The following is a 133923-nucleotide window of genomic DNA, read 5'->3' as shown; positions in this document are numbered from 1 at the left end:
TAGATATTTAAATGGAATAAAATGCCAATAACAAAGTCAACTAGGTAGGTTAGCTGATTACCTTAAAAATCCATAGATATCGTAGTCACTCTGACAAGCGGATGCGATGAGACCTGTTTTCCGGTTTGGTCACGTGACTCTCGGCATAAAGCCTATTGAATAACTGATAAACATCCTAGTTTTAACGACATGAGTAAATTATGGCCGAATTTTCATTTTTGGGTGAACGGTCCCTTCATGCAAGTATATTATGCGGTGCCTGTTGTTTTTATAACCTGTAGTGTTTGAGTCCACTTGGGTAATTTTCCTTGTAATTTGAGGTTTGTGAAATTCTCCACACAGATTATGATGGAGAGGCCATCCACGGTAATTGAACATCATTAGCGTTTAGTCACATTTGGCCCCGTGGGTGTGTGTGCTGTGTTAAATACAGTCGTACAGTAGTTTAACACAATTTACAATAGCGTTTGTGGCTCTGGCTGAGATTACACGTATCCCATGATTCCCTGGCACAGAGTTCCCTCTCAAACAGCACTTCTGGGAGTTTTCATGTGGAGGTTTAAGGATGTTGTACAGATTAATAACTCTTTTTTTTTTTTAGATCGCACCTTAAACTCTCTTCTGTGTGGGTTTGTCAGGGGATATGTTGAAGTATAAGCCAGTGGGCGATAAAAATGCCTCAGTGCCCACGTCCTGGCTCGCGCGGCCTGTTTCGGCACCAATTCTTCTGTAAATTGACATCGGCATCTCTCTGAAAACAGGATGTGGGAGCGAGTTAAGCAGCAGACGGATGACCAGCGCTGGCCCGGCTCCTGTTACCCTGTTTTCTACTCCGTCAGTCAGCCTGCTGCTTCACTTATGACGGCCCGCCCGCCTGCAGGGACTCTTATGAAATCGAGCGTGTCTGTCTGTCACAAGCTTTCTTTATATGTGTGTGTGTGTGTCTTGGTCTGAAAGCCTTGGCTCTAGACTAAGCTCAACTGTATAAGGAGAGAATGTATATCTTAGACAATAATCAAATGGAATCTTTACCAATTTATTGTGAAATATTTTGCTATAAATCTTCAAAGGCTTAGTTCTCTCAAAACATGTTACGCAGCACGTTTGAGCTTCAGTGAGAACCAATGAGGTTCATTCTCGTGTTACGCAGAACCAATGAGGTTCATTCACGTGTTACGCAGAACCAATGAGGTTCATTCTCGTGTTACGCAGAACCAATGAGGTTCATTCTCGTGTTACGCAGAACCAATGAGGTTCATTCTCGTGTTACGCAGAACCAATGAGGTTCATTCTCGTGTTACGCAGAACCAATGAGGTTCATTCTCGTGTTACGCAGAACCAATGAGGTTCATTCTTGTGTTACGCAGAACCAATGAGGTTCATTCTCGTGTTACGCAGAACCAATGAGGTTCATTCACGTGTTACGCAGAACCAATGAGGTTCATTCTCGTGTTACGCAGAACCAATGAGGTTCATTCTCGTGTTACGCAGAACCAATGAGGTTCATTCTCGTGTTACGCAGAACCAATGAGGTTCATTCTCGTGTTACGCAGAACCAATGAGGTTCATTCTTGTGTTACGCAGAACCAATGAGGTTCATTCTCGTGTTACGCAGAACCAATGAGGTTCATTCACGTGTTACGCAGAACCAATGAGGTTCATTCTCGTGTTACGCAGAACCAATGAGGTTCATTCTCGTGTTACGCAGAACCAATGAGGTTCATTCACGTGTTACGCAGAACCAATGAGGTTCATTCTCGTGTTACGCAGAACCAATGAGGTTCATTCACGTGTTACGCAGAACCAATGAGGTTCATTCTTGTGTTACGCAGAACCAATGAGGTTCATTCTCGTGTTACGCAGAACCAATGAGGTTCATTCACGTGTTACGCAGAACCAATGATGTTCATTCTCGTGTTACGCAGAACCAATGAGGTTCATTCACGTGTTACGCAGAACCAATGAGGTTCATTCTCGTGTTACGCAGAACCAATGAGGTTCATTCTCGTGTTACGCAGAACCAATGAGGTTCATTCTAGTGTTACGCAGAACCAATGAGGTTCATTCTAGTGTTACGCATCATGTTTTCAGCTTCCGCAAGAACCAATGAGGTTCATTCACGTGTTATGCAGCATGTTTGAGCTTCCGCAAGAACCAATGAGGTTCATTCACGTGTTACGCATCATGTTTCAGCTTCCGCAAGAACCAATGAGGTTCATTCTCATGTTATGCAGCATGTTTGAGCTTCCGCAAGAACCAATGAGGTTCATTCACGTGTTACGCATCATGTTTCAGCTTCCGCAAGAACCAATGAGGTTCATTCAAGTGTTATGCAGCATGTTTGAAGCTTCCGCAAGAACCAATGAGGTTCATTCTCGTGTTACGCATCATGTTTCAGCTTCTGCAAGAACCAATGAGGTTCATTCACGTGTTACGCATCATGTTTGAGCTTCCGCAAGAACCAATGAGGTTCATTCACGTGTTACGCATCACGTTTGAAGCTTCCGCAAGAACCAATGAGGTTCATTCTCGTGTTACGCATCATGTTTCAGCTTCCGCAAGAACCAATGAGGTTCATTCACGTGTTACGCATCACGTTTGAGCTTCCGCAAGAACCAATGAGGTTCATTCAATTGTTACGCAGAACCAATGAGGTTCATTCTCGTGTTACGCAGCGCGTTTGAGTTTCAGAAAGAACCAATGAGGTTCATTCACGTGTTACGCAGAACCAATGAGGTTCATTCGAGTGTTACGCAGAACCAATGAGGTTCATTTGAATGTTACGCAATATCCTGAATATAATGAATATATTCTAAAACAATTTAAAAATATCATTCAAACTAAAAGCTAATGAAAATAATACTGGTTCCTTCCTCACTTGTCCTTCCCTCCGTGATTATCATCTTTCTCCCATCCCTCTGTTATTCTCCAATATTCTTCTTCAGCTGATCCAAGACCCCCTGATTTATTCCCCCAAAAACCTTCCTGCTCCGGCCCGGGGCTAATCCCCACCCCAGCTGTGGGGTCCCGCCTGGGTCATAAATCTGAGCCCCTAAATCCTTACCTGGACAGTGTTCAGAAAGTGCATTCCCTGCAGGAAGCTGGGGGTGTTTGTTGCCGAGGCGAGGGGGACGGAGCAACGTGATCCGTAAGCTAGCCTAAGTGGTTTGCTCCAGCGCAAATCCATGCATTTCTCTGTTGCACAGTTCATCACTCACATTCAGACGGGAAGCATTAGGAAAGTGTTAGCTTTTTCTTTTCCGGGCTTGTTGATCAAGATGATGAAGCAAGGTATTTTTATATAACAGTGCATTGTGGGTAACAGGCCTCTTCCCACAGGGTTAAGTGGAAATCCCTTGTCCTGCAAGGTTGTGATTCTTAATGTACCATGTGAAGGTGTTCGGAAACATTTTTATAGCATCCCAGCTCTATTTGTTTGTTTTCCTGCTGCAGGAAAACGGTGCTAAATTCAAATAATAAAAAACAAATAATCTAGTAATTGTGTAGAATTACGTAAGAGTACTCATAATATAAAAAATGTATGTTAAACAACTTTTATAAGGAAGGAAACACTTCTCATATCTTTTATTGTTGGCATCAAAGGTTGTGCATCCAACTCTCTTGTATTTTTGAGCAAGCAATGCCACAGTTAATGCTTGAATCCCATTGGTTTCGAATAAATGTCTGACAAATGCATATGTGTAACGTCAGGAACCATGAATAAAATTACACAAAGTTTATGAAAATATGAGCCAGACTACATTAAGCGCAGCAATGAGAGGAGAGTTAAAATGGTTTGCGTCGACCAATAATTTTTGGCTGCCGAAAGCATGAAACAATTGAAATTCAAGAAAACTTCAAAATTTATAAACCAAATTGGTCAAATAGCCTCTTCTTCTTCCAATAATTTTGCATATTATTGCACTATTTGAGAATATTTTTGTTCACCTTGTGCTCTCCTGTCTGTCTTCCAGGCCGAGGGACGGCTGTGTCAATCACAGATTACAGTCTGCGGGGCCTGAGGCGCACCGTTGAAAATGAACCGTGGTTTTTTGTTGGACCGCGGCTCTCTGGCCGGTAAGAAAATAAGTTAATGGGTGCTTTGAGCTTCTAAGCAGGGGACGGTCAGACCCCCTGAGAGCCGCAGCTCCAGTCTGAGGAGAGGACGGTTGGCAGGACTGGCTGTCTGCTGTACATTAGCCGGATTCTCTTCAGATGGCCTGTAATTACAGGGCTGACGGGGAAAAAAAGGGTCCGTTTACCCCGTCATGATGAAAGTGAGTAAAGGGGTGGGGCTTGATGATGTCATAATGGCCATGTGCGCACCGCACAGCTTTGGGGAGAACTCTCGCTTCGTGTATCCATCACTTTCTCCATACATATGTGAATGACTGTACTGCTAAAGGTGTCAATAACATTTTCCTTGACTTTATATGGAAAAATAGGTCTCATAAATATACAGAGTCCGGCAAATAACGTGAACAACATATATATATATATATATATATATATATATATATATATCGGGGGCACGTTTTACTAATTCGTATCCTTTAATTAAATCTTGCGTGTAAAATAATAATTAATTCACTTGTCATTGAAATGTAGTCCACTGAGGCGAGAGTAGTGAAGTGTGAAAACTAAATTTGAACATATTAATTACATATTAATCTGTAATCACTAAATAAAAGAACGCCTGTGAACAATCAAACAATGAACCAATGAGAACACTGGACACATGACTAGACCAACCAATGAGAACACAGGACACATGACTTGACCAACCAATGAGAACATAACACGTGAAACAAAGAGGCACATGACAGGATCACATGAGGGCAAGGGACATGACAAACCAGAAAACTAAACTTCAAAATAAAAGACCTGCAAACAAAACATAAAAAAAAACACGACAGTTTTACCAAAGGCCCGTTCACACCAATATCGATAACTATAAAGATAATTAACGATATATTAGCATCCACACCAGCGAGCGATATAATTCTGTTCATTTGCTGCAGTTTGGTCGTTTGCTGCTTTAAATGTTCCAGCTCGTAAAAGCAGGATGGATTCTGATTGGCTGTAAATGTTTTTGAAAGTGATTCCATATGATCTATATTAGATTCTGCTATTCTTTTAAATTTGAATGATTTTCATTTTATCGTTTTCATTACAGTTATCGTCCTTGGTGTGAGCGATTTAAATCATGTGCACGATATAATAATTTGTTCTCTTGGTTTGATTTAATCCATTAAATGTTAAATCTATTTGGTGTTATTTTTTTTATTTATTTTTTTTACTGAAGTGAATTGGGTTTAGGTATGCACTCATGTAAATAACCAAACTCTGTTTTGTGTATTCTGCCAATGTGTGTGTTCTAATGCCATCATCAAACTTCCTATTGGAAAATGAGGAAATAATGACCCAATTAGATCATGAGTTAGAGTTTCTTTGGTGGATTGCACATCTGTGAAGTCCTTCTGTGACCTCAGGGGATCTTTAGATTAGGCTTTATCCCTTTAGATGAGTGCATGTAACTGCATAATGACAGGCCGCCCTCACTGCGGATGAGCCAATTTCCCCAAAACTCACTCAAAATTAGTCACAACTCCACCATCTCAAGTATTCATCTGCAGGCTTCTCCATTCCTTCAGCTTATCCCATCATTAGGTCATCATCAAGCGCGTGTTTTCCGAAGGAAAAGGTGATTCCAGAATTCCAGCCTCCATTTCTCATTAAACAAACAAAATACATGCATGCGCTCTTCATTACAGTGGCACTGGTGAAAAGTTCACTCATAATAATGTTTAGACTAATGTCCATATGACACGACACGTTAAAAAAAGGGTTAGTGCACTTGCAATGGAAATCTAAGGCCTGGAACATAAAACATTTGGGGAGTTTTGAAAATGAGTTTCGAAAATGCACGTGTTTTAAAACGATACCGTGTAAACTACAAAAACGCAAATATATGAAAACGGCGAGGTTTACACGTTCAGTCTATAGACATCTTTACAAAGTGACATCGCCATGGCATGAATGATACAGCATTTTCAGTCGTTTTCGCGGATCGTTTTTACAACGTTGTCATCGGTATGCAGAACTTTTCATAAACGCAAAAGAAAAACGTTTCCGTTTTTAGTACATTGTTGTCGTGCAAACTTAAAGTTGACGTGTTTAAAGTCATAATGAAATAAAAATTGACAATTTATTTAAGGAACATTTGCAATATTATAAATCATTTATCTGTATAATGTTTTTTTTATTATTGATGTGCCACGTAATCTTTAATCAAAATAACGGATGTTTATTGTTTACACTGGAGTGTGGGCGGGGCAACCTGTCACTCACATGAGATCCACCAATAGCAAACCACAACCATCCAATCAATTCCACACCGACAAAAACAAACATTTGTTCTTGTCCGAGAAGCAGTTTCACTCGATACATCACAATAGGGAAGAAAAAACTATCGCAAATTCTGGTTCATGTCAACTTTTTACATTTATCTACCTCAATAATAAACTTTTAGAATGCAACTTTACAGAGCTACTTTATTTGAGTAAGTTATTATCAATAGTTATTATCTAGACAATTTTACAGAATAATGAACGTTTTTACTTAATATTACACCTGATATTAAACATTTCACAAAAAGGTTTGATATGTGAACTTTAGTTAAAGGATTAGTTCACGAACAATAATGTTCAAATTGAACAAATCTTTTTTCGAGTCATTTGGTTCGTTAAATGAACGAAATGACTCGAAAAAAGATTTGTTCATTTTGATGAACGAGTTTGAACAGGAGAGTCACGAACAGAGCAAGGTGAGTATTTGTGCTTATAAAACTTTGTTGTTTATTTTTGTTGTTTATTTTTTAAATGAGCGATCGTTTTGCTTGATAAGACCCTTATTCATCGTCTGGTGTCGTTTAAAGGCCTTTGAAGCTGCACTGAAACTGTCTTTTGGACCTTGAACCATTTGGACCCCATTGAAGTCCATTATATGGAGAAAAATCCTGGAATGTTTTCATCAAAAACCTTATTTTCTTTTCGGCTGAAGAAAGAAAGACGTGGACATCTTGGATGACATGGGGGTGAGTAAATTATCAGTATTTTTTTTAAAGTGAACTACTCCTTTAAGGCATTAGTTGCATTAGGAATGCATGGATTAACGAAGATGTGTTCATTTAAATATTCTATTGTTCATCTTTAGTCCATGTAACCAGCTTTTATGCCCTATAATGTTAAAAGAAAATGATTAGTACACATAGAAACATTAACCAAGATCAATGAATAATGTAAAACTATTGATTATTGTTAGATCATGTTAGCTATTGAGTTACCAAATGTTAACACATACAACCTTATTGTAAATTGCTGATTAGTACAAGATAGTTATTTAAAAAGCTTCACATTTGGGTTTTTAACACTGGAAAAGATTGCTGTAGTATTTGCTTGTAAATTTCACAAATAATTACTAAAAAGCGGAAAGCAACACATTGAATTAAACGTGACATTTTAAAGTAGAAAGACTGAAATATTTTCTTGTAAAACGCACCATATGCACAAAAACCCATTTCTGCCTCGTAGACTTCCACTGTAATGCATTTCCTGAGGGAGGATTCAATATTTTCTGTGGTAATCAACAGCATTGCTCACATGTTGTATTTAACCTTTAAAGAAAAAAAATGACATTTTGCCTCATTTACAGTACACAATAAATAAAGCAAGTCACAATTAATAGTGTGTTTCTCGTCTTCTAGTCCAAAGTACATCCAGCTGAAGGAACAGCCAAACCTCACTCTCTCACACTCCGGCTCCCACAGCCCAAAAGCTGAAAACAATCAATTTCACACACACAAAATGAGCAAGCAAAATCTTAACAATTATATCAATTTACTGCGGTCGTAAACCTTTGTGGAAATGTAAAACCTGATGTATGTCTGAACCAAATACAATTCATATTGAATGCAATCAATCTGGCCACCTTAAGAGAGCCATGAGGCTCTGCTGAAACGAGTCGAGGCCTCCAGAGGGCTCTTAAAGTCCAGTATCACACTTAAGGTGGTCCGGTTCAAGGCAGCGTGTTAAATGGGAGGCAGATGCTTGTGTGTGAGCTCCGGATCGTTCCCTTTGAGTGCTTTTGGATACAAATGTGAATCTAAATCTGTCAGTGTACATCAGCTCACGCAGAAGATGAGCAGAGATTCGCTTCCGTTCTGAAGTCAATGCTAAAGGAGACGAGTGAATGGCACAAAAACACGTCCAGGTCACATAATAATCACATAATCACAAAAGAAAGAAAATTAAGATTATTTTGCATTGGGACATTATTTATATGTTTCTCATTACTGTAATGCATCTGGTGTTTTGTAATGCAACTTTTTTTTCTTTTTGTAATTGCCAATATTCTCATTAGTCTGTTCTGTAAAAAAAAAAAAAATGAAGTATATTATTCTTTTAAATTATAACTTATTATTAAGTTAATATATAAAAATGTAAAATTTATATATAGTTTTAGATATATTTTTTCCATAGTTTTTACATTTTTATATATTAATATATTTTATATATTAACTTAATAATAAGTTATAATTTAAAAAAATAATATACTTAATTTTTTCTTTACAAAACAAACTAATGAGAATATTGGCAATTAATTATTGGCATATATATTTAATAATTAATTATTATATTATATATTATTATATTATTATATACATATAATATATATTCAGGGTTTTTCCTGGCTCAAAATGAAGTGGAGGTCAAAGAAAAATATATACACATAATTTATTTATTTATTTATTTATTTATTGAGAAATTTAGAGGGAAATGTAATCTTGAAAATAATGCAAAAAAAAAATGAATGGTCATAAAACATACAAAGTTAAAAAAAAAAAAAAAAAAAAAAACAACTAGGACACGTTTATGACCAATTTAATGTAATTTATGTGAATTTAAGTGAACCAAAATAATTTTTTTTAAAGTTTAGGATAGGCTGCAAAATAAAAATAGATATAATAGAATAACAGATAAAAAGATATTAGGCTATTTTGGTTACACTTTATTTTAAGTTGACGTAGTTATATAAGTACTGAGTAATATTAATAAACTAACGTTACATGTAGGCTACTTAAGAGTTATGGTTTGGTTTAGGGTTGTAATTATGCGTAATTTACTGTTATTACGTCAACGTCTAGGCCTAGTAACATATGTCACATTAAAATAAAGTGTTAGCCCGCCTACTATATTTAAATGTGTTTTTCACTTCTTTTTTTTAGTCAATATCATTGATTTGTTTAATATTAAAGTGCAGCAGGCTACCTTAAATGTAGGCCTACTCTGTGCAAAAAACGTTGAAAGTTGGCCGAGGTCAGACGCAATGTGACCGGCTTCAGTTTCCGCTTCTCAGACACAGGCTCAGACGACCTTGGCCGGTTCAGATTTTGGGTTTTAACTTTTGACTGACTGCATTAGCCCGTGTGTTTTGTTCCGGGATCCCGCGGAAGGATCAGGTTCCGTTTAACAGCGGAAGCGCGAGAGCGTGTCACGTGTCACGGGCCGCAACAGCACCACTGGGCTCAATCATTTGAATATCTCTCGTGTTTGCCCCCATGCTGACACTCCCAGCGCTGCTGACGCCCCTCCATCAGTCTTCATCGGCCGGTGGAGTTCGTGACCCCCGGACCGGGCGGCCCAGGACAGGTAGCGCAACATCACAGGTCTTTAAAAGGCAGTTCGTGGGAAAAATGGGCAGAAACGCTCCCGTTGACAAAGCGCTAAACGGTGACGCGCACTAATGCACATGTGCTTCTGATTCCTTCTCACACGCTAATGGCAAATGTCAACCTGAAGTAATAACTTTAGTCTATGTGACAGAATGAAAACCGTCAAATTTATGGGGTTTGTTGGTGAACAATAAAATGAAATAGGAAAATATTTTATATTTTAGAATTATTATATATATATATATATATATATATATTATCATTATAGGTTAAGGTGTGTGTATATGTATATATATATATATATATATATATATATATATATATATATATATATATATATGGGGTTTGTTGGTGAATAATAAAATGAAATAGTAAAATATTTTATATTTTAGAATTATTATATTCTTATATATATATATATATATATATATATATATATATATATATTATATATATATATATATATATTCTAGCTTATTATTTTATATATTATATATATTGACCTGGCCTATATTATTATTATATATGCACAATATGTTATTGGAACTAAATATATTACATATTGTAAAAATGTATAATAATAAGACAATAATAATAGCCTATATAAAATAATAATAATCAAACATATATATAATTATTAGCTTATTATGAAATATTCACGTTTAAGTTTGGAGTCAATCATTTAAAATATTTTTGTAAGTCCTTTATGTTCCATAATGCTGCACTTATTTGATAAAAAAAATACGTTAACATTTTAATTACTAATAACTGTTTTATATTTAAATATATAAGTTAAAATGTAATTTATTTCTGTAAGTAAAGCTGTATTTTCAGCATCATTACTCCAGTCTTTAGTGTCACGTGATCAGAAATCATTCTAATATGATCTGCACATTTATGATTATTATCAGTGTTGAAAACAGTTGATTATTTTATAGAAACTTCAAAAGAACAGCACTATAAAAATATTTTTTAATGTGTAATCAAATGAATAAAAGTATTATTATTATCTAACTGAATCCTAAAGCCAAACTTTGAATAGTAAATGTGTGATGATCAACATTATGCCACAACGCAGTTGACGCAGGCTTTTTCTTTTAACAGGCAAGCAAATGACACTTTGCACTTTTAAATGCGGTATTCAAGGTTGCAATGAAAATATTATTGTTCTGTCATTGACAGAAATATGCAGGCCAAACAAAAGGAGAACTTGAGCGTTCAGGAAAGAGTGTGGTTTATACCACTGCACTAAACATTTCACGATCAGATTTGCTGATTTACAAACGGGGCCGTTTTGATGAGATGATTGGGGACGGAGTACACCCCTTTTTTCCCTGAAAGTGTTCACTGCGCTCCTGAGATGCTCAATTGTGGTTTACAGCTGTTTAAACACACAGATATTCTCACTGTGGTCAGTATAAGAACCCAATTAGGCCGTAAAGCTGAAGTGAAGAGGGGGACAGACAGACGCGAGAGTCGGTGAACTGGTGCCGTCGCCAGAGGTCGCCGGGAAGTGGAGCCGTTTGGCATCGGCCTTCATTCTGCTGGGACACGGGAGCTTTATTTCCCGCTCCAAACACTGGTGTTACCCTGATTTATAGACATCGGGGTTTATGATATGAAACGTGTCAGTTTTAGGTTAAGGCGAGAGAGAATTCGCAAATATATCACCCATCATCACCGTATGGAAGACGCTGCGAATTTGGAAATCATTTTTTTCCGATAACAAATTCTGTTTTTCTGTGAACCGGCTTCACAGCTGTAGGCCTATGAAAGACTAGGGGATATTGTTTCCATTGACTATTAGCACACACTGGTTTCAAAATTACTGTAAGCTATAGATTTGTCTGTAAATGACGTGATTATATTACGATAAATAAATGTTTGTTTGTTTTTTAAATAAAAGAGTAGCCTATGTGTAGCATTGGAAAGTCCAATTCATTTTAAGCCTCATGCTGTGTTTGGGTCATTTTGACCCGGAGAGGATTTTCCTCCACCCGGAAATGTTAGTTAAAGGAGTAGTTCACGGACCTCTTGGATAATTTACTCACAAACCATGTCATCCAAGATGTCAATGTCTTTCTTCAGTCGAAAAGAAATGAAGGTTTTTGATGAAAACATTCCAGCATTTGTCTCCATATAATGGACTTCAACGGGAACCAAACGGTTCAAGGTCCAAAAGACACTTTCAGTACAAACTGTTCAAAGGGCTTTACACGATTCCAGACGATGAGGGTCTTATCAAGCAAAACGATCGCTCATTAAAAAAAAAAAGTTTAAGTTTTATAAAATGGTCGCCTTGCACTGTACTGCGATGCACGTTCGTGACTCTCCTGTTCGAACTCGTTCATCAAAATGAACGAATCTTTTTACGAGTCAATTCGTTCGTTGCGTTCAAGGGGGTAATCCATCGACCGGAAGTTGAAGCCTCGCGGGAGCTGCCATCTTGTAGCAGAACTTCACTTGCGTTAGCATTCCCATTGACTCCCATTCATTTTGGCGTCATTTTGACAGCGAATAACTTTACATCTGAAGAGTTTGAAGACCCCATTTGTCCTTTATTTATTTCTAAAGAAACACGACAATGTATAAAATGCTCCATTACCTCGTAGCTTATGTTATGGCCCCGTAGAAGCAGTTTTAGTGAAAGTAGGCTAACGATTGCGTCATACCCACGCGACTCTCTGTCGCACAGTAGAGAGATTACCGTATGGACAGGAGAAGAAGCTCACGCGCAATCGGGGAAACATGGAGGCAAAATGACAAAATAATGAATCAGAAAACCTAGCAAAAGTGTCTCCTTCTCCTAACTCATGGACAGCTCCTATTCACACTCTCTGCCTCTGCATGTTTCGGAAGGGAATGATTCAGATTTCTCATGCCACAGCCACTAGAAGACAGACGGGTCACTCACGTCCCACTACGTAGTCAAGCTCTGTTTGAGTCTGCGTGTCAGGGACAGAAGTGCTAAAAAATCGCCAAAAACAGGCTTCAATTGTCTCAATGGAGTTCCAATGAGATCGCTCTGTCCACTTCTTATACTGTCTATGGTTGCATTCGTTGAATGAACCAAATGACTCGGAAAAAGATTTGTTCATTTTGATGAACGAGTTCAAACAGGAGAGTCACAAATGTGCGTCACAGAACAGAGCAAGGCGAGCATTTGAGCTTATAAAACTTAAACTTTGTTATGGGATACTCCACTTTTTTTGGAAATAGGCTCATTTTACAACTCCCCCAGAGTTAAACAGTTGGGTTTTACCGTTTTCGAATCCATTCAGCCGATTTTCTGATATTTAGAAGAATATCCCTAATATCCAGAATATCCGTTTCTGGTGCCATTGACTTCTATAGTAGGAAAAAAATATATATACTATGGAAGTCAATGGGACCAGAAACTGTCTGGTTACTGATATTCTTCTAAATATCAGAAAATCGGCTGGATGGATTCGAAAACGGTAAACTCTTGGGGAGTTTAGTCTTAGCAGGTTTAGTCTAGTCTTAAACCTGATTTGACTTTTTTCTTGCCTGTCTTTCATATTTCTGTTTTGAAGATATCAAATTTGAGCTCTTCTGTGAAGGATGGAAAGAGACACCTCAAAAAGTGGATGATAACCCCAGTGGACATTCATTTAAGCACTAGTGATATTTCATCTGATTTGGAGTAATTTGTTATTCTTCCTGGTTTGCGCTAGAATCGCAGGAGACTGTTTTCAGTGGCGTACGTCCATCTGGTTTCTCTGGGCTTCCTGGTTAATTCTCTTACCACCTGTTCAACATCTCGCCTCAGTACCAGCAGAGCGCCTCATCAAACCTGAATGTCCACTTTAAAACTCACCGGGCTGTCAGAAGGATTAATATTGCCTCGAGCACCTGTGGGTTTACAGATAAATGAGTTTAAATAACATGCCATCGCTGATGTAGAATCATTTCAGTCATATTCTTAATCTATTTATCTTTCAAATTAAATTCAAATAATGTTGGGTTTTGTTTCAGCTAAAATGGATTTTTATTTAAACATTTAATTAGAAATGATATTTAGTCAAGAAAATGCACTTATTGACCCTTTCCACATTTGCATGGTTCTCAGAAACTGAAGTCATCATAAGAAGATCTACACTGTAAAAAAATATTTTCAAGATTTATCACATTTTCTTTTGTCAAATCAACTTTATAATAATTTATTTAGTTGAGATAACTTATTTTTTTGAGTTTCTGATGATAAAATTAATCTCCTTCATTGTATTAACTCACTTTTTCCAGTTCAATCAACTTAAAATTTTAAGGCAACCCGGGTTACTTACTTTTTTAAGTTAAACCCACAACATTTTTTCTTTTGTCAAATCAACTTAAATAATTTATTTAGTTCTGATGACAAATTTCCCCAATTTAGAAGAAGACAGTTAAGTTTTTTTAATCTTGTATGTGTTATATCCACACGGTAGCCGCAAACTACAATTTGCTGTCATCATAGTCATGTCTAAACGGCTCCAGATTTTAGCCTTTTACATGAACTTGTGTAGATGACAGATTACCAGCTTGAAAATACTATACAAGTTTAGCCCCACTATTGAAGTTATAATCAATATAGGTTTTTAAGTCTATATAGGTCTATATACAGTTTAATTTGACTATAATTTTTTTTAATATAAATCACCCTACAGCAATTTCGAAGATGTCTAAAAATGTGGAAAAATGTTCAAGTCAGAATACCTGACTGCGATGAGTCTTTTTTTTTAGCTTGTTCACCGTATCCCCCAGAGTTAGAGAAGTCCATACACACCCTTTTCATCTCTGTGCGTGCCATAACTGTCTGACGCACCTACCGCTAGCCTAGCTTAGCACAAAGACTGGAAGTAAATGGCTTCAGCTAGCATGCTAATCCCAATAAGTAAAAAAATAATGCCAGCATTTTCCGATTTATATGTTGTGATTTGTAGTCACAGTGTGTACAATAGTGGGAACTATATTCTTGGAGTGATTAGTGCAACACTCTGAGCGAACTCTCTGCTCCTCACCTTGGGGCTTTTCAGGCGCTGCGAGCAAATCACTCCGGCCAAGTAGCGGTTAAAAGATGCCTGTTTCTCATACGACCTCGTTATTTGTACACACTGTGACTATACAAATCACAACATGTAAATAGTAAAATGCTAGCGTTATTTTGTCACTTATTGGGATTAGTATGCTAGCTGGAGCCATTTACATCCAGTCTTTGTGCTAAGCTAGGCTAACGGTGGGTGAGTCAGACAGAGTTACAGCATGAACGGAGATGAAAAGGGTGTGTATGGACTTTTCTAACTCTGGGGGATACGGTGAATAAGCTTAAGTCCCAAAAAGTTGGCATGTTCCTTTAAAGCTGCTGGAAAATCTAACCAAAACCAGATTGGTATCAGTTGGGATCTGTGTTTGGGAACGTACTGGCTGCATGGTTTCTAGCTGGTTCACGCTGATTCAGGTGGTAAATCCACCTGATGTCTTCACCACCTGCTAGTCAACTACATAAACCAGCGGATAGAAACCAACAATGTTATCCCAAAACCAGGCTTGTGCATTTATAATCAAACCAACATTTTCTATCCATCATGATCCTCAGGAGCCTTTTATTCATTGACGTTAAACATTCAACGTGATAAGAAGTCCATTTCAAGAAGTAAACATTTGTTTATTGTGTTTGATGTCCATTTATCTCTCCAGGCCTTCTGGAGATAATGTTTGATTAGTCTCGGATTCCTGTTTGTCCTTTTCCATTTGTTCCTGCTCTTTGGCGTCCAGTTCTATCAGTTTTTCCTGCACGTCTTTGGGAATCTCCACCTCCATCAGATTCTCCATTCCCTCCTCCGGCTCGTCTCCAATCAAAACCTTAATCGAAGACAAACACAAAAATTGCACATGAGTCGCGTATCAAGAGAAAAGTGGTAATGGCGCAGGACAAGAGCTAACGAGATGCCAGACAGCACTTGAGTTTTACTGTCATTCCCAAGCACCAATTTCGGGAACCCGACAACATGGAAAAACTTCAGTAACATGATAGCTGTTAAAGTCGTGTTAGTTAGAAACTGCTGCATTATGAAAAAGCACCCATTAATCCTGGATAAATATTAGCCTCGTTCTGTGCTTGGCATATTAGCTGTTTTATTGACGCTAATTAAAATGGTTGGGTTGAGGCAAATGGCCGAACCACTGCTTCTGGCCCGGAGTTCAAAAGGGATCTCCCAGACGTTATGGAGAATATCATGCTTTAATAGGAGACCCTGTGACATCTTTTCCATGGGGCCGTACCCAAATATAAGCCTGCCACGGTGCAAGGAACAGGCTTTTTCCACCAAATTAGTGTCTCCTGCTTTTTTCGACCAAACTCATAAATCCTGCTTTTGGAGGACTGGAACTGATCTGCATACTGTCTGGGGTCTTCCAAAGCACAACAATCCACATCCACAGAAAATGTTGCATGCAATGACCTTGCAAAAAGTGATGCAACAGCAGGGTCGGCGCCCCCTAACCCAGACTAACCTGAGTCACGGTTGAAGAATGTAAATATGTAGTTTAAAGCCCCATTTTATTCAATGTGTTGATGTAATTTCCACTGAAAAAGGAAGACAGGGCGGGGCATATCAAACAGCTCCTCCCCCTTTTTAAAATAGCCAATAGCGTTTAGTTTCAATCACAGCAGTTTCCTCCTAATCTCTAACTATTCTTCTAATCTCCTCCATTTCACTATAAAATATTCAAATGGATCTGCGGCGACTCCATCATATGATCCGCTGTGTGTTTCGTGTCTCTGGACCGTCGCGTGACACTAACGTGAAACCAGACTTCATTCGCCCCAATGGAGAGATTATTTACATAGTCTGAATCGTTCCCTATCCCCTATATAGTGCACTGCGAACATTCAGCATGTAGAAAATAGTAAACGTGTGAAAAGTGACCGATTTCAGCCGCAGCTTCAGCTTCTGTTTATATTGTAGGGGGCGGAGCTTCAAATTCTAGAGAGCATTTGATTGGACAGAATATAAGATGAGAAGCAGTGATGTCATCAAAACCCCGATCCATATTGGCGGAAGTGAGAGACTGTAAGTTTTGAATGCTTATATCTTCTAAATGTGAATTTTGTCATTGTTTTGGAGCACACTAGATTACAGACAACAGAAGGTTAACATATTCATAGTAAAAGCCAAAAAACATGCAATTAGTATGCAATTTTTAATGATTTTTTTTTTCACTGAGCTGATTGCTTAGTGAAAAAAGCAATGTTTTTTCATAAAGGATACATGCAATGCTGTCTAAATATTTTCAGAGTAATCTTTACAATACCTGGACGAGTTTCTCACAGGCTGAAGTAACAAACGGATCCTTCTCCCATCTGTCAAACTCCCTCATGATGGGATAAACGTTCTTGTCCTTCATGATCTGTCGGCCCAATCTAGTAGCTGTGAGCTGAAGACAAACAGATCATTAAGAGACTGAACTACAGAACAGACTAACCAGCATACAAGAGGAAAAACACAGTGATTATACACTACTGTTTAAAAGATTGTGGTCAGTATGTTTTCTTTTAAAGAAATATATACTTTTGTTTAGCAATGATGCATTAAATTGATTTAAAGTGGCAGTTATGACTCTTGTAATGCTGTTATTTAGAACTTAACATATTTATCACTAACTAATAATCCTAAATACAAATGCATCATGGTTTTCACAAAAATATGAAGCAAAACAACTGTTTTCAACATTGATAACAATCGTAAATGTTTTTTGAGCATCAAATATTAGAGTGATTTCTGAAGGGTCGTGTGACACTGAAGACTGGAGTAATGATGCTGAAAATTCAGCTTTGATCATAGGAATAAATCACATTTGATTATATATTCACATAGAAAACAGGTATTTTAAATTGTAGTAATATTTCAGAATACTACTGTGTTTTAGTACTGTGATTTTGCTTTGGTGAGTAGAAGAGACATTCAAAAACATTAAGAAATCTTACTGACCCCAAACATTTGAATGGCGGTGTATGTGAATTATTGAAACGCGGGTAAATGATAGATATGAGATGTGGTTCATACAAGAATGAGAGTTTCTAAGAGCATCTTGCGGATATCAGGATCCTCTTCTCTCTTTTTATCCTCTGGCAGATACTGCAAGTCCACCGGCAAACCTGTAAACACAGACACTGAGTTATATGAATAAATCGGGTGTGTAATTGTTGTACTAGTGGTTCAAAAATGACACATTTCACCTTTAATACACTGTCTGATAAGAAAAGTGATGCTTGCCAATTATATAACTCAAACATGCTGCAAATTAAAGTAGTATTTTGGCTAATAGTGAGACAGACCATGAGAGCACTTCAGAAAGGTTGTATAAGGTCACTTAATAACTAGGAAGGTTATTGGCTATTTTGGTCAGAAAGCATGGTGCTTTAAGAGGAGAATATGGTATATATAAACATTTCAAACAACTTTTATGAAACCGCAAACTCTGAACTAAGATTCTAACTTAGCAAATTCACAACTTCCTGCTGTAATGGCAGAATTTCCACTCAGTTCATTCCTTTTTCCTTTCACATGTTGTTGGAAATACGATAAACATCAAAATGACTAAATATCGCCATCTACTGGACAAGATAGAGTGTTGCAACAGCAGTTAAAGTAGATTTAGAGGGATTCTCCGCCGGTTGTTCATATTAAACTGTTATTCACTAACACGACGAGTCGATTCATACCTCTCTCGTACCCTCGTCTCTGGCGCGCGAGACACTTTGCTAGCACTTAGCTTAGCCCAATTCATTCATTAAATCCAAGCAGAGAAGCGACCAAACACCTCCACGCTTTCACTATTTAAATACAGTTACACGAGCACACACTTAGAAAAGCAAAACGTTGTATTTTGTGTCACCATTTTTGGTAGAGTTACACTACTCGTGTTTGGTCGCTTCTCTGCTTGGAGCCTAATGAATGAATTGGGCTAAGCTAAGTGCTAGCAAAGTTTCACCGTGCGATTGACGTTCATATGAGATAAAAAACAGTGGAGTATCCCTTTAAGCCATTACTAACAAATATATATATATATATATATATATATATATATATATATATATATATATATTATATTTATATACATTTATATTATATATATATATATATATATATATATATTATATTTATATAAATATATTATGAAGTACTTGGATCTGTAAGGCTTGAATCTGATTTAAAGAGCATCACCTTCATTCTCTTCCTCAGAGAGCTCCTCTGGTCCAGCCAATGGTAATAAAAGATACGGTAAAATATCCACCGCATCACTAAGCAACCACTCATGATGGGCTGCAGGACAAAACAGATAAATGCACACATTTTTGCATTGACTTTCCTTTCAATGATGGAAGTTTCAGAAATGAAATGACATTCTCTTTGCAGTTTCCACAGATGATTGATCCGTGTACCGTGGTCAAAGCAGCAGTTCCGGAGCGTTCCCACCACTCCTCCTCGCCTGGTGCTCGAGGCCTCATACTGTGTGTATGGCAGGAGCCTCTGAATCACACACCTGTGCAAACACACCCAAACAATATATAACCACTACTGCCACTGACATTTAATATCATGATAATATCATGCTTTTGATGCCTGCACCATGATAATATCATGTTTTTATGGTAATATAATTTTTTCCCCTGTACCACGATAAGAAAAAAATTAGAACATGTATTACTAATAACATGTTTTTTTTTAACCCATTCAATGATAATTCCATGTTGTTTAATGTATTTTTACTATTAATACCATGTTTTTGACATGAACTATTTGCAATATCATAGTTTTTCCCCAATACCATGCTAATGCAATATTTTAGTGCATGTACTATGATAATATCATGCATTTTTACTCCTACTGTAGTAATACCATGTTTTTGAACATGAACTATGGTAATAGCATAGATACTTTTACTTCTACCATGGTAATATCATGTTTTTGAACATGTACTATGGTAATATCATATATTTTTATTCCCACCAGGGTGAGTAATACCAAGTTTTTGAATGTAAAATGGTAATATCATGTTTTTTTACTTCCACCATTTTACTCCTACCATCATAATACCATGTTCTTGAATGTACCATGGTAATGGAATATTATATTTTTACTCCTACCATGATAATACCAAGTTTTTTAACATGTACTATCATGGTAATATCATGTATTTTTACTCCTACCATGATAATAACATGTTTTTGAACATGTACTGTGGTAATATCATGTATATTTTTTAAACCCAACATGATAATACCATGTTTTTGAACAATGTTTCACAGAATTATAGATTTCCTTTACCTGTACCATGATAACACCATGTTTTTGGACATGTACCATTGTAACTTGTTTGTTTGACGCATATACTATAATAATACCAAGGTTTTGGGAATATGATATGTAATGATTGTGTACCTGTCCCTGTCCAGAATGAAGAGCCGTGCCTCGGGCAGCTGCGTGAGGTTCGACAGCAGGGGTCCGAGATAGTGGAGTGAAGCGTTCTTATTGAAGTCCTGGTTGCAGAAGACTTCCACCAGTCTGTCCAGTCCGATGTCCTGCTCCTGCAGAGCCCTGAACACATCTCTGCACGTCCGCTCGTGTCGGCTCAGGTTACTGAGGATGGTGCAGATCCGATCCGCAAACACGTACTCCGGGTCCAGTAGTTTCGGCAGCAGTTTGGTCAGTAAGACCGTCTCTGTGACCAAAGGCTGGTGAAGAGTCTCGTCCGCTGAGAGGTTAATCAGGGCATGAAAACAGTCCTTGACGATGGCGATGGAGGGGTCGCTGGTTAGAGTCACCAGGGCTTGGAGGAAGTCTGATTTGGACTGCAGGTACCGGCACCCGTCCCGGTTTCCCGTGAGGCCCAGGACGTATTCTGAGGCCCGACCTTTGAGATCAGCTCTGGTCTCCAGAGTGAGAAATGACAGCAGTTCTGTAGCTTCTCCATCACTAAGCATCTTGGGACAGACTCAAGAGTTTAATCCTGATTTTTTCCTTTTAGTCAAACCTCAAAAGAAAACACAGACAGTTTAAACACTAGCTTAATAATAATAATAATAAAATCACAGAATAAAAATATTAAAATCAATAATTTAAAAGATAAAATGTAAAAGTTAAATCTTTCTAAAATATCACCTTTATTTCAATAAACAATAACTATTTTTATTGGTTTCACAGTATTATTAACAATAAAGTTTTATTCAACCTGCAAAAGTAAACACTAATAGTTCAAGAACTATCTTTATATTAACAATAATAATAATATCAGACAGCTTAAAATAACAATTGGCATAAAGACTGAAAATTCCAGTCTTGGTATATACATCAAAAAGCTATTGCATTAACTATCACTGTACCATGATAGTACACTACACATACATTACACGTTTTATAAGTAGTCAAAGTTTATTATGATTGTGTAGCATCAAAAAAGTGCAAAATAATAATCATAACAAACCGATCGCCATGTTTACAGTATACTGAACAAGCGAAAACTAAAATCTGACTTATCATAGATCCACAACTGTATAGAACGCAGAAAATGTGTGATATAAAATTAATTATTTTGTTTAAATTTGTTCAAATAGAATATACATACCACATTGGCGAAATACAGAAAACATGTGCGTTGAATGGAGTTCCTGCTGAAGGAATTGACACACTTCTGATCCAATCAGATTACACATTACGCACATTTTTTTCCCCGGACTGGCACATGATTGGTCGGTTAACGCCAGGCTCCGCCTTCGCTGGCCGCTCCTCGCGCTTTGTGATGACGCACAACATACTGCGTATGTTTGAAACATGGCAGCAGTGCAAGTGAGCGAAGCGGAGAAGGTTTATCTTATGCATGGAGTTAGAGTAAGTCAAATCTCACGATTGAAAATATAATGTGCATTTATTTAACTTTCAATTAATAGGACATATGAAAAAAGCTTCTTAACAGTTAACACGTATTCTGATGTGGTCTGTTTGGGGGTTTTAACTCATGCTATGTTGAGATTGACCATTTGTGGTTTTAGATTTAAGTTTATTTTCTATTTTTTCCTTCTTTAAATGTGTCACTGCCATAAACAACCCCCTCTGACAGCTCTTAAATATCAATGTATACAACAATAAAGCAAATGTAAATAGAGTGTAGTGTACCACTACAACATCTGAAACCTCAAAAGACTTACATTTGTCATGGGAGATGTTTGAAGTGTCTTATCCACCTGAAATGAAGTTTATAATAAGTTCTAATGAGATTTGGAGACATAATGAAGCATTAAGCTGAACATGAGGGTTAAACTGTGACTATTGTTGACAGGATGACCTGAGATTGGACGGACGGAGATGTGAAGACTACAGACACATGGAGATCGAGACGGATGTGGTGTCAAACACTGATGGTTCTGCTAAAATCAGTCTTGTAAGCTGAATTAAACAGTTTCTTATAATAACATATTGTGTGATACCTGTCACCAGCAGTGTTTGTGTGTGTTTGACAGGGTCACACTGATGTTCTCGTAGGAGTAAAGGCAGAGATTGGTAAACCCAAAGCCATGGTACCAGACGAAGGTTATCTGGAGTTCTTTGTGGACTGGTGAGAGTTTAAAGATGAACACATCAAGCAAATCACCAGCAGCTCCTCCAAGACTTTTAAAAAAATCATTACAAATCATTAAGAAGAATAAAACATGAAGTACATAATGCAGGTGTGTAGGTTTACATGAATAGTGGGAGCTGTATTTTTTTTAATTATTATTTATATGCTTTTGTAGTACTTATTAATAGAGTTGTTCATATAAATCAAATGATTTTGTAAATAAATCTATTATATAACACTTAATATAAAATGTTTTCTTTTATTGTTTTTATTTTAATTTTACGTTTTAATAGTTTTTTTTTCAGTTTTTTATATTTCTATTTGGGTTTGATTTATTGTTTCAGATTTAGTAATTAATTATAAAGTTATTTTATGTGTAAAACATTTAAAAATATATATATATTTTTAATATTTGGGATTTTATTTTATTTCGGCTTTATTTCAATGAATACTTTTTAAAAAATATTTTTTTATTATTATTAGTCAACAATTACAACACTTTTGCAGGTCTGGAAAAGTCATGGAAATTTCTATAGTGAATATATATTTTTAGTTATAACTCTACAATTTTTAAAAACTAAGTTAGTTCTGTTTAAGCATTTCTCTATAGAAGCTTTTTTTCCACCATGGAGTGAAACAATTTGAATGATAATTGCAACTTTTGATCTCACAGCTCTAAAAAAAAAAAAAAAAAAAATGCGAGTTTATGTTACACAATTTTGAGAAGAAAAACTATAAGATAAAAATTCGCAATTACCTTTTTTATTTTTAATTCTGTGGTGGAAACAAGCTTCCAAAGTTCTCCCATGAGCCATATTTAGTACATTTTTGTTTTAAATATGTTTATTTCTATTAAAAAATGTAACTATTCAAACAGAAAATTACAAGGATTAATGAATGAGATGTAGCACAATTAATAAGACCGTATACTCTGCAGTTTATTAGACATGTGTAGCGGTACGTACAGTACATGATTGAGCAGTGCAGGTACTTCAGTGTAGAAATATGCAAATTAGCAGTGAATATCCATAGATGATGCGTTTTAAAGGTCCATGATCTGCATGGTAATTAGACAATACCTGATGCCTGCCGTTTCTCTTGCAGCTCAGCAAACGCCACACCTGAGTTTGAGGGGCGCGGGGGGGAGGAGCTAGGGGTGGAGCTTAGTAACGTCCTCTATAAAGTGTTCAACAACAGGCACAGCGTGGACCTGCGCTCGCTCTGCATCCTGCCGGGGGAGAACTGCTGGGTGCTGTACGTGGACGTGCTGGTGAGTGGATCACTTCATGATGAGACGTATATGCTGCTGTTTATTCCTCAGTTAATGCATGACTGTCTCCACAGCTGCTGCAGTGTGACGGAAACCTGTTTGACGCCATATCCATCGCAATCAAAGCCGCTCTGTTTAACACACGGTGAGTCTGAGTCACTGTGTGTCTGTTCCCATCAGAACTGGAAGGTTTCATCAGGAACTGTTACAACTGGCAGTGTGCTATTTTAGTATTATTTATATACTAATAGAATATCTTCTTATTTATTTGTATATTTTCAGTCGTCATTTAAATTTTTGTTTGTTTAGTAATTTTATGCAATTTTTCATAATTTTATTAGTTTTACATTTTTTTTATTTGTTATAGTTATTTTAATACTTAAAATTTATTTCAGTTGTTTGCCAAGGCAAAATTTGTAATAATAATATTTATATTTAATTTTATTTCAGCTTTATTTAATTTAACAATTGTTTTGGTGACAATAGCAAAACAATAGGCCTGTAAAGTCATTTTAAGGTCAGATTTTGTTGTTGTTGTTGTTGCTATACTTTTATGATATCTTATTTTAATTTGTTTTAATTATATATATTTTTTTAATTTGTATTTAGCATAATTATTATTTCAGTTTCAGCAATTTTAGTACTTCAACTTATTTAGGTTGGTTGCCATATCAAGTTTTTCATCTAATATTTACATTTTATTATTTTAACGCTAAAAATACTTTTTGTTTTAACACATTTTTTTTGTTAACAGTAACAATAGCAAACTTTTTTTTAGTAAATTTGTATATTTTTTGTATTATATTCTACAATATTTAAGCAGTTCCCCATACGCCATAATTAGTATATTTCAGAATATTATTTATTTTATAAAAATATTTGCACAAAAATGTTTAACCATTAAATCGTATAAATTCCAAGGATTAATGTATTCAACTGTAAAAAAGTTTTATGCATTAATCATAAACATTCAGAATGGTGATTTAATGAAGTGATGAGAAACGTAAGCACATCCCTTTCCCGAAACAGGATTCCCAGAGTGCACATATCTGAGGATGAGGAGGGCGGGAAGGAGATCGAGCTCTCGGACGACCCCTTCGATTGCATCCGGATCAATGTGGAGAATGTGCCGTGTATCGTAACCCTGTGCAAGGTACAGCAGAGCCTGGGCCATTACCCACAATGCACCACTCTCCTCGTGTCATATACAGTCAGAGAATGTGTAATATGGGGAGAACTCCCCCTCTCAGTAAACTTTCAGGCTCTGAACTGGTTGCAGTTCCACTCTGGGTCCACATGAGGGCGCTCACAGGACGAGTGCAGAATGAATGGAGGTCAATGGAGCAATCCCCCTCAAAATCCACTTTTCTCAGGATATAATTTTTCGTCTAGTAATTTGAATGTTGTTTTCGAAAGGAGATGCAAAGAAATTACACATAACTTTTTTTTAGAGTCACAATTTGCTTTAAAAAGTCTTTTAAAATGTCAGTGACATCTTACGACCACCAGAGACCTGCTTTACAGCAATCCTTCAGTCACTGTGGTGTTTTTGCGCTCTGCACTTTCACAGCTGACACATAAATACATGTGCTAGAAGAGTTAAGAACGCCTTAGCATTCTGGTCCGGATGCCATTAAGTGGCGTCTCTGGTCGTAATCAGTCCTTCACTGACCAATCAGTGACCATTAGCAGAATGCTAGCATGTTATGGGCAACAACAGCTCAACCTGTAAGAAATCGGAAAGACACAAGTACTCGTTCATTCAACTTTTGACCTATAACCCATGCTGTAAAATCAAATTTTAGTGTTTCTCAACGGCAATCGGGTGAAAGGCAAATTTATCTGTTTAGCCCCATAGACTCCCATTCATTTTGCCCTCAGACGATCGCCCTCCAGTGGAACTCTGGTGGAACTACAACCAAAATTTGGTACAATAGGACTCAATAGGGAGTGGCCAGGCTTTGGTTACCTTTTTATGGTATGTGTGTGACTGTGTGCCCTTCAGATCGGTCACAGACACGTGGTGGACGCCACACTGCAGGAAAAGGCCTGTTCTGTGGCCAGTCTCCTGATCTCAGTCACACACAAAGGAATGGTCACATGCGTCAGGAAGCTGGGAAGAGGAAGTCTGGACCCGGAGAGCATCTTTGAGATGACCGAGGTCAGGTTATTTCTTTCCCCGCAGGAGTTTTAAACTTTTGTGATCTTATAATTAGTGGTGTTTACGAAGAAATCACTTTTACTCCTATTCTGAATGAAGAGTTTGTGCAAAGCCTGAAATATGGCAGAATGGTCCGAAATATATATATATTTTTTTTTTAAATAGAACAAAATATACAACAAAAGCATTCAAAAAAGTTTGCATATGTGTCATTAAAAGCATCATTGATCAGACTTATGGCTCATTTAGTATGATATAGTTATTGCGAGGCCCAAACTAAGCAAAAATATGCAGTTGCATTTGCTTATGTTTATATGGACAGAAGTAAGTTTTAATTCTGATGCTTGTAAATTAAATCAAGGAGATCTTTATAACAGGGACTACTATCTTAAAATCCAAATAAATATCAGTTTTCCCTTCATATCTTTCAATAATCAGTTGTAGTAAGATGATAAATAAAGGCTTAGTTTATAATCAGAGATCTCTAGTTTTAATTTTGGATGTCAACACATAATACAGTGTTAATCAATATAGAAATAAGTGTTAATCAAAAGCCTGATGGCTCATGGATCATATTTGATATATTTTTTACCCCAAAGTGCCCCCCCCCCCCCCCCCCCAAAAAAAAAAAAATGAAAAAAAAAATGGGTGTAATCAAGTCAACATTTCACTATCAATATACAATATAAAAGTTATTTTTATGTCTACTTTATAAACATCAGTAAAGATTTCACAGCAAAAACACACATGAACCACGAGCTGAAGGGAAACATTTTTAGAAAGTTATTAAAATGAAAAACTAATTATTAAATTATTCAGATGAATCTACAACAGGTTTCTGAGCAAAGTATTTATCATGCGGATCATTTTTAGGGCTTGAGTTTATTATTAGAGTATCATATCTGATACGGTAGACTTCATTAGGTTACTTTGGCCCTTTTACGCTGCAGTTTGTATATTAGAGAGTTTCCTCCAGCTCGTGTTGTTTATATGTGCAATATCCATCAGACGGCCAGTGACCGGCCAGTCTGAGCCTGTCTAGTGCTTTAAAGGAGTAGTTCAAGAGAACTTTTGCTGATAATTTACTCACCCCCATGTCATTCTTTCTTCAGTTGAAAAGAAATGAAGGTTTTTGATGAAAACATTCCAGGATTTTCTCCATATAATGGACTTCAATGGGGACCAAACGGTTCAAGGTCCAAAAGACACTTTCAGTGCAGCTTCAAAGGGCTTTAAACGACACCAGACGATGAATAAGGGTCTTATCTAGTAAAACGATAGCTCATTTCAAAAATAAATAAAAAACTTGAAGTTTTATAAGCTCAAATGCTCGCCTTGCTCTGTTCTGTGATGAGCATTCGTGACTCTCCTGTTCGAACTCGTTCATCAAAATGAATGAATCTTTTTTTGAGTCATTTCGTTCATTTAATTAACCAAATGACTCAATTAAAGATTCGTTCCCTTTGAAGGTGCACTGAAACTGTCTTTTGGACCTTGAACCGTTTGGACCCCATTGAAGTCCATTATATGGAGAAAATCCTGGAATGTTTTCATCAAAAACCTTAATTTCTTTTCGACTGAAGAAAGAAAGACGTGGACATCTTGGATGACATGGAAGTGAGTAAATTATCAGCAAAAGTTTTTTAACAGCTAGAGCTTTTATTTGTGCGCACTTTGACTCGCATAAACCTGTTGATTACAGCTTGTGTATTGACAGTGACGGTGTGTTGTGTCGCAGGCCGGGAAGCGTGTGGGAAAGACTCTTCACGCGCCGCTCATGGATCTGCTGCAGAAAGAAGAAAGTCTTGGCAAGAAACGACAGAAAGTGGGATTCCTTGGATAGCAGTTTTTGTTTGTTAGTTTTTCAAATAAATGAGTTAAGTTTCCTATGACGTTTGTCATGTCTTGCTTCATAGCTTCGGCTAACACTGAATCCTCTAATGAGAGGTTATATAACGCTGCTGTTTTTGTTTTGCTCATTTTTCCAGCCGGCTGAACTCAGACGGTCCGGTTTTAATGGGGCTTTTAACAGATGACTAAATCTTTCTTCGTTCCCCTTATAAATCTGAGTGGATTGAGTGCAATTTGAGCCTTTTTAATATCTGAATTTAGCAGATGAGTAGAAAAGAGTCCTTGAAGTTGTTGTGAGTTGTTGATTTTTATGTACCAGAGCAGAAGGAGATATTTGCTTTAATTGCATTGCAGATGTTCGCATGAAAACGGAAGTTGCGATTAGTCTTTTCTTCCTTATTGTGACGCATAAATTAGTGAAACGGCTTCTTGAACAAGAACAAATGTGGGCGGGGCTTGATTTTGTCTGTGGGGAATTGATTGGATGGTTGTGGTTTGCTATTGGTGGATCTCATGTGAGTGACAGGTTGCCCCGCCCACATCATCAGAGAAGAGATGCAGAGGGAGGGGAAGCGATTCTGATTCAAGATCAAAATAATGATTTACACGGATAAATATAATGCAAGTAAGTAAGAAGTGTCCATTTTTGATTTCATGGTGACTTTAGAGACTGCCAGAAGTGTGTGGAGCTGCAGTGTGTGTGTGTCTCTTCTGCCACGTGTCGTCTGAGGGAGATCTGAGCACAGCTGCTGTGAGTCTGGATCTGTTCCATCCCATAATCGCTTCTCTTCTTCCTCTGGCCTGAACCAGAACAAACAGACAACAGCCTCACACAGCAGAAGAGTGCATGATGGGAGATGTGTCCTGATGAGACCTTCAATACTCCTGGACTCTGAGTGTGTTTGAGCAAGCGGAGAATCTGTGGAGGTTAGACTGTGGATCCAGTTTCATAATCTGCCGTATAAATCATAGAAAACATGTTGGGGAGAGAGACCGGGCCAGGCAGTTTCTGTTATTTATTATTGTTAATTAATTTAAAATATATATTCACAACACGCGTACAGATGGTGATATCAGAAACCCCTGTCCATGTTGGGTCGGCGTGTGGAAAACAGCTTGTAAATCACATTAATCGATGTTTTATGAAAATGTAAAAGTGCAAAAGGTTGTGTGTGTGTGTGTGTATGTATGTGTGTGTTCAGGTGTGGCGAGAGAATACACAGTTTGTACATTATAAAAATCATTATGTCTGTGGAAAGTCCCCACAAAGATAGCACTGTGTTATACATTTGTGAGTGTGTGAGAGAAAGTGTTTGATCATTTATGTGTGTGGTGTGTGTCTGTGTGTGTGTTTGTCAGGAGGTGTGTATGTGAATTTATCTGAGTGTAAGAGTGTTTTTTGTGTGTGTTTGTATGTCAGGAGGTGTGTGTGTGTTTGTTTGTTTGTTTGTTTGTTTGTCAGGAGGTGTGTATGTGAATTTATGTGTGAGAGTGTGTGCGCATGGGTGTGTGTGTGTGAGGACGTCACTCCTCCGCTCCTCTCAGGCTGAAGAGCGACTGCAGGTTGAGGACAGCAGTTCTCCAGCGTGAGCGACTGAAGCAGAGATCTGTCCTCCTCTCCAGACTTCAGCATGAGACTCCTTCTGTTCGCAGTCCTGCTGCTCCTCACACACTCCTCGCAGCAGCAGAACACTTCCAGAAACAAACCCAGCGCTAAGAAAGGTAAGACAGGAGGATTTCTGCTCGTTTTTCTCCTCCGTTAGTTCATTTATTCATTTGGTTATTGAAGCTGAAAGCTGCATGTTGAAGAGTTGCTGTATGAAGAAAATAAGCATTGATATGTTTAATGCATTTGGATGTTACTGATCATTAAATGAACTATTTTTCTTAGTTAAGTCGAATACTTTTGTAACTTTTACTTTTGAAAACAATTGTAAAGTTTAAAAATCAATTAACTTTATTTTTTAACTAATTTTTAATTTTTAAAATGTTAGTATTAAATATATACTAATATAAATAAATACAAAAATAAAATAAATTTATTAAAATACTAAGAAAAGAAATGCATCGATGCATTTTACTTTTTGTAATTCACATGCATGATTCTATAATTAGTTTTTCGTGTGAATTTGTGGTGATATTGGTTCGTGATTTTTCATTTGAATCTTCCTAAGATGTGCTCTCTGTAAAATAATTTATTAAATAAAAATATAATAATCAATAAGGATTTAAATGTATTGCATTAAGAAAAAAAAATGTATTATTGTAATTCATCCATGCATTTTGCTGTTTTTTATTTACAAATTTTTTTGTAATTCCCATTATCCTCAATGATTCTCTTAACTGTAACACAAAAAAAGGATAAATTTTCGATATAATTGAATATCATTTATTATTTCTGTCATGTGATTGTGGATGTTGATTTTTCATCTGTCAGACTCGGATGCTCGAGCCAGCGCCGCTCTGGAGGAACTACAGCAGCGGATCAATGACATCGTGCAGGAACTGAACCTGGTAAAGGAGCAGCAGGCTCTGCAGACGGGTGAGAGCTCACACACACCTGCGTTACTGAAGCATAAAACCCTAACCCCAGCCTGACTCGTCTGTTTAACTGTAAAAAATAAAATATGAACACATTGTCCCATAGACTGTGGCGTATTGTTTGGATTACTGTAGAGTGTGTCCACTTGCAGAAGACACATGGCCTCCACATGCAGCTTTTGATGATTCTTCCAGCTTGTGTTTTCCCTGGAGAACAGTCAGATGTAATTCAGTCTTTGATCTATGAGGAGATGGTCAGGCAAATATGTCATATTTATAAGCTAATAATGTAAAAACAAAAGCCAAAAATCACTCTTAGTTGCCATTCCAAGCCAAAGCAACAAGTTTGTTTGAAATTGGAACAGTTGAACCGTTTTAAGGCCATATTTTGCATTTTTGTATCATTTTATATAAATAAAGGTTTCCTGCAGCAAAGTCAGTCATAATTTAATTTTAGATGATCGTTTCCCACTCACCCTTGCTCCCTTACTATTAAAGGGATACTTCGCCTCTGGAAAGATGAATGTGTATTTAAAATGGGTCATTTATGTAGAAGAATGGGTGAAATTATTTTTGAATTTGGAGCTTTCTAGACTGAGAAAAACCAGAAAATGTATTTTTGGCTCATGTGGATGAAAGACAACAACTCCCAGAATGCACTTCCTACCGGGAATGACAGTAATGTTAATGACCTCTGTTGTGATTGGCTGACCTGTGCATGTGGACATGTCTCACACCTGTGTATCAGTAAGGGAGGGGTGTTAAATCTAAATGGACAGTCGTGTATGTTAATGAGCTCAAAATGTCCTGGGTTTTAACACTTTTTTTATTTTAAAAGGACAACACACTTTTTTTACATTATGAGTCATTTAAAGATTGCAAACAATGTTTCTTTATTCTCCACTAGTCTGCCTGCGAGGCATAAAGATCCCCGGCAAGTGTTTTCTGGTGGACACCGTGAAGAAGCGCTACCACACGGCCAATGAAGACTGCATCGCCAAGGGAGGAATCCTCAGCACTCCGGTGTCTTCCCACGAAAACAAGCTTCTCCACGATTATGTGCGCCAGAGCATCGGGCCAGACGCTGTGATCTGGCTGGGTGTAAACGACATGCAACTAGAGGGCGTGTGGATGGACCAGACCGGCTCAAACATCCGCTACCAGAACTGGAAGCTCCCGCAGCCTGACGGCGGCCTGGCGGAGAACTGCGCCGTTCTCTCCGGCGAGAAGTGGCTCGACGAGCGGTGTCGAGAGGAGCGGGCCTCCGTCTGCGAGTTCAACATCGTCTGAGATCATCCAGCGTGGCGATTCCCCTGACCTAGCTGTCCTTTCCGTTGCACAATCCTGCTTGCATTGTGTCAGCTCCGTAATTGTAGGCTTTATTTTTTTATCTTGAGGAGAGCAAAGATTGTAATTTTAGCCATAAAAATGCTCAGACACAAAATCTATAATCAAAGATTGAACACAACACTGTAATAAAAGACATTTTTGGACAGTCCGTTAAAATCCAGCCAAAAACACACACCAACTAAACAAACATTATTGAAGCCTAAATCTTTTAGTAAGAAGGCAAGCCAACCGGTTAAAACCCAGCAGAACGATGATTATTTCAGATAGCTAGCTTTGTTACTTGTTTATTGTCTAACAAACTAATGTCTAGCCTGATATATTCATATCCTTTTATCTCAATAAAATGTTTATCAAATATGAGTGTGTATGATATTTCACACATTTGGTGTAAAAGAGGCCCATGTAAAGTTCTGCAGAAATGTATATGCCCATAATTTATTAAATATTTTGGCTGATTTTATTATGCAGGTAGTACACAATATAGGTCACTGGCTGATATTACAGATTTTTCGTTTGTGTTATCAATCGATATTAAAGGGGTGGTTCGGAATTTTGGACATTGGGCCTCATTTGTCAGCCTTAGTGTTATTTATCTGTGGAGACAGTTTTAAAAAATTTTCACCCAGTCGTCCCAGTTGCATAGTTTGCCGTGCTAGGCTAACGCGAGTCAACGGTAACTTTTAGCATGTCATTAAAACAGTTTTCCCCACTCCACAGTACACCAAAAGCAAATCGATTATAACGCCAGACTATCAATGTAAGTGTCTGTGTAGAGAATAATGTTAGAAATCAAACTATCCTTTTCATTCTCAATGATTACATTACATTTACAGGAACTAGTTTCTCAGCCGCGGCGGAATTATACTTCACTCCGTTTAGTAGTAACGATACTGCGTCAACGTAAACACAGAGCAGAAGCGCATGACAGACGGGACGTCTAGTAGCTAGCTAGCAACTTTGGATTATTTCTGCGGGCTTGGACAAGGAGACACCGGCAGGGACTCTAAAAAATTGAGGATTTGCAGTGACCATTTTAGACCAGACGACTTTAAAGAACCATTTCATCGAAACGGTCACAGGTTTATGACAAGGAATGCAGTCCAGCCGTCTTTTCAGATGCACCAACAGCTACAGATGTACAGGTAATATATTTTGTTAGGCTACTCTAGCTATCTAATGAAGCTAGCCCTTTCATAACCATGTTCATAACACACTGATAACGTTATTGGAGAATACAACAGTTCAATGCATTTTGTAGAGTGCTACTTGCACTGAGCTTCGCGACGCACTTCCGTTTGAATCACTTATTTCCGGTTACGTTTACTTTCAATGTACTGCGGTCAATGAGTTGTACTAACACCACCTAAAATGAGTGTCTGTAATAAGATTTTATATTTTGGACATTTTTATTGACAGAAGAAGGGATATTCTGATGTTTACCGTGTGCAGAATTTTCAAAACTCATCGGAACATTAAGTTTAAATCCAAACCAAGCCAATACGAGAAAGCTGCGGCTGTTAAAAATACGCCATTATTTCACCACAGGGTGTCAGTGTTCGTTTACATGAGTGTAAGCGGCAGGTAAATAGCGATGGTAAATACATTTGCGTGATTTTCATGTGGCCGACTCTCTCGGTTGCCTAGGTAACTTCATATCACTTTGCCGCTGCTGTAGACTGTGCTAATAAATATATGTAAAACAATATAACTATTGCAATGCAATGAAAGAATAGTTTGATTTCTAACATTATTCTCTCAAGACACTTACATCGATAGTCAGGCGTTATAATGTATTTGCTTGTGTACTGTGGAGTGGGTAAAACCGTTTTAATGGCATGCTAAAAGTTACCGTTGACTCGCGTTAGCCTAGCTCGGCAAACTATGCAACTCGAACGACTAGATGAATTTTTTTTAAAACTGTCTGCACTGATAAATAACACCAAGGCTCACTTGGAAATGATCGAGACCCAAAATTCCGAACCACCCCTTTAAATATTTTCTGCCAATTTTTACATTTAGATTGCCTTGCATCATCTAACAACACTCACTCACAGGCATAAACAGTGTTAAATGTAAGAGTTAATTAAATAAATATAATTTTTTCTCTAAATGCCTACATTTACTTGTATTTATTAAGAAAACAGCAAAGCTAATATCAGCCATTTATCAGTTGCTGGGCATGATATGAAAATAATTATTAATCAATATCAGACAGAATTTTTAAAATGGTGCTTCCATAATTTTTCCATGTAAAATGCATATTACCTTTTTACATCTATGTTTTGCTGATTTTTCCCCAAATTCATTGTGGATAAAAAAATTCTTAATCTGGTCTGTGTGTGGTTATCTTCACTCTTTATATACATTATAGAGGAACATCTATTAAAATATCTGAGATTTATTTTAGAAATGCACAACGTAAATATACAGAATTGAAAACAGAAAACACGTATGAAACCTGTAGCCTGGAGACAATCAATCACTGTTAAAACAAAACAATTATCCAATAGAGAAACTTGGCACACTTCCAACGAAAGGATTAAACTCTTGAACGGCTTAATTCTGTACATTCAGGCCAATAGGCCATAAAAAAAATCTTTAAAACCAAACTTTTAATAACTATACATGCAAAACACACCTGTGGCCACTAGGGCGGCAAAACAGTGCGTAGCCTTTTAGCATCAATTTTACTCAACAACATTGTCTTTGTGTGCGCATTCTAGGCTTGTAGCAAATGGCTTTTCTGCTCCCCCAATAAAATTTTAGTGGTTCGTTAACAGTCGAATCATCATATGAATCCACTCCGCATCCGCAATATCCTCAAATCGCCTCCTCGTATTCTGGCTCAGTATTGGAATCAGTGTCCGATTCCACTTGTGATTGTAGTCTGGATTCGTCGGCAGACAGGCGAATGGGATTTATATCCCCGAAACTCTTGAAAGTGTGCAGCTCGTTATGCATCATCCTACGATCTTCGAATCCTAAGCTTCCCTGTGATACCAGTGGCGAATGAGGCCTCTGGAGATTAAAGGTGTTGGGCGGCTTTAGGAAAGGCTGATATGCATCTCCATCTCCTGCTCTGCCTTCTATCGAATATTCAGTGGACGAATCCTTAGCCGACGGGAATGAGTCCGAGGGTCCCGTGAACGGACGGTACGTGTCCACCTGATGCCCGTTGCTCCAGGCTCCGTTGTCGACCTCTGAAGGCTGGTTCTTGTGCGCTAAATGCCCGTACACTGTTGGGTCATCAATGGTGGCGTAGACGTGGGACTCATTGTCTGCTCTGGATTTTGGGAAGGTGGCGTTACCTGGAAGGAAAGGTTTCCCTCTGGGCAAAAAGATGGAGGACCTATTGGTCTTAGGTTTGTTTTTCCTTCTGAAAGAGAAGAAAATTGTTTGAAAACGTATTGTATTTTCAAATTCATAAGACAATACAGAAGAAAATTCAGACTCACTTTCGAATGACGCACACAACTATAAGTGTGATGACTAGCAGCAAAAGCAGAACCCCGACTACGGCCAAGATAATGCTCAGGAAGTTCTCTGTATGAGGACGAAAAAAGCAATCTGATTATCCTCCATTGCAATACTTCGAACAACAACACCAAGTATAGTGTGATCAATGCACAAATCCATTCAAATGAAGACAAAATGTCCTTGCACGTTTGTCCGAAATTGAGTACAAAATTTTAAAATAAATACGACCTCACATTGTGCCAATCACTTTTACACACTGCAACTTTCGTCTATCATAAAAAAATCGAATCAGGTTCGATTTTCTAAGTATATTTTGCATCCGTTCAGAGTTTAGTCCATTCAGAGCCATCTCAGTGTGGTTAGGTTAGGGTTAGGGTTACCCCAACCCTAACTCAGTGTGCAAGGACCTAATCCCCAGCGGCGTAGGTTTGATTTTGAAATTGGTGGGGACGGGGACATCAATATATAAATATAGGTTAAGTCCATCCATCCATCCATCTTCTTCCGCTTATTTTGGGCCGGGTAGCGGGGGCAGCAGTCTAAGAAGAGATGCCCAGACTTCCCTCTCCCTAGACACTTCCTCTAGCTCTTCCGGTGGGATGCAGAGGCGTTCCCAGGCCAGCCGGGAGACATAGTCTCTCCAGCGTGTCCTAGGTCTTCCCCGGGGTCTCTTCCCAGTGGGACGTGCCCGGAACAGCTCCCCGGGGAGGCGTCCAGGAGGCATCCGAAACAGATGCTCGAGCCACCTCAGCTGACCCCCCTCTCTACTCTGAGCTCCTCCCGAGTGACCAAGCTTTTCACCCTATCTCTAAGGGATCGCCCAGCCACCCTGCGGAGAAAGCTAATTTCGGCCGCCTGTATCCGGGATCTTGTCCTTTCAGTCATGACCCAAGGCTCATGACCATAGGTGAGAGTAGGAACGTAGATTGACCGGTATATCGAGAGCTTTGCCTTTCGGCTCAGCTCCTTCTTCACCACGACAGACCGGTACATCAACCGCATTACTGCAGAAGCTGCACCGATCCGTCTGTCAATCTCCCGTTTCATCCTTCCCTCACTCGTGAACAAAACCCCAAGATACTTCAACTCCTCCACTTGAGGACCTGAAGTGAGTTTAAGTTTTGATCGAAATTATTGCTAGTGATATATCGGTGTCACTGGATATTGGTTGGGACACGTCCCTAGAGTCCCTACTAAATTCTACACCCCTGCTCAACCCAGAAATGAAAGCGTTCTGCTCACTGGTTTCCTTGTGCAGAGTGACCTTCGAGAGCACAGCGAAGCGTCCACTCTTGGGATCGCAGTTGGACATGTTCAGGTAGAAGCTCTGCTGTTGGACGACGGTGTTGTCGAAACTCTGATGTTCTCTCCAGGACAGCGTTTGGCCGCGTGGGTCCAGCGTTCTGACCGAGACCAATGTGTGGCCCGAGTCGCATACGGGCTGGCTGACGTTGGTGAACTGCAACTCGGCCTTGTGCTCTTGAGGAACGCTGACGATCCACGAGATGAACGAGGAAGGGCTCATGCCATCGGGCCACTTGGGCGTCGCAAGGTACATGGATCCCGAAACCAATGGGGATACGGTGTAGATTACATTCTCTGTGAATGAAGCAGGAAGACAATGCAATGAGACTCAACAATAGTTTTACAGGGTTTTGATCAAATAAATGCAGCATTCTTTGAAAAACATTAAAGGTAGGAGTTATTCCAAACTTTATACTTGCCATTGATCTCTGGACTCATGGTGAAATTAAAGAAAGATCCTTTCTCCTGGCTCAGGTCATCTTGTGTTGTTTTTGGAGTTACGCTAATGGAAACGTTCCCTTTGATTTGGATTTTTTTGATGGTGCCTTCAGCCGAAGAGCAGAACTGGCCGATGTTGGAGCCGTCAGTCTCGGAGATCAGCAGAGAGACTCTCTCGTTACACTCCTTGTCTGGGACAGACTGTTGCAGGTTTTTGTCAGGGGACGTGAGCTCCACGGTGCCTTGATCGAGCACACGGAGCAGCCAAGTGAACTGATGGAGGGGAACGTGCAGACTGGGGTCCAGCGGGGGAATAGTGAGGGACGTCCCGCCGGTGGCTCGAGAAGATGCACTCGGACCATCTAGAATTGGATGGAGGAAAGAGACAATCATGATAATATGTAATAATATGTCTTTCTGTCTATCTATCTATCTGTCTATCTATCTGTCAATTAGAGACCATGCCTGAAGAGTCAAAGCTCATTTTTTCTATGTCTAATTTTCATTGTGTTCATGTGACGGTGTGCAGCATTTATGCGCTCCGTTACCGATGGTTTTGGTGGCCGTCAGGCGCAGGTCCTCTACGGGGCAGTCAAGGAAGGACAGGTCCGCTTTGGTGCCCGCGGGAACCACTATTTTCTCCTGTGCCACAGAGTTCAAGCTCATTTCACAGTACGACTTTGGGTTTTTATTTTCGATCTGCAGGCTCAATCCCTCCTCATTCCGGAGATCCACAGTGCAAAGATCTGAACAGAATAGCAAGACAGACAGCATGCTATTTATCTGCAATTTTAAAGCATTACTTAATCAAGATAATATACCCTAAATAGCAATATTATTTCAGACACAAAAACCAAATCTACATGCTTCTCCTTACATGGTGTCCCGCCCCTGAACACTTCCACGTTTATGTTCAAAGAAAGTCCAGGAACTTTGCTTTTTGCTTCACAATTGGTCAGAGTCAGGCTGAAATCTCCCTGTTTATTGGTCGGCTGAACGTCCGTTGGTCCCTTTGTGAATGAAGTCTTGTCCCCCAGTGTATAATCAATCAAGACCTTATTATTCAGGCACTCTGGTGGAGTGTAATGTTGAAAGAGAACTGTAAAATTTTGCATTGGCTCAACAGCAAAGTTCCATTGAAATTTGTCTGCAGTGTAGTGGCCTGTGCCGTAATGTGGTGTGTAGAAATCAGTAGATGACAGTCCTCTGGGCAGCTTGACGTCCACCACAACCAATACTGTAGATGCAAAGAACAAGACATAAAATCATTTCCAATCAAAAACCAAACACTCAAGAAACATTTCTTGTTCCACGTCACTTCTTCTAACCTCTTGCATCTGGTCCTCTGGACACTTTAAAGTCAGAAGGGTTCAGGTCTATGTCTTTGGGAACCTCCAGAGACACACGTCCTTTGAACAAGGTCTGGATACGACTGATGGTACCGTTCCGACAAAACGTGCCGATGGAGTTCGGACCTGACCGCTGGTATATAATGATGGTGTAGGTGTGTTTGTCGGGACAGGATTCTGAAGGCTTGATCTGTCTCATTCCTGGAGCTGGAAAGTTCAGCTGAAACATCTCGTTTGGTTGGACCTTCAGATCCCAGGTGAAGCTTCTGCTGAACTCCAGGAATCGGGTCGAATCCGGATGCACTGCAATGTTACTGCAGGCTGTCGGCGAACAATCTGTGATTGGAATATAAAGTAAATATTTGGTGTTTTACAAGGTGATTTTTACCAAATGGATAGTTCAGACTTTAGATTCTGCTTCTTGCCGATTTTTTGGTTGATCTCCACAGTAAAGACGTTGCCCGGTTGAGAGCAGTTGAAAGTCACGATGGTGGGTCGAGCTTCAGTGAGTTCCAGGTCGGAGTTACAGGTCTGAGACGGACCTTCATCCTTACACACATTACAGTCCAGACCCTCACCTGCCTTCTTTTTGAAGTGTACCTTGGTGCCAGAGTCAGGGGTCACCTCAATTTTATGACATTCTGAAAAAGTAAAAATAATATATGAATAAAAGGAGAAATAATAATAATAACTATATATGTGTGTGTGTAATGGTTCTCAGTTAAGTTCTCTAAAAAAAAATCGAATCATACTCACGATTCAGCACGCACTTGCAATCTGACGATGCATAGGCATCTATAATATGTTTTGTTGAAGTCAGACAAAGTATGTTACGCATTCTAGCTTCCCCCAAAACTTTGTTCAACATGAGTGCCGTATACTCAAACATCACCTGTCATTTGAGCCGTCGTCACCTGGGTGTTGATAGTGTAAGTGCAAGTGAAACCTGAACACCCCACATTGTTATCGGTGTTTAAACTGAACTCATTTAAGCCTTGCCAATTTAAAAGCTGTGTCTTAAAGTCTTGCGCTTGAACTGACAAATTCACACAAAAAGATTATATGAAATATTGTTTTATATTTGATTACATTATTTAATTTCTTACCTGAAAACTATGTTAGATACCTAAATAACTTGAAAATCGCTGTTTATTATTATTTATTTGTATCTTTGCTCTTTTATATTTGTTTGTGCAGTTGCTTGTAGTTTGACTATTTTTGCTTATTTTCTTTATTTTTATTTGACAGTAGCTGTTTTTTTCCTGAACATAATACCGAACCATACCAAAAGCGGGACCCTAAAACCCTGAACAGTGAGTAATTTAAATCTTTACACCCCTAATATATATATATATATATACACACACACACACATTGTATATAAATGTATCAAACTCATATCGAACCCAAACCCAAAACTGAGGTACATTACGAACCCAGACTTCTGTTTACTGTTACACCCCAATATTAAAAATAAAATATAAAAATCAATAGTCCTAAAGAAAAAATAGGGCCCTATTAAGAACCACTCCTTTCTAAACTTTGTCCATTTGCTGGATACATTGGCAGTCGGTTTAATATTATTGTTGCGTTGTGTGAACAGGCTTATAAGGACTCATCCCATTAGATAAAAATATATTTAAATATATAAATAAATATACATGGAGAATGGATGGATACATTGAGATGATTTTATTTAAATTTAAAATTAAAATGTATTACATATTTTAAAATGAATTAAAATGCAATTAAATTAAATTAAAATATAAAATATATCATATATTAAACAAAAATAACATTTAATAATATTTCATCAATTATTTATAAAATGAAGCCTATTCACATTAATACATCTTTTTCCCAAAACCTTTCTATTTTGCTATTGACTTGAAAAGACTTCTGTCTGTGTGTTTTATGGCTTTTTTATTAACAATCGGTTTCATTTATTATTTTTGCTTTGTGTGAACAGGCCTTTATATGAAAATGATGCAATACAAATTAAAATCAAATATTTAATTTATCTAAACTGTTCTTAGGCAGAGAGATACAAAACCCTACAAAAGTTAGTTACTAACCCTACAAAACAATCAATATACAGCCAAGTATAGAACTGCTTGGATAAAGCAGAGAGTTAAAAGCAAACAGAAACACAAAGGACTGATTCAGGACTTGAACAGGAGCAAACACACATTACACTACACTATCAGGCATTCTCGGATCCTCCCTGATTACATTAAAAAAACAAGAGAGCCTTGCCCATATAATAACTGGGAAATTCTGACATTGCAGAAGGTTCGGTGCATGACAGCATATATCCATATATGTGTCATATTAAAAATAAACAGGTTGGTTTTTAAAGTGAAGTCTGCTTTGTTGGTCCATTTGCATTAATATCTTGTACCACTTGATAGAAAGACAATCACAAGTTTAGACATGATTTTGATTGCACAAATCTGACTTTTAACAAGACACAAGCAACCCAACAGAAAAGAAAAATCTGATATTACTCAATAAGAATGACAACTTCTGCAAATATTTGTTTGTGACAACCGCGGACACACACTCCTCCAGCCTCTAACCAGAATCAAGTTAACATATATATCAGCAACTAAATCTAGTCATTTGTTTAGAGTGACATAACTGGTAAAAGTGTGAGGGGAAAATATACAAATAACACCTGTGAGTTTGTTTCTACATTGGTTTAAGAATCTTTGGCATAATAAATAATCATGAACTGACATATCTGCACAAGAAAATGTAATAAATAAATAAATCACAGACCCATTTTAATCATTTAAAACCAATAATAACCATTAATACACCAACAACACTCTGAAGGTCACTTTCAACACTGTGAAATGGTCTCAAAAACCTGAAATGTCAAACTGACATTTTCAGATATGCATTTCACATGGAGAAAACAGTGAAAGCCTTATGTTCCTCCCTCATTGCCCAAGAGCATGGTACAGCAAACTGCCCTCCATTTGTACAGTAACAGATTGTCAGTCAATAATTAACTAGATATTTTTTACAGCAGCTGTCATCATCATTGCAAATGTGTTCATTTTCATAGGCCAAATTCAGTCCTACTGTGAAAAACTCTCTCATTTTATATTTCAATAACGATGTTATATAAATAAACACCCAGCGTATACATTTAATGAAATTAATTGTTCATGCAAACTATTTAAAAAAAAAAACTCTCCTAAAACTGTAGTAGGTTCATAAAGTATCAAATCACGAGGGCTATCTGACAAATTTTCTTTATATCATTTTTTTTTTTTTAAATTTCAATAGATTAAACATTAAAACCTGGTAAAGGATAAATACCTGAAACATGACAGATGATGTTTAAACGTGTTTGGGGTGGTGCTTCTCTGAAGACTCACCTGAGATTCTGTGAATCTGCAGTAAAATCAATCCAATGAGCAAACGAACCACACACGAGCCCATCATTCCCCTTCAGAGGTTCCTGAACTTTCCAAAATATGTGTTTATGTTTTAAAAATCGTTTGATTTACATCCGTGGATCGTGCATGGTAGATTGAGTTAGTCTGACCGCACAGGCGCTTCCTGATTCTGGGACCTGTTGTGCACGCAGAAGGGCGTGTGCGCGCGCAGCTTACCTGTCCAAACTTGCGTTCAGCATCATTGCAACAGCTGAGAAATGCGATTGCATTATACAAAAAAACGGTTTAACTCACATGACGCGAATATTTAAAGTGATAAATCCGAGAGATCAGACTTATAAGCACACAAATAGATTAATCCTTTCATTTTCTTCGAGGACAAAATCCACTCGCTTCAACGTCTGTGATTTTTCAAGTTTCTTAGATTGACTAACATAATTATTTGCTTTTCCTCAGTCGAGATTGATTAGCTTACACAAGCAAGCAAGTCAGCTCGATTTTCCCAGGAAAATGATTAATATTCTTGGGACTTGAGCCAAGTCTTCCTCCATTGGAAGGTTATCGAAAAACGTCATCGTATATTATGAATATTCATGAGCCAGAACGACTCAGCTCCTTTTTTTATTGTAAAAATAAAGTACAAATCACATCATAAATGACTAACAAGATATACATCACAATATACAGAAATATAACATTTAAACAAATACAAAACAGTTTCGCCAGGGGAAGCATGAGGGCCATTACAAAGAAAAAGAAGACCATATATTGACATTTTTTATTGCCTTTTTGTTGTTGGAGCCAGAAATCAGATTAATATAATGTACAACTTCGTGGGAAAAAAGTACAAAATTAGTTTTTTTAGCACTAAATTTACATTTATGAATATTAAATTTTGCCAAAATAATGAATACATTTATAATGAAGTACGTCTTTTCTTTACTTTGACTTCTATATAAGCAAAATAGAACATTCTTCCACAATAAGGCAAAGTCTTTATAAATAAGGTCAATGAATCTGCTGAGGCTTTGCCAAAATTTTCTGGTGTGAACGACTCAGCTTCTTTGGAAGGTTACCGAGAGATCTTCAGCACACTTAATTAATATTCATGAGCCAGGACTTCACTTTGATAGGATGCGTATTTTGTCCAGTCGTTTGATGTTACTAAAGTCGAAGGTGTAAACTTTGTAAAGTTTCTATTTTGAAGTAATACAAGGTAAACTAACCTTAAATTAGGTTGCATTGATTTAATGTGTGTGTGTGTAATTACTTATAGTATGTGGCTATATTCTCTTGAAAATGTCTCAAATGAATGCACTTTTCTATTTATGCAAATTCTTTTCACTTACTGTTGTGCTTTCGTGTAATGAGTCCAAACACGCCCGCAGACAGCAGCATTCCAGTCGTGTCAATGTCAGCAGCCCGGAGGAACACAGCACTTTCATTAGGGAAAGAGTCACCAAACACGAATAGATAAGTAGATTTCATAACCCATCCAACAGGTATCACAAGAGACAACACTTTCATCATGTTGTTTGTTTTCCCTTTTCTGATCTCTTCATTCACACATCTCCATTTACATTACATTAAAAACTGTGTGAAAGCAGGAAATAGTTTATCGAAAAGCATTTTTAATGTCATCGGAGATTGGTCATCAAAGCATTCAAATAGAAAATGGTCCCATTAGTGGTCTATTGTCTGATAAATGAACCCTGTGGTTACAGATTTAGGCCGTAGCCTACAGGAAGGAGCATTTAAATGACACTTTCTCACATTAAAATCTATTCAAGCAAAACATCCAGACATGTTTCTGAAAGGCATAAATAATTAATTCACAATCTTTTAAACCTTTTTACACAATGTCATGTGCTTATACAGAACATTCAATAACCAGCAGAAAGTGGTCTGATTGGGTAATTCATCTCCAATAAATCTGTAAGTTTACATGTAAACAAACACACTTAAATGTATATAATATTTTATAATAGTAGTAGGCTATATAGCCTACGTAATGTAGAACCCGTTTGCAGCCGTTAGATGTGTTTCTAAGTATTGTGCCCCTTTAAGGTGACTCTGATTCATGATTTTTCTCTAAGTTGTGGTTAACTGATTGTAATCTGCCACTCTTCTCTCTCTTTCTTCAATTTTCTATACTTTCTTGATTCTGTATACAATCTTTGCTTAGTTTAGTTGTGTGTGTAGCCTACCGTAGTTTCGTTTATTAAACTCTTATATTCACACTTCATTGTCTCTGTGTTTGCCACAAAAAAGTCACTCATACCTATGCTATTACCCTAAGTACTTGATTTACTTTTTTACTTGAATTTTGACATGTTACCTTGGGAACGGGACTACGATGTTTTCTTCTTTTTAAAATTTTTAAATACATTTTTCATAATATCATGGTGTTTTTTAGGTATACTTTGAAGATCCATAACGTTGTGTATGAATATGGTAATCATACAATTATACATATATTGTACAATACAATTATATATATATTTGACAATTTATTATGTTATCATAGTTTGGTTTATTTTTATGTAAAAAAAAAATTACAGACACTTTTACTTTGTCAGGTTGAGATGGGAGAAAACAATGGCATGAATAATTATGAAAAGCTGAAAATAAATTTGTTAAACAAGCATCATTTGCAATTATAGCTAGTAATGATAGATTTTAGCAATGAAAATTAAAGGATGAAAAACTAGCTAAACAAGTTTTTCAATTTATGTAAATATACATTGTGTATTTCAAAATTAGAACTGTAAATTCATTGATTGTGTTTGACAGGAGTGATGATCAGTGGAGTTGAGTTTTTACCTCCATCATCAGGGTACGGGCTAAATAATGGATAGAGTTTCCCAGTGAAAGACTGATGAGTGAAAGAGTAGAGATGAGAGCTGGACTCCACATCATAAAAGGAGACCAGACCCTCCTCATAATCCACAAACACACCGACCCGCTGCGGCTTCACTCTCACACACAGAGAGACAGGAGAATCAGCACAGGCGCTATATTCATTCCCATTATTCAGCAGCACAGTCCAGCATCCATCACTGGGACTCAGTGTGAATTCTCCCTTCCTGTCAATGGATTCTCTGGCCACTCCTAAAGTCCAGCCAGTCTTTCCCTTCACCTGCACCTCAAAATAAAATCTCCCTGAGGAGAATCCCTCCTTTCCCAGGACATTTCCATAGACATCAAATCTCTGTGGTTTGTCTGGGAGTTTCTGTCTAATGTCTCCATGTCTCACTTGTTTTCCATCATCAGACAGGATGAGATTAGGATGAGCTGTATCAGGATCCAGAGTCACATCCACTGAGAAAACAGACAATATGAACTTAATACAGACTTTAGTGCTGATGTGTGTAATATGTAATGAGTGTGTGATCATACTGTCGGTCAGTGATGAAGCTGTGAGTATCTGAATGTAATCTAGTGTAGGTCAGACACACACATACCTGCATACTGCTGTATCCTCTTCACTTCTGTAGAGACACATGACAATAAAACATCAGCAGATCTTTCACATGTTCATGAGTGCAATTATAAATCTAAAAGATTTAACAATATATTTAAAGAATTGTGTACAAGATCATGTTTTATCTGATCAATGTCTCTCTGCTGATATTTAGAGAATCCCTGAACTCCTGTTGTGTTTGAGCTCGAAATATTCCTGCTTTTTACAACATTTTATGACCTTTTTAATTTAGATATTTGTATGCCTAATGTTCATCTCAGTTTTGGAGTGGATTAATGTTGTGGTTGACAAATTGACAACACTAAAATTAAATCTTCAAGAAAATTGAAATAAAATCCCAGCACAGCAAATCTGTTTGATCGATTAGCTTTTCTTCTGCTAAACTGATTTTATCGACACATAATCAAGACATTTAGAGAAACAGCAGAAAAGACCAACAGAAAATGAATGTTTCTTTCTGTTGTTTCTCATCTAAAAGTGTTCACAGACGCACTAAAGCAGGGACATGCACAGGAATTTGAGGGCCAGTTGCTCTGACCTTTTAACCTTTTGGCTTTCTGTAGGCCTACATTCAGTTTAGCTTCTTACTCGTATTCAGTTCTGATGGTGTGTATGGTAACTGGGCAACTACACATGATTTGTAGTATGATTGTGTAAAGGGAACAGAATCGACTGCTACACCGGTCGCGTGCAGCGCTGCAGCCACGTAAACAGAGTTTGCCCTTTCCCTACTGACTCTCACTTTCAGTGCCTGAATGGAAGTGAATGAGGCTTCGCGATTTTTTTTTTATCTAGGCAACGTGAAATTCTGCATCAATTGTACGATTTATTTATTTATTTATTCCCCCTCGGAAGGGCAACGTGAGTCCCTTGTTTTCTGAGATTAGAGATGAATATGACCTGCTCTCTTCAAGAAGAACTGATGATAATGAGACACAAACACATGATCACACACTTCTCTTCTTTCAGCTTGATCAGACTTATATTTATAATCGTTTAATATCAGTAATGAAGAATATGTATCTGTACGGTGTGTTTGATATTGCTGTACCAGTGTGTGTGAGTTTCTCCTGTAGAGAGTCCTGCAGTTTAGTCAGAGCTGTCCTCAGAGTCTCCTCGCTCTCATCAGTCTTCACACTGATCTCAGACCAGCTCCTGGTGTTTCTGGAGCTGGACAGGGACGAGTAAATCTACAGCAGGAGAGAGAGAGGAGAAATCCTTCAGCATGGGGAGTGTTCTGGTGTCATTATCATTGATCAGAGAGATGTTGACTGACCTGTAGGAGGTGGAGGTGATCTTCAGTGTGTGAGAGCTGCTCCAGCTCAGTGTTTCTCATCTTTAGCTCAGTGATCTCCTGCTCCAGCTCTTCAATGAGCTCTTCCTCCTGTTTCTCTGCTGCTTTCTGCTGCTCCTCCATCATCTCCAGCAGTTCAGTCTGACATCTCTCAATGGAGCGGATGAGATCAGTGAAGAGCTCCACACGGGCTGCTTTCTCCTTCTCTGTGTTTCTCTGATCAACAACACATTATTAGTGGAGTTTGATCACTGTTATTATTTCTCATACTTCAGTGTTTTCAAAATCCCCCATTCTGCAGCGTTTGCACTGAATGATTCCTCAAATCATGAGTCTTGTTGAGGAGAGATGTGTTATTACTTTACTAAGTGATCAGGGAATCACAGACGTGTCGATATTCAGACCAGCAGAGCGACCGTCAGTGTGAAACTGCTTTTGTCCAACAATTCAATCAACAATTCAATATACAAAAATAGATATTTAGTTAGTTCGCCTGCCCATTCAGAACTCTGGCGAACAATGAACATTTGGTCTAATAAATCATTGGTACCTCGACCGTTCTCTGAGATTTGTTTTCAGGATAATCGAATGTAAAGAGTTTTATCTCTAAAAACTGTTTAGCGTATAATGCTAGTAATGGGGGCATTGACTAAGTAAAAAGAAATCGCTTGTTTATACCACTAAAAAGGCTCAAAATAGCTCCACACTAACACAGTAACATAATGAGGCTCCATACATGCAAAACGAAGCATTGAGAACTTTGTAAGTGTACCGTTTAATAAGAAGATACGTTATGAAGACAATTCACTTCATGTATACAGACAGGAGCCATCTTAGGAAATAGTCTCGATAAGTCGAACGCCGTTCATACGGTTCAGAAGTTCGTTGAACCTGAACTTCATACAGTTCAGCTCACCCAGCACGACGTTCGTGGTTTGACTTAACGAGACTATTTCCTAAGATGGCTACTGTCTGTAAACACAAAGCAAAGTCCGATAGTCCACTTGCTTTGGTCCGGAACAAATACATTTTTTATTTATTTTTTGGTACGGTTCGCTTTCACACTGCTCTTTTTGCAAGTGAACCAAAATTTGTAAACCAAACCACACGTGTGCTAAGGTCCTCCATTCATTGGACAAGGATTCTCAAGGGAAATCAGGAAGTGCAAAAAAGGCTCAGCATGGAGATATTTCCATATATTTCATACTGCAATATTTGTTCTTTTACTAATTTTGTGTTAATTCTGTACAAACGCAATATGAAGAAACTAATGAGTATCATATGATACAATGTCATCTATACGAAGTTGTAATTCGGATTTTGAGAAGACGACGAGTGTAACGTTTGAGTGGCTCTATAAACGCGGGGAAATACGACAACTCTCGTCTCTCGTGCATCTTTTCATTCGACCTTCTACTGTTTTTTTTTTTATCTCTGGGCAACATCTCAACTTTGCATTACAAACTTTTGCGTGGCACTGCACAGAAGACGGAGAAGGTATAAAGTTTTCATTCATAGAGAGGGGCTATGTTCACTCATTCAAATAATGAGATTCTTATTGTGTACTAACAAGTGCTGTCAATGTTAACGCTTGCAATTAAGTTTGTCCAGTTTAACGTAAATTAACGCATCATCATCCTTGTATTGTAACTATCCTTACATTAATAATAATAATAATAATTCATTACATTTATATAGAATTTTTCTCGGCACTCGCTTTAAGGGGGAAACTCGTCAACCACCACCAAAAGGTGGTGAACTGCAAATGCTTTATGAACTGCAAATGATTTTTTTTGCATCTTTGCGCGATTAGACATTCACACACGACGCGCAGAAAGACGCGCAATATTCTCTTTCGACGCAGTGCTTTCTTGCAATTGGGTCGGTTCATGTTCACACCGTAAACGAACCGTACCAGAGTTCGTTTGGAACCGTACCGAGACCACCTCTTCAGCTGGGTCTCGTTTCGGTTGTTTGGTCCGCACCCGAGTTCGATTGCTGTATTCACACCTGCCCAAAAGGTCCGCACCAAGGGGGCAAACGAACTAGAGTTCGATTCAATCGAACCAAATAAGGCAGGTGTGAATACACCTTTAAACGGTCTGTACACTTACAAAGTTCTCAATGCTTCGTTTTGCATGTATGGAGCCTCATGATGTTACTGTGTTAGTGTGGGGCTATTTTGAGCCTTGTTAGTGGTATAAACTAGCGATTTCTTTTTACTTAGTCAATGCCCCCATTACTAGCATTATACGCTAAACAGTTTTGAGAGATAAAACTCTTTACATTCGATTATCATGAAAACAAATCTCAGAGAACGATTGACTATGTACCGATGTTTTATTAGACCAAAGGTTCATTGTTCAACGGAGTTCTCCTTTAAAGGTTAATAGTAAACTAATTTGCTGTCCTTAGAGGAGACTCGAACCCAAGGCCCGGCTTGAACTCTGAGTTATTTTGTATTTATACATACACACACAGATTTATGTATTTATGAAAAATGTGTTATTTATATATAGACCCCTTTTGCGCCGACGTCACAGTTACTTCACGGCGCTAGCTGGAGGCATAACAAAGTGAAAACTGCAGGCGGCCAATACAAAACAGCACAGATTCGGCTACATAATAAGGAGTTCAAATAATTGTTACTATTATTAAATGTCATCTTGTTGTGTTTTGTGCAAGAATTGATGAAAAATGAATATGCTGTATCTGGAACTTTTATTTCTAGAAAATATTCACATGATTAAAATCGCACTGTCACTCTTTACATTGTCGTGGTCTCGGCGCTGGCTCGGCAGAACGTACACACAAGTCTTGTACAGGACCATATAGGCATCTAAAGATTTATATGCCCTCAGTTTCTCTTTACGATCGGTTTCTCTATAAGCTAGGTGTAGAAGTCAGGCCACTCAACCGATGTAACATACGTTAATCCTGTCAGATCGCCCATGCATTGAGTGAGTGAGCGGCTACGTGTCGGCCAATCTGGTTCCGTCCGTTAAAAATAACTTTTGGAAATAACAATCGCGGTCCTGGACACTGAGTGACCTTACACATTAAGATAATATCGGATTTTCTCCAGTCATTGTTAAAAAACAAACTAACGATGATGGCAGCGGCCAGCGATCAGGGATCTTTCTGCCTGCACCTAAGCTCCGCCCACAAAAAAACGTCACCATGTTTACCAGCTGTAAAAGGGTCTATAAAATATTTATATTTATATATAATAAAAATTATGTATAAATACAAATACAGAAATATTTCTCAGTTGTGTTTATATTTATATATAGAAAATAATTATACACAATACACACATATAATGTAAACAAAAGCTTTTATTTTGGATACGATTAATCACAATATATCGTTGCCCAGCACTATATTAAATGATAAATTAAACTCACTTTTCTGACTTCTGCTGAGTGTTTGACGTCTTGAATCTTCTTGATTCTGTCCTGGATCTCCTGCTGTGTGTCTTTCTGTGTCTTCATCAGTTGAGTCTATAGACAGAGAACACACAATATGTTTTCATAACTGATTTATTTATATTAAAGAACATGTGATTCCTCATAATAAGAGCCATTTATGATCAGTTTGTCAGGAACTTCTACCTTCTTCTCTTCACTCTCCTCTTCTATAGGAACAGTGTTGTGGCTCTTGTGGTCTGTCACGTCACACATCGGACACACACACGTCTGATCATCTCTACAGAACAGCTCCAGAGGTCTCTCGTGTTTCTGACATATATAGTCCTCCAGATTACTCACAGGATTGATCAGTTTGTGTTTCTTTAAACCTGCCACTCTCAGATGAGGCTCCAGGTGAGTTTCACAGTAAGAGCTCTGACACACCAGACACGACTTCAGGGCTTTCTGCTTTCTGTCCTCACAGACGTCACACACAACTTCAGCTTTTTTCACAACTTCAGCTTTTTTCTCAGGACTTTTCTTTTTATAGTGATCTACGAGGTCTTGGAGTGTGGTGTTAATCTTGAGATCAGGTCTGTGCTTGAATGTTTCTTTACAATATGGACAGTTGCAGGTCTGGCTGTTGTCCCAGCACTTATTCAGACAGGTCTTGCAGAAGTTGTGTCCACATGGAGTGCTGACTGGATCAGTGAACACGTCCAGACATATCGAGCACTGAAGATCCTCAGTCAGTGGACTGCTGGAGGAAGACATCACTGGAGAGAGAAATGATGGAGGTAAATCACCTAGTCTAAAGTTTGGACACACATTTGACTTTCTGATCTAATGGGTTTGTCTTGAAGGACTGAAATAACAATTTGTATTATTATTATTAGCCTATTATTATAAAAGAGTGAAGGAAAAGACTCAACAACCCTCCTGTGAACTCATTTAAAGGGTTAGTTCACCCAAAAATGAAAATTAAGTCATTAATTACTCACCCCCATGCTGTACCAACCCTGTAAGACCTTCGTTCATCTTCGGAACACAAATGAAGATATTTTTGATTAAATTTGAGAGCTGTCTCACTACCACATTGGCTGCCTAAGCGATTGAAACTTGACGGCCCAGAAAGTCAATGAAGAAAATGTTTAAATATCCCATGTGACTACCGTGGCTCAACTATAAGTTTATCAAGCGACGAGAATACTTTTTGTGCGAAAAAACAAACAAAAATAACGACTTTATTCCACTATTCCTTTTCTTCCTTGTTGGCCTGAGACGAGGGTTCAAGAGATTTCCACAACGCATGTGTGAGAAGATGAGCGAAGTTCTTACCAGGTTGGTACAGCGTGGGGGTGAGTAATTAATGACTTAATTTTCATTTTTGGGTGAACTAACCCTTTAATACAGTTTATAAAGAATCTAATGAAGTTGGTTGAATGTAAAGAATGTCTAGAGATAAAGAGTGACGACTTTGAAGAAACTCAAATATATGAGAGATCATGTACAGTCAGCTGCTCATTACTGTAAAATGAACCCAGACAAGCTGATCAGACCCGAATGTGAAGCTCAATACATGAACACTTAACGTACCAAATCAATAAATACATGGAGTAATATTGATTAAAAATATTAATTTTAAATGATATTATTATCTGCTACTGTTCAGTCCTGAACTGTACACATTAAATATTATATGAGAAGACTGTACACCATTCATGAACTAATTCATTCTTATTCTGTTTATTATTATTATTATTATTATTATTATTTACTTACATGGAGGTGTATCCTCAATACTCCATCTCCTGTTTTGGCCTGCTTTTGTTGATGTTGGTTCTGATTCTGCCATTGTTCTTCCCTCTTCGTTTTCAAGCATAGAAATGTTATAGAATGATCAAAGAACTGATATGAAACATGTATTTGTCACTGAGGTTTAAATGAAACCTTCCATCGAGTCTGATTTATTTTTAATTATTCATAATAATGTTATTTTAAGTCAAATTTATAATTTATATTAGATTGGTTAAAATCAAGGAAGTAATAAACTTACAGAACAATCTGAACTTTCACCTGCTGTTTAGATTAAAGAAAGTACAAGGTACAAGAGATATATTTCAACAAAACTATATCTACATATAATATACATCTCTCCAGCAAATACATTAGTCAAGTGTAGTTTTGATCTAGTTTATTATAAATGTGATTTTCTTCTGTAGTTTCGCAGGTTTGTGTTCAGTGAATCTGCAGCTCATTCACTTCCTGTTTCTTTAGTCGTTCTGTCATGTGAGAAAATGAGAGAAAGACCAAACTTTGCAACACAGCAAAATGACACTTTTAATACACATCTGATACCAGTTCAGTGTGGTAAACCATTAAAGTAGTTGAGTATTTGACATGCTTAAACCCAGTTCTGTTCAACTTATTCCAGTTTGACTTAAACCAGAAAAAAAACAGATCACTTCCATTAAACCTGTTCAGCACAATCTCTCTTATATTTCTATCTCTTACCTGTGAGTATCAGATGTGTCCACAACACTCTTTGAACGGATCCGTAAATATTCTGTTGTTTAAAGAGGTTGGTCGTTCAGGCGTTGATCAAGTTAGTTTCACTTTCTCTAAATCTCTCTCTGAACTAGTGATGTCAGAGCTCCTCCTGTATTCACATTTACATTTGTCCCTGTATTCGGTGTGTTTGGTTCATGTGTGTGTGTTTGTATTGGGACTGATGTTTCTATCAGGTCATGAAGAAGAGATTTCAGCAGACTTACAAAAGCTGCATTGTTTGGCAATATTGGTTAAGAGTTTCCAGGACAAATGCAGCTCAACAGACAGTCATCAGTGGAGAAAGTATGACATTATTAATAACAGATAATGTAGAGAAGACAAAGAGAAACCCATATGGAAAAGGTTTGCTATAAACACCTGTGATTCTTATATGTTCCAACTGAATATTTTAAGGGACATTATATGCTGCAGAAAACACTTATATAAATTGCATAATTTTTAATATATTTCATACTAAAGCCATATAGATTTTCATGATGTAAAAACAGGAAAATAATGCTTATTTAATGTGAATGTCCAGCATATCTCTTCAGACATGTAAAAACACAGTGCAGTTTCCACTCAGTATAAGGCTGCACACTGCACTTCACTCACACTCTTCTCTGATCGTGTCCTAGTGGAGCCGTACGCCTGTAGTCAACCATGGTCATACTGGATAATCAACCAGATGAAACACAACATTTAAACAAGCACACGCTTTAATAACAAACATGTGTAGAGTGTATTCTACAAGATATTTGCATATTTAACATATCAATAGTTTTCATTTTTAATCCTGCATAACCAGAATTCATTTTCATTTGTGACAATTTCTCTAAACTTTATCACAGTACTAAGTTTGGTATACAATCGTTCTATTCTTAACCTACAAACATAAAACTGTCCTAAACGTCGAAGTGATTCTTATGCATCTCACGACCAGATCATGTCACATATACAAAATTATATTCCAGCCAATTTTCAACATTTTAATCACTGATCTAGAAACATTTGACTCAACTTTGTTCATTTGCAATAATATGTTATGATTTGTTCACAAACAACAGGCCCAGACAGTTCACAATGAATGTAAATAGACGTCTCGTGATGTCATTGCTGTCAACTGCTCTTTCAAATCCCGAAGGAAAATGAACAGTCCTCATAAAGGTCAGAGATATGTCGACAGTACATCCTCGAACCAGCTTCTGCACTGTACAATTTAAACACTCACCAAAGCATATGCGTGATGTTGGTCATCAAAACATGAAATCTGGATGAAACACATAAACAAATGACACAATGTGTATAATCCTATATGACTTTAATTTGACTAGCATATAATTCAGTATAAGAACTTTATGATTTTTATATGAATCAGTTATTTCCTACTAATACCATACACCAATACATTTGTCATGTAAAACTCATATAAGACTTTAAAATGACGCAAGAAGTTGTATATGTACTATTTAGTATGAAAGTGGCCATAATCATAAGTCTGATTTTGTATAGGACGTGTATTGGGCTTACATGAAACACAGAAGGTAATTCTGCCGATTACAGTAAGGAAGATATATGGTTGCTGTATGAACATGCAGGTTTATTTCATACGGGAACTGGTCAGGGAGACTCTCAAACATGAAGAGTTGCAGCTCTTTCTGTCCAGTCCTGGTTTCTCCTACATGTGACACTATCTCCTGTATTCTCCCTCTGTCTGGGCTATGGGAGACGCAAACCTTTTCTGATTAAACATCCAAGCCCAGTTAAAGGAAACATAAGAAAATGAGTTGCTCTGATGAGACCAAGATTGAACTTTTCACCAAATTTGTAAAAGGTATATTGTCCCAAAATCAACACAGCAGAAAATTAACAGAACAGCAGACCCGCAGTGAAGCGTTGAGACGCAGCGTTGAGCTTTGAGACTGCTTTTCTTCAGCTGAACTGAGGATTTAGTGAAGATCATGAGGAGCTCCAAGTACCAGTCGATTTAGACACCGCTGAAAATAAAGAGGACTTTCAACTTTCAGCATGACAATGACCCGAAACCCACATCTAAATCAGGAAAAGAAAGACTTCAGCAAAAAAGATGAATGTTTTGTAATGACCGAACCAGTGTCCAGACCTCAATCCTATTGAAACTCTTCAGGTCGACCAGGTCACAGATGACCTTTCACAAGAGATGACCTAGCAATTTAACAGATCTTAAATGTTTGCAAAGAAAAGTGGGAAAATATTCCCAAATCAAGATGTGACGAGCTGATGGACTCCTTTCCAAACAGACTGAGTAATAAAACCAAAGAGTGCTTCAACTAAGGATTGGAGAGTGCAAACTTCAGCAGGTCATTTAAGGTTTATTATTATTATTATTATTATTATTAATAATAATACATTTCATTTATAGGTGCCTTTCAGACCACTCAAGGTCACCTCACAAAACAAAATGAAACAGTACAGCAACAAATCTATAAAATTAACAACTATAATTACATCGCATAAAATCATGGTACATAACAAATGGAAAGAAAGTAACAACCATGTGGGATATACCAGTTTAAAAAGATGTGTTTTTAAGCGGGATTTTAAAATGAAAAGCGAGTCACTGTTGTGGATGTCTGGAAGAAGCGAGTCCCAGAGACGAGGGGCTGAGCGGCTGAAGGCTCTGAACCCCATGGTAGTCAAACGAGCAGGAGGTGAGGTGAATAGAAGAAGACCTAAGAGTATGGGTGGGTATGTTAATATGAAGGTTGTGAATGGCCTTGAAGGTTATGAACAGAATTTTGAAATCTATACGGTATTGAACCGGGAGCCAATGAAGATGCCGAAAAACAGGAGTGATATGATAAATAGAAGGGGTTCTGGTGATGATACGGCAGCAGTGTTCTGGACCATTTGAAGTTTATGTCCGGATTTGAGAGAAAGACCAACAAGAAGAGAATTACAATAATCAATGTGGGATGTTACCAGTGTGTGAGCAAAAATGGTTGTACTAGTGGGTGAGATAGATGGTCAGAGGCGATTAATATTACGTAAATGGAAGTATGCAGACCGAGTGACATTATGTGAGCTTGAAATGAAAGTGTGCTACCGAGGATCGCTGCGTCCCAATTCGCATACTATCCGTCCTAAATAGTATTCGAAAATAGAATTAGTATGTCCCAAATCGTAGTAGGCTATGTTGAAATGAGTGTTTCAAAGATACCCGGATGGTCTACTATATCCGGTAAGAATCCGAAGTGTAGATCGATGCACACTCTAACGGCTGATATTGCCCACAAACCATTGCGCGGTGGACGAGGATTCGGTTAGAACTACAAACACGAGTAAAAAGTGTTAAAAAACTACAGACATTGAGGACGCGCGAGTCCCGCGGCTGTGTAGAGAGGTTTAAATAAAGAGCTTTGAGTGATTAATTATCAGTATCTAACCTGACGAAAATGAATTTATTCAATGTTGTCCACATTATATTGCATATGCAGCAGCATTGTGAACTTTTGTAAAGATACGTTTAGCCATTACTTTTTAAATACATTATATTCAAATTGCAAACACGAGGAGAGTCTCCTCATGAAATACCCACGACTGGCAGATGAACGTGCTCCGAAACGGTAGGAAATCAAATTAGATAGAATGGAGGATTTTAACTGTGACAAGATGATTGACAGGGCAGTTTACGGTGACAGGAGGCACGCGACAGAGCTTTCCGTTAAAGATGACGTGATAGTATGTCCCAAAGCTTGCCTACTCTTTTGCTACACACTCAAAATTACTTTTTCTTCACAAAAAGAGTACGTTCCCTTTAGCCTTAGCACATAGTGGATGCATAACGCAAACCCAGTTAAACGTTTGACTGCAGTATCTTATGTGCCTTATAATCCGGTGCGCCCTACATGAAAAATGTTCTAAATAGGTCATTCATTGAAGGAGCGTAATAAATATTTATATTCGTCTGTATTATGGACCACGATTACGCTTTGCCTGCACGTTCTGCTGCTACAGCCAGCTCAGTAAAGCTCAAACGTACGGGTGAAAAATATGACCCGAGAAGGGTTTGGGACAGGAGAAAAAGCATGACACAGGTAAATATTGGGGTTGCATTTAAAGCTTCTCGACAAGCTAAATCTACAGAGAGATGCTGTATATCCGTATATTTTGTGAAACGATGATGTCATGTCATGAGCTGAGCTGGTTGTCATTGACAGCGACAACAACTCCCGTGAGCCCACGCTCTTTCCCGACGTCATCAAAGTACGTCTTTTGTTATTATTTTAAATGAGTGACACCTGGTGGCCAAAAATTGCATACTGTATGTAATGACAGGGAGTGACCTAGAGGTGTCAGTGTTCTAGCAGGGATCATACATCATAGAGGGCCGAAGAAGACATATACGGGAAGTGTTTGGTCCGTTGTTGTTGTTAAGCTAACCTGTGAATAAACTGGACACAGAGAGAACTCACGCGTTGTCTTCTAAGTATTCTAAATGCCCGTAAGGAATATCAACAGACATTACACTGTACGTGTCTTCGAATCCCCTCTTTCTTGGAATCAAAATAATCATCTTTTGATTTTATAATCAGGGGTGTCCAATATGTTTTGATAAATTGCATCATGATATTTCTTACTATACTTTTGTGTAATGACTGCACAAATTGTCCATGCTGGCATGAACATGCAAATGGAGATAAGATGAACAAAGACTTTCTCCCGGTCATCTTTGATTGGTCGCTTCACCAAATTAACTGTGTGAACTGAGAGGACCTTTAAGAGTGTCTGATTATTTAAGGATCTTTGCTCACTCTCTTTGAGACACCATTCTCCTGTCTTCTTCCGGCCGGCGGCAACTGCATCGTCAAGGTAAGTTAACTTCTTTGGATTCAACGCGACCACCCCAAGAGCACAAACGAACACTTCAGCGCACTCCTGTAAAAATCATCAACAATCTCAAGAATCTCCTGCATTTGGACTTGTTCAGCAGCCGAAGTCAATGCAAGAACCCGTTTGCAGCCCTTTGATGCGTTTCTAAGTATCGTGTAAGGAAGGTGACTCTGATTCTCTGATGTTTCTCTAGGTTGTGGTTAACTGATGTAATCTGCCACTCTCTTCTCTCTCTTTCTTCAATGTTCTATACTTTCTTGATTCTGTATACAATCTTTGCTTAGTTTAGTTGTGTGTGTACCGTAGTTTCGTTTATTAAACCCTTATATTTCATTGTCTCTGTGTTTGCCACAAAAATATCTAAGTCACTTATAGCTAACTATGCTATTACCCTAAAGTTGATTTACTTTTTTACTTTAATTTTGAGATGTTACCTTGGGAACGGGACTACGATGTTTTCTTCTTTTTCAAATTTTTAAATAATTTTTTTATAATATCATGGTGTTTTTTTAGGTATACTTTGAAGATCCATAATGTTGTGTATGAATATGGTAATCATACAATTATACATTGAGGTATTACCATCTGGTTTAACAGTATTATCCCGTTATTTTGTAACTGAAATGGTAGGAACAACTTTGACAATTTATTATGTTATCATAGTTTGGTTTATTTTTATGTAAAAAAAAATTACTTTTACTTTGTCAGGTTGAGATGGGAGAAAAGAAAACAAATGGCATGAATAATTATGAACAATTGAAAATAAATTTGTTAAACAAGCATGATTTGCAATTATAGCTAGTAATGATAGAATTTAACAATGAAAATTAAAGGATGAAAAACTAGCTAAACAAGTTTTTCAATTATATAAAATATTCATTGTGTATTTCAAAACTAGGGCTATAAATTCATTGATTGTGTTTGACAGGTGTGATGATCAGTGGAGTTGAGTTTTTACCTCCATAGTTTAAGGATGGACAAAAAAATGGATAGAGTTTCCCAGTGAAAGACTGATGAGTGAAAGAGTAGAGATGAGAGCTGGACTCCACATCATAAAAGGAGACCAGACCCTCCTCATAATCCACAAACACACCGACCCGCTGCAGCTTCATTCTCACACACAGAGACACAGAGGGATCAGCACAGGCTTTATATTCATTCCCATTCCTCAGCCACACAGTCCAGCATCCATCACTGGGACTCAGTGTGAATTCTCCCTTCCTGTCAATGGATTCTCTGGCCACTCCTAAAACCCATTGAGTTTTTCCCTTCACCTGAACCTCAAAATAAAATCTCCCTGAGGAGAATCCCTCCTTTCCCAGGACACTTATACATCTATCAAATCTCTGTGGTTTGTCTGGGAGTTTCTTTATAATGTCTCCATGTCTCACTCGTTTTCCATCATCAGACAGGATGAGTTTAGGATGAGCTGTATCAGGATCCAGAGTCACATCCACTGAGAAAACAGACAATATGAATCACAGACTTTAGTGCTGATGTGTGTAATATGTAATGAGTGTGTGATCATACTGTCGGTCAGTGATGAAGCTGTGAGTATCTGAATGTAATCTAGTGTAGGTCAGACACACACTGTACCTGCATACTGCTGTATCCTCTTCACAACTGTAGAGACACACGACAATAAAACATCAGCAGATCTTTCACATGTTTATGAGTGCAATTATAGACAAGATTTAAGGTTATATTTAAAGAATTGTGTACAAGATCATGTTTTATCTGATCAATGTCTCTCTGCTGATATTTAGAGAATCCCTGAACTCCTGTTGTGTTTGAGCTCGAAATATTCTTTTTACAACACGTTTGGGAATGTTTTGTGAAACATTTTATGCCTAAATGTTATTCCTCTCAGTTTTGGAGTGGATTAATATTGTGGTTATTCAGCAAAGACAAGTTGACTACATTACAAAAAATCTGATGAACTGAGAAATCAAATTTTCCTTGAGTTTTTGACATCTAAGAGGTCATCATATTATAAGAATATCCTGTAAGTTTCAGAACTGAAAACGTCCTTGTTACTCCAGCTATGTGGGGAACTATGACGTCAAAGAGGATAAAACCCCACCCCCGCAGAAGAAGATCAACGCCTACTTCAACATGTCCGGTTTAGCCCCGCCCACCGATTCGCGCATTTCACGAATAGCTAAATAACATAGATTCCTACCTCGTGATGACAAACCCGATCGAGCTACCAAGCAATACAGAATATTGTGCAGCGCCTGGTTGTGGAAGAAGACAGTCGCTGAATAAGCTTCCTCTGGATTCCAATAGGACTGCATGGATAAACTTTATTTTTAATGACGTTCAGCTAATGAGGGTAAAACATCGTCCATCTGTTCGCTTCATTTCACTGAGGATTGTTTTGTTAACAAGACTGGATTTGCAGACCGATCAAGAGTAAAGAACGGTGCTGTGGCGTCTATATTGGATCTGACAGGAATTGTGCAACACACGGACTCTGGGTTTTTACAACATTGGATGTTTTCAAAACAATTTCCCCCAAGTGCATCGACGGGACTCATTATAATATGCAAAACTGTTATCCACTCACAGCAGTGGGCGTTTACTTCCAAGTCTTCAGTGCCAAATGCCCATAAAACCCAGCGTTTTTCAGGTAGGCTTAAAACTAGGGTACAAAATAGCCTATTTACTTATTCATTTTCATGTTTTTGAATGCAAAAACCAAGCAAACGTCAAGTTGACCTTAGAGAACAATATAATAAAATTTAAAAAGCCAGTTCAGGACCCCTTTAATAAAATCCCAGCACTGTAAATCTGTTTGAATCTATCGATTAGCTTTTCTTCTGCTAAACTGATTTTATCGACACATAATCACAACATTTAGAGAAACAGCAGAAAAGACCAACAGAAAATGAATGTTTCTTTCTGTTGTTTCTCATCTAAAAGTGTTCACAGACGCACTAAAGCAGGGACATGCACAGGAATTTGAGGGCCAGTTGCTCTGACCTTTTAACCTTTTGGCTTTCTGTAGGCCTACATTCAGTTTAGCTTCTTACTCGTATTCAGTTCTGATGGTGTGTATGGTAACTGGGCAACTACACATGATTTGTAGTATGATTGTGTAAAGGGAACAGAATCGACTGCTACACCGGTCGCGTGCAGCGCTGCAGCCACGTAAACAGAGTTTGCCCTTTCCCTACTGACTCTCACTTTCAGTGCCTGAATGGAAGTGAATGAGGCTTCGCGATTTTTTTTTTATCTAGGCAACGTGAAATTCTGCATCAATTGTACGATTTATTTATTTATTTATTCCCCCTCGGAAGGGCAACGTGAGTCCCTTGTTTTCTGAGATTAGAGATGAATTTGACCGGCTCTCTTCAAGAAGAACTGATGATAATGAGACACAAACACATGATCACACACTTCTCTTATTTCACCTTGATCAGACTCATATTTATCTTCGTTTAATATCAGTAATGAAGAATATGTATCTGTACGGTGTGTTTGATATTGCTGTACCAGTGTGTGTGAGTTTCTCCAGTAGAGAGTCCTGCAGTTTAGTCAGAGCTGTCCTCAGAGTCTCCAGACTCTCATCAGTCTTCACACTGATCTCAGACCAGTTCCTGGTGTTTCTGGAGCTGCACAGGGACGAGTAAATCTACAGCAGGAGAGAGAGAGGAGAAATCCTTCAGCATGGGGAGTGTTCTGGTGTCATAATCATTGATCAGAGAGATGTTGACTGACCTGTAGGAGGTGAAGGTGATCTTCAGTGTGTGAGAGCTGCTCCAGCTCAGTGTTTCTCATCTTTAGCTCAGTGATCTCCTGCTCCAGCTCTTCAATGAGCTCTTCCTCCTGTTTCTCTGCTGCTTTCTGCTGCTCCTCCATCATCTCCAGCAGTTCAGTCTGACATCTCTCAATGGAGCGGATGAGATCAGTGAAGAGCTCCACACGGGCTGCTTTCTCCTTCTCTGTGTTTCTCTGATCAACAACACATTATTAGTGGAGTTTGATCACTGTTATTATTTCTCATACTTCAGTGTTTTCAAAATCCCTCATTCTGCAGCGTTTGCACTGAATTATGGGAGGAGGATTGAATTTGTCAATGTGATGTCGTGTCTGCTGCTTATATAATCTGCTCATGATGATGGCTGACAGCACTGGATGTTTAGGCTCCTCCTGAACCTTCATTTTGTAGTCAAATTTAATTATTTTAAACTCACTTTTCTGACTTCTGCTGAGTGTTTGACGTCTTGAATCTTCTTGATTCTGTCCTGGATCTTCTGCTGTGTGTCTTTCTGTGTCTTCATCAGTTGAGTCTATATACAGAGAACACACAATATGTTTTCACAATTTATTCATTTATATTAAAGAACATGTGATTCCTCATGATAAGAGCCATTTATGATCAGTTTGTCATGAACTTCTACCTTCTTCTCTTCACTCTCCTCTTCTATAGGAACAGTGTTGTGGGTCTTGTGGTCTTCCAAAGCACACATCGGACACACACACGTCTGATCATCTCTACAGAACAGCTCCAGAGGTCTCTCGTGTTTCTGACATATATAGTCCTCCAGATTACTCACAGGATTGATCAGTTTGTGTTTCTTTAAACCTGCCACTCTCAGATGAGGCTCCAGGTGAGTTTCACAGTAAGAGCTCTGACACACCAGACACGACTTCAGGGCTTTCTGCTTTCTGTCCTCACAGACGTCACACACAACTTCAGCTTTTTTCACAACTTCAGCTTTTTTCTCAGGACTTTTCTTTTTATAGTGATCTGCGATCTCTTGGAGTGTGGTGTTAATCTTGAGATCAGGTCTGTGCTTGAATGTTTCTTTACAATATGGACAGTTGCAGGTCTGGCTGTTGTCCCAGCACTTATTCAGACAGGTCTTGCAGAAGTTGTGTCCACATGGAGTGCTGACTGGATCAGTGAACACATCCAGACATATCGAGCACTGAAGATCCTCAGTCAGTGGACCGCTGGAGGAAGACATGTCTGGAGACAGAAATAGTCAATAGTCACCTATTAAATAATGTTTTCCATAAGGGAAATATTTCACAAGTCATGCAGCAATTCTCTAATTTTCTGTTTACCTGGAGGTAAACCTGTTATACTCTGTCTCCTGGTCTCTTTTCCTTTTGATGATAATGATGGCGATTCTGCCATTGCTCGTCCCTAAACCTTTTCAAGACAAATCACAACAAGCTAAACTAGGGATTGCTTATTAGAAAAGAACAAATTATTAATTATCTCCTCAAAAAAAAAAAAAAAAAACAGTTGCGTTTTATGACTTCTTGTTTTATGTTAAAGTGTCATGTTTAGCAGGTCTGTCTGTCTGCGGGTAATTTGTTTCCCGATTCTCTCCGGTTTTATGTGTTGTGTGAAAAACACCAAACTGACGCCAAATGTCAGTCAAATCATTTAAAATACAATTGTGATACAATTTAGTGAAGTAAACGTGTGTAATTGACATGCTTAAACCTGGTTTTGTTCAACTTATTACAGTATAGTGTGACATCTAACCAGATCACTTCCAGTTCAGCACAATCTCTCTTATATTTCTTATAATCTCTTACCTGTGAGTAGATGTGTCCACAAACAGTTTGATCGTTTCAGGCGTCGTCCATTTCGTTGTAGATCAAGTTTCGAGTTTCACTTTCTAAACTAGTGATGTCAGATCTCCTCCTGTATTCACACATTTAAAGGCATACGATCAAGTTTATTATTTTTTAGAATCTATTTTTTTTCTAGGGCTGTGCAAAAGTTAATTGCGATTAATCGCATCCAAAATAAAAGTCTGTGTTTACATAGTATATTTGTGTGTGCTGTATATAATTATTTTGTATATATAAGTACACACACATGCATGTATATGTTTAAGAAAATGTGTTATTCCTGTATAAAATATTTATATTTATATAATATAGATTATGTATGTATATATATATATATATATATATATATATATATATATATATATATGAAGAGTTCAGATGCAAAGCCTCTAAATGCCATTTGAAATTTTCTTCTTTAATGATGATTTTTATCAAACTTGTATATTTAAGTTCAGTAATTTCACTTAAATAACAATTAATAGGTAACTATCATTACCATTTAAGTGAAATTACTGAACTTAAATATACAAGCTTGATAAAAATGATCATTCTAGAAGAAAATTTCAAATGGCACTTAGAGGCTTTTGCATCTGAACTCTTCATATATACAGAATTTAAGTGCAAATAATTCTTAAATATATACATGCATGCATAGGTATTTATATATACAAAATAATTATATACAGCACACTCAAATATATTATGTAAACACAGACTTTTATTTTGGATGCGATTAATCGCAATTAACTTTTGCACAGCTCTATTTTTTTCATATTAAATTATAATATTTAAATCATGAATCTCATAACATTATTTATGGTGTTGTAATTGCAGTGTAAATGCATGGTTAGAAAAAAAAATGGTTAAAAATCGTTTTAAGGAGTCAAATATTGTCTCCTAATGGGAAAGTTACGTAATGTATGCTGGTGATATTCCATAAAAAATATAAAGGCTAAGCAAAGTTACATGTATAAAGAAGGTAATCATTTCTTCTGAGGGAAAAATAAAAACATTATTAACTTTTTTTCTGTTTGGTATTGTAACTTTATCCTTTTTTTTTCTTCTTCTTTATGACTTTACTTAGACTTGACTTAACCCTAGCAGGACTCGACCTGACTTACTTGAAGTGAACCACTGACTCGACTCGACTTGACTTGGTTGTGTACTGCGACTTACTTGTGACTTGAACATGTGTGACTTATTCCCACTTCAGACAGGCAGATAGATAGATAGATAGATAGATAGATAGATAGATAGATAGATAGATAGATAGATAGATAGATAGATAGATAGATAGATAGATAGATAGATAGATAGATAGATAGATAGATAGATTCACAGTATGTTCTCCGCTTCCCACCGGACACAGAGTCTGTCTGCAGGAGCAGGACATCAGTGACACTTTCACTTCCCCGTCTCTGTCTGCAGGAGCAGGACATCAGTGACACTTTCACTTCCCCGTCTCTGTCTGACACACACAGAACATGGACACACACTCTTTATGTTGTGGTAAGGTGAATCTAATCTGTGCAGTGATTGGAAAATGTTTGCATGGGAATAAACTGATGCCTAATGTTTATAGTTCAGTATAACCATCACCTCCTTACAGAGCCTTTTTAATGTATTTTTAACTATTTAAACAGTTCAGCAACTGTAAACAATTGTAGAGCAGCCTGAACTGTATAATAACAGGAAAAACCATTTTAACCTTGTTACATTTACATGCCAAACTTTAATTTGGGATGAGTTGATTAATGTGAATCTTCTGTGTGTTGTCTGCCGCCTGCAGGTGAGTGTGTGAAGTGCACAGGAGGCATTTCTAGCGCTGATCGGGCCTGCCAAGCCATGGGACAAGTGTACCACGCCGGCTGCTTCTCCTGCTGTGTGTGCGGTGAGACTCCAGCTCATGTGACCGTTCAGATGCAGAGAAATATTACACAGGAAGATGACATGAGTATACAGACACATAAACATATCAGTTTAAAAAGTACTTTTTAATGTCATCTAGTGTACACAGAGACCCTAAACAGAGTCACTAAAGGGGCACATGATAATGATAAGTAAAGAGAATAGAGGATACAAAAGATTTTTAAGAGAAAACGCAAAGATTCTTGGAGGAACACAAAACATTTGCAAGAGAACGCAAAAGCATTGACTCATATCTTTCCTCCTATCATTCTTCCCCACCACCTTCTCATGGACTCTGTACAATGTTTTTACAAGAGAACACAATAAACTCAAGATCATGTGTGTTTTCTTTTCTCTAGGCCAGAAGCTAAAAGGAAAGCCATTTTATGACTTTTCAGGACAGGTGTTCTGTGAGGAGGATTATTTGGTCTGTGGTCTACTACTCTTATTTATTTATTTAGTATTTCTTGCACTCAATTTAAATGACACGAGTGCTTTCAAGTCTTCTTTCTTTTCTAGTATTCCAGTGTCAAGCACTTTGCAGAGGTTTGCACATCCTGTGGATATTTAATCACAGATATGGTCAGTCTGAAAGCCATTTTGAGTGTTTAATGAATCTAATGGATCATGTGGCAGTTGGAAACATTAAATAAAATGAACTAAGATTACCTCTCTGACCCCTTTAGGTTCTCCAGGCTTTGGGAAAGTCTTTCCATCCCGACTGTTTCCGCTGTGTCATCTGTAACGAGACGCTGGAGGGACAGCCGTTCAGTGTCGACACACAAAACAAGATATATTGTGTGAAAGACTACCACAGGTGAAGAACATGCTGGCATATGGACACAGACAATGAATACTCTAATTATCAGATAATGAAGGATCTCCAAATCATGTCAAAATCTAATTTCCCATTTATGTATTAAATATTTTAGCCATTCAAATCAAATGAACCCCAATTATAAGACATGAATATTTCTTCATTAACTCGTTCATGTATTATGTAGTATTGCTTTGTGTGTGTGAATGTGTGCTTTCACATAATTTTTCTTGAACAGGTTTCTAGCACAGACCTGTGCTGGATGTGAACAGTTAATCCTTCCCACTGAGGTATTTTATTAGTATTATTTTGCAAATCTTTTTATTTTTATGTAGAAGATTTTTATGGTCATCATATATTTGATCTCATACGCCGTTGAAATATAGCTTTTTTTGTTTGTTTATGTCCACAGGGTTCAAATGAGATTGTGCGAGTGATGTCCATGGGCAAAAGCTACCATATGGCCTGTTATGATGAAAAATGTGACATTTAATAACTGTTGCCTATTTAATCCAGACTGAAGAAACTCAGTTCATATAATTATATAATTATTCATTATTCTGTGTTTTCAGCTAAAATAAGTCTCTTTTTGTCATTCATATTTATATATAAGAAAAACTGGACATATGATTTTGTAATTTTATTTAAATAAAATGATTGTTATCACCATGTTGAGAACTTTTATTATGACATTACCGGAAGAGGCGGAAGTCATCTATTGTTTTCAACACTGGTGATTTAACGTTTGGCGCGTTCAGTTGAAAGTTTAGTGAGTGAAAATCAAGCATAAGCTCTCTTTTTTATAATAAATACGATAAATATTCCATTTTATTTAAGAGACATATGTCTCTATAACTGACATGGTCTTTTTAAAGCGAGTCTGAAATACATGATGTTGATGTGTTCTATGATATGAAGGAATTATAAACTCCGGTTGTTGTATGAGTTTGTTTTATATTGGTTTCACGGATAAAGTGACCAAATGGATCGATACAATGATGTAAAAATCCTCCTGAAGAAATGGGAACAATCTTTCTTCCAAACAAACAACAGAAAGCCCAATAAGGTATCGTGGAGTATTGTGTATTGTTGTTATGTTAACGTTATGCTATCGTTATCCATTGTGTTTTATTTTGTTATGCTATGTGCTCAGTCTTATGTTTTTTTTTTAATGTTATGTTGTTTTGTGTTTTCCTGTGTAGTTTACTGATATGTCATAGTTATTGTTAATTGACTGACATCTTATTGTGTCATAATGTACAAACATATGTTTTCTTTTGAAGGATGACATTGATAAAGCTCCAGAGGAGACGAGACGTAAGATTATTTTGTTGTGTTACTTTGTTCATGTTGAGCTTTCATACTTTGTTCATTTGTTTGTTTTAATTTTGGATTTCTATGTTCTTGTGTTTGCAGAACTTTATAAAGAATATCGTTCTCTTAAAGTTGCAAAAGAAAAAAAGAGCTCAGAGGTGGAAGATCCAACAAAGCCCCCGGAGAGTCACTCATCTACAACTGTGAGAATCTACTTCATTTGCACATTCATCATCAGCCGTCTTTATAGTTTCTGAAGATAAGGACCTGTCATATGTGTAGACTCAGTAAATGTTTATGTTCACTTTTTTAAGGGATCTGGATGCTGGGGATCTCACCTTAACCGGAAGAACCTGCCGGCTGCTGTGCCCAAACTCTCCTCAGATGATAAAGAGACGCTGAAAGCTTCAGCTCAGTTCTTTGGCATGAAGTTGAAGAACAATCTTGGAGCTTTAACAAAGGTGAACATGACTTATGATAAGCTGTGTAATACTACTTAAAAACTACATATTCATATATATATATATATATATATATATATATATATAGTCTTGTGATTTTTAAAAATGTGATTTTTATTTATTTTTTCATTCAGAGAACCTGTATTTGTTCCAAACAGCTGTTGTTTTCATGTGCTTTCAAAAAATGTAATAAGTAATAAATAAGAAAATTAAAATAAATCAACTGAAATATATTTCTATAATTAAAAAAGATATAATTTAAAATAATGTAATTTATTTAATTATGTAATTATTAAAAAGTTAATAAAAAAATTTTTTCTAAAAAGTTTACTAAATGTTTTTAGATGTTTTTGTATTATATAGTAGTTGTTAATTTGTATTACGCCCTATTTTATATGGGTTAACATGTCCACTGATGACTGATTTTGACAATATTTTCTATTTAAAACATTTAGATTGAAAATGTGATTGATAGTGGATACTTCTTTTTAATTAAAAAGGCTATATATATATATATTGTTTATTTTGTTATTGTTCAGAAACATTTACTCTGATTAGGATGTTGTAATGGCATCTTTACTATATTGTACTTTTTGCATTTCTCAACTTAATCTATATATGACATTAATGGCTGTTTTGAACAAATAATGAATCTGACAGAAACAATTCTTATAAATGTAATTTGGAGAAACAGGCTGCAGAATATCTGTCCTCTTATTTTCTTGTCACATATGCTAAATTCTAGGAACGATCATTTTCTCTGAAAAAAGCTACAACCCCTCGGCGAACACCAACCAAACCACTGCAGGACACTCCCACCTCCAGCACAGCACCGACAGGTGTAGAGACTCACACACCGACGTCAGCCAACACACACCCAGACCCCAGCGCTCCTCCTGTACAGACCAGCACTAAGTTTGAGGACGAGCCATCGGATCCTTTCCCTGTCGTGACCCCCTCCAAATCCTGGTCTCCATCTGTGGGATCCGCACACAAGAGCGTGGAAAGGCTCCAGTTCCTGAGGCAGTCCATGACCAAGAGGATTTCATCGGTGGACAGTGGCTGGCTTGCACGCTGTCAGGTCTTCGATGAGGTGGAGGAACCTCAGAAACCTGTTGCTGGGAATTCAGAGCTAACGAAAAACGATAATAGTTTTTTACCGCCTACTGTTAGAAGCGAAACCATGTCAACTCAGGGTCAAACATCCCCAAAGACTTCATTAGAGAAGAGTAAACCTGCCTTGTCAGAGGGCGAAGCACAGAAAGGCCCTGTTGTGACTTCAGTAAGGGACAATGTGGTGCTGGATGCAGAATTGGGCTCCCCGGGGCCTCATGGTGAACGGGTATATCAAAAAGATAATGAGGCGTGTTTAGAGGAACCCAAATCTCCTGCAAAAACTAAGAAACGCAAACCCAGGGTCAAGAAAGATCAAGACTCGGGGGAAAAAACACAGGCCGAAGGTGGCAAAAAAACAAAAGGTCGAAAAAGACAAAGGGACGATGATGTGGATGAATCTGAGGAGCAGGAAGGCGGAGTGAAAAAGAAAAGGAGAACTAAAAAAGGACAGGATCAGCCCAAAAAAGGAGGGAAGAGGAAAGGAAAAGTCAATGAGGAGGATGATCCTTCCAGCTCAGAGGAAAAGAAAACCCAGAAACGGGTGGTTCCTCAGGAGAATCTGCTGGGAGAGGTGGATGAGGAGGAGGCCAGAGCCGCCGCGTACACGATGAAGAACACCGTCAGGGTCAAGTGGGTACCATAAGCTCGCCAATAGTCACATATTTGTATGTTTTATTGATTTATCATTATCTTCTTGATCCAGGCCTACCAAAAACACAGATGGGAACTTTGTGAAAATCAATTTGAAGAAGAAGTCCCATGTCAAAGGATTTGCTTTGAGAGGAGCCGCAATGAGGAAACAGGTCAGTTGCTCTCACGTTAGATCTTCTTTAAGTGAAAAGTTAAACCAAAAATAGAAATTGTCATCATTGAGATACAATGTTTTTGTTGTTCTAAACCCATATGAATTTCCTTCTACAAGGAAACACAAATACAGATATTTTTAAATAAATTTGAGCTGCCATTTTTACAGTCATAGCATATACAGTATCTTCCATAGCTCTTTAAAATAATAAAAAACACCATAAAATATTCAGAATGACATGTATATTACATTATAATCTTAAGAAGTCAAAAAATAGATTACATTTTAAGCGGTAAGTCTTTTCCCTCCATCATCGCTCTAAAGTTTTGCTGTGTGGCATTGTTGATGTCAGATTTGATGCATCTTGAGTTATCAGGCAAATTTCTCTTTCTTTCTTTCTTCCTTTTTTCTTTCTTTCTCTTTTTTTCTTTCTTTCTTTTCTTTCTTTCTCTTTTTAAAACAAATAATTTTTTTAAAAAATTGTTAAAATAGATCCTAAATCCTAAAAAAATGTTGTTAGGAACCTCTCAAACAGGGATATATTTGTTTTTTTGTGTATTTATACGGATTGTCCATCCAAAAGTATGACCAATGTGAATTGAGTAAATCCAAAGGAAACTATTTAAGTGGTTAAAAAATTATATTATAATTGTATTAAATGCTGAAACTGTTTATAAAATCATATAAAACGGTTATAAAACTTTTTATAAACTCTCTGTTTATAAATTTTTTTTTAATTGTGTAGTTCACGTATGTGCTTTTGTCAATGCTTTATAAATGCAGATGTACATGCAGAAGTTCCAGCTGAAGGGCGAGCGGTTTGGCGGCGGGTTCGGGAGGGGCAGGGGTCGGTTCGGCGGCTTCAGTCGTCAGGGCGACAGCTGTTACAAGTGTGGCGGGACGGGCCACTGGGCACGAGACTGTCAAGGAAGAGGTGAGAGACGAGGCTGCGAGGGTCACATGACTCTGCTCTCATGAATTTGTCATAATGTTAAATGACATCATGTGCCTGGGTTTGTGTGCAGCTCCTGTCGTGAGTTCTGCAGAACAGCAGGAAACCCCAGTAGAGGAGGAGGAGTTTGAGCTGCCCACGCTGGAGGAAGTTGCCCGGGCGACAGGAACTCTGCGCTCAGAGCCTATTGGTGGGTCCGCATGGGTCACATGTTCACTTTCTGTAGTCAATTGTCACAAAACACCCTAGCATGATTTATTGCTATATGACTTAAGGCAATAGTTAAAACAAGAAGGCTGCGATTTTCATAAATATATGCGCTGTATGAAACTCAGCACTGTTCATGACTGTTACCTGGGAAAATTTGATTTGTATGATTTTTCACATAGCAGTACATATAGCAGAAAAACAATTTCATGCAGTCCTACCAGCAACAATCCAGAACACCAATGAAACCAGATGGCAATGTGCAACAACATTTAGAACGACATCATGGCAACTAATGTTTTGCTCTCTTGCCACAGTGGCTCCTCCTATTGTGGGCGGGGACTCTTCTGAGAAGGCGGAGCAAGGGGAGGAGATTCTGCTCAACATCATCAGACCCGATTATGAGCGGCCTGCCCCTCCTCCACCTATGGAGCCGCTCTACACACCAAAGGATGATGGGAAAGTTCAAGGTATTTGAATGGTCTTTAAGAGCTTTATTCTGTGCAAATGTCCCTATTTATTCTATTTCTTCTCCTGTGATTTTCCACAGATGTCCCTCCAGAGGTGTATGAAGCGCTCCGAGACTTTGGTTACAAGTCTTTCAGGCCTGGCCAAGAGACGGCCATCATGAGAATCCTGTCAGGTGGGAGGAAGTTATTAAAAGATTACTGCATTTCTTTATTTCCTTTTTTGGCTTTTTTATTTTTATAAGACAGGTTTTTTTTTTTAAAACCCACAAGTCTGCATTTTCCACGTGTCTGTGTGTGAATGAGAAGCTCAGTTTGGTCTACTATACATATTCAGGCCCACGTGAAGCTTGTGTTGTTTTCAGCGTCTGCTGTTACACTGTTTACACGTGGTATTAAAATGCTTTTTGGTCGATCGGATCACGAGTGGACGAGGGAGACACATTCTCGTTTCCCGTTTTACCTGGTTTTAATCCGTCTCTTTTGTCCACTTTCAGCCACTTCTGTCCTGATGTCTTTGAGGGACATTTTTTTGTGTGTTTTTTCAGATCTTTTGATCTAATGGACAAAAAAGCTCACGCAATTTACATGTGAACGGGCGGAGACCACGCAAGACCAGCCGAACGCTGTGAGTGTGTGTTAGAAATCAGGAATGGTTGGAGAACATTGTGCTTGGTATGTTTTTCATCTTTATACCAAACTGGGGTCTCCAGCCGACAAAGTTTAAATCCCGTCTGGCTCGCACACTTCCCATAATGTCCACGCATTAGTTCAGTTGGCGGAGAGTAGACGGTTTTTTTGGCGATTCGACCACATGAGATTTTACACTACGAAAGCAATCCAGTTGAATGTGTTTTTTTAACTCAGGAAGTGGTTGAATGTGGACCAGCTCAAAGCGGTTTAGACCCCGTTTACACCTGTATTTACCATCATACACTTGTGATCCGATCGAGCAAAACTCATCTTAATACCAGGTGTGAACAGGGCCTGTATGAGGACATGAACAGCTGAACTTCCTAGCATTTACCATTTCACTTCATAAATTACTGTGTGACAGAAAAAGATTCCCAAAAACCTGATTTTCATTTTAAACTGCATTTGAAAGGATTTTCTAAAAATATTATGTTGATGAGACTTTCAAAAAATAGATTTTACTTTGTTAAATTTTTTTTTGCTGTTCAGTGTTCAGACAACCAAAAAAAAACTAAATGAATTTGATTCTGAAGTGAAGTGTGCATAAACGCTGAGTAAAGCCGCTGCTCTGATCTATTGGTGGTTTTGTTCTGCTTCAGGTCTGTCCACACTGGTAGTTCTGTCCACTGGAATGGGAAAGTCTCTGTGCTACCAGCTTCCGGCGTACCTGTACGCCCAGAGGTCAAAGTGCATCACGCTGGTGGTGTCTCCTCTGGTGTCTCTGATGGACGATCAGGTACGTCTGACTCTGCCGTGGGAATTGAATTCTTATTCATTTAATAAGCAAATGAAATGAGGCACAGTTTTATTTTTTATTTAATTAGATGAAAATGATTAAGAGCATTTAGATTAAACCATCTCGTGGAAGGTTAGAGCGGCCGGTTAAAGTGTTTTTGTTTCATTTTTACATTGTTTGTGAAGCTTTCTGGCCTCCCGTCAAAGCTGAAAGCCGTCTGCATCCACTCCAACATGTCTAAGAAACAGAGAGAGACGGCCATTGAGAAGGTACAAGACTATGAAGTACTCTTTAAATATGTAACTTATTTATGGATCCAGAATGTATTTAGCATTTTTTAGTACATTTAAAGTTGATGTTTGTTATTGTGTGTGTGTGTAGGTGAAGGCCGGTGAGGTGCACGTCCTGCTGTTGTCTCCTGAAGCGCTAGTCGGTGGAGGTCACTCCGGGTCAGGATGTCTCCCTCCTGCAGACCAGCTACCCCCGGTGGCCTTCGCCTGTATCGACGAGGCTCACTGCGTGTCTGAATGGTCGCACAACTTCCGACCCTGTTACCTGAGACTGTGCAAGGCGAGTCTCTCACATGCATTGGAGAGTTCTGCATTCGATCAGTGCAAAATCAATGTGAGTTTGTGTTGCGTAGGTGCTCAGGGATCGGCTGGGTGTGCGTTGCCTGTTGGGTCTCACCGCCACGGCCACTCTGTCCACAGCGCTGGACATCGCCCGACACCTGGACATCAGCGACCAGGACGGCATCGCTGTCCGCTCTGCCGCGGTCCCTCACAACCTCCAGCTGTCAGTGTCCATGGACCGAGACAAAGATCAGGTGTGTTTAGGGTTAGCTTGCTTTTTTATGTTAGCAGTTGCACTGCAGAGCAAAACTAAACAACATGAAACCTTCAAATTGAGCTGAAAACAGCGATTATTAGGATTATGTGGATGACTGGTTACAGTTGTTTTGGTGGCATATTTCAACTGTCATGGTCATACAGTTGTAGATATTTGAGGATTGTTTTAGTTATTGTGGTATTTGAAATCATGTGTACCAAGTTTTGTGAACTTTGTCTTCACAAGATACCGGACAAAAAACAATTGTTTGTCTAGAAAATTCAAAATGGAAGAGAAATGGACGATAAATGGAAAAGTAATGGAAGAGAAATGCTACATATATGTATTAGATTTTTAATATAATTTTATTTAAAACTATAATAAATCATTAATAAATATATATACTAAAATATGTGTTATTTTAGTATTATTTATATACTGTTATTAGTGCTTATTAATATTTTGAATATATTATAAATTCGCTTTTGTATTTTTATTTAGGTTAAATTTGGTTTTATTTCATTTTTAGGTTTGATTTTTAGAATTTTGACAAACATTTTATTTGAAATAGTCGCTAATGCAACAATGTTTTTTTTTTCCAATTATTAAATACACTTTTAGATGTTTTTCAAGTTTTTAGTTAACAATGACAGCTTTGATATTTTTTTTCCTTAGGTTAAATTTGGTTTTATTTCATTTTTAGGTTTGAATTGTAGTACTTTGACTTTGACAAACATTTTATTTGAGTTAGTATCCAAAGCAACAATTTTTTTTTTCAATTATTAAATACACTTTTAGATGTTTTTCAAGTATTTAGTTAACAATGACAACACTGATTTTTTTTTTATATGCACCAAATCTATTGACTAGATCTGGTCCTGAATTGTCATTATTCTTTGAATTCAACTTCGGTAAAACATCTCAATAAAAATGGATCATCGTAGTACAATATTCTGAACTTGATTTGAGCTCTTTCAGAGAGATGCAAAGTTAAAAAGTGCATTTTTCACTCAGTAAATTCAGAGCTGTCTCAATGTTTTCTCCAACAGGCTCTAGTGTCTTTGCTGAAGGGCGAACGCTTTGGCGCTCTGGAGTCGGTGATCGTGTATTGCACCAGGCGAGAGGAGACGTCCCGTATCGCCGCACTGCTGCGCACCTGCCTGCAGGGGGTGATGTTGAGAGAGTCATCCAAACCAGCGCCAATCGATGAGGACGTCAACCCTGTTGGGAAGAAGAAGAAAGCTCTGGGTATAATACATGACTGTCGTGCATAACACTCCAGCTTGATTGCATTATTTTGCAGCATTAAAGCCATTTCTCTCCCTCAACTCAGCCAGGAAGAAGATCCGAAAGCCTCTGAAGTGGATCGCGGAAGCGTACCATGCCGGGATGGGTGCGTCTGAGAGGCGGCGAGTGCAGAATAACTTCATGTGCGGGGAGCTGCGTGTTGTGGTGGCCACCGTGGCTTTCGGGATGGGGTTGGACAAATCGGACGTGCGTGGGATCGTCCACTACAACATGCCCAAGAGCTTCGAGAGCTACGTGCAGGAGATTGGCCGAGCGGGACGTGACGGACACCCGGCGCACTGCCACCTGTTTCTAGACCCAGAGGTCTGTGCATGTGTGGGACTTCACAGTATTAACAATATTTTATTGTTACTTACATACTAATATAGTACGTCACTGCCGTAAAAGAGGAATTATCAGCAAACCTCAGAAAAATTGCACAAGAGCTGCTTTAGATCTAAAATCTATAATCAATTTCTATATTAATTACAAATAGCAAACAGAGTTGGATCAACACACCATGAACAAACTCTAAAATCAGTCCCAATGTTGGGAAAATAAGTTTCTAACATTTTTCAAATCGATGATTTGTTGCCAAATTGGCCATTTCAGGATATTAGGAGAAGATCCACCAACATGTTCTTTGTCCCTGAAGCATGTTTTATTAGACTGTGCTGGAATAGTCATTTTAGTCCCTTAAACCTATGTTATTTCAGGTTTAAGGAACATAAACAAAGCACTAACCTGTACCACCTGACTGCTGCAGATTCATTTCAGCGTTGATAGTTTTGACATAGAAACGCATAAATCCTAGTCTGAGGACGTGATCATCTCAGGAGCGAATGCAATGATTGGACAATCTTTTTTTGTCTTCAAACTTCCACAGAAGAGACTGTATATGTACATGTTTAGAGCAAGTGTGCCGCACAAGCCCTGAAAAGTGAAACCAAAACGTCTCGATCGCCCCCCGGTGGCCGGTCCTAGTATAGGTCATAAACCCCGCCTCCCCATGTTATTCAACGGCACGTGAGACCAACTAAACAATTAAATTACACTTCAAATATGTTTTTTCCAAAGATAGTTTCTGTCATTTACTGTAGTTTTATCACGCTGATGTAATTTCAAGTGTTTTTTTTTTTTTAATAAGTTTGTTTTTAGTTAGTTATTTGTTACGGTGGTGTGACGCTGTGATTGACAGGTTCTCTGAGCGTAGTAGTCACTTCACAGACTTTTTTTCGGGATCTTCGCAGGACTGAGGAGATTAAAGCTTTAAATTTAATATCTAAATTTCTATAATTAATTTGAAAAAAGTGCCGGAGCGTGTGTTTGCGACACATTCTGCGAGAGTGAGGGCGGGGCCTTGATTTCGCGGCTTTACTTCCTGCTCACGATTGCGCATATCTGGTCCCGCAATCGCTTCTGCGCAGACACAAGTTCCAAGATGTCAGCGCCATATCGGGACACTGGCGGCTTCACTTCTGACCAATGGAAGAGAGAAGGGGCGGCGTCCATATTTTTTTTACAGTCTATGTTTTAGAAATTTAGACCACTTGTGTTATCGATTGCTATCAGGATGTGAAGAGTTTCAACCAGCATAACAAAAAGTGCTTATAAAACAAATTGCCTAAGTTTACATTTTTTCATCTGATATTTATATTTTGCTTCAGCTTTATTTCAGTTAACAAAATCTATTTTAGATTTTTAGTGTACAATAACAACATTGCAATAACTGAATTTTTCTTTGTGTTTAGGGTGCAGATTTGCACGAGCTGCGCCGGCACATCTACGCAGACACGGTGGATTATTACACAGTGAAGAAACTGGTGCAGAAGGTTTTTCCTCCGTGTAAATGCAGACAGATTCAGCAGAAGCAGCGAGATTTGGAACAGGTGAGGCTTAATAATTATACATATATATATAATGTATGTGTGTGTGAGTTGTGTTGAGGTCTGATGTCTCTCCCTGCAGGCTGCAGAAGTATCTGACAGTGAGTTACTGGAGATGGAGGTTTGTGAGGACACTGATTCACACCAGCAGAGGAGCGAGACACACACTCCACATGAGCACAACACACCAACACAGACAGCAGAGGAGAGCGACGGCGGGCTGAAACTGAGTGACGAGTGTTTACAGCGGCCGTGTCACACACACGAGAGAGCCATTCCCATGCAGGAGACCGTGGAGGCCCTCGACATCACGGAAGAGAGTGAGAAGACTTACAGAAACATGAGATCAAGTGCTTTAATACAGTAGATCTGACGGTAGACGACATATTTGAAGGGATCGTTCTCCTAAAAATCATTCGCTCGCCCTCCTTTGTTTTTTAGATCTCCATCTAGGAATACAATGTCATCTAATTGATTAAAATATTTATCCAACTCACAAGTTATTGCAATACACAGTAGTCAACATTTGAAGTGGATCAAAAAAGGTCATCAAAGTTGTGCTGAGACAAGAAAGGGTATTGTTTCATGTATAATTTCGATTAATGTTTTTGATCCACTTCAAATGTTGGCCACTGTAATTTTGCCAAAAATTGCATCAAAATACACTAGGATTCTTTTATGAATGGAAAGATTAAAAAAATGGCATTTATTTGAAATAAGTGATTAAAGCTACAATATGTAGCTTTTTTGGCCACAAGAGGGCGCAGTTTCCAACAATAACAAAGGTATTTGACGTAGTGACGAGCTGAATGATGGGACTTGCTGTCAAGCTGATGGATCTAATAATGTTTATGGATTAGTGAAAACACTCATGGTTTTTTTTTTTCCAACATTGCATTTATTGATTTTAGAAACATTTACATTAAAACAAGCACAGGAAAAAAAAAGTTAAAAAAATAAAATAAAAAAAAATAATAAAAACAACAACAAAATTACAGTGGTATGAAGCAGGTCGCGATTGCTAATAAGAGACATATAATCACGCGAGTCCCGCGGATATAAAGGAATAAGGAAATTTCATCCTATTGAACTACATGCAAGTGCTGGATTACTCACACAGGTCAGTTTATTAGACTAATTAAACCTGTGTGGGAAACGCAGCGCTGTTCCACTTAGGATAAAACGTTACACTATCACACTAAACGGCATTTAAATGTGTTGAAAGTCATAATGTTATTTTACGCGTTAGTTCGTTTGCTATACGAAACTAGCAGCTAGATCAACATAAGAATAACATACTGACCATCTTCTAACATTTCATCATGTCAAGCTAACGTTATATAACATTGATTTGTTTTATGTACATTTGCTCACCTGTCTAATAAAGCTGTAAAGTCGTGACTCGTGAAGTTCTGTCAAGTCCAAATTAGTCACTGACGCTAGTTCTCTGTCGAGTGGAAGTCAGTCGCGGACGCTAGCTATCACGCTAATATTGATCCTCATTTTAGTTCTAAAGTTTGCTTGCCATGGTCTATGTGTGAACGAAACAAGAACTGGGTGCCACTAAACGTTACCTACTACGCAGTTGTCCATGTCTGTCGCCATGGTTACGTCATGGCTATGGCTGTACGAGCGGAAACCAAGGATAGCGCGGATATTGCGTCATTGACAGGCGACATTTTTTTCCGGGACGGCCACTTATTTAAAATTGGAATTTCACTGAAAATAAAATAGTTTGGAGACTTTTGGGATATTGTAAGTACACAACTGTAGGAAATGGGGGTTTTTGATATTTTTTTTACAACATTTTTAAATATTTGACCTTTAAACAATGTCAATGTGATTTTTTTGGGGGGTGAACTTCAGTTAAGTTTAAGTTTTCAGTTTTGTCTTCTTCAGTTAAGATCTATATGGCTCATTATTTGTGTGTGTGTGTGTGTGTGTTTAGGTCTGGAGACTCTGTTGTGTTATCTGGAGCTTCATCCTCAGCAGTGGGTGGAGCTCCTCCACCCGACTCTCTCCGTCTGCAAGCTGCAGTGTTACGGCGGGCCACAACAACTGCGCAAGATCACCAAACTGTACGTCACACACTCACACACAGCATGCTTTATTATAAGAGCTCTTCAGAGGTGTGTGTGCTGAATCTGCGTGTGCTCAGGTGTCCTCCGGTCGCGGTGACGCTGGCGAGGAAGCGCATGGCGGGCGAGCGTGTGGAGTCATGTGACGCTCTGGAGTTCGACGTGGTGGAGCTGGCGGACACTATGGGCTGGCAGCTTCCTCTGGTGAAGAGAGGTCTGAGACAGCTGCAGTGGGGCTCCGGTGAGAGGAACTATTTGATTAGAAGATTATTAAACAAGTGGTTCTATTCTATTATGGTTTGTGCTTTTCTGATCTACTTTATTTTACTCTGTTCTATTCTATTATGTTTATTTGTCTTATTTTGCACTCTATTCTGTTTTTTATATTCTATTATGCTCTATTCCTTTTTTTATGGGCTATTATATTCTATTTCTATTTTATTATGTTGTATTCTGTTTTATTCTAGACTATTCTATTATGTCATGTGCTTTTATTTTATTTTACTCTATTATATTATGTAGCCCTTCTCCATTCTATTTTACTCTTGTCTTTTATTTGAATTGTTTTATTCTATTATATTGATGTTGTATTGTCTATTCTATTGTTATGACAATTTTATATGACTCTAATCGTTCTGTTCTAATCTGTATTTTCCACTCTATTATGTTCTATTCTATTATGTTTATTTGTCTTATTTTGCACTCTATTCTGTTTTTTTATATTCTATTATGCTCTATTCCTTTTTTCTATAAGCTATTATATTCTATTTCTATTTTATTATGTTGTATTCTGTTTTATTCTAGACTATTCTATTATGTCATGTGCTTTTGTTTTATTTTACTCTATTATATTATGTAGCCCTTCTCCATTCTATTTTACTCGTCTTTTATTTGAATTGTTTTATTCTATTATATTGATGTTGTATCGTCTATTCTATTATGTTATGACAATTTTATATGTATTATGTTCTGTTCTATTATGTTGTGTTCTACTTTATTATGTTGTATTCTATTATTTTGTTTTATTCTATTGTGTACTTGGTTTTCTGTTCCATTTTATTTTACTGAATTTACTCTGTTATATTTGTTCTGTTCTATTATGTTACCATTTTCTGTTCAATTTTATTTTGCTCTATCCTGTTCTATTTTTATATTCTATTTTATTGTATTCTATTGAAATTGTTATTCTATTTTTGAATCAGTTTAAAGGAACGATTTTGCCTTTCTGCTTTATTCTATTTGACTCTATTCTATTCTTTTTTGTTTTGTTTTATTTTATTCCGTTCTGTTCTATCATGTTGTATTGTCTGACGTTGTGTGACGTGGTCTCCTCAGGGTCGTACGGAGGCACCGGCAGGAGTGGTGTTCACGTGGAGTTCTCGGCGCTGTCCTTCTACTTCCGCTCGTACGGTGACCTGACGCCGGATGAGCTGGACGCGGTCGGAGCGTTTCTGCACGGGAGAGTGATGGCGCAGGAGAGGACTCAGCTGTACCAGCTCAAAACCTGCTTCAAAGCCTTCCGCAGGTCCGACCCGTCACACACTCCACATCGCTGACCTCATCACTTAGGCTTCTTTATCCAAAGTCACTTCAGATAAATGAAAACGTGATCATTTATCCAGCTGAATTATAGAAGTGCCACAGTTTATGAGAAGCAGAACCCAAACTTTTGAACAATAGTGTATTTTGACAATCTTGTTGACTTTCACTGATAGAGTGTTTAGCATTCAAAAGTTATTGCAAGATTTGCATAGTGAAATGTGATTGGTCTGAAATGTGATTGGTCTTACATGCACTGACATTAGACTTGAGGGAATGGCATCATCTTTAATATCTCTTCCTGTGTGTGTGTGTAGTGTTGCGTACCGTAACTGCAGTCTGTGTATGGATGACCTGGAGGAGAGCAGGAGTCACGATCTCAAAGAGCTGCTGCGCGATTACTTCGACAAGAGGAGAAACCTGGACCTGAGCAAACACTATCAGGAGGAAGAGGATGAGGAGGAAGAGCTCAACAAATGCAAGGTGTGTTTCATCTTGAGCAGATGTTTATGATGTGTTGTATCTGAATCCTCAGGTGTGAATGCTGATGTTGATTGTGTTGTGTCGTCAGATGAGGGACTGGGAGGGTCAGATCTGTGCTGACATCAGAGGTTTCCTGTGCAGTCGCAGCGATGAGAAGTTCTCCGGTCGAGCCGTGGCCAGAATATTCCACGGCATCGGTGGGTTTTATTTCCCATATTTTTCTCAAATAGGGGTGTGTGAAATATATCTTCAATGATAATATCGTAATTGTTGTTTTAACAAAGTGGAAACTAACATTGAGTATGTAGAAAAATAGAGCTGCATGATTAATCGTTAATTTAATATAAATGCAGCATCTGTTCCACTTCTGCCGTGAAAGTCTTTTTTTTTTTCCCTCTAAAATATGTCACTGTTTTTCAGTGGCATTATGGAAGCTTGTTTCTGCCACTGAAATTATTATTATTATTTTTTTTTTAATTTTTGCGACTTTATATCTCACAATTGCAAGATATGAAGTCGCAATTGTGAGATATAAAGTCGTAATTCTGAGAAATAGTCGCAATTCTGAGAAATAAAGTCGCAATTCTGAGCAATAAAGTCGCAATTCTGAGATATAAAGTTGCAATACTGAGATATAAAGTCGCAATTCTAAGATATAAAGTCGCAATTCTAAGATATAAAGTCGCAATTCCGAGAAATAAAGTCACAACTGTGAGAAAAAAAGACAGAATTGCGACTTTTTATCTCTCAATTCTGACTTTTTTTTCTCACAATTGAGAGTTTACATCTTGCAATTATGACTTTATAACACAAAATTGCGAGTTTAGGTTTTAATTCAGCGTGTGCTTGTCTCCTCCCGCAGGAAGTCCGTGTTTTCCAGCGCAGGTGTACGGACGTGACCGCAGATACTGGAGGAAATACATTCAGTTTGATTTCAATGAGCTCATTCGTTTAGCCACTCAGGAGATCATTAGAACGAGGTAACAAGATGCCCCGATCACATGATCATCCTTGTCAAACTAAAACTACAATCTGAGTTTATTTATTTGTGCAGATTTTTATTATTTTCTAAATGTTCACATGTTGTGTTTGATGATTTTTTTAAACTTAATAAAGACTCTTCTGTGGTGAATCACAGTGAGATCTGAAATAACACCAGTTGTCTTTGCTCAGTCTGTCCTGTAGGAAGTGCTATTTTGCTGATTTCTTAGTCAATTGACACATTCATACTCAACATTCCCCAACAGGTATCAGTTATTAATATATATAATCACTTGTATAATCTAAATTCATCACAGACACATCTACCGCCGTATGTTTTATGTGGTCTCTCCTACAGATAGCCTTTACTTACACTCATTATATATGAATATAAACAGACTCCGAATTCGTAAAATAAAGTGCGCTGCAATCTTTTATCATTTTTTTTCCCCATCAGTAAATCATTTAGGAAACAAATCGACACTTTATAAAATGTACACAGGCATTGTTGGTTACATGAAGAACCCTCAACATCCATGAAATCTCACCATTTCCTTCAAAAGGTTGTTGACTTTATATAGCAGGTTTAATATGTAAGCAATAAGGTACGAGAGGCTGTGCTGTATCGTGAATACGCTTCACGTCGTGCCTAACAACGCCCTTCAGCCGTTACTTATTCACGATACAGCACTTGCCTCGAGTACCTTATTGCTTTTATAAAACTGTTGCCGCACAATATTAAAATAAAAAACAATGTATTAGTTCAACTTTCTTGAAGTAAAATCACTAAAAGCCTTCCTTCCGCTAGAAAAAATAGTCCCTGAGCGTGACCAGCAACAACGTTCCAATGTGTAAAATGCATGAAAGCTCAAATAAAAACAACATAGAACCACAGTGTTGCGCAGCGATCAATAGAACCGTTGGGTGAAGCGGTCATAGCCGTGTTTTATTGTGAATAAAGCACAGCTCTTGACCAATCAGAATCAAGGATTCGAACTAACCGTTTTATAAATATACAGCTGTGTGTTATGGACCTGCTGAGATATTACATGGAACTGATGACATCAGTGTAGTTCAGATATGAGTAACTGCGAGTACATTTCTGTCAGTCCTCTCAGTCAGTCAGTCAATCAATCTGAAGTGGGAGTAAGTCATACATGTTCAAGTCACAAGTAAGTCTCAAGTCCCATACCAATGATGCCAGCAAGTCTAAGAACTCGCTGTACACAACCAAGTCAAGTCGAGTGGTTCACTTCAAGTAAGTCGAGTCGAAGTCAAATTACAATACCGAACAGAAAAAAGTAAAGTTTATATTGGCCTTAACCTTATTTATTTTTCCCTCTGAAATTATTACCTTCCTTATACATTTAACTTTGCTAATATATTTTTAATGGAATATCACCTGCATTAACTTACTATGCTATACTATGCTAATATTAAGATGCTAAAAAATAATAAATTAAAGATTTTTAATCATTAAATTAAAACCACCAATAAGTGGCGCCAAATCACTGTCTACGAGTCAAAAGTATTCATTCAACTCATTCGTTCAGAAACCAGTTCACTGAATCACTACGGATAATATTTACAATATTAATGTCACATCACAATATCTTTTTTTATTGAACTGTTGTATAAAAGCATTATCACATTTGCAATCGCGCCAATATTTTATGTACTTTCAATATATCATGTTATAAATATAAAAATAACTCACTTTTTCCATCACATCTTGAATTTTGGGTGCATATTGATTCTGCTGGGCTGGTAATTAATTGCTACTTAAAAGCTTTTACTGACGTGCATACTTTCTCCACTGATGACTGTCTAAGTTGAGCAGCATTTGTCCTGGAAACTCTTTACCAATATTGCCAAACCTGACAAACTGTACCCCTGTCGACTTTTTCGGTGCAAGAAAAAAAGTTTCTCTGATCTTCTTGAAACTCTGGATTCTGATAGAGGGCCTTGGGACTTAGACCTGAGTGTAAAAATGGAGGCTCTAGACCCTTCCAGAGCTGAGATATTGAGATATTTATAATGGCATAAATGCTACGTGGGATCTCAAAATCTCAGCTCTGGAAGGGTCTAGAAACTCCGTTTTTGCACTCAGGTCTAAGTCCCTTGGCCCTCTATCAGAATCCAGAGTTTCAAGAAGATTAGAGAAACTCAAAATTTCGACAGTGGTACGTACCCCTGTCATTTTGGGGTTTTTTTGGTGCGAAAAAATAAGTTTCTCCAATCTTCTTGAAACTCTGGATTCTGATAGAGGGCCATGGGACTTAGATCTGAGTGCAAAAATGGAGGCTCTAGACCCTTCCAGAGCTGAGATATTGAGATCCCACATAGCATTAATGCCATTATAAAAATAGTGGGTTCATGAACAGTAGAATTATGGGATGGCGCTTGGTGCTACGGACTCAGGGGCCCCAGCTGAGTGCAGTAAAATAGTTTTTATCATGAAAGAAACTTTAATAAAAATGTCCAAAAAATACACAACCCAAATCCCCATTCAATAGATTGCAGGTTTCATTGTTTCCATCTAAAAACCACGTGTCCAAAAACCCACTATTTGTCCAATAACCCACTATTTTTCAAATGTGCTAACCCCGGCCTTCATGCAATAAGATGCAAATGGACAGAATCCCGCCTGCAATCTATTAAATGGGGATTTGGGTTGTGTATTTTCTGGACATTTTTATTAAAGTTCCTGTCATGATAAAAACTATTTTACTGCACTCAGCTGGGGCCCCTGAGTCCGTAGCACCAAGCGCCATCCCAAAATTCCACTGTCCACGAACCCACTAGTTTTATAATGGCATAAATGCTACGTGGGATGTCCAAATCTCAGCTCTGGAAGGGTCTAGAGACTTCATTTTTGCACTCAGGTCTAAGTCTCACAGCCCTCTATCAGAATCCAGAGTTTTAAGAAGATTGGAGAAACTTTAATTTTCTCGCTTAATTTCTTTTCGGGTCGAAATTTTAAGTTTCTATATCTCAGCTCTGGAAGGGTCTAGAGCCTCCATTTTTGCACTCAGGTCTAAGTCTCATGGCCTTTCATTTTTTTTTTCGGGCGAGAAATTAAGTTTCTCCAATCTTCTCAAAACTCTGTATTCTGATAGAGGGCCATTAGACTTAAACCTGAGTGCAAAAATGGAGGCTCCAGACCCTTCCAGAGCTGAGATATCGAAATTCAAAATTTCGACCCGAAAAAAAAACGACAGTGTTACCCCTTACGTTTTTTTTCATTTTCGGGCGAAAAATTAAGTTTCTCCAATCTTCTCAAAACTCTGGATTATGATAGAGGGCTGTGAGACTTTGACCTGAGTGCAAAAATGGAGGCTCTAGACCCTTCCAGAGCTGAGATATAAAAATTCAAAATTTCGACCCGAAAAAAAAAACGACTTCTGCACTCAGGTCAAAGTCTCACAGCCCTCTATCATAATCCAGAGTTTTGAGAAGATTGGAGAAACTTAATTTTTTGCCCGAAAATGAAAAAAAACGTAAGGGGTAACACTGTCGTTTTTTTTTCGGGTCGAAATTTTGAATTTCGATATCTCAGCTCTGGAAGGGTCTAGAGCCTCCATTTTTGCACTCAGGTCAAAGTCCCACAGCCCTCTATCATAATCCAGAGTTTTGAGAAGATTGGAGAAACTTAATTTTTTGCCCGAAAATGAAAAAAAAAACGTAAGGGGTAACACTGTCGTTTTTTTTTTTCGGGTCGAAATTTTGAGTTTCGATATCTCAGCTCTGGAAGGGTCTAGAGCCTCCATTTTTGCACTCAGGTCAAAGTCTCACAGCCCTCTATCATAATCCAGAGTTTTGAGAAGATTGGAGAAACTTAATTTTTTGCCCGAAAATGAAAAAAAACGTAAGGGGTAACACTGTCGTTTTTTTTTTTCGGGTCGAAATTTTGAGTTTCGATATCTCAGCTCTGGAAGGGTCTAGAGCCTCCATTTTTGCACTCAGGTCAAAGTCTCACAGCCCTCTATCATAATCCAGAGTTTTGAGAAGATTGGAGAAACTTAATTTTTTGCCCGAAAATGAAAAAAAACGTAAGGGGTAACACTGTCGTTTTTTTTTCGGGTCGAAATTTTGAGTTTCGATATCTCAGCTCTGGAAGGGTCTAGAGCCTCCATTTTTGCACTCAGGTCAAAGTCTCACAGCCCTCTATCATAATCCAGAGTTTTGAGAAGATTGGAGAAACTTAATTTTTTGCCCGAAAATGAAAAAAAACATAAGGGGTAACACTGTCGTTTTTTTTTCGGGTCGAAATTTTGAGTTTCGATATCTCAGCTCTGGAAGGGTCTAGAGCCTCCATTTTTGCACTCAGGTCAAAGTCTCACAGCCCTCTATCATAATCCAGAGTTTTGAGAAGATTGGAGAAACTTAATTTTTTGCCCGAAAATGAAAAAAAACGTAAGGGGTAACACTGTCGTTTTTTTTTTTCGGGTCGAAATTTTGAGTTTCGATATCTCAGCTCTGGAAGGGTCTAGAGCCTCCATTTTTGCACTCAGGTCAAAGTCTCACAGCCCTCTATCATAATCCAGAGTTTTGAGAAGATTGGAGAAACTTAATTTTTTGCCCGAAAATGAAAAAAAACGTAAGGGGTAACACTGTCGTTTTTTTTTCGGGTCGAAATTTTGAGTTTCGATATCTCAGCTCTGGAAGGGTCTAGAGCCTCCATTTTTGCACTCAGGTCAAAGTCTCACAGCCCTCTATCATAATCCAGAGTTTTGAGAAGATTGGAGAAACTTAATTTTTTGCCCGAAAATGAAAAAAAACGTAAGGGGTAACACTGTCGTTTTTTTTTCGGGTCGAAATTTTGAATTTCGATATCTCAGCTCTGGAAGGGTCTAGAGCCTCCATTTTTGCACTCAGGTCAAAGTCTCACAGCCCTCTATCATAATCCAGAGTTTTGAGAAGATTGGAGAAACTTAATTTTTCGCCCGAAAATGAAAAAAAACGTAAGGGGTAACACTGTCGTTTTTTTTTTCGGGTCGAAATTTTGAATTTTTATATCTCAGCTCTGGAAGGGTCTAGAGCCTCCATTTTTTGCACTCAGGTCAAAGTCTCACAGCCCTCGATCATAATCCAGAGTTTTGAGAAGATTGGAGAAACTTAATTTTTTGCCCGAAAATGAAAAAAAATTAAGGGGTAACACTGTCGTTTTTTTTTCGGGTCGAAATTTTGAATTTCGATATCTCAGCTCTGGAAGGGTCTAGAGCCTCCATTTCTGCACTCAGGTCAAAGTCTCACAGCCCTCTATCATAATCCAGAGTTTTGAGAAGATTGGAGAAACTTAATTTTTCGCCCGAAAATGAAAAAAAACGTAAGGGGTAACACTGTCGTTTTTTTTTCGGGTCGAAATTTTGAATTTTGATATCTCAGCTCTGGAAGGGTCTAGAGCCTCCATTTTTGCACTCAGGTCAAAGTCTCACAGCCCTCTATCATAATCCAGAGTTTTGAGAAGATTGGAGAAACTTAATTTTTTGCCCGAAAATGAAAAAAAACGTAAGGGGTAACACTGTCGTTTTTTTTTCGGGTCGAAATTTTGAATTTTGATATCTCAGCTCTGGAAGGGTCTAGAGCCTCCATTTTTGCACTCAGGTCAAAGTCTCACAGCCCTCTATCATAATCCAGAGTTTTGAGAAGATTGGAGAAACTTAATTTTTTGCCCGAAAATGAAAAAAAACGTAAGGGGTAACACTGTCGTTTTTTTTTTCGGGTCGAAATTTTGAATTTTGATATCTCAGCTCTGGAAGGGTCTAGAGCCTCCATTTTTGCACTCAGGTCAAAGTCTCACAGCCCTCTATCATAATCCAGAGTTTTGAGAAGATTGGAGAAACTTAATTTTTTGCCCGAAAATGAAAAAAAAACGTAAGGGGTAACACTGTCGTTTTTTTTTTCGGGTCGAAATTTTGAATTTTGATATCTCAGCTCTGGAAGGGTCTAGAGCCTCCATTTTTGCACTCAGGTCAAAGTCTCACAGCCCTCTATCATAATCCAGAGTTTTGAGAAGATTGGAGAAACTTAATTTTTTGCCCGAAAATGAAAAAAAACGTAAGGGGTAACACTGTCGTTTTTTTTTCGGGTCGAAATTTTGAATTTCGATATCTCAGCTCTGGAAGGGTCTAGAGCCTCCATTTCTGCACTCAGGTCAAAGTCTCACAGCCCTCTATCATAATCCAGAGTTTTGAGAAGATTGGAGAAACTTAATTTTTCGCCCGAAAATGAAAAAAAACGTAAGGGGTAACACTGTCGTTTTTTTTTCGGGTCGAAATTTTGAATTTTGATATCTCAGCTCTGGAAGGGTCTAGAGCCTCCATTTTTGCACTCAGGTCAAAGTCTCACAGCCCTCTATCATAATCCAGAGTTTTGAGAAGATTGGAGAAACTTAATTTTTTGCCCGAAAATGAAAAAAAACGTAAGGGGTAACACTGTCGTTTTTTTCGGGTCGAAATTTTGAATTTTGATATCTCAGCTCTGGAAGGGTCTAGAGCCTCCATTTTTGCACTCAGGTCAAAGTCTCACAGCCCTCTATCATAATCCAGAGTTTTGAGAAGATTGGAGAAACTTAATTTTTTGCCCGAAAATGAAAAAAAACGTAAGGGGTAACACTGTCGTTTTTTTTTTCGGATCGAAATTTTTAATTTTGATATCTCAGCTCTGGAAGGGTCTAGAGCCTCCATTTTTGCACTCAGGTCAAAGTCTCACAGCCCTCTATCATAATCCAGAGTTTTGAGAAGATTGGAGAAACTTAATTTTTTGCCCGAAAATGAAAAAAAAACGTAAGGGGTAACACTGTCGTTTTTTTTTTCGGGTCGAAATTTTGAATTTTGATATCTCAGCTCTGGAAGGGTCTAGAGCCTCCATTTTTGCACTCAGGTCAAAGTCTCACAGCCCTCTATCATAATCCAGAGTTTTGAGAAGATTGGAGAAACTTAATTTTTTGCCCGAAAATGAAAAAAAACGTAAGGGGTAACACTGTCGTTTTTTTTTCGGGTCGAAATTTTGAATTTTGATATCTCAGCTCTGGAAGGGTCTAGAGCCTCCATTTTTGCACTCAGGTCAAAGTCTCACAGCCCTCTATCATAATCCAGAGTTTTGAGAAGATTGGAGAAACTTAATTTTTTGCCCGAAAATGAAAAAAAACGTAAGGGGTAACACTGTCGTTTTTTTTTCGGGTCGAAATTTTGAATTTTGATATCTCAGCTCTGGAAGGGTCTAGAGCCTCCATTTTTGCACTCAGGTCAAAGTCTCACAGCCCTCTATCATAATCCAGAGTTTTGAGAAGATTGGAGAAACTTAATTTTTTGCCCGAAAATGAAAAAAAAACGTAAGGGGTAACACTGTCGTTTTTTTTTCGGGTCGAAATTTTGAATTTTGATATCTCAGCTCTGGAAGGGTCTAGAGCCTCCATTTCTGCACTCAGGTCAAAGTCTCACAGCCCTCTATCATAATCCAGAGTTTTGAGAAGATTGGAGAAACTTAATTTTTTGCCCGAAAATGAAAAAAAACGTAAGGGGTAACACTGTCGTTTTTTTTTTCGGGTCGAAATTTTGAATTTTGATATCTCAGCTCTGGAAGGGTCTAGAGCCTCCATTTTTGCACTCAGGTCAAAGTCTCACAGCCCTCTATCATAATCCAGAGTTTTGAGAAGATTGGAGAAACTTAATTTTTTGCCCGAAAATGAAAAAAAACGTAAGGGGTAACACTGTCGTTTTTTTTTTCGGGTCGAAATTTTGAATTTCGATATCTCAGCTCTGGAAGGGTCTAGAGCCTCCATTTTTGCACTCAGGTCAAAGTCTCACAGCCCTCTATCATAATCCAGAGTTTTGAGAAGATTGGAGAAACTTAATTTTTTGCCCGAAAATGAAAAAAAACGTAAGGGGTAACACTGTCGTTTTTTTTTCGGATCGAAATTTTGAATTTTGATATCTCAGCTCTGGAAGGGTCTAGAGCCTCCATTTTTGCACTCAGGTCAAAGTCTCACAGCCCTCTATCATAATCCAGAGTTTTGAGAAGATTGGAGAAACTTAATTTTTTGCCCGAAAATGAAAAAAAAACGTAAGGGGTAACACTGTCGTTTTTTTTTCGGGTCGAAATTTTGAATTTTGATATCTCAGCTCTGGAAGGGTCTAGAGCCTCCATTTTTGCACTCAGGTCAAAGTCTCACAGCCCTCTATCATAATCCAGAGTTTTGAGAAGATTGGAGAAACTTAATTTTTTGCCCGAAAATGAAAAAAAAACGTAAGGGGTAACACTGTCGTTTTTTTTTTCGGGTCGAAATTTTGAATTTTGATATCTCAGCTCTGGAAGGGTCTAGAGCCTCCATTTTTGCACTCAGGTCAAAGTCTCACAGCCCTCTATCATAATCCAGAGTTTTGAGAAGATTGGAGAAACTTAATTTTTTGCCCGAAAATGAAAAAAAACGTAAGGGGTAACACTGTCGTTTTTTTTTCGGGTCGAAATTTTGAATTTCGATATCTCAGCTCTGGAAGGGTCTAGAGCCTCCATTTCTGCACTCAGGTCAAAGTCTCACAGCCCTCTATCATAATCCAGAGTTTTGAGAAGATTGGAGAAACTTAATTTTTCGCCCGAAAATGAAAAAAAACGTAAGGGGTAACACTGTCGTTTTTTTTTCGGGTCGAAATTTTGAATTTTGATATCTCAGCTCTGGAAGGGTCTAGAGCCTCCATTTTTGCACTCAGGTCAAAGTCTCACAGCCCTCTATCATAATCCAGAGTTTTGAGAAGATTGGAGAAACTTAATTTTTTGCCCGAAAATGAAAAAAAACGTAAGGGGTAACACTGTCGTTTTTTTTTCGGGTCGAAATTTTGAATTTTGATATCTCAGCTCTGGAAGGGTCTAGAGCCTCCATTTTTGCACTCAGGTCAAAGTCTCACAGCCCTCTATCATAATCCAGAGTTTTGAGAAGATTGGAGAAACTTAATTTTTTGCCCGAAAATGAAAAAAAACGTAAGGGGTAACACTGTCGTTTTTTTTTTCGGGTCGAAATTTTGAATTTTAATATCTCAGCTCTGGAAGGGTCTAGAGCCTCCATTTTTTGCACTCAGGTCAAAGTCTCACAGCCCTCGATCATAATCCAGAGTTTTGAGAAGATTGGAGAAACTTAATTTTTTGCCCGAAAATGAAAAAAAACGTAAGGGGTAACACTGTCGTTTTTTTTTCGGGTCGAAATTTTGAATTTTGATATCTCAGCTCTGGAAGGGTCTAGAGCCTCCATTTTTGCACTCAGGTCAAAGTCTCACAGCCCTCTATCATAATCCAGAGTTTTGAGAAGATTGGAGAAACTTAATTTTTTGCCCGAAAATGAAAAAAAAACGTAAGGGGTAACACTGTCGTTTTTTTTTTCGGGTCGAAATTTTGAATTTTTATATCTCAGCTCTGGAAGGGTCTAGAGCCTCCATTTTTTGCACTCAGGTCAAAGTCTCACAGCCCTCGATCATAATCCAGAGTTTTGAGAAGATTGGAGAAACTTAATTTTTTGCCCGAAAATGAAAAAAAACGTAAGGGGTAACACTGTCGTTTTTTTTTCGGGTCGAAATTTTGAATTTTGATATCTCAGCTCTGGAAGGGTCTAGAGCCTCCATTTCTGCACTCAGGTCAAAGTCTCACAGCCCTCTATCATAATCCAGAGTTTTGAGAAGATTGGAGAAACTTAATTTTTTGCCCGAAAATGAAAAAAAACGTAAGGGGTAACACTGTCGTTTTTTTTTCGGGTCGAAATTTTGAATTTCGATATCTCAGCTCTGGAAGGGTCTAGAGCCTCCATTTCTGCACTCAGGTCAAAGTCTCACAGCCCTCTATCATAATCCAGAGTTTTGAGAAGATTGGAGAAACTTAATTTTTCGCCCGAAAATGAAAAAAAACGTAAGGGGTAACACTGTCGTTTTTTTTTCGGGTCGAAATTTTGAATTTTGATATCTCAGCTCTGGAAGGGTCTAGAGCCTCCATTTTTGCACTCAGGTCAAAGTCTCACAGCCCTCTATCATAATCCAGAGTTTTGAGAAGATTGGAGAAACTTAATTTTTTGCCCGAAAATGAAAAAAAACGTAAGGGGTAACACTGTCGTTTTTTTTTCGGGTCGAAATTTTGAATTTTGATATCTCAGCTCTGGAAGGGTCTAGAGCCTCCATTTTTGCACTCAGGTCAAAGTCTCACAGCCCTCTATCATAATCCAGAGTTTTGAGAAGATTGGAGAAACTTAATTTTTTGCCCGAAAATGAAAAAAAACGTAAGGGGTAACACTGTCGTTTTTTTTTTCGGGTCGAAATTTTGAATTTTAATATCTCAGCTCTGGAAGGGTCTAGAGCCTCCATTTTTTGCACTCAGGTCAAAGTCTCACAGCCCTCGATCATAATCCAGAGTTTTGAGAAGATTGGAGAAACTTAATTTTTTGCCCGAAAATGAAAAAAAACGTAAGGGGTAACACTGTCGTTTTTTTTTCGGGTCGAAATTTTGAATTTTGATATCTCAGCTCTGGAAGGGTCTAGAGCCTCCATTTTTGCACTCAGGTCAAAGTCTCACAGCCCTCTATCATAATCCAGAGTTTTGAGAAGATTGGAGAAACTTAATTTTTTGCCCGAAAATGAAAAAAAAACGTAAGGGGTAACACTGTCGTTTTTTTTTTCGGGTCGAAATTTTGAATTTTTATATCTCAGCTCTGGAAGGGTCTAGAGCCTCCATTTTTTGCACTCAGGTCAAAGTCTCACAGCCCTCGATCATAATCCAGAGTTTTGAGAAGATTGGAGAAACTTAATTTTTTGCCCGAAAATGAAAAAAAACGTAAGGGGTAACACTGTCGTTTTTTTTTCGGGTCGAAATTTTGAATTTTGATATCTCAGCTCTGGAAGGGTCTAGAGCCTCCATTTTTGCACTCAGGTCAAAGTCTCACAGCCCTCTATCATAATCCAGAGTTTTGAGAAGATTGGAGAAACTTAATTTTTTGCCCGAAAATGAAAAAAAAACGTAAGGGGTAACACTGTCGTTTTTTTTTCGGGTCGAAATTTTGAATTTTGATATCTCAGCTCTGGAAGGGTCTAGAGCCTCCATTTCTGCACTCAGGTCAAAGTCTCACAGCCCTCTATCATAATCCAGAGTTTTGAGAAGATTGGAGAAACTTAATTTTTTGCCCGAAAATGAAAAAAAACGTAAGGGGTAACACTGTCGTTTTTTTTTTCGGGTCGAAATTTTGAATTTTGATATCTCAGCTCTGGAAGGGTCTAGAGCCTCCATTTTTGCACTCAGGTCAAAGTCTCACAGCCCTCTATCATAATCCAGAGTTTTGAGAAGATTGGAGAAACTTAATTTTTTGCCCGAAAATGAAAAAAAACGTAAGGGGTAACACTGTCGTTTTTTTTTTCGGGTCGAAATTTTGAATTTCGATATCTCAGCTCTGGAAGGGTCTAGAGCCTCCATTTTTGCACTCAGGTCAAAGTCTCACAGCCCTCTATCATAATCCAGAGTTTTGAGAAGATTGGAGAAACTTAATTTTTTGCCCGAAAATGAAAAAAAACGTAAGGGGTAACACTGTCGTTTTTTTTTCGGATCGAAATTTTGAATTTTGATATCTCAGCTCTGGAAGGGTCTAGAGCCTCCATTTTTGCACTCAGGTCAAAGTCTCACAGCCCTCTATCATAATCCAGAGTTTTGAGAAGATTGGAGAAACTTAATTTTTTGCCCGAAAATGAAAAAAAAACGTAAGGGGTAACACTGTCGTTTTTTTTTCGGGTCGAAATTTTGAATTTTGATATCTCAGCTCTGGAAGGGTCTAGAGCCTCCATTTTTGCACTCAGGTCAAAGTCTCACAGCCCTCTATCATAATCCAGAGTTTTGAGAAGATTGGAGAAACTTAATTTTTTGCCCGAAAATGAAAAAAAAACGTAAGGGGTAACACTGTCGTTTTTTTTTTCGGGTCGAAATTTTGAATTTTGATATCTCAGCTCTGGAAGGGTCTAGAGCCTCCATTTTTGCACTCAGGTCAAAGTCTCACAGCCCTCTATCATAATCCAGAGTTTTGAGAAGATTGGAGAAACTTAATTTTTTGCCCGAAAATGAAAAAAAACGTAAGGGGTAACACTGTCGTTTTTTTTTCGGGTCGAAATTTTGAATTTCGATATCTCAGCTCTGGAAGGGTCTAGAGCCTCCATTTCTGCACTCAGGTCAAAGTCTCACAGCCCTCTATCATAATCCAGAGTTTTGAGAAGATTGGAGAAACTTAATTTTTCGCCCGAAAATGAAAAAAAACGTAAGGGGTAACACTGTCGTTTTTTTTTCGGGTCGAAATTTTGAATTTTGATATCTCAGCTCTGGAAGGGTCTAGAGCCTCCATTTTTGCACTCAGGTCAAAGTCTCACAGCCCTCTATCATAATCCAGAGTTTTGAGAAGATTGGAGAAACTTAATTTTTTGCCCGAAAATGAAAAAAAACGTAAGGGGTAACACTGTCGTTTTTTTTTCGGGTCGAAATTTTGAATTTTGATATCTCAGCTCTGGAAGGGTCTAGAGCCTCCATTTTTGCACTCAGGTCAAAGTCTCACAGCCCTCTATCATAATCCAGAGTTTTGAGAAGATTGGAGAAACTTAATTTTTTGCCCGAAAATGAAAAAAAACGTAAGGGGTAACACTGTCGTTTTTTTTTTCGGGTCGAAATTTTGAATTTTAATATCTCAGCTCTGGAAGGGTCTAGAGCCTCCATTTTTTGCACTCAGGTCAAAGTCTCACAGCCCTCGATCATAATCCAGAGTTTTGAGAAGATTGGAGAAACTTAATTTTTTGCCCGAAAATGAAAAAAAACGTAAGGGGTAACACTGTCGTTTTTTTTTCGGGTCGAAATTTTGAATTTTGATATCTCAGCTCTGGAAGGGTCTAGAGCCTCCATTTTTGCACTCAGGTCAAAGTCTCACAGCCCTCTATCATAATCCAGAGTTTTGAGAAGATTGGAGAAACTTAATTTTTTGCCCGAAAATGAAAAAAAAACGTAAGGGGTAACACTGTCGTTTTTTTTTTCGGGTCGAAATTTTGAATTTTTATATCTCAGCTCTGGAAGGGTCTAGAGCCTCCATTTTTTGCACTCAGGTCAAAGTCTCACAGCCCTCGATCATAATCCAGAGTTTTGAGAAGATTGGAGAAACTTAATTTTTTGCCCGAAAATGAAAAAAAACGTAAGGGGTAACACTGTCGTTTTTTTTTCGGGTCGAAATTTTGAATTTCGATATCTCAGCTCTGGAAGGGTCTAGAGCCTCCATTTCTGCACTCAGGTCAAAGTCTCACAGCCCTCTATCATAATCCAGAGTTTTGAGAAGATTGGAGAAACTTAATTTTTCGCCCGAAAATGAAAAAAAACGTAAGGGGTAACACTGTCGTTTTTTTTTCGGGTCGAAATTTTGAATTTTGATATCTCAGCTCTGGAAGGGTCTAGAGCCTCCATTTTTGCACTCAGGTCAAAGTCTCACAGCCCTCTATCATAATCCAGAGTTTTGAGAAGATTGGAGAAACTTAATTTTTTGCCCGAAAATGAAAAAAAAACGTAAGGGGTAACACTGTCGTTTTTTTTTCGGGTCGAAATTTTGAATTTTGATATCTCAGCTCTGGAAGGGTCTAGAGCCTCCATTTTTGCACTCAGGTCAAAGTCTCACAGCCCTCTATCATAATCCAGAGTTTTGAGAAGATTGGAGAAACTTAATTTTTTGCCCGAAAATGAAAAAAAACGTAAGGGGTAACACTGTCGTTTTTTTTTTCGGGTCGAAATTTTGAATTTTGATATCTCAGCTCTGGAAGGGTCTAGAGCCTCCATTTTTGCACTCAGGTCAAAGTCTCACAGCCCTCTATCATAATCCAGAGTTTTGAGAAGATTGGAGAAACTTAATTTTTTGCCCGAAAATGAAAAAAAAACGTAAGGGGTAACACTGTCGTTTTTTTTTTCGGGTCGAAATTTAGAATTTTGATATCTCAGCTCTGGAAGGGTCTAGAGCCTCCATTTTTGCACTCAGGTCAAAGTCTCACAGCCCTCGATCATAATCCAGAGTTTTGAGAAGATTGGAGAAACTTAATTTTTTGCCCGAAAATGAAAAAAAACGTAAGGGGTAACACTGTCGTTTTTTTTTCGGGTCGAAATTTTGAATTTCGATATCTCAGCTCTGGAAGGGTCTAGAGCCTCCATTTCTGCACTCAGGTCAAAGTCTCACAGCCCTCTATCATAATCCAGAGTTTTGAGAAGATTGGAGAAACTTAATTTTTCGCCCGAAAATGAAAAAAAAACGTAAGGGGTAACACTGTCGTTTTTTTTTTCGGGTCGAAATTTTGAATTTTGATATCTCAGCTCTGGAAGGGTCTAGAGCCTCCATTTTTGCACTCAGGTCAAAGTCTCACAGCCCTCTATCATAATCCAGAGTTTTGAGAAGATTGGAGAAACTTAATTTTTTGCCCGAAAATGAAAAAAAACGTAAGGGGTAACACTGTCGTTTTTTTTTTCGGGTCGAAATTTTGAATTTTAATATCTCAGCTCTGGAAGGGTCTAGAGCCTCCATTTTTGCACTCAGGTCAAAGTCTCACAGCCCTCTATCATAATCCAGAGTTTTGAGAAGATTGGAGAAACTTAATTTTTTGCCCGAAAATGAAAAAAAACGTAAGGGGTAACACTGTCGTTTTTTTTTCGGGTCGAAATTTTGAATTTCGATATCTCAGCTCTGGAAGGGTCTAGAGCCTCCATTTCTGCACTCAGGTCAAAGTCTCACAGCCCTCTATCATAATCCAGAGTTTTGAGAAGATTGGAGAAACTTAATTTTTCGCCCGAAAATGAAAAAAAACGTAAGGGGTAACACTGTCGTTTTTTTTTCGGGTCGAAATTTTGAATTTTGATATCTCAGCTCTGGAAGGGTCTAGAGCCTCCATTTTTGCACTCAGGTCAAAGTCTCACAGCCCTCTATCATAATCCAGAGTTTTGAGAAGATTGGAGAAACTTAATTTTTTGCCCGAAAATGAAAAAAAACGTAAGGGGTAACACTGTCGTTTTTTTTTCGGGTCGAAATTTTGAATTTTGATATCTCAGCTCTGGAAGGGTCTAGAGCCTCCATTTTTGCACTCAGGTCAAAGTCTCACAGCCCTCTATCATAATCCAGAGTTTTGAGAAGATTGGAGAAACTTAATTTTTTGCCCGAAAATGAAAAAAAACGTAAGGGGTAACACTGTCGTTTTTTTTTTCGGGTCGAAATTTAGAATTTTGATATCTCAGCTCTGGAAGGGTCTAGAGCCTCCATTTTTGCACTCAGGTCAAAGTCTCACAGCCCTCTATCATAATCCAGAGTTTTGAGAAGATTGGAGAAACTTAATTTTTTGCCCGAAAATGAAAAAAAAACGTAAGGGGTAACACTGTCGTTTTTTTTTTCGGGTCGAAATTTAGAATTTTGATATCTCAGCTCTGGAAGGGTCTAGAGCCTCCATTTTTGCACTCAGGTCAAAGTCTCACAGCCCTCTATCATAATCCAGAGTTTTGAGAAGATTGGAGAAACTTAATTTTTTGCCCGAAAATGAAAAAAAACGTAAGGGGTAACACTGTCGTTTTTTTTTTCGGGTCGAAATTTTGAATTTTGATATCTCAGCTCTGGAAGGGTCTAGAGCCTCCATTTTTTGCACTCAGGTCAAAGTCTCACAGCCCTCGATCATAATCCAGAGTTTTGAGAAGATTGGAGAAACTTAATTTTTTGCCCGAAAATGAAAAAAAACGTAAGGGGTAACACTGTCGTTTTTTTTTCGGGTCGAAATTTTGAATTTTGATATCTCAGCTCTGGAAGGGTCTAGAGCCTCCATTTTTGCACTCAGGTCAAAGTCTCACAGCCCTCTATCATAATCCAGAGTTTTGAGAAGATTGGAGAAACTTAATTTTTTGCCCGAAAATGAAAAAAAAACGTAAGGGGTAACACTGTCGTTTTTTTTTCGGGTCGAAATTTTGAATTTTGATATCTCAGCTCTGGAAGGGTCTAGAGCCTCCATTTTTGCACTCAGGTCAAAGTCTCACAGCCCTCTATCATAATCCAGAGTTTTGAGAAGATTGGAGAAACTTAATTTTTTGCCCGAAAATGAAAAAAAACGTAAGGGGTAACACTGTCGTTTTTTTTTTCGGGTCGAAATTTTGAATTTTGATATCTCAGCTCTGGAAGGGTCTAGAGCCTCCATTTTTGCACTCAGGTCAAAGTCTCACAGCCCTCTATCATAATCCAGAGTTTTGAGAAGATTGGAGAAACTTAATTTTTTGCCCGAAAATGAAAAAAAAACGTAAGGGGTAACACTGTCGTTTTTTTTTTCGGGTCGAAATTTAGAATTTTGATATCTCAGCTCTGGAAGGGTCTAGAGCCTCCATTTTTGCACTCAGGTCAAAGTCTCACAGCCCTCTATCATAATCCAGAGTTTTGAGAAGATTGGAGAAACTTAATTTTTTGCCCGAAAATGAAAAAAAACGTAAGGGGTAACACTGTCGTTTTTTTTTCGGGTCGAAATTTTGAATTTCGATATCTCAGCTCTGGAAGGGTCTAGAGCCTCCATTTCTGCACTCAGGTCAAAGTCTCACAGCCCTCTATCATAATCCAGAGTTTTGAGAAGATTGGAGAAACTTAATTTTTCGCCCGAAAATGAAAAAAAAACGTAAGGGGTAACACTGTCGTTTTTTTTTTCGGGTCGAAATTTTGAATTTTGATATCTCAGCTCTGGAAGGGTCTAGAGCCTCCATTTTTGCACTCAGGTCAAAGTCTCACAGCCCTCTATCATAATCCAGAGTTTTGAGAAGATTGGAGAAACTTAATTTTTTGCCCGAAAATGAAAAAAAACGTAAGGGGTACACTGTCGTTTTTTTTTCGGGTCGAAATTTTGAATTTTGATATCTCAGCTCTGGAAGGGTCTAGAGCCTCCATTTTTGCACTCAGGTCAAAGTCTCACAGCCCTCTATCATAATCCAGAGTTTTGAGAAGATTGGAGAAACTTAATTTTTTGCCCGAAAATGAAAAAAAACGTAAGGGGTAACACTGTCGTTTTTTTTTTCGGGTCGAAATTTTGAATTTTAATATCTCAGCTCTGGAAGGGTCTAGAGCCTCCATTTTTGCACTCAGGTCAAAGTCTCACAGCCCTCTATCATAATCCAGAGTTTTGAGAAGATTGGAGAAACTTAATTTTTTGCCCGAAAATGAAAAAAAAACGTAAGGGGTAACACTGTCGTTTTTTTTTCGGGTCGAAATTTTGAATTTTGATATCTCAGCTCTGGGAGGGTCTAGAGCCTCCATTTTTGCACTCAGGTCAAAGTCTCACAGCCCTCTATCATAATCCAGAGTTTTGAGAAGATTGGAGAAACTTAATTTTTTGCCCGAAAATGAAAAAAAACGTAAGGGGTAACACTGTCGTTTTTTTTTCGGGTCGAAATTTTGAATTTCGATATCTCAGCTCTGGAAGGGTCTAGAGCCTCCATTTCTGCACTCAGGTCAAAGTCTCACAGCCCTCTATCATAATCCAGAGTTTTGAGAAGATTGGAGAAACTTAATTTTTTGCCCGAAAATGAAAAAAAACGTAAGGGGTAACACTGTCGTTTTTTTTTCGGGTCGAAATTTTGAATTTTGATATCTCAGCTCTGGAAGGGTCTAGAGCCTCCATTTTTGCACTCAGGTCAAAGTCTCACAGCCCTCTATCATAATCCAGAGTTTTGAGAAGATTGGAGAAACTTAATTTTTTGCCCGAAAATGAAAAAAAACGTAAGGGGTAACACTGTCGTTTTTTTTTCGGGTCGAAATTTTGAATTTTGATATCTCAGCTCTGGAAGGGTCTAGAGCCTCCATTTTTGCACTCAGGTCAAAGTCTCACAGCCCTCTATCATAATCCAGAGTTTTGAGAAGATTGGAGAAACTTAATTTTTTGCCCGAAAATGAAAAAAAACGTAAGGGGTAACACTGTCGTTTTTTTTTCGGGTCGAAATTTTGAATTTTGATATCTCAGCTCTGGAAGGGTCTAGAGCCTCCATTTTTGCACTCAGGTCAAAGTCTCACAGCCCTCTATCATAATCCAGAGTTTTGAGAAGATTGGAGAAACTTAATTTTTTGCCCGAAAATGAAAAAAAACGTAAGGGGTAACACTGTCGTTTTTTTTTTCGGGTCGAAATTTTGAATTTTGATATCTCAGCTCTGGAAGGGTCTAGAGCCTCCATTTTTGCACTCAGGTCAAAGTCTCACAGCCCTCTATCATAATCCAGAGTTTTGAGAAGATTGGAGAAACTTAATTTTTCGCCCGAAAATGAAAAAAAACGTAAGGGGTAACACTGTCGTTTTTTTTTTTCGGGTCGAAATTTTGAATTTTTATATCTCAGCTCTGGAAGGGTCTAGAGCCTCCATTTTTTGCACTCAGGTCAAAGTCTCACAGCCCTCGATCATAATCCAGAGTTTTGAGAAGATTGGAGAAACTTAATTTTTTGCCCGAAAATGAAAAAAAACGTAAGGGGTAACACTGTCGTTTTTTTTTCGGGTCGAAATTTTGAATTTCGATATCTCAGCTCTGGAAGGGTCTAGAGCCTCCATTTCTGCACTCAGGTCAAAGTCTCACAGCCCTCTATCATAATCCAGAGTTTTGAGAAGATTGGAGAAACTTAATTTTTCGCCCGAAAATGAAAAAAAACGTAAGGGGTAACACTGTCTTTTTTTTTTTCGGTTTGAAATTTTGAATTTTGATATCTCAGCTCTGGAAGGGTCTAGAGCCTCCATTTTTGCACTCAGGTCAAAGTCTCACAGCCCTCTATCATAATCCAGAGTTTTGAGAAGATTGGAGAAACTTAATTTTTTGCCCGAAAATGAAAAAAAACGTAAGGGGTAACACTGTCGTTTTTTTTTCGGGTCGAAATTTTGAATTTTGATATCTCAGCTCTGGAAGGGTCTAGAGCCTCCATTTTTGCACTCAGGTCAAAGTCTCACAGCCCTCTATCATAATCCAGAGTTTTGAGAAGATTGGAGAAACTTAATTTTTTGCCGGAAAATGAAAAAAAACGTAAGGGGTAACACTGTCGTTTTTTTTTTCGGGTCGAAATTTTGAATTTTGATATCTCAGCTCTGGAAGGGTCTAGAGCCTCCATTTTTGCACTCAGGTCAAAGTCTCACAGCCCTCTATCATAATCCAGAGTTTTGAGAAGATTGGAGAAACTTAATTTTTTGCCCGAAAATGAAAAAAAAACGTAAGGGGTAACACTGTCGTTTTTTTTTTCGGGTCGAAATTTAGAATTTTGATATCTCAGCTCTGGAAGGGTCTAGAGCCTCCATTTCTGCACTCAGGTCAAAGTCTCACAGCCCTCTATCATAATCCAGAGTTTTGAGAAGATTGGAGAAACTTAATTTTTCGCCCGAAAATGAAAAAAAACGTAAGGGGTAACACTGTCGTTTTTTTTTCGGGTCGAAATTTTGAATTTTGATATCTCAGCTCTGGAAGGGTCTAGAGCCTCCATTTTTGCACTCAGGTCAAAGTCTCACAGCCCTCTATCATAATCCAGAGTTTTGAGAAGATTGGAGAAACTTAATTTTTTGCCCGAAAATGAAAAAAAAACGTAAGGGGTAACACTGTCGTTTTTTTTTCGGGTCGAAATTTTGAATTTTGATATCTCAGCTCTGGAAGGGTCTAGAGCCTCCATTTTTGCACTCAGGTCAAAGTCTCACAGCCCTCTATCATAATCCAGAGTTTTGAGAAGATTGGAGAAACTTAATTTTTTGCCCGAAAATGAAAAAAAACGTAAGGGGTAACACTGTCGTTTTTTTTTTCGGGTCGAAATTTTGAATTTTGATATCTCAGCTCTGGAAGGGTCTAGAGCCTCCATTTTTGCACTCAGGTCAAAGTCTCACAGCCCTCTATCATAATCCAGAGTTTTGAGAAGATTGGAGAAACTTAATTTTTTGCCCGAAAATGAAAAAAAAACGTAAGGGGTAACACTGTCGTTTTTTTTTTCGGGTCGAAATTTAGAATTTTGATATCTCAGCTCTGGAAGGGTCTAGAGCCTCCATTTTTGCACTCAGGTCAAAGTCTCACAGCCCTCGATCATAATCCAGAGTTTTGAGAAGATTGGAGAAACTTAATTTTTTGCCCGAAAATGAAAAAAAACGTAAGGGGTAACACTGTCGTTTTTTTTTCGGGTCGAAATTTTGAATTTCGATATCTCAGCTCTGGAAGGGTCTAGAGCCTCCATTTCTGCACTCAGGTCAAAGTCTCACAGCCCTCTATCATAATCCAGAGTTTTGAGAAGATTGGAGAAACTTAATTTTTCGCCCGAAAATGAAAAAAAAACGTAAGGGGTAACACTGTCGTTTTTTTTTTCGGGTCGAAATTTTGAATTTTGATATCTCAGCTCTGGAAGGGTCTAGAGCCTCCATTTTTGCACTCAGGTCAAAGTCTCACAGCCCTCTATCATAATCCAGAGTTTTGAGAAGATTGGAGAAACTTAATTTTTTGCCCGAAAATGAAAAAAAACGTAAGGGGTAACACTGTCGTTTTTTTTTTCGGGTCGAAATTTTGAATTTTAATATCTCAGCTCTGGAAGGGTCTAGAGCCTCCATTTTTGCACTCAGGTCAAAGTCTCACAGCCCTCTATCATAATCCAGAGTTTTGAGAAGATTGGAGAAACTTAATTTTTTGCCCGAAAATGAAAAAAAACGTAAGGGGTAACACTGTCGTTTTTTTTTCGGGTCGAAATTTTGAATTTCGATATCTCAGCTCTGGAAGGGTCTAGAGCCTCCATTTCTGCACTCAGGTCAAAGTCTCACAGCCCTCTATCATAATCCAGAGTTTTGAGAAGATTGGAGAAACTTAATTTTTCGCCCGAAAATGAAAAAAAACGTAAGGGGTAACACTGTCGTTTTTTTTTCGGGTCGAAATTTTGAATTTTGATATCTCAGCTCTGGAAGGGTCTAGAGCCTCCATTTTTGCACTCAGGTCAAAGTCTCACAGCCCTCTATCATAATCCAGAGTTTTGAGAAGATTGGAGAAACTTAATTTTTTGCCCGAAAATGAAAAAAAACGTAAGGGGTAACACTGTCGTTTTTTTTTCGGGTCGAAATTTTGAATTTTGATATCTCAGCTCTGGAAGGGTCTAGAGCCTCCATTTTTGCACTCAGGTCAAAGTCTCACAGCCCTCTATCATAATCCAGAGTTTTGAGAAGATTGGAGAAACTTAATTTTTTGCCCGAAAATGAAAAAAAACGTAAGGGGTAACACTGTCGTTTTTTTTTTCGGGTCGAAATTTAGAATTTTGATATCTCAGCTCTGGAAGGGTCTAGAGCCTCCATTTTTGCACTCAGGTCAAAGTCTCACAGCCCTCTATCATAATCCAGAGTTTTGAGAAGATTGGAGAAACTTAATTTTTTGCCCGAAAATGAAAAAAAAACGTAAGGGGTAACACTGTCGTTTTTTTTTTTCGGGTCGAAATTTAGAATTTTGATATCTCAGCTCTGGAAGGGTCTAGAGCCTCCATTTTTGCACTCAGGTCAAAGTCTCACAGCCCTCTATCATAATCCAGAGTTTTGAGAAGATTGGAGAAACTTAATTTTTTGCCCGAAAATGAAAAAAAACGTAAGGGGTAACACTGTCGTTTTTTTTTTCGGGTCGAAATTTTGAATTTTGATATCTCAGCTCTGGAAGGGTCTAGAGCCTCCATTTTTTGCACTCAGGTCAAAGTCTCACAGCCCTCGATCATAATCCAGAGTTTTGAGAAGATTGGAGAAACTTAATTTTTTGCCCGAAAATGAAAAAAAACGTAAGGGGTAACACTGTCGTTTTTTTTTCGGGTCGAAATTTTGAATTTTGATATCTCAGCTCTGGAAGGGTCTAGAGCCTCCATTTTTGCACTCAGGTCAAAGTCTCACAGCCCTCTATCATAATCCAGAGTTTTGAGAAGATTGGAGAAACTTAATTTTTTGCCCGAAAATGAAAAAAAAACGTAAGGGGTAACACTGTCGTTTTTTTTTCGGGTCGAAATTTTGAATTTTGATATCTCAGCTCTGGAAGGGTCTAGAGCCTCCATTTTTGCACTCAGGTCAAAGTCTCACAGCCCTCTATCATAATCCAGAGTTTTGAGAAGATTGGAGAAACTTAATTTTTTGCCCGAAAATGAAAAAAAACGTAAGGGGTAACACTGTCGTTTTTTTTTTCGGGTCGAAATTTTGAATTTTGATATCTCAGCTCTGGAAGGGTCTAGAGCCTCCATTTTTGCACTCAGGTCAAAGTCTCACAGCCCTCTATCATAATCCAGAGTTTTGAGAAGATTGGAGAAACTTAATTTTTTGCCCGAAAATGAAAAAAAAACGTAAGGGGTAACACTGTCGTTTTTTTTTTCGGGTCGAAATTTAGAATTTTGATATCTCAGCTCTGGAAGGGTCTAGAGCCTCCATTTTTGCACTCAGGTCAAAGTCTCACAGCCCTCTATCATAATCCAGAGTTTTGAGAAGATTGGAGAAACTTAATTTTTTGCCCGAAAATGAAAAAAAACGTAAGGGGTAACACTGTCGTTTTTTTTTCGGGTCGAAATTTTGAATTTCGATATCTCAGCTCTGGAAGGGTCTAGAGCCTCCATTTCTGCACTCAGGTCAAAGTCTCACAGCCCTCTATCATAATCCAGAGTTTTGAGAAGATTGGAGAAACTTAATTTTTCGCCCGAAAATGAAAAAAAAACGTAAGGGGTAACACTGTCGTTTTTTTTTTCGGGTCGAAATTTTGAATTTTGATATCTCAGCTCTGGAAGGGTCTAGAGCCTCCATTTTTGCACTCAGGTCAAAGTCTCACAGCCCTCTATCATAATCCAGAGTTTTGAGAAGATTGGAGAAACTTAATTTTTTGCCCGAAAATGAAAAAAAACGTAAGGGGTAACACTGTCGTTTTTTTTTTCGGGTCGAAATTTTGAATTTTAATATCTCAGCTCTGGAAGGGTCTAGAGCCTCCATTTTTGCACTCAGGTCAAAGTCTCACAGCCCTCTATCATAATCCAGAGTTTTGAGAAGATTGGAGAAACTTAATTTTTTGCCCGAAAATGAAAAAAAAACGTAAGGGGTAACACTGTCGTTTTTTTTTCGGGTCGAAATTTTGAATTTTGATATCTCAGCTCTGGGAGGGTCTAGAGCCTCCATTTTTGCACTCAGGTCAAAGTCTCACAGCCCTCTATCATAATCCAGAGTTTTGAGAAGATTGGAGAAACTTAATTTTTTGCCCGAAAATGAAAAAAAACGTAAGGGGTAACACTGTCGTTTTTTTTTCGGGTCGAAATTTTGAATTTCGATATCTCAGCTCTGGAAGGGTCTAGAGCCTCCATTTCTGCACTCAGGTCAAAGTCTCACAGCCCTCTATCATAATCCAGAGTTTTGAGAAGATTGGAGAAACTTAATTTTTTGCCCGAAAATGAAAAAAAACGTAAGGGGTAACACTGTCGTTTTTTTTTCGGGTCGAAATTTTGAATTTTGATATCTCAGCTCTGGAAGGGTCTAGAGCCTCCATTTTTGCACTCAGGTCAAAGTCTCACAGCCCTCTATCATAATCCAGAGTTTTGAGAAGATTGGAGAAACTTAATTTTTTGCCCGAAAATGAAAAAAAACGTAAGGGGTAACACTGTCGTTTTTTTTTCGGGTCGAAATTTTGAATTTTGATATCTCAGCTCTGGAAGGGTCTAGAGCCTCCATTTTTGCACTCAGGTCAAAGTCTCACAGCCCTCTATCATAATCCAGAGTTTTGAGAAGATTGGAGAAACTTAATTTTTTGCCCGAAAATGAAAAAAAACGTAAGGGGTAACACTGTCGTTTTTTTTTCGGGTCGAAATTTTGAATTTTGATATCTCAGCTCTGGAAGGGTCTAGAGCCTCCATTTTTGCACTCAGGTCAAAGTCTCACAGCCCTCTATCATAATCCAGAGTTTTGAGAAGATTGGAGAAACTTAATTTTTTGCCCGAAAATGAAAAAAAACGTAAGGGGTAACACTGTCGTTTTTTTTTTCGGGTCGAAATTTTGAATTTTGATATCTCAGCTCTGGAAGGGTCTAGAGCCTCCATTTTTGCACTCAGGTCAAAGTCTCACAGCCCTCTATCATAATCCAGAGTTTTGAGAAGATTGGAGAAACTTAATTTTTCGCCCGAAAATGAAAAAAAACGTAAGGGGTAACACTGTCGTTTTTTTTTTTCGGGTCGAAATTTTGAATTTTTATATCTCAGCTCTGGAAGGGTCTAGAGCCTCCATTTTTTGCACTCAGGTCAAAGTCTCACAGCCCTCGATCATAATCCAGAGTTTTGAGAAGATTGGAGAAACTTAATTTTTTGCCCGAAAATGAAAAAAAACGTAAGGGGTAACACTGTCGTTTTTTTTTCGGGTCGAAATTTTGAATTTCGATATCTCAGCTCTGGAAGGGTCTAGAGCCTCCATTTCTGCACTCAGGTCAAAGTCTCACAGCCCTCTATCATAATCCAGAGTTTTGAGAAGATTGGAGAAACTTAATTTTTCGCCCGAAAATGAAAAAAAACGTAAGGGGTAACACTGTCTTTTTTTTTTTCGGTTTGAAATTTTGAATTTTGATATCTCAGCTCTGGAAGGGTCTAGAGCCTCCATTTTTGCACTCAGGTCAAAGTCTCACAGCCCTCTATCATAATCCAGAGTTTTGAGAAGATTGGAGAAACTTAATTTTTTGCCCGAAAATGAAAAAAAACGTAAGGGGTAACACTGTCGTTTTTTTTTCGGGTCGAAATTTTGAATTTTGATATCTCAGCTCTGGAAGGGTCTAGAGCCTCCATTTTTGCACTCAGGTCAAAGTCTCACAGCCCTCTATCATAATCCAGAGTTTTGAGAAGATTGGAGAAACTTAATTTTTTGCCGGAAAATGAAAAAAAACGTAAGGGGTAACACTGTCGTTTTTTTTTTCGGGTCGAAATTTTGAATTTTGATATCTCAGCTCTGGAAGGGTCTAGAGCCTCCATTTTTGCACTCAGGTCAAAGTCTCACAGCCCTCTATCATAATCCAGAGTTTTGAGAAGATTGGAGAAACTTAATTTTTTGCCCGAAAATGAAAAAAAAACGTAAGGGGTAACACTGTCGTTTTTTTTTTCGGGTCGAAATTTAGAATTTTGATATCTCAGCTCTGGAAGGGTCTAGAGCCTCCATTTTTGCACTCAGGTCAAAGTCTCACAGCCCTCTATCATAATCCAGAGTTTTGAGAAGATTGGAGAAACTTAATTTTTTGCCCGAAAATGAAAAAAAACGTAAGGGGTAACACTGTCGTTTTTTTTTCGGGTCGAAATTTTGAATTTCGATATCTCAGCTCTGGAAGGGTCTAGAGCCTCCATTTCTGCACTCAGGTCAAAGTCTCACAGCCCTCTATCATAATCCAGAGTTTTGAGAAGATTGGAGAAACTTAATTTTTCGCCCGAAAATGAAAAAAAACGTAAGGGGTAACACTGTCGTTTTTTTTTTCGGGTCGAAATTTTGAATTTTGATATCTCAGCTCTGGAAGGGTCTAGAGCCTCCATTTTTGCACTCAGGTCAAAGTCTCACAGCCCTCTATCATAATCCAGAGTTTTGAGAAGATTGGAGAAACTTAATTTTTTGCCCGAAAATGAAAAAAAACGTAAGGGGTAACACTGTCGTTTTTTTTTCGGGTCGAAATTTTGAATTTTGATATCTCAGCTCTGGAAGGGTCTAGAGCCTCCATTTTTGCACTCAGGTCAAAGTCTCACAGCCCTCTATCATAATCCAGAGTTTTGAGAAGATTGGAGAAACTTAATTTTTTGCCCGAAAATGAAAAAAAACGTAAGGGGTAACACTGTCGTTTTTTTTTTCGGGTCGAAATTTTGAATTTTGATATCTCAGCTCTGGAAGGGTCTAGAGCCTCCATTTTTGCACTCAGGTCAAAGTCTCACAGCCCTCTATCATAATCCAGAGTTTTGAGAAGATTGGAGAAACTTAATTTTTCGCCCGAAAATGAAAAAAAACGTAAGGGGTAACACTGTCGTTTTTTTTTTTCGGGTCGAAATTTTGAATTTTTATATCTCAGCTCTGGAAGGGTCTAGAGCCTCCATTTTTTGCACTCAGGTCAAAGTCTCACAGCCCTCGATCATAATCCAGAGTTTTGAGAAGATTGGAGAAACTTAATTTTTTGCCCGAAAATGAAAAAAAACGTAAGGGGTAACACTGTCGTTTTTTTTTCGGGTCGAAATTTTGAATTTCGATATCTCAGCTCTGGAAGGGTCTAGAGCCTCCATTTCTGCACTCAGGTCAAAGTCTCACAGCCCTCTATCATAATCCAGAGTTTTGAGAAGATTGGAGAAACTTAATTTTTCGCCCGAAAATGAAAAAAAACGTAAGGGGTAACACTGTCTTTTTTTTTTTCGGTTTGAAATTTTGAATTTTGATATCTCAGCTCTGGAAGGGTCTAGAGCCTCCATTTTTGCACTCAGGTCAAAGTCTCACAGCCCTCTATCATAATCCAGAGTTTTGAGAAGATTGGAGAAACTTAATTTTTTGCCCGAAAATGAAAAAAAACGTAAGGGGTAACACTGTCGTTTTTTTTTCGGGTCGAAATTTTGAATTTTGATATCTCAGCTCTGGAAGGGTCTAGAGCCTCCATTTTTGCACTCAGGTCAAAGTCTCACAGCCCTCTATCATAATCCAGAGTTTTGAGAAGATTGGAGAAACTTAATTTTTTGCCGGAAAATGAAAAAAAACGTAAGGGGTAACACTGTCGTTTTTTTTTTCGGGTCGAAATTTTGAATTTTGATATCTCAGCTCTGGAAGGGTCTAGAGCCTCCATTTTTGCACTCAGGTCAAAGTCTCACAGCCCTCTATCATAATCCAGAGTTTTGAGAAGATTGGAGAAACTTAATTTTTTGCCCGAAAATGAAAAAAAAACGTAAGGGGTAACACTGTCGTTTTTTTTTTCGGGTCGAAATTTAGAATTTTGATATCTCAGCTCTGGAAGGGTCTAGAGCCTCCATTTTTGCACTCAGGTCAAAGTCTCACAGCCCTCTATCATAATCCAGAGTTTTGAGAAGATTGGAGAAACTTAATTTTTTGCCCGAAAATGAAAAAAAACGTAAGGGGTAACACTGTCGTTTTTTTTTCGGGTCGAAATTTTGAATTTCGATATCTCAGCTCTGGAAGGGTCTAGAGCCTCCATTTCTGCACTCAGGTCAAAGTCTCACAGCCCTCTATCATAATCCAGAGTTTTGAGAAGATTGGAGAAACTTAATTTTTCGCCCGAAAATGAAAAAAAACGTAAGGGGTAACACTGTCGTTTTTTTTTTCGGGTCGAAATTTTGAATTTTGATATCTCAGCTCTGGAAGGGTCTAGAGCCTCCATTTTTGCACTCAGGTCAAAGTCTCACAGCCCTCTATCATAATCCAGAGTTTTGAGAAGATTGGAGAAACTTAATTTTTTGCCCGAAAATGAAAAAAAACGTAAGGGGTAACACTGTCGTTTTTTTTTCGGGTCGAAATTTTGAATTTTGATATCTCAGCTCTGGAAGGGTCTAGAGCCTCCATTTTTGCACTCAGGTCAAAGTCTCACAGCCCTCTATCATAATCCAGAGTTTTGAGAAGATTGGAGAAACTTAATTTTTTGCCCGAAAATGAAAAAAAACGTAAGGGGTAACACTGTCGTTTTTTTTTCGGGTCGAAATTTTGAATTTTGATATCTCAGCTCTGGAAGGGTCTAGAGCCTCCATTTTTGCACTCAGGTCAAAGTCTCACAGCCCTCTATCATAATCCAGAGTTTTGAGAAGATTGGAGAAACTTAATTTTTTGCCCGAAAATGAAAAAAAAACGTAAGGGGTAACACTGTCGTTTTTTTTTTCGGGTCGAAATTTTGAATTTTGATATCTCAGCTCTGGAAGGGTCTAGAGCCTCCATTTTTGCACTCAGGTCAAAGTCTCACAGCCCTCTATCATAATCCAGAGTTTTGAGAAGATTGGAGAAACTTAATTTTTTGCCCGAAAATGAAAAAAAACGTAAGGGGTAACACTGTCGTTTTTTTTTCGGGTCGAAATTTTGAATTTCGATATCTCAGCTCTGGAAGGGTCTAGAGCCTCCATTTCTGCACTCAGGTCAAAGTCTCACAGCCCTCTATCATAATCCAGAGTTTTGAGAAGATTGGAGAAACTTAATTTTTCGCCCGAAAATGAAAAAAAACGTAAGGGGTAACACTGTCGTTTTTTTTTCGGGTCGAAATTTTGAATTTTGATATCTCAGCTCTGGAAGGGTCTAGAGCCTCCATTTTTGCACTCAGGTCAAAGTCTCACAGCCCTCTATCATAATCCAGAGTTTTGAGAAGATTGGAGAAACTTAATTTTTTGCCCGAAAATGAAAAAAAACGTAAGGGGTAACACTGTCGTTTTTTTTTCGGGTCGAAATTTTGAATTTTGATATCTCAGCTCTGGAAGGGTCTAGAGCCTCCATTTTTGCACTCAGGTCAAAGTCTCACAGCCCTCTATCATAATCCAGAGTTTTGAGAAGATTGGAGAAACTTAATTTTTTGCCCGAAAATGAAAAAAAACGTAAGGGGTAACACTGTCGTTTTTTTTTCGGGTCGAAATTTTGAATTTTAATATCTCAGCTCTGGAAGGGTCTAGAGCCTCCATTTTTTGCACTCAGGTCAAAGTCTCACAGCCCTCGATCATAATCCAGAGTTTTGAGAAGATTGGAGAAACTTAATTTTTTGCCCGAAAATGAAAAAAAACGTAAGGGGTAACACTGTCGTTTTTTTTTCGGGTCGAAATTTTGAATTTTGATATCTCAGCTCTGGAAGGGTCTAGAGCCTCCATTTTTGCACTCAGGTCAAAGTCTCACAGCCCTCTATCATAATCCAGAGTTTTGAGAAGATTGGAGAAACTTAATTTTTTGCCCGAAAATGAAAAAAAAACGTAAGGGGTAACACTGTCGTTTTTTTTTCGGGTCGAAATTTTGAATTTTGATATCTCAGCTCTGGAAGGGTCTAGAGCCTCCATTTTTGCACTCAGGTCAAAGTCTCACATCCCTCTATCATAATCCAGAGTTTTGAGAAGATTGGAGAAACTTAATTTTTTGCCCGAAAATGAAAAAAAACGTAAGGGGTAACACTGTCGTTTTTTTTTTCGGGTCGAAATTTTGAATTTTGATATCTCAGCTCTGGAAGGGTCTAGAGCCTCCATTTTTGCACTCAGGTCAAAGTCTCACAGCCCTCTATCATAATCCAGAGTTTTGAGAAGATTGGAGAAACTTAATTTTTCGCCCGAAAATGAAAAAAAACGTAAGGGGTAACACTGTCGTTTTTTTTTTCGGGTCGAAATTTTGAATTTTTATATCTCAGCTCTGGAAGGGTCTAGAGCCTCCATTTTTTGCACTCAGGTCAAAGTCTCACAGCCCTTGATCATAATCCAGAGTTTTGAGAAGATTGGAGAAACTTAATTTTTTGCCCGAAAATGAAAAAAAACGTAAGGGGTAACACTGTCGTTTTTTTTTCAGGTCGAAATTTTGAATTTCGATATCTCAGCTCTGGAAGGGTCTAGAGCCTCCATTTCTGCACTCAGGTCAAAGTCTCACAGCCCTCTATCATAATCCAGAGTTTTGAGAAGATTGGAGAAACTTAATTTTTCGCCCGAAAATGAAAAAAAACGTAAGGGGTAACACTGTCGTTTTTTTTTTCGGGTCGAAATTTTGAATTTTGATATCTCAGCTCTGGAAGGGTCTAGAGCCTCCATTTTTGCACTCAGGTCAAAGTCTCACAGCCCTCTATCATAATCCAGAGTTTTGAGAAGATTGGAGAAACTTAATTTTTTGCCCGAAAATGAAAAAAAACGTAAGGGGTAACACTGTCGTTTTTTTTTCGGGTCGAAATTTTGAATTTTGATATCTCAGCTCTGGAAGGGTCTAGAGCCTCCATTTTTGCACTCAGGTCAAAGTCTCACAGCCCTGTATCATAATCCAGAGTTTTGAGAAGATTGGAGAAACTTAATTTTTTGCCCGAAAATGAAAAAAAACGTAAGGGGTAACACTGTCGTTTTTTTTTTCGGGTCGAAATTTTGAATTTTGATATCTCAGCTCTGGAAGGGTCTAGAGCCTCCATTTTTTGCACTCAGGTCAAAGTCTCACAGCCCTCGATCATAATCCAGAGTTTTGAGAAGATTGGAGAAACTTAATTTTTTGCCCGAAAATGAAAAAAAACGTAAGGGGTAACACTGTCGTTTTTTTTTTCGGGTCGAAATTTTGAATTTCGATATCTCAGCTCTGGAAGGGTCTAGAGCCTCCATTTCTGCACTCAGGTCAAAGTCTCACAGCCCTCTATCATAATCCAGAGTTTTGAGAAGATTGGAGAAACTTAATTTTTCGCCCGAAAATGAAAAAAAACGTAAGGGGTAACACTGTCGTTTTTTTTTCGGGTCGAAATTTTGAATTTTGATATCTCAGCTCTGGAAGGGTCTAGAGCCTCCATTTTTGCACTCAGGTCAAAGTCTCACAGCCCTCTATCATAATCCAGAGTTTTGAGAAGATTGGAGAAACTTAATTTTTTGCCCGAAAATGAAAAAAAAACGTAAGGGGTAACACTGTCGTTTTTTTTTCGGGTCGAAATTTTGAATTTTGATATCTCAGCTCTGGAAGGGTCTAGAGCCTCCATTTTTGCACTCAGGTCAAAGTCTCACAGCCCTCTATCATAATCCAGAGTTTTGAGAAGATTGGAGAAACTTAATTTTTTGCCCGAAAATGAAAAAAAACGTAAGGGGTAACACTGTCGTTTTTTTTTTCGGGTCGAAATTTTGAATTTTGATATCTCAGCTCTGGAAGGGTCTAGAGCCTCCATTTTTGCACTCAGGTCAAAGTCTCACAGCCCTCTATCATAATCCAGAGTTTTGAGAAGATTGGAGAAACTTAATTTTTTGCCCGAAAATGAAAAAAAAAACGTAAGGGGTAACACTGTCGTTTTTTTTTTCGGGTCGAAATTTAGAATTTTGATATCTCAGCTCTGGAAGGGTCTAGAGCCTCCATTTTTGCACTCAGGTCAAAGTCTCACAGCCCTCTATCATAATCCAGAGTTTTGAGAAGATTGGAGAAACTTAATTTTTTGCCCGAAAATGAAAAAAAACGTAAGGGGTAACACTGTCGTTTTTTTTTCGGGTCGAAATTTTGAATTTCGATATCTCAGCTCTGGAAGGGTCTAGAGCCTCCATTTCTGCACTCAGGTCAAAGTCTCACAGCCCTCTATCATAATCCAGAGTTTTGAGAAGATTGGAGAAACTTAATTTTTCGCCCGAAAATGAAAAAAAACGTAAGGGGTAACACTGTCGTTTTTTTTTTCGGGTCGAAATTTTGAATTTTGATATCTCAGCTCTGGAAGGGTCTAGAGCCTCCATTTTTGCACTCAGGTCAAAGTCTCACAGCCCTCTATCATAATCCAGAGTTTTGAGAAGATTGGAGAAACTTAATTTTTTGCCCGAAAATGAAAAAAAACGTAAGGGGTACACTGTCGTTTTTTTTTCGGGTCGAAATTTTGAATTTTGATATCTCAGCTCTGGAAGGGTCTAGAGCCTCCATTTTTGCACTCAGGTCAAAGTCTCACAGCCCTCTATCATAATCCAGAGTTTTGAGAAGATTGGAGAAACTTAATTTTTTGCCCGAAAATGAAAAAAAACGTAAGGGGTAACACTGTCGTTTTTTTTTTCGGGTCGAAATTTTGAATTTTCATATCTCAGCTCTGGAAGGGTCTAGAGCCTCCATTTTTGCACTCAGGTCAAAGTCTCACAGCCCTCTATCATAATCCAGAGTTTTGAGAAGATTGGAGAAACTTAATTTTTTGCCCGAAAATGAAAAAAAAAACGTAAGGGGTAACACTGTCGTTTTTTTTTCGGGTCGAAATTTTGAATTTTGATATCTCAGCTCTGGGAGGGTCTAGAGCCTCCATTTTTGCACTCAGGTCAAAGTCTCACAGCCCTCTATCATAATCCAGAGTTTTGAGAAGATTGGAGAAACTTAATTTTTTGCCCGAAAATGAAAAAAAAACGTAAGGGGTAACACTGTCGTTTTTTTTTTCGGGTCGAAATTTTGAATTTTTATATCTCAGCTCTGGAAGGGTCTAGAGCCTCCATTTTTTGCACTCAGGTCAAAGTCTCACAGCCCTCGATCATAATCCAGAGTTTTGAGAAGATTGGAGAAACTTAATTTTTTGCCCGAAAATGAAAAAAAACGTAAGGGGTAACACTGTCGTTTTTTTTTCGGGTCGAAATTTTGAATTTCGATATCTCAGCTCTGGAAGGGTCTAGAGCCTCCATTTCTGCACTCAGGTCAAAGTCTCACAGCCCTCTATCATAATCCAGAGTTTTGAGAAGATTGGAGAAACTTAATTTTTCGCCCGAAAATGAAAAAAAACGTAAGGGGTAACACTGTCGTTTTTTTTTCGGGTCGAAATTTTGAATTTTGATATCTCAGCTCTGGAAGGGTCTAGAGCCTCCATTTTTGCACTCAGGTCAAAGTCTCACAGCCCTCTATCATAATCCAGAGTTTTGAGAAGATTGGAGAAACTTAATTTTTTGCCCGAAAATGAAAAAAAAACGTAAGGGGTAACACTGTCGTTTTTTTTTCGGGTCGAAATTTTGAATTTTGATATCTCAGCTCTGGAAGGGTCTAGAGCCTCCATTTTTGCACTCAGGTCAAAGTCTCACAGCCCTCTATCATAATCCAGAGTTTTGAGAAGATTGGAGAAACTTAATTTTTTGCCCGAAAATGAAAAAAAAACGTAAGGGGTAACACTGTCGTTTTTTTTTTCGGGTCGAAATTTTGAATTTTGATATCTCAGCTCTGGAAGGGTCTAGAGCCTCCATTTTTGCACTCAGGTCAAAGTCTCACAGCCCTCTATCATAATCCAGAGTTTTGAGAAGATTGGAGAAACTTAATTTTTTGCCCGAAAATGAAAAAAAAACGTAAGGGGTAACACTGTCGTTTTTTTTTTCGGGTCGAAATTTAGAATTTTGATATCTCAGCTCTGGAAGGGTCTAGAGCCTCCATTTTTGCACTCAGGTCAAAGTCTCACAGCCCTCGATCATAATCCAGAGTTTTGAGAAGATTGGAGAAACTTAATTTTTTGCCCGAAAATGAAAAAAAACGTAAGGGGTAACACTGTCGTTTTTTTTTCGGGTCGAAATTTTGAATTTCGATATCTCAGCTCTGGAAGGGTCTAGAGCCTCCATTTCTGCACTCAGGTCAAAGTCTCACAGCCCTCTATCATAATCCAGAGTTTTGAGAAGATTGGAGAAACTTAATTTTTCGCCCGAAAATGAAAAAAAAACGTAAGGGGTAACACTGTCGTTTTTTTTTTCGGGTCGAAATTTTGAATTTTGATATCTCAGCTCTGGAAGGGTCTAGAGCCTCCATTTTTGCACTCAGGTCAAAGTCTCACAGCCCTCTATCATAATCCAGAGTTTTGAGAAGATTGGAGAAACTTAATTTTTTGCCCGAAAATGAAAAAAAACGTAAGGGGTAACACTGTCGTTTTTTTTTTCGGGTCGAAATTTTGAATTTTAATATCTCAGCTCTGGAAGGGTCTAGAGCCTCCATTTTTGCACTCAGGTCAAAGTCTCACAGCCCTCTATCATAATCCAGAGTTTTGAGAAGATTGGAGAAACTTAATTTTTTGCCCGAAAATGAAAAAAAACGTAAGGGGTAACACTGTCGTTTTTTTTTCGGGTCGAAATTTTGAATTTCGATATCTCAGCTCTGGAAGGGTCTAGAGCCTCCATTTCTGCACTCAGGTCAAAGTCTCACAGCCCTCTATCATAATCCAGAGTTTTGAGAAGATTGGAGAAACTTAATTTTTCGCCCGAAAATGAAAAAAAACGTAAGGGGTAACACTGTCGTTTTTTTTTCGGGTCGAAATTTTGAATTTTGATATCTCAGCTCTGGAAGGGTCTAGAGCCTCCATTTTTGCACTCAGGTCAAAGTCTCACAGCCCTCTATCATAATCCAGAGTTTTGAGAAGATTGGAGAAACTTAATTTTTTGCCCGAAAATGAAAAAAAACGTAAGGGGTAACACTGTCGTTTTTTTTTCGGGTCGAAATTTTGAATTTCGATATCTCAGCTCTGGAAGGGTCTAGAGCCTCCATTTCTGCACTCAGGTCAAAGTCTCACAGCCCTCTATCATAATCCAGAGTTTTGAGAAGATTGGAGAAACTTAATTTTTCGCCCGAAAATGAAAAAAAACGTAAGGGGTAACACTGTCGTTTTTTTTTCGGGTCGAAATTTTGAATTTTGATATCTCAGCTCTGGAAGGGTCTAGAGCCTCCATTTTTGCACTCAGGTCAAAGTCTCACAGCCCTCTATCATAATCCAGAGTTTTGAGAAGATTGGAGAAACTTAATTTTTTGCCCGAAAATGAAAAAAAACGTAAGGGGTAACACTGTCGTTTTTTTTTCGGGTCGAAATTTTGAATTTTGATATCTCAGCTCTGGAAGGGTCTAGAGCCTCCATTTTTGCACTCAGGTCAAAGTCTCACAGCCCTCTATCATAATCCAGAGTTTTGAGAAGATTGGAGAAACTTAATTTTTTGCCCGAAAATGAAAAAAAACGTAAGGGGTAACACTGTCGTTTTTTTTTCGGGTCGAAATTTTGAATTTTGATATCTCAGCTCTGGAAGGGTCTAGAGCCTCCATTTTTGCACTCAGGTCAAAGTCTCACAGCCCTCTATCATAATCCAGAGTTTTGAGAAGATTGGAGAAACTTAATTTTTTGCCCGAAAATGAAAAAAAAACGTAAGGGGTAACACTGTCGTTTTTTTTTTCGGGTCGAAATTTTGAATTTTGATATCTCAGCTCTGGAAGGGTCTAGAGCCTCCATTTTTGCACTCAGGTCAAAGTCTCACAGCCCTCTATCATAATCCAGAGTTTTGAGAAGATTGGAGAAACTTAATTTTTTGCCCGAAAATGAAAAAAAACGTAAGGGGTAACACTGTCGTTTTTTTTTCGGGTCGAAATTTTGAATTTCGATATCTCAGCTCTGGAAGGGTCTAGAGCCTCCATTTCTGCACTCAGGTCAAAGTCTCACAGCCCTCTATCATAATCCAGAGTTTTGAGAAGATTGGAGAAACTTAATTTTTCGCCCGAAAATGAAAAAAAACGTAAGGGGTAACACTGTCGTTTTTTTTTCGGGTCGAAATTTTGAATTTTGATATCTCAGCTCTGGAAGGGTCTAGAGCCTCCATTTTTGCACTCAGGTCAAAGTCTCACAGCCCTCTATCATAATCCAGAGTTTTGAGAAGATTGGAGAAACTTAATTTTTTGCCCGAAAATGAAAAAAAACGTAAGGGGTAACACTGTCGTTTTTTTTTCGGGTCGAAATTTTGAATTTTGATATCTCAGCTCTGGAAGGGTCTAGAGCCTCCATTTTTGCACTCAGGTCAAAGTCTCACAGCCCTCTATCATAATCCAGAGTTTTGAGAAGATTGGAGAAACTTAATTTTTTGCCCGAAAATGAAAAAAAACGTAAGGGGTAACACTGTCGTTTTTTTTTCGGGTCGAAATTTTGAATTTTAATATCTCAGCTCTGGAAGGGTCTAGAGCCTCCATTTTTTGCACTCAGGTCAAAGTCTCACAGCCCTCGATCATAATCCAGAGTTTTGAGAAGATTGGAGAAACTTAATTTTTTGCCCGAAAATGAAAAAAAACGTAAGGGGTAACACTGTCGTTTTTTTTTCGGGTCGAAATTTTGAATTTTGATATCTCAGCTCTGGAAGGGTCTAGAGCCTCCATTTTTGCACTCAGGTCAAAGTCTCACAGCCCTCTATCATAATCCAGAGTTTTGAGAAGATTGGAGAAACTTAATTTTTTGCCCGAAAATGAAAAAAAAACGTAAGGGGTAACACTGTCGTTTTTTTTTCGGGTCGAAATTTTGAATTTTGATATCTCAGCTCTGGAAGGGTCTAGAGCCTCCATTTTTGCACTCAGGTCAAAGTCTCACATCCCTCTATCATAATCCAGAGTTTTGAGAAGATTGGAGAAACTTAATTTTTTGCCCGAAAATGAAAAAAAACGTAAGGGGTAACACTGTCGTTTTTTTTTTCGGGTCGAAATTTTGAATTTTGATATCTCAGCTCTGGAAGGGTCTAGAGCCTCCATTTTTGCACTCAGGTCAAAGTCTCACAGCCCTCTATCATAATCCAGAGTTTTGAGAAGATTGGAGAAACTTAATTTTTCGCCCGAAAATGAAAAAAAACGTAAGGGGTAACACTGTCGTTTTTTTTTTCGGGTCGAAATTTTGAATTTTTATATCTCAGCTCTGGAAGGGTCTAGAGCCTCCATTTTTTGCACTCAGGTCAAAGTCTCACAGCCCTTGATCATAATCCAGAGTTTTGAGAAGATTGGAGAAACTTAATTTTTTGCCCGAAAATGAAAAAAAACGTAAGGGGTAACACTGTCGTTTTTTTTTCAGGTCGAAATTTTGAATTTCGATATCTCAGCTCTGGAAGGGTCTAGAGCCTCCATTTCTGCACTCAGGTCAAAGTCTCACAGCCCTCTATCATAATCCAGAGTTTTGAGAAGATTGGAGAAACTTAATTTTTCGCCCGAAAATGAAAAAAAACGTAAGGGGTAACACTGTCGTTTTTTTTTTCGGGTCGAAATTTTGAATTTTGATATCTCAGCTCTGGAAGGGTCTAGAGCCTCCATTTTTGCACTCAGGTCAAAGTCTCACAGCCCTCTATCATAATCCAGAGTTTTGAGAAGATTGGAGAAACTTAATTTTTTGCCCGAAAATGAAAAAAAACGTAAGGGGTAACACTGTCGTTTTTTTTTCGGGTCGAAATTTTGAATTTTGATATCTCAGCTCTGGAAGGGTCTAGAGCCTCCATTTTTGCACTCAGGTCAAAGTCTCACAGCCCTGTATCATAATCCAGAGTTTTGAGAAGATTGGAGAAACTTAATTTTTTGCCCGAAAATGAAAAAAAACGTAAGGGGTAACACTGTCGTTTTTTTTTTCGGGTCGAAATTTTGAATTTTGATATCTCAGCTCTGGAAGGGTCTAGAGCCTCCATTTTTTGCACTCAGGTCAAAGTCTCACAGCCCTCGATCATAATCCAGAGTTTTGAGAAGATTGGAGAAACTTAATTTTTTGCCCGAAAATGAAAAAAAAACGTAAGGGGTAACACTGTCGTTTTTTTTTCGGGTCGAAATTTTGAATTTCGATATCTCAGCTCTGGAAGGGTCTAGAGCCTCCATTTCTGCACTCAGGTCAAAGTCTCACAGCCCTCTATCATAATCCAGAGTTTTGAGAAGATTGGAGAAACTTAATTTTTCGCCCGAAAATGAAAAAAAACGTAAGGGGTAACACTGTCGTTTTTTTTTCGGGTCGAAATTTTGAATTTTGATATCTCAGCTCTGGAAGGGTCTAGAGCCTCCATTTTTGCACTCAGGTCAAAGTCTCACAGCCCTCTATCATAATCCAGAGTTTTGAGAAGATTGGAGAAACTTAATTTTTTGCCCGAAAATGAAAAAAAAACGTAAGGGGTAACACTGTCGTTTTTTTTTCGGGTCGAAATTTTGAATTTTGATATCTCAGCTCTGGAAGGGTCTAGAGCCTCCATTTTTGCACTCAGGTCAAAGTCTCACAGCCCTCTATCATAATCCAGAGTTTTGAGAAGATTGGAGAAACTTAATTTTTTGCCCGAAAATGAAAAAAAACGTAAGGGGTAACACTGTCGTTTTTTTTTTCGGGTCGAAATTTTGAATTTTGATATCTCAGCTCTGGAAGGGTCTAGAGCCTCCATTTTTGCACTCAGGTCAAAGTCTCACAGCCCTCTATCATAATCCAGAGTTTTGAGAAGATTGGAGAAACTTAATTTTTTGCCCGAAAATGAAAAAAAAAACGTAAGGGGTAACACTGTCGTTTTTTTTTTCGGGTCGAAATTTAGAATTTTGATATCTCAGCTCTGGAAGGGTCTAGAGCCTCCATTTTTGCACTCAGGTCAAAGTCTCACAGCCCTCTATCATAATCCAGAGTTTTGAGAAGATTGGAGAAACTTAATTTTTTGCCCGAAAATGAAAAAAAACGTAAGGGGTAACACTGTCGTTTTTTTTTCGGGTCGAAATTTTGAATTTCGATATCTCAGCTCTGGAAGGGTCTAGAGCCTCCATTTCTGCACTCAGGTCAAAGTCTCACAGCCCTCTATCATAATCCAGAGTTTTGAGAAGATTGGAGAAACTTAATTTTTCGCCCGAAAATGAAAAAAAACGTAAGGGGTAACACTGTCGTTTTTTTTTTCGGGTCGAAATTTTGAATTTTGATATCTCAGCTCTGGAAGGGTCTAGAGCCTCCATTTTTGCACTCAGGTCAAAGTCTCACAGCCCTCTATCATAATCCAGAGTTTTGAGAAGATTGGAGAAACTTAATTTTTTGCCCGAAAATGAAAAAAAACGTAAGGGGTACACTGTCGTTTTTTTTTCGGGTCGAAATTTTGAATTTTGATATCTCAGCTCTGGAAGGGTCTAGAGCCTCCATTTTTGCACTCAGGTCAAAGTCTCACAGCCCTCTATCATAATCCAGAGTTTTGAGAAGATTGGAGAAACTTAATTTTTTGCCCGAAAATGAAAAAAAACGTAAGGGGTAACACTGTCGTTTTTTTTTTCGGGTCGAAATTTTGAATTTTCATATCTCAGCTCTGGAAGGGTCTAGAGCCTCCATTTTTGCACTCAGGTCAAAGTCTCACAGCCCTCTATCATAATCCAGAGTTTTGAGAAGATTGGAGAAACTTAATTTTTTGCCCGAAAATGAAAAAAAAACGTAAGGGGTAACACTGTCGTTTTTTTTTCGGGTCGAAATTTTGAATTTTGATATCTCAGCTCTGGGAGGGTCTAGAGCCTCCATTTTTGCACTCAGGTCAAAGTCTCACAGCCCTCTATCATAATCCAGAGTTTTGAGAAGATTGGAGAAACTTAATTTTTTGCCCGAAAATGAAAAAAAAACGTAAGGGGTAACACTGTCGTTTTTTTTTTCGGGTCGAAATTTTGAATTTTTATATCTCAGCTCTGGAAGGGTCTAGAGCCTCCATTTTTTGCACTCAGGTCAAAGTCTCACAGCCCTCGATCATAATCCAGAGTTTTGAGAAGATTGGAGAAACTTAATTTTTTGCCCGAAAATGAAAAAAAACGTAAGGGGTAACACTGTCGTTTTTTTTTCGGGTCGAAATTTTGAATTTCGATATCTCAGCTCTGGAAGGGTCTAGAGCCTCCATTTCTGCACTCAGGTCAAAGTCTCACAGCCCTCTATCATAATCCAGAGTTTTGAGAAGATTGGAGAAACTTAATTTTTCGCCCGAAAATGAAAAAAAACGTAAGGGGTAACACTGTCGTTTTTTTTTCGGGTCGAAATTTTGAATTTTGATATCTCAGCTCTGGAAGGGTCTAGAGCCTCCATTTTTGCACTCAGGTCAAAGTCTCACAGCCCTCTATCATAATCCAGAGTTTTGAGAAGATTGGAGAAACTTAATTTTTTGCCCGAAAATGAAAAAAAAACGTAAGGGGTAACACTGTCGTTTTTTTTTCGGGTCGAAATTTTGAATTTTGATATCTCAGCTCTGGAAGGGTCTAGAGCCTCCATTTTTGCACTCAGGTCAAAGTCTCACAGCCCTCTATCATAATCCAGAGTTTTGAGAAGATTGGAGAAACTTAATTTTTTGCCCGAAAATGAAAAAAAACGTAAGGGGTAACACTGTCGTTTTTTTTTTCGGGTCGAAATTTTGAATTTTGATATCTCAGCTCTGGAAGGGTCTAGAGCCTCCATTTTTGCACTCAGGTCAAAGTCTCACAGCCCTCTATCATAATCCAGAGTTTTGAGAAGATTGGAGAAACTTAATTTTTTGCCCGAAAATGAAAAAAAAACGTAAGGGGTAACACTGTCGTTTTTTTTTTCGGGTCGAAATTTAGAATTTTGATATCTCAGCTCTGGAAGGGTCTAGAGCCTCCATTTTTGCACTCAGGTCAAAGTCTCACAGCCCTCGATCATAATCCAGAGTTTTGAGAAGATTGGAGAAACTTAATTTTTTGCCCGAAAATGAAAAAAAACGTAAGGGGTAACACTGTCGTTTTTTTTTCGGGTCGAAATTTTGAATTTCGATATCTCAGCTCTGGAAGGGTCTAGAGCCTCCATTTCTGCACTCAGGTCAAAGTCTCACAGCCCTCTATCATAATCCAGAGTTTTGAGAAGATTGGAGAAACTTAATTTTTCGCCCGAAAATGAAAAAAAAACGTAAGGGGTAACACTGTCGTTTTTTTTTTCGGGTCGAAATTTTGAATTTTGATATCTCAGCTCTGGAAGGGTCTAGAGCCTCCATTTTTGCACTCAGGTCAAAGTCTCACAGCCCTCTATCATAATCCAGAGTTTTGAGAAGATTGGAGAAACTTAATTTTTTGCCCGAAAATGAAAAAAAACGTAAGGGGTAACACTGTCGTTTTTTTTTTCGGGTCGAAATTTTGAATTTTAATATCTCAGCTCTGGAAGGGTCTAGAGCCTCCATTTTTGCACTCAGGTCAAAGTCTCACAGCCCTCTATCATAATCCAGAGTTTTGAGAAGATTGGAGAAACTTAATTTTTTGCCCGAAAATGAAAAAAAACGTAAGGGGTAACACTGTCGTTTTTTTTTCGGGTCGAAATTTTGAATTTCGATATCTCAGCTCTGGAAGGGTCTAGAGCCTCCATTTCTGCACTCAGGTCAAAGTCTCACAGCCCTCTATCATAATCCAGAGTTTTGAGAAGATTGGAGAAACTTAATTTTTCGCCCGAAAATGAAAAAAAACGTAAGGGGTAACACTGTCGTTTTTTTTTCGGGTCGAAATTTTGAATTTTGATATCTCAGCTCTGGAAGGGTCTAGAGCCTCCATTTTTGCACTCAGGTCAAAGTCTCACAGCCCTCTATCATAATCCAGAGTTTTGAGAAGATTGGAGAAACTTAATTTTTTGCCCGAAAATGAAAAAAAACGTAAGGGGTAACACTGTCGTTTTTTTTTCGGGTCGAAATTTTGAATTTTGATATCTCAGCTCTGGAAGGGTCTAGAGCCTCCATTTTTGCACTCAGGTCAAAGTCTCACAGCCCTCTATCATAATCCAGAGTTTTGAGAAGATTGGAGAAACTTAATTTTTTGCCCGAAAATGAAAAAAAACGTAAGGGGTAACACTGTCGTTTTTTTTTTCGGGTCGAAATTTAGAATTTTGATATCTCAGCTCTGGAAGGGTCTAGAGCCTCCATTTTTGCACTCAGGTCAAAGTCTCACAGCCCTCTATCATAATCCAGAGTTTTGAGAAGATTGGAGAAACTTAATTTTTTGCCCGAAAATGAAAAAAAAACGTAAGGGGTAACACTGTCGTTTTTTTTTTCGGGTCGAAATTTAGAATTTTGATATCTCAGCTCTGGAAGGGTCTAGAGCCTCCATTTTTGCACTCAGGTCAAAGTCTCACAGCCCTCTATCATAATCCAGAGTTTTGAGAAGATTGGAGAAACTTAATTTTTTGCCCGAAAATGAAAAAAAACGTAAGGGGTAACACTGTCGTTTTTTTTTTCGGGTCGAAATTTTGAATTTTGATATCTCAGCTCTGGAAGGGTCTAGAGCCTCCATTTTTTGCACTCAGGTCAAAGTCTCACAGCCCTCGATCATAATCCAGAGTTTTGAGAAGATTGGAGAAACTTAATTTTTTGCCCGAAAATGAAAAAAACGTAAGGGGTAACACTGTCGTTTTTTTTTCGGGTCGAAATTTTGAATTTTGATATCTCAGCTCTGGAAGGGTCTAGAGCCTCCATTTTTGCACTCAGGTCAAAGTCTCACAGCCCTCTATCATAATCCAGAGTTTTGAGAAGATTGGAGAAACTTAATTTTTTGCCCGAAAATGAAAAAAAAACGTAAGGGGTAACACTGTCGTTTTTTTTTCGGGTCGAAATTTTGAATTTTGATATCTCAGCTCTGGAAGGGTCTAGAGCCTCCATTTTTGCACTCAGGTCAAAGTCTCACAGCCCTCTATCATAATCCAGAGTTTTGAGAAGATTGGAGAAACTTAATTTTTTGCCCGAAAATGAAAAAAAACGTAAGGGGTAACACTGTCGTTTTTTTTTTCGGGTCGAAATTTTGAATTTTGATATCTCAGCTCTGGAAGGGTCTAGAGCCTCCATTTTTGCACTCAGGTCAAAGTCTCACAGCCCTCTATCATAATCCAGAGTTTTGAGAAGATTGGAGAAACTTAATTTTTTGCCCGAAAATGAAAAAAAAACGTAAGGGGTAACACTGTCGTTTTTTTTTTCGGGTCGAAATTTAGAATTTTGATATCTCAGCTCTGGAAGGGTCTAGAGCCTCCATTTTTGCACTCAGGTCAAAGTCTCACAGCCCTCTATCATAATCCAGAGTTTTGAGAAGATTGGAGAAACTTAATTTTTTGCCCGAAAATGAAAAAAAACGTAAGGGGTAACACTGTCGTTTTTTTTTCGGGTCGAAATTTTGAATTTCGATATCTCAGCTCTGGAAGGGTCTAGAGCCTCCATTTCTGCACTCAGGTCAAAGTCTCACAGCCCTCTATCATAATCCAGAGTTTTGAGAAGATTGGAGAAACTTAATTTTTCGCCCGAAAATGAAAAAAAAACGTAAGGGGTAACACTGTCGTTTTTTTTTTCGGGTCGAAATTTTGAATTTTGATATCTCAGCTCTGGAAGGGTCTAGAGCCTCCATTTTTGCACTCAGGTCAAAGTCTCACAGCCCTCTATCATAATCCAGAGTTTTGAGAAGATTGGAGAAACTTAATTTTTTGCCCGAAAATGAAAAAAAACGTAAGGGGTACACTGTCGTTTTTTTTTCGGGTCGAAATTTTGAATTTTGATATCTCAGCTCTGGAAGGGTCTAGAGCCTCCATTTTTGCACTCAGGTCAAAGTCTCACAGCCCTCTATCATAATCCAGAGTTTTGAGAAGATTGGAGAAACTTAATTTTTTGCCCGAAAATGAAAAAAAACGTAAGGGGTAACACTGTCGTTTTTTTTTTCGGGTCGAAATTTTGAATTTTAATATCTCAGCTCTGGAAGGGTCTAGAGCCTCCATTTTTGCACTCAGGTCAAAGTCTCACAGCCCTCTATCATAATCCAGAGTTTTGAGAAGATTGGAGAAACTTAATTTTTTGCCCGAAAATGAAAAAAAAACGTAAGGGGTAACACTGTCGTTTTTTTTTCGGGTCGAAATTTTGAATTTTGATATCTCAGCTCTGGGAGGGTCTAGAGCCTCCATTTTTGCACTCAGGTCAAAGTCTCACAGCCCTCTATCATAATCCAGAGTTTTGAGAAGATTGGAGAAACTTAATTTTTTGCCCGAAAATGAAAAAAAACGTAAGGGGTAACACTGTCGTTTTTTTTTCGGGTCGAAATTTTGAATTTCGATATCTCAGCTCTGGAAGGGTCTAGAGCCTCCATTTCTGCACTCAGGTCAAAGTCTCACAGCCCTCTATCATAATCCAGAGTTTTGAGAAGATTGGAGAAACTTAATTTTTTGCCCGAAAATGAAAAAAAACGTAAGGGGTAACACTGTCGTTTTTTTTTCGGGTCGAAATTTTGAATTTTGATATCTCAGCTCTGGAAGGGTCTAGAGCCTCCATTTTTGCACTCAGGTCAAAGTCTCACAGCCCTCTATCATAATCCAGAGTTTTGAGAAGATTGGAGAAACTTAATTTTTTGCCCGAAAATGAAAAAAAACGTAAGGGGTAACACTGTCGTTTTTTTTTCGGGTCGAAATTTTGAATTTTGATATCTCAGCTCTGGAAGGGTCTAGAGCCTCCATTTTTGCACTCAGGTCAAAGTCTCACAGCCCTCTATCATAATCCAGAGTTTTGAGAAGATTGGAGAAACTTAATTTTTTGCCCGAAAATGAAAAAAAACGTAAGGGGTAACACTGTCGTTTTTTTTTCGGGTCGAAATTTTGAATTTTGATATCTCAGCTCTGGAAGGGTCTAGAGCCTCCATTTTTGCACTCAGGTCAAAGTCTCACAGCCCTCTATCATAATCCAGAGTTTTGAGAAGATTGGAGAAACTTAATTTTTTGCCCGAAAATGAAAAAAAACGTAAGGGGTAACACTGTCGTTTTTTTTTTCGGGTCGAAATTTTGAATTTTGATATCTCAGCTCTGGAAGGGTCTAGAGCCTCCATTTTTGCACTCAGGTCAAAGTCTCACAGCCCTCTATCATAATCCAGAGTTTTGAGAAGATTGGAGAAACTTAATTTTTCGCCCGAAAATGAAAAAAAACGTAAGGGGTAACACTGTCGTTTTTTTTTTTCGGGTCGAAATTTTGAATTTTTATATCTCAGCTCTGGAAGGGTCTAGAGCCTCCATTTTTTGCACTCAGGTCAAAGTCTCACAGCCCTCGATCATAATCCAGAGTTTTGAGAAGATTGGAGAAACTTAATTTTTTGCCCGAAAATGAAAAAAAACGTAAGGGGTAACACTGTCGTTTTTTTTTCGGGTCGAAATTTTGAATTTCGATATCTCAGCTCTGGAAGGGTCTAGAGCCTCCATTTCTGCACTCAGGTCAAAGTCTCACAGCCCTCTATCATAATCCAGAGTTTTGAGAAGATTGGAGAAACTTAATTTTTCGCCCGAAAATGAAAAAAAACGTAAGGGGTAACACTGTCTTTTTTTTTTTCGGTTTGAAATTTTGAATTTTGATATCTCAGCTCTGGAAGGGTCTAGAGCCTCCATTTTTGCACTCAGGTCAAAGTCTCACAGCCCTCTATCATAATCCAGAGTTTTGAGAAGATTGGAGAAACTTAATTTTTTGCCCGAAAATGAAAAAAAACGTAAGGGGTAACACTGTCGTTTTTTTTTCGGGTCGAAATTTTGAATTTTGATATCTCAGCTCTGGAAGGGTCTAGAGCCTCCATTTTTGCACTCAGGTCAAAGTCTCACAGCCCTCTATCATAATCCAGAGTTTTGAGAAGATTGGAGAAACTTAATTTTTTGCCGGAAAATGAAAAAAAACGTAAGGGGTAACACTGTCGTTTTTTTTTTCGGGTCGAAATTTTGAATTTTGATATCTCAGCTCTGGAAGGGTCTAGAGCCTCCATTTTTGCACTCAGGTCAAAGTCTCACAGCCCTCTATCATAATCCAGAGTTTTGAGAAGATTGGAGAAACTTAATTTTTTGCCCGAAAATGAAAAAAAAACGTAAGGGGTAACACTGTCGTTTTTTTTTTCGGGTCGAAATTTTGAATTTTGATATCTCAGCTCTGGAAGGGTCTAGAGCCTCCATTTTTGCACTCAGGTCAAAGTCTCACAGCCCTCTATCATAATCCAGAGTTTTGAGAAGATTGGAGAAACTTAATTTTTTGCCCGAAAATGAAAAAAAACGTAAGGGGTAACACTGTCGTTTTTTTTTCGGGTCGAAATTTTGAATTTCGATATCTCAGCTCTGGAAGGGTCTAGAGCCTCCATTTCTGCACTCAGGTCAAAGTCTCACAGCCCTCTATCATAATCCAGAGTTTTGAGAAGATTGGAGAAACTTAATTTTTCGCCCGAAAATGAAAAAAAACGTAAGGGGTAACACTGTCGTTTTTTTTTTCGGGTCGAAATTTTGAATTTTGATATCTCAGCTCTGGAAGGGTCTAGAGCCTCCATTTTTGCACTCAGGTCAAAGTCTCACAGCCCTCTATCATAATCCAGAGTTTTGAGAAGATTGGAGAAACTTAATTTTTTGCCCGAAAATGAAAAAAAACGTAAGGGGTAACACTGTCGTTTTTTTTTCGGGTCGAAATTTTGAATTTTGATATCTCAGCTCTGGAAGGGTCTAGAGCCTCCATTTTTGCACTCAGGTCAAAGTCTCACAGCCCTCTATCATAATCCAGAGTTTTGAGAAGATTGGAGAAACTTAATTTTTTGCCCGAAAATGAAAAAAAACGTAAGGGGTAACACTGTCGTTTTTTTTTCGGGTCGAAATTTTGAATTTTGATATCTCAGCTCTGGAAGGGTCTAGAGCCTCCATTTTTGCACTCAGGTCAAAGTCTCACAGCCCTCTATCATAATCCAGAGTTTTGAGAAGATTGGAGAAACTTAATTTTTTGCCCGAAAATGAAAAAAAAACGTAAGGGGTAACACTGTCGTTTTTTTTTTCGGGTCGAAATTTTGAATTTTGATATCTCAGCTCTGGAAGGGTCTAGAGCCTCCATTTTTGCACTCAGGTCAAAGTCTCACAGCCCTCTATCATAATCCAGAGTTTTGAGAAGATTGGAGAAACTTAATTTTTTGCCCGAAAATGAAAAAAAACGTAAGGGGTAACACTGTCGTTTTTTTTTCGGGTCGAAATTTTGAATTTCGATATCTCAGCTCTGGAAGGGTCTAGAGCCTCCATTTCTGCACTCAGGTCAAAGTCTCACAGCCCTCTATCATAATCCAGAGTTTTGAGAAGATTGGAGAAACTTAATTTTTCGCCCGAAAATGAAAAAAAACGTAAGGGGTAACACTGTCGTTTTTTTTTCGGGTCGAAATTTTGAATTTTGATATCTCAGCTCTGGAAGGGTCTAGAGCCTCCATTTTTGCACTCAGGTCAAAGTCTCACAGCCCTCTATCATAATCCAGAGTTTTGAGAAGATTGGAGAAACTTAATTTTTTGCCCGAAAATGAAAAAAAACGTAAGGGGTAACACTGTCGTTTTTTTTTCGGGTCGAAATTTTGAATTTTGATATCTCAGCTCTGGAAGGGTCTAGAGCCTCCATTTTTGCACTCAGGTCAAAGTCTCACAGCCCTCTATCATAATCCAGAGTTTTGAGAAGATTGGAGAAACTTAATTTTTTGCCCGAAAATGAAAAAAAACGTAAGGGGTAACACTGTCGTTTTTTTTTCGGGTCGAAATTTTGAATTTTAATATCTCAGCTCTGGAAGGGTCTAGAGCCTCCATTTTTTGCACTCAGGTCAAAGTCTCACAGCCCTCGATCATAATCCAGAGTTTTGAGAAGATTGGAGAAACTTAATTTTTTGCCCGAAAATGAAAAAAAACGTAAGGGGTAACACTGTCGTTTTTTTTTCGGGTCGAAATTTTGAATTTTGATATCTCAGCTCTGGAAGGGTCTAGAGCCTCCATTTTTGCACTCAGGTCAAAGTCTCACAGCCCTCTATCATAATCCAGAGTTTTGAGAAGATTGGAGAAACTTAATTTTTTGCCCGAAAATGAAAAAAAAACGTAAGGGGTAACACTGTCGTTTTTTTTTCGGGTCGAAATTTTGAATTTTGATATCTCAGCTCTGGAAGGGTCTAGAGCCTCCATTTTTGCACTCAGGTCAAAGTCTCACATCCCTCTATCATAATCCAGAGTTTTGAGAAGATTGGAGAAACTTAATTTTTTGCCCGAAAATGAAAAAAAACGTAAGGGGTAACACTGTCGTTTTTTTTTTCGGGTCGAAATTTTGAATTTTGATATCTCAGCTCTGGAAGGGTCTAGAGCCTCCATTTTTGCACTCAGGTCAAAGTCTCACAGCCCTCTATCATAATCCAGAGTTTTGAGAAGATTGGAGAAACTTAATTTTTCGCCCGAAAATGAAAAAAAACGTAAGGGGTAACACTGTCGTTTTTTTTTTCGGGTCGAAATTTTGAATTTTTATATCTCAGCTCTGGAAGGGTCTAGAGCCTCCATTTTTTGCACTCAGGTCAAAGTCTCACAGCCCTTGATCATAATCCAGAGTTTTGAGAAGATTGGAGAAACTTAATTTTTTGCCCGAAAATGAAAAAAAACGTAAGGGGTAACACTGTCGTTTTTTTTTCAGGTCGAAATTTTGAATTTCGATATCTCAGCTCTGGAAGGGTCTAGAGCCTCCATTTCTGCACTCAGGTCAAAGTCTCACAGCCCTCTATCATAATCCAGAGTTTTGAGAAGATTGGAGAAACTTAATTTTTCGCCCGAAAATGAAAAAAAACGTAAGGGGTAACACTGTCGTTTTTTTTTTCGGGTCGAAATTTTGAATTTTGATATCTCAGCTCTGGAAGGGTCTAGAGCCTCCATTTTTGCACTCAGGTCAAAGTCTCACAGCCCTCTATCATAATCCAGAGTTTTGAGAAGATTGGAGAAACTTAATTTTTTGCCCGAAAATGAAAAAAAACGTAAGGGGTAACACTGTCGTTTTTTTTTCGGGTCGAAATTTTGAATTTTGATATCTCAGCTCTGGAAGGGTCTAGAGCCTCCATTTTTGCACTCAGGTCAAAGTCTCACAGCCCTGTATCATAATCCAGAGTTTTGAGAAGATTGGAGAAACTTAATTTTTTGCCCGAAAATGAAAAAAAACGTAAGGGGTAACACTGTCGTTTTTTTTTTCGGGTCGAAATTTTGAATTTTGATATCTCAGCTCTGGAAGGGTCTAGAGCCTCCATTTTTTGCACTCAGGTCAAAGTCTCACAGCCCTCGATCATAATCCAGAGTTTTGAGAAGATTGGAGAAACTTAATTTTTTGCCCGAAAATGAAAAAAAACGTAAGGGGTAACACTGTCGTTTTTTTTTCGGGTCGAAATTTTGAATTTCGATATCTCAGCTCTGGAAGGGTCTAGAGCCTCCATTTCTGCACTCAGGTCAAAGTCTCACAGCCCTCTATCATAATCCAGAGTTTTGAGAAGATTGGAGAAACTTAATTTTTCGCCCGAAAATGAAAAAAAACGTAAGGGGTAACACTGTCGTTTTTTTTTCGGGTCGAAATTTTGAATTTTGATATCTCAGCTCTGGAAGGGTCTAGAGCCTCCATTTTTGCACTCAGGTCAAAGTCTCACAGCCCTCTATCATAATCCAGAGTTTTGAGAAGATTGGAGAAACTTAATTTTTTGCCCGAAAATGAAAAAAAAACGTAAGGGGTAACACTGTCGTTTTTTTTTCGGGTCGAAATTTTGAATTTTGATATCTCAGCTCTGGAAGGGTCTAGAGCCTCCATTTTTGCACTCAGGTCAAAGTCTCACAGCCCTCTATCATAATCCAGAGTTTTGAGAAGATTGGAGAAACTTAATTTTTTGCCCGAAAATGAAAAAAAACGTAAGGGGTAACACTGTCGTTTTTTTTTTCGGGTCGAAATTTTGAATTTTGATATCTCAGCTCTGGAAGGGTCTAGAGCCTCCATTTTTGCACTCAGGTCAAAGTCTCACAGCCCTCTATCATAATCCAGAGTTTTGAGAAGATTGGAGAAACTTAATTTTTTGCCCGAAAATGAAAAAAAAAACGTAAGGGGTAACACTGTCGTTTTTTTTTTCGGGTCGAAATTTAGAATTTTGATATCTCAGCTCTGGAAGGGTCTAGAGCCTCCATTTTTGCACTCAGGTCAAAGTCTCACAGCCCTCTATCATAATCCAGAGTTTTGAGAAGATTGGAGAAACTTAATTTTTTGCCCGAAAATGAAAAAAAACGTAAGGGGTAACACTGTCGTTTTTTTTTCGGGTCGAAATTTTGAATTTCGATATCTCAGCTCTGGAAGGGTCTAGAGCCTCCATTTCTGCACTCAGGTCAAAGTCTCACAGCCCTCTATCATAATCCAGAGTTTTGAGAAGATTGGAGAAACTTAATTTTTCGCCCAAAAATGAAAAAAAACGTAAGGGGTAACACTGTCGTTTTTTTTTTCGGGTCGAAATTTTGAATTTTGATATCTCAGCTCTGGAAGGGTCTAGAGCCTCCATTTTTGCACTCAGGTCAAAGTCTCACAGCCCTCTATCATAATCCAGAGTTTTGAGAAGATTGGAGAAACTTAATTTTTTGCCCGAAAATGAAAAAAAACGTAAGGGGTACACTGTCGTTTTTTTTTCGGGTCGAAATTTTGAATTTTGATATCTCAGCTCTGGAAGGGTCTAGAGCCTCCATTTTTGCACTCAGGTCAAAGTCTCACAGCCCTCTATCATAATCCAGAGTTTTGAGAAGATTGGAGAAACTTAATTTTTTGCCCGAAAATGAAAAAAAACGTAAGGGGTAACACTGTCGTTTTTTTTTTCGGGTCGAAATTTTGAATTTTCATATCTCAGCTCTGGAAGGGTCTAGAGCCTCCATTTTTGCACTCAGGTCAAAGTCTCACAGCCCTCTATCATAATCCAGAGTTTTGAGAAGATTGGAGAAACTTAATTTTTTGCCCGAAAATGAAAAAAAAACGTAAGGGGTAACACTGTCGTTTTTTTTTCGGGTCGAAATTTTGAATTTTGATATCTCAGCTCTGGGAGGGTCTAGAGCCTCCATTTTTGCACTCAGGTCAAAGTCTCACAGCCCTCTATCATAATCCAGAGTTTTGAGAAGATTGGAGAAACTTAATTTTTTGCCCGAAAATGAAAAAAAACGTAAGGGGTAACACTGTCGTTTTTTTTTCGGGTCGAAATTTTGAATTTCGATATCTCAGCTCTGGAAGGGTCTAGAGCCTCCATTTCTGCACTCAGGTCAAAGTCTCACAGCCCTCTATCATAATCCAGAGTTTTGAGAAGATTGGAGAAACTTAATTTTTCGCCCGAAAATGAAAAAAAAACGTAAGGGGTAACACTGTCGTTTTTTTTTCGGGTCGAAATTTTGAATTTTGATATCTCAGCTCTGGAAGGGTCTAGAGCCTCCATTTTTGCACTCAGGTCAAAGTCTCACAGCCCTCTATCATAATCCAGAGTTTTGAGAAGATTGGAGAAACTTAATTTTTTGCCCGAAAATGAAAAAAAACGTAAGGGGTAACACTGTCGTTTTTTTTTCGGGTCGAAATTTTGAATTTTGATATCTCAGCTCTGGAAGGGTCTAGAGCCTCCATTTTTGCACTCAGGTCAAAGTCTCACAGCCCTCTATCATAATCCAGAGTTTTGAGAAGATTGGAGAAACTTAATTTTTTGCCCGAAAATGAAAAAAAACGTAAGGGGTAACACTGTCGTTTTTTTTTTCGGGTCGAAATTTTGAATTTTGATATCTCAGCTCTGGAAGGGTCTAGAGCCTCCATTTTTGCACTCAGGTCAAAGTCTCACAGCCCTCTATCATAATCCAGAGTTTTGAGAAGATTGGAGAAACTTAATTTTTCGCCCGAAAATGAAAAAAAACGTAAGGGGTAACACTGTCGTTTTTTTTTTCGGGTCGAAATTTTGAATTTTTATATCTCAGCTCTGGAAGGGTCTAGAGCCTCCATTTTTTGCACTCAGGTCAAAGTCTCACAGCCCTCGATCATAATCCAGAGTTTTGAGAAGATTGGAGAAACTTAATTTTTTGCCCGAAAATGAAAAAAACGTAAGGGGTAACACTGTCGTTTTTTTTTCGGGTCGAAATTTTGAATTTCGATATCTCAGCTCTGGAAGGGTCTAGAGCCTCCATTTCTGCACTCAGGTCAAAGTCTCACAGCCCTCTATCATAATCCAGAGTTTTGAGAAGATTGGAGAAACTTAATTTTTCGCCCGAAAATGAAAAAAAACGTAAGGGGTAACACTGTCGTTTTTTTTTTCGGGTCGAAATTTTGAATTTTGATATCTCAGCTCTGGAAGGGTCTAGAGCCTCCATTTTTGCACTCAGGTCAAAGTCTCACAGCCCTCTATCATAATCCAGAGTTTTGAGAAGATTGGAGAAACTTAATTTTTTGCCCGAAAATGAAAAAAAACGTAAGGGGTAACACTGTCGTTTTTTTTTTCGGGTCGAAATTTTGAATTTTGATATCTCAGCTCTGGAAGGGTCTAGAGCCTCCATTTTTGCACTCAGGTCAAAGTCTCACAGCCCTCTATCATAATCCAGAGTTTTGAGAAGATTGGAGAAACTTAATTTTTCGCCCGAAAATGAAAAAAAACGTAAGGGGTAACACTGTCGTTTTTTTTTTCGGGTCGAAATTTTGAATTTTGATATCTCAGCTCTGGAAGGGTCTAGAGCCTCCATTTTTGCACTCAGGTCAAAGTCTCACAGCCCTCTATCATAATCCAGAGTTTTGAGAAGATTGGAGAAACTTAATTTTTTGCCCGAAAATGAAAAAAAACGTAAGGGGTAACACTGTCGTTTTTTTTTCGGGTCGAAATTTTGAATTTTGATATCTCAGCTCTGGAAGGGTCTAGAGCCTCCATTTTTGCACTCAGGTCAAAGTCTCACAGCCCTCTATCATAATCCAGAGTTTTGAGAAGATTGGAGAAACTTAATTTTTTGCCCGAAAATGAAAAAAAAACGTAAGGGGTAACACTGTCGGTTTTTTTTCGGGTCGAAATTTAGAATTTTGATATCTCAGCTCTGGAAGGGTCTAGAGCCTCCATTTTTGCACTCAGGTCAAAGTCTCACAGCCCTCTATCATAATCCAGAGTTTTGAGAAGATTGGAGAAACTTAATTTTTTGCCCGAAAATGAAAAAAAACGTAAGGGGTAACACTGTCGTTTTTTTTTCGGGTCGAAATTTTGAATTTCGATATCTCAGCTCTGGAAGGGTCTAGAGCCTCCATTTCTGCACTCAAGTCAAAGTCTCACAGCCCTCTATCATAATCCAGAGTTTTGAGAAGATTGGAGAAACTTAATTTTTCGCCCGAAAATGAAAAAAAAACGTAAGGGGTAACACTGTCGTTTTTTTTTTCGGGTCGAAATTTTGAATTTTGATATCTCAGCTCTGGAAGGGTCTAGAGCCTCCATTTTTGCACTCAGGTCAAAGTCTCACAGCCCTCTATCATAATCCAGAGTTTTGAGAAGATTGGAGAAACTTAATTTTTTGCCCGAAAA

General features: G+C 38.1%; 8 protein-coding genes across 14 annotated transcripts; 4 read left to right on the top strand and 4 right to left on the bottom strand.

Moving 5' to 3' along the window:
• Nucleotides 1–15313: 15313 nt before the first annotated feature.
• On the bottom strand, nt 15314–21485 carry hgh1 (HGH1 cochaperone). The gene is made up of 7 exons (XM_039678455.2): nt 21359–21485; nt 20176–20767; nt 19176–19276; nt 18958–19056; nt 17797–17888; nt 17045–17167; nt 15314–15592 (listed from the first exon to the last, which is right to left on the bottom strand). Exons 2-7 carry the CDS (start codon nt 20715–20717, stop codon nt 15416–15418), a joined length of 1134 nt encoding a protein of 377 aa, XP_039534389.2. The 5' UTR covers nt 20718–20767; nt 21359–21485; the 3' UTR covers nt 15314–15415.
• On the top strand, nt 21473–27668 carry exosc7 (exosome component 7). 2 transcript variants are annotated; one of them, XM_039678460.2, is made up of 8 exons: nt 21473–21621; nt 22070–22171; nt 22251–22345; nt 23453–23618; nt 23693–23763; nt 24648–24771; nt 25624–25779; nt 27518–27668. In XM_039678460.2, the coding sequence occupies exons 1-8, from the start codon at nt 21565–21567 to the stop codon at nt 27620–27622; spliced, it is 876 nt and encodes a 291-aa protein (XP_039534394.2). In that variant the 5' UTR covers nt 21473–21564; the 3' UTR covers nt 27623–27668. The 2 variants fall into 2 exon arrangements, with proteins under 2 accessions (XP_039534394.2, XP_088979476.1); XM_089123350.1 differs by having other exon boundaries at nt 27482–27668.
• Nucleotides 27669–27974: 306 nt separating this feature from the next.
• clec3bb (C-type lectin domain family 3, member Bb) lies at nt 27975–31876 on the top strand. 4 transcript variants are annotated; one of them, XM_039678481.2, is made up of 5 exons: nt 27975–28255; nt 28441–28557; nt 29051–29352; nt 30068–30172; nt 31079–31876. In XM_039678481.2, exons 3-5 carry the CDS (start codon nt 29262–29264, stop codon nt 31459–31461), a joined length of 579 nt encoding a protein of 192 aa, XP_039534415.2. In that variant the 5' UTR covers nt 27975–28255; nt 28441–28557; nt 29051–29261; the 3' UTR covers nt 31462–31876. The 4 variants fall into 4 exon arrangements, with proteins under 4 accessions (XP_039534415.2, XP_088979478.1, XP_039534414.2 ...); XM_089123352.1 differs by having other exon boundaries at nt 28990–29352; XM_039678480.2 differs by having other exon boundaries at nt 27975–28557.
• A 2027-nt stretch (nt 31877–33903) lies between these two features.
• Nucleotides 33904–41945, bottom strand: cdcp1b (CUB domain containing protein 1b). 2 transcript variants are annotated; one of them, XM_089123348.1, is made up of 9 exons: nt 41480–41945; nt 38516–38731; nt 38070–38426; nt 37619–37978; nt 37290–37487; nt 36723–37103; nt 36241–36597; nt 34977–35064; nt 33904–34894 (listed from the first exon to the last, which is right to left on the bottom strand). In XM_089123348.1, exons 1-9 carry the CDS (start codon nt 41544–41546, stop codon nt 34342–34344), a joined length of 2577 nt encoding a protein of 858 aa, XP_088979474.1. In that variant the 5' UTR covers nt 41547–41945; the 3' UTR covers nt 33904–34341. The 2 variants fall into 2 exon arrangements, with proteins under 2 accessions (XP_088979474.1, XP_039534304.2); XM_039678370.2 differs by having other exon boundaries at nt 33904–34897; nt 41480–41944.
• Nucleotides 41946–43897: 1952 nt separating this feature from the next.
• Nucleotides 43898–52322, bottom strand: LOC120483407 (E3 ubiquitin-protein ligase TRIM39). Its single transcript, XM_089122931.1, has 8 exons — nt 52203–52322; nt 51471–51554; nt 49893–50464; nt 49686–49781; nt 46261–46494; nt 46036–46174; nt 44965–44991; nt 43898–44821 (listed from the first exon to the last, which is right to left on the bottom strand). Exons 2-8 carry the CDS (start codon nt 51541–51543, stop codon nt 44274–44276), a joined length of 1689 nt encoding a protein of 562 aa, XP_088979057.1. The 5' UTR covers nt 51544–51554; nt 52203–52322; the 3' UTR covers nt 43898–44273.
• limd1b (LIM domains containing 1b) lies at nt 50403–66067 on the top strand. 2 transcript variants are annotated; one of them, XM_089122932.1, is made up of 7 exons: nt 50403–50485; nt 64498–64599; nt 64976–65043; nt 65136–65198; nt 65303–65433; nt 65672–65723; nt 65846–66067. In XM_089122932.1, the coding sequence occupies exons 2-7, from the start codon at nt 64554–64556 to the stop codon at nt 65924–65926; spliced, it is 441 nt and encodes a 146-aa protein (XP_088979058.1). In that variant the 5' UTR covers nt 50403–50485; nt 64498–64553; the 3' UTR covers nt 65927–66067. The 2 variants fall into 2 exon arrangements, with proteins under 2 accessions (XP_088979058.1, XP_039534424.2); XM_039678490.2 differs by lacking the exon at nt 50403–50485 and adding an exon at nt 64077–64217.
• On the bottom strand, nt 57876–62816 carry LOC120483406 (E3 ubiquitin-protein ligase TRIM39). Its single transcript, XM_089122930.1, has 8 exons — nt 62670–62816; nt 62187–62274; nt 61517–62088; nt 61310–61405; nt 60834–61067; nt 60609–60747; nt 58707–58733; nt 57876–58566 (listed from the first exon to the last, which is right to left on the bottom strand). Exons 2-8 carry the CDS (start codon nt 62257–62259, stop codon nt 58019–58021), a joined length of 1689 nt encoding a protein of 562 aa, XP_088979056.1. The 5' UTR covers nt 62260–62274; nt 62670–62816; the 3' UTR covers nt 57876–58018.
• Nucleotides 66068–66183: 116 nt separating the features above from the next.
• On the top strand, nt 66184–81423 carry recql4 (RecQ helicase-like 4). Its single transcript, XM_039678359.2, has 24 exons — nt 66184–66499; nt 66717–66750; nt 66850–66950; nt 67062–67208; nt 67954–68954; nt 69028–69127; nt 69913–70063; nt 70155–70271; nt 70606–70758; nt 70839–70931; nt 72048–72184; nt 72370–72453; nt 72566–72754; nt 72828–73010; nt 74062–74260; nt 74346–74623; nt 76051–76188; nt 76268–76505; nt 78134–78263; nt 78344–78504; nt 79599–79788; nt 80120–80285; nt 80374–80482; nt 81148–81423. The coding sequence occupies exons 1-24, from the start codon at nt 66416–66418 to the stop codon at nt 81267–81269; spliced, it is 4305 nt and encodes a 1434-aa protein (XP_039534293.2). The 5' UTR covers nt 66184–66415; the 3' UTR covers nt 81270–81423.
• Nucleotides 81424–133923: the final 52500 nt, after the last annotated feature.

The sequence above is a fragment of the Pimephales promelas genome, chromosome 18, assembly GCF_988280905.1.
Source record: "Pimephales promelas chromosome 18, fPimPro1.hap1.1, whole genome shotgun sequence".
Lineage (NCBI taxonomy): Eukaryota > Metazoa > Chordata > Actinopteri > Cypriniformes > Leuciscidae > Pimephales > Pimephales promelas.
This window is presented reverse-complemented; position numbering and strand designations above follow the sequence as displayed.

Coding starts and splice junctions, on each gene's coding strand:
- clec3bb (XM_039678481.2), top strand. CDS start 29,262: ATGAGACTCCTTCTGTTCGCAGTCCTGCTGCTCCTCACACACTCCTCG. Junction 29,353..30,067: donor CAAACCCAGCGCTAAGAAAG/GTAAGACAGGAG, acceptor TTCATCTGTCAG/ACTCGGATGCTCGAGCCAGC. Junction 30,173..31,078: donor GCAGCAGGCTCTGCAGACGG/GTGAGAGCTCAC, acceptor ATTCTCCACTAG/TCTGCCTGCGAGGCATAAAG.
- recql4 (XM_039678359.2), top strand. CDS start 66,416: ATGGATCGATACAATGATGTAAAAATCCTCCTGAAGAAATGGGAACAA. Junction 70,759..70,838: donor GGATGATGGGAAAGTTCAAG/GTATTTGAATGG, acceptor GATTTTCCACAG/ATGTCCCTCCAGAGGTGTAT. Junction 74,624..76,050: donor ACCTGTTTCTAGACCCAGAG/GTCTGTGCATGT, acceptor CTTTGTGTTTAG/GGTGCAGATTTGCACGAGCT.
- exosc7 (XM_039678460.2), top strand. CDS start 21,565: ATGGCAGCAGTGCAAGTGAGCGAAGCGGAGAAGGTTTATCTTATGCAT. Junction 23,619..23,692: donor TGCTGTACGTGGACGTGCTG/GTGAGTGGATCA, acceptor CTGTCTCCACAG/CTGCTGCAGTGTGACGGAAA. Junction 23,764..24,647: donor GCCGCTCTGTTTAACACACG/GTGAGTCTGAGT, acceptor TTCCCGAAACAG/GATTCCCAGAGTGCACATAT.
- limd1b (XM_039678490.2), top strand. CDS start 64,193: ATGGACACACACTCTTTATGTTGTG. Junction 65,434..65,671: donor TGTGTGAAAGACTACCACAG/GTGAAGAACATG, acceptor TTTCTTGAACAG/GTTTCTAGCACAGACCTGTG. Junction 65,724..65,845: donor AGTTAATCCTTCCCACTGAG/GTATTTTATTAG, acceptor TTATGTCCACAG/GGTTCAAATGAGATTGTGCG.
- LOC120483406 (XM_089122930.1), bottom strand. CDS start 62,259: ATGGCAGAATCGCCATCATTATCATCAAAAGGAAAAGAGACCAGGAGA. Junction 61,068..61,309: donor ACTCAGCAGAAGTCAGAAAA/GTGAGTTTAAAA, acceptor GTTGTTGATCAG/AGAAACACAGAGAAGGAGAA. Junction 60,748..60,833: donor ATCACCTTCACCTCCTACAG/GTCAGTCAACAT, acceptor CTCCTGCTGTAG/ATTTACTCGTCCCTGTGCAG.
- hgh1 (XM_039678455.2), bottom strand. CDS start 20,717: ATGCTTAGTGATGGAGAAGCTACAGAACTGCTGTCATTTCTCACTCTG. Junction 19,277..20,175: donor TTCATTCTGGACAGGGACAG/GTACACAATCAT, acceptor GTGTTTGCACAG/GTGTGTGATTCAGAGGCTCC. Junction 15,593..17,044: donor CCTGTGAGAAACTCGTCCAG/GTATTGTAAAGA, acceptor TCTTCGATTAAG/GTTTTGATTGGAGACGAGCC.
- LOC120483407 (XM_089122931.1), bottom strand. CDS start 51,543: ATGGCAGAATCAGAACCAACATCAACAAAAGCAGGCCAAAACAGGAGA. Junction 50,465..51,470: donor TATTGAGGATACACCTCCAT/GTAAGTAAATAA, acceptor TTCTCTCTCCAG/TGATGTCTTCCTCCAGCAGT. Junction 49,782..49,892: donor AGGAGAGTGAAGAGAAGAAG/GTAGAAGTTCCT, acceptor CTCTGTCTATAG/ACTCAACTGATGAAGACACA.
- cdcp1b (XM_039678370.2), bottom strand. CDS start 41,546: ATGATGGGCTCGTGTGTGGTTCGTTTGCTCATTGGATTGATTTTACTG. Junction 36,598..36,722: donor CATGAGTCCAGAGATCAATG/GCAAGTATAAAG, acceptor CTTCATTCACAG/AGAATGTAATCTACACCGTA. Junction 35,065..36,240: donor CACTCTGCACAAGGAAACCA/GTGAGCAGAACG, acceptor GTCCTCATACAG/AGAACTTCCTGAGCATTATC.